The 120,931-nt window shown below is 39.3% G+C and overlaps 8 protein-coding genes and 1 long non-coding RNA gene across 19 annotated transcripts; 1 reads left to right on the top strand and 8 right to left on the bottom strand.

The window, feature by feature from the left end:
* Positions 1-4,583: 4,583 nt before the first annotated feature.
* Positions 4,584-8,121, bottom strand: urod (uroporphyrinogen decarboxylase). The gene is made up of 10 exons (XM_037276666.1): positions 7,951-8,121; positions 7,248-7,360; positions 7,072-7,151; positions 6,870-6,932; positions 6,609-6,806; positions 6,371-6,532; positions 6,030-6,164; positions 5,752-5,852; positions 4,975-5,041; positions 4,584-4,850 (listed from the first exon to the last, which is right to left on the bottom strand). The coding sequence occupies exons 1-10, from the start codon at positions 7,971-7,973 to the stop codon at positions 4,686-4,688; spliced, it is 1,107 nt and encodes a 368-aa protein (XP_037132561.1). The 5' UTR covers positions 7,974-8,121; the 3' UTR covers positions 4,584-4,685.
* A 1,131-nt stretch (positions 8,122-9,252) lies between these two features.
* On the bottom strand, positions 9,253-12,579 carry pkia (cAMP-dependent protein kinase inhibitor alpha). Its single transcript, XM_037276727.1, has 3 exons — positions 12,312-12,579; positions 11,316-11,506; positions 9,253-11,137 (listed from the first exon to the last, which is right to left on the bottom strand). Exons 2-3 carry the CDS (start codon positions 11,476-11,478, stop codon positions 11,064-11,066), a joined length of 237 nt encoding a protein of 78 aa, XP_037132622.1. The 5' UTR covers positions 11,479-11,506; positions 12,312-12,579; the 3' UTR covers positions 9,253-11,063.
* Positions 12,580-16,250: 3,671 nt separating this feature from the next.
* On the top strand, positions 16,251-93,052 carry ctnnd2b (catenin (cadherin-associated protein), delta 2b). 9 transcript variants are annotated; one of them, XM_037275689.1, is made up of 25 exons: positions 16,251-16,549; positions 31,089-31,225; positions 39,861-39,973; positions 52,236-52,270; positions 53,665-53,781; positions 58,607-58,758; positions 58,828-59,001; positions 61,347-61,492; positions 61,903-62,147; positions 62,328-62,459; positions 63,674-63,968; positions 65,224-65,280; positions 70,820-70,952; positions 72,809-73,022; positions 78,053-78,239; positions 80,507-80,624; positions 81,254-81,436; positions 84,460-84,633; positions 85,089-85,239; positions 86,141-86,405; positions 86,901-86,994; positions 87,106-87,232; positions 89,182-89,310; positions 90,136-90,212; positions 91,515-93,052. In XM_037275689.1, the coding sequence occupies exons 2-25, from the start codon at positions 31,094-31,096 to the stop codon at positions 91,776-91,778; spliced, it is 3,714 nt and encodes a 1,237-aa protein (XP_037131584.1). In that variant the 5' UTR covers positions 16,251-16,549; positions 31,089-31,093; the 3' UTR covers positions 91,779-93,052. The 9 variants fall into 9 exon arrangements, with proteins under 9 accessions (XP_037131584.1, XP_037131585.1, XP_037131587.1 ...); XM_037275690.1 differs by having other exon boundaries at positions 86,910-86,994; positions 91,515-91,778; XM_037275698.1 differs by having other exon boundaries at positions 16,252-16,549; positions 63,731-63,968; positions 86,910-86,994.
* Positions 92,988-93,242, bottom strand: LOC119136879. The gene is made up of 2 exons (XR_005100821.1): positions 93,154-93,242; positions 92,988-93,062 (listed from the first exon to the last, which is right to left on the bottom strand). It is a non-coding gene; the product is annotated as an uncharacterized LOC119136879 (long non-coding RNA).
* Positions 93,243-95,993: 2,751 nt separating this feature from the next.
* Positions 95,994-97,124, bottom strand: LOC119136971 (myosin-11-like). The gene has a single exon (XM_037275884.1). It carries the CDS (start codon positions 96,991-96,993, stop codon positions 96,064-96,066), a length of 930 nt encoding a protein of 309 aa, XP_037131779.1. The 5' UTR covers positions 96,994-97,124; the 3' UTR covers positions 95,994-96,063.
* Positions 97,125-97,202: 78 nt separating this feature from the next.
* On the bottom strand, positions 97,203-102,702 carry ankrd33bb (ankyrin repeat domain 33Bb). Its single transcript, XM_037275883.1, has 5 exons — positions 101,805-102,702; positions 100,723-100,852; positions 99,687-99,827; positions 99,421-99,584; positions 97,203-98,513 (listed from the first exon to the last, which is right to left on the bottom strand). The coding sequence occupies exons 1-5, from the start codon at positions 102,261-102,263 to the stop codon at positions 97,866-97,868; spliced, it is 1,542 nt and encodes a 513-aa protein (XP_037131778.1). The 5' UTR covers positions 102,264-102,702; the 3' UTR covers positions 97,203-97,865.
* An 832-nt stretch (positions 102,703-103,534) lies between these two features.
* On the bottom strand, positions 103,535-113,306 carry LOC119136968 (E3 ubiquitin-protein ligase MARCHF6-like). Of its 3 annotated transcripts, none has more exons than XM_037275881.1 (26): positions 113,080-113,306; positions 112,173-112,269; positions 111,793-111,866; positions 111,529-111,672; positions 111,365-111,437; positions 111,067-111,247; positions 110,700-110,907; positions 109,715-109,776; positions 109,556-109,588; positions 109,148-109,199; positions 108,623-108,681; positions 108,452-108,532; positions 108,259-108,327; positions 108,093-108,167; positions 107,650-107,784; positions 107,453-107,572; positions 107,267-107,367; positions 107,015-107,152; positions 106,547-106,739; positions 106,390-106,459; positions 106,124-106,305; positions 105,895-106,029; positions 105,555-105,644; positions 105,264-105,396; positions 104,992-105,127; positions 103,535-104,910 (listed from the first exon to the last, which is right to left on the bottom strand). In XM_037275881.1, the coding sequence occupies exons 1-26, from the start codon at positions 113,096-113,098 to the stop codon at positions 104,826-104,828; spliced, it is 2,745 nt and encodes a 914-aa protein (XP_037131776.1). In that variant the 5' UTR covers positions 113,099-113,306; the 3' UTR covers positions 103,535-104,825. The 3 variants fall into 3 exon arrangements, with proteins under 3 accessions (XP_037131776.1, XP_037131777.1, XP_037131775.1); XM_037275882.1 differs by having other exon boundaries at positions 109,715-109,773; positions 112,173-112,272; XM_037275880.1 differs by having other exon boundaries at positions 112,173-112,272.
* A 321-nt stretch (positions 113,307-113,627) lies between these two features.
* Positions 113,628-115,245, bottom strand: atpsckmt (fATP synthase c subunit lysine N-methyltransferase). The gene is made up of 4 exons (XM_037275885.1): positions 114,810-115,245; positions 114,416-114,553; positions 113,982-114,032; positions 113,628-113,905 (listed from the first exon to the last, which is right to left on the bottom strand). Exons 1-4 carry the CDS (start codon positions 115,074-115,076, stop codon positions 113,684-113,686), a joined length of 678 nt encoding a protein of 225 aa, XP_037131780.1. The 5' UTR covers positions 115,077-115,245; the 3' UTR covers positions 113,628-113,683.
* A 68-nt stretch (positions 115,246-115,313) lies between these two features.
* Positions 115,314-120,691, bottom strand: LOC119137476 (neuropilin and tolloid-like protein 1; the record flags this gene model as incomplete). Its single annotated transcript, XM_037276806.1, has 9 exons — positions 115,314-116,130; positions 116,423-116,567; positions 116,658-116,771; positions 116,871-117,099; positions 117,414-117,541; positions 117,736-117,777; positions 119,723-119,971; positions 120,034-120,168; positions 120,616-120,691. Coding segments are annotated over 9 exons (1,638 nt in total), but the record flags the coding sequence as incomplete, so codon positions are not given.
* Positions 120,692-120,931: the final 240 nt, after the last annotated feature.

Below are 120,931 nucleotides of genomic sequence, written 5' to 3' on the forward strand. Positions count from 1 at the left end.
GCATAAAGACTGTGTTCAACTGAAAGGTTCACTATGAGAAAACGACATGACTTCATTAGTTGTCCACATTGTTGGCTCTAAGAACACAGCATCCACGTGGGTTGCTGATTTTAAAAAAATGAGTGCGGAAACGAGGCACAAATTGCAAAATGTGTATCTTGTAAATATGTGGTTTGAGATCATTTTGCAAAATGTGTATCTTATGGCTGTGGTTTGAGTTCACAGTTTCCAGCTGTGTTTGAATGGAATCTTCATGCACAGTGAAGGCAATTAGTTTTAGATTGGAAGAACATGTTCTGCAACACTGACACTTTTGGCATTGCAATAAACACGAATGGTGTCAGTGTGTGTGGCCTGCCATTGGCCAACTTTTTGTTTTTTTGTTTTTTTTTGTTTTTTTAGTTCCTGTCACTCGTCTGAAAGTTAACTCTCTACACTGGTAGATCACGAGTGAATAAATGATTCCTTCACCTGTGGATTGGATTTGCTACATGTGGCTGAAACTTGGCATTGTCAGTGACTTTTGTGCTGTCTCAGAACTGTTGCGATTGTTTAGAACAAAAACTGTTATAGTCGTAAGGGAAATAAACGCTCACATCTGTTGTCCTTAGCAAACGTTTGCCAAGAGGCTTTTTAATTTTCATTTATGCAAATTTAATGCAGTCTGTTTCTGGTCCCACACATCAATCCGGACACACTCTTGATCTTGACATGTCTTATTGTCTACCCGGCTGCATTGTTGAAGATGTGACTCAGATGATATGACTGTTTTATCTCTACCATGTAACATTACTAGACAGTGTGCTCCCACACAAAACTGAAAAATAGATTTTTTTTTTTTTTCTCTGATTTCTTTTTCTTTTGTCACAAACCATGTGTTCCTTTTTAGCCCTGTTAACAACATTCTTAACATTCCCCAGTCCAATTATCCTGAAGCTCAAACCCAAATGAAACCCTTTTATGTCATTCCCTTATGTAAAAAGGAAAAAAAAGACAAATTTACAGGAATGAAAATCTTGGTGGGCTCCAATCTGGGTTTAAACCCCTTCACAGTACCAAAGATGCACTTTTATGATTGATTGATTGATTGATTTAAGCTAAACTAGCTAGCTCGGCTTAGAGCTCTTGATCGCAATCTGTACATATACTGTATACGTGATCCATCTTCGAGGTGGTCTGAGAGGTTCTCCATTTAGTTCCACACTATGCAGTCCTACCTTTACCCTAGAAAAGCTTCAGCTGTGTTAATTCCAAATATTTCACCCTTCATAGCAACCAGATTAGAACTAAATGAAGCATGTTGAGGCTGATGCACTTTCATCAATCTTTCACTCATTTATCTCTAATCAGAATGTTTTTCTTCTATCCCTCCTTCAATGCCCCTTTTTCATTCATTACAGATTTTTGCAGAGCCATAAAACTAGACAATCAGGCCATCAAGATGCGTTAAGTGCACACTGTGGGTGTGCGGAGTAAATTCATCACAATGTGCATGTGCAGAACTAGATTGATTGGGGCACGGAATATGGGGAAAATTTATATCAATTATCTACAAAAAATGTAGATGTGATTGCTTACATGCACACGCACACACAATCTCTCTGGCCTCCAAATTATGAAAGAACAACAAAAAAAGTTTTGAAAAGCTTTAGCTTTGTTCTACCTTAACCTCCTGGGCTTAGAGACATGCATTCATTAATATCATTATTACTGAGATGCAAAGTAGACATGCTGTCTAGCATTGTGCAATTTTAAACACTTCCCAATTGTCTTCATTAAAATTCTCTGACACTTCTCCATCAAAATACACAAAGGATAAAGAATTACAGGAAAATTGATGCCCACTGTCATGTCACACATCAATTATAACAGCCCACACCAAAATGAGCAACAAATCGAATGACTTTTTGCCATCACTGGCTAATGTTGCTACACAGTACAGCTGCAGCAAACTTCATTGAGCAATCGCCATACAGATTACCGTATTTTCCGGACGATAAAGCATACCGGACTATAAGGCGCACCTTCAATGAATGGCCCATTTTCAAACTTTGTCCTTATATAAGGCGCACCGGACTATAAGGCGCACCATTAATGCATCATGTCAGATTTTTAATCCAAATCAAATCATTCTCCATTTTATCTTTTTTATTTCAACTTCAGATGCAACAAATTACTTTATAATCACAAAATAATGATCCATAGTCGTTTTGATTCATGATTCGTAGTTTTCAGCGGGCCACTTATGATTGATTTCATGACACAATGCTTCGGGCCAGTTTAAATTTAGGAATTTAGTCCTTATATAAGGCGCACCGGACTATAAGTCAGCTTTTGAGAAAATTTTAGGTTTATAGGTGCGCCTTATAGTCCAGAAAATACGGTACTGTCGATCACATTTTCACTTATGGAGGCAGCACTTCCAACACAAAGCTGTCAAATTACACATGTACTGTACTCTATACATACAAAGTGGGTTGTGTGTGCACTTGGGTGGATGCGTGTGTGTTTGGGGGTGGTTGCTGATAAAACACTGATAGTGTCCATCTATGGAACATGATGTACAGCCTGCTGTCTCTTCAGGCAGATTGGATTCTCGGGGCGATGGGGCCTGGCCCTCCCTCAAATGTGTACATTAGCTGCACAGACACATCATTCGATCCAGATGTCATTGTATTGTAGTATTTGTGGTAATTATGAACAGAAAAGTCCAAACGGGCAAGCACCAATACACATAACATACTGGAGATAGTATGAACACACTGTATACAAATTATTATCCGGGCAAAGCCTTTAAGGGCGACCTGCATGTAGAAATTGATTTTCATTTCTAAAGAGCAGCAATTCATTTTTAAATGTGTCTCTTTTCCATACACACTTTGTTCCCTGCTGACCCACTGACACACACACCCCAAGCTGTTTCTCTCTCTTACCTGACAATCAGCCACAGTTTTTGTCCGAGTGTCTCTGCTATAACACAAAAGCGGCCACAACAAAAGCCAGTGTGTGTGATGTGCTTATGGTACTCAAGCGACACAAAAGCAAGCGATGAAAGGCCACCTTCATTTAAGCAAGAATCACTTCTCCATCCACATGGTGATGAATTCAGATGCTTTAATCTGTGTGTGTGTGTGTGTGCGTGTGTGTGTGTGTCTGTCTGTTTTTCATCTATCTGTATTGTATACAGTTGTTCATGATGGTTAAACCCACAAATAAGCATTTTGTCCACCCATAATTCCATGCCCCCCCCCCCCCCCCCCCAAAAAAGCACAAAAATGTCATCTATTTTTCATCTATATGGCGGGAAGTGAACTGCAAACAGTGCAGGAAGGAATTGGCGCATTGGCATTCATACAAAAAATGTCGAAAAGAATTCCTTCAGTCTTAAAATACAATTCCCATGAGTATTTGGAGTTTGCATTCCAACACAACAACAACTGGAAACAACAACCGGATTTAATGGAATCTGCTTATGTGGTGGTGTTATCAGCTGCTGCCTCACTGAGAAAAAAAAAACACTATTTGGGATTATGTGATCTTGTTTTGTAATTCCTCCTATAAAACACCTCGCTCTATCCTGATTACATTGATATTTCATTCACATTTTTTTCCAAGCATCTTTTGTTTGGCCCATCCATCCCTCCATTCATTTTCAACGCCGCTTAACCACATTACAGTAAATAATTGTTTACGTCAAATATGGCTACATTGTGTCTTGCTGCTTTGATCCTACCAAGTTGAAATTCAAAATTCCATTCTAAAAATCACAACAGTACAGTCAAACATATACACATAAGGCTTAGCTATATATGCATATGAGTAGCTCGGAGAGTCAACAAATACATTCAGAACATAATCATACATTCCTGTACAGTAAGAAAATAATCTGTTTGCTCCCCTCTTCACACACACACACCCCATAAAACTGATTCTACAGAGACAATTCCCCTCCTGGAACTATTTGGCCAACCCTGCATTTTACACCAAAGCTGCTTTTAAGATGATGCGCTTTGATTGAATCTGTTACAGCTTAAAGCTTTATCTCTACTTGTATTTCTGCAGCTCTTCAGGGTACTTGGAAGTGTACCATTGCACCATTAATAGTAATGTCGTCTTTCAATATGAATGTGTTTGTCATGTACACATACTTGCGGGAATGGGGTCATTCCCATTCAAAATCCCAAAACATAATCCACTCCCACCGGATTGATACATTTGAGATTAATAGAGAATCTTGTCTTAGAAAGCCATTTGTTGATACTTAAAAGCTACGTTGAGTGGAGAGAGTGATTTTATGTACATATTCTGTTTTTGAGAAGTGCATAATGTTCAAGTGGTTGGACAAAGTGGTTTTATGTTTTCTCCTTCACCCCCAATATATAGTCTTAAGAGTCATGAACGATTATATAGTGTACACTGTCCAAACTACTGAGGCAATAAAAATAATCTCTTTAAATCCAAAATAGTACATATATTTGAAAAACCTTGTATATGACGCTACAGGTTTACAATTGATTGTTTAATTTCAAATCCATTGTGTATGAAGGGAAATTCAATGAAACTGTGTCAAGTCACATGACCAATTCAAATTCAATCACCATTTCCCTGTTTATTTATTTAGGATTCTTACAAAAGAACATTAATCCAACATTTTACATTCTTGATGATCTTTTTCCAATCCCTGTCTACATTTGTTTGACCATTTGTTTTGAGTGTTGGTGCACAGCCTCCACGAAAGCACCCACATTCTCTGGATCCATATCGGGATAAAGACCGTGGCCCAGATTGGCGATATAGCCTCTGGTGCCGAAACCTTCCAGCATGTGCTTCACAATTTCTGAAATGCGTTCCTGTAAAAAAGCAAGGGGGGTGTGGTCTCAAATAAATGTTTCTCTTTGTTATTTAATATTCCTCACACAAATGCACCCACAAAAGACCATGCAAACCTGTTCCAAAGGCGGGTTTATTTCTTACCTTGGGAGCATAAAGCGCACATGGGTCCATGTTTCCCTGAAGGCTAACCTTTCCTCCTGTCCGCTCACTGAATTGGAAAAAGGACACACGCTTAGTGTACCTCATTCAAATGCAAATATACCAGACGTTTCAAAGAATTCAACCAAATCTTCTCTTACTTACAAATGCATCTTTTTAAAGGGGACATATTTGGGATTTTTTTTCTTTTGTGCCACCCCTGGTCATCATGGTAACAAGATAAATCCTGTCCCCTCAGTCCCTATAGCACTCCTCTGCATGTTTTGAGAAACTCCCCTTCTTTGTATGACCCATGCAATGTTCCAAGTAACTTGTGTCATACATTTTGAAAACAACTGTGCCTACTTTTCTACCTGACCTTACAAAGTGAGCAACTTGTGCTTTCAAAGTTGTGAAACTCTTGGCTGACGTTTACAAGGAAGGAACTGAAGAGGTGCTTAAGGTTTGAAGCCTTCAAATGCTCTCTAATGATGTCTGGCTTGCCATTATGTTGAACAAAAACCGTGTGAAACTGTCTTCAGTTTATTGTTTTTTTTCACTGCATGTTTGTCCCTTCCCATTTAGAGAGTGGACCAACACTATTGGAATTTTTGTCCAAGTCGTTTGCGTCAAAATACACGTGTGCGTACCTGGTACCTCGCTTGCAGAATGTAATCCATCCCATTGCAGCACTCGAGCGACCTCTTATCACTTGCACATGCTCAGTGTAAAATATCTACGTATGCCCGTATCCCGTGTGCATGCGTGTGCGTGTATTACCGTGCTGAGCGTGGGTCAATGGTCCAGTCAAGCCCGACCACTTCGTAATGAGACTGAGACAGAGATTCGAGAGCGTAATGTGCGTCCTTCGCAAAAACGATCTGTTCAAACACACATGCACACACAGAGTTAATACTGATAAATTTTGAGAAACATTAAGGCAAATTATTGGTGCAGTGCTGCCATCTACTGGCTAAGAAAAGTAATGACATGGGTAAATGAAGTCTCGGGAAATAAAGTAGTGTGCGTGCGCAGGTGTGTGTTTTTCTCTCTCTTACCATGGGAACTTCCTGTCGCGCCTCCTTGAGTTTCTCTTTGACGCGGCGAGCAATGTCATGAAGATAAGGTAGAGAGAACGTTTGAAACTCCACCGGTCCCAAGATGCCGGCGTGGGACTCGAACACCTGCAGAGCCTGGACAATGAGAGGTGAGACTTTTTCATACAATCCAAATATTATGATGCAGTACAGTTGTATCGCACACTAAACAATAAAACAGTATATTATGTCGTCGAAGCCCAATAAATTGTTTGTTTAGTGACCACACTACAAATTATATTTTGGGACGATTTGATATTTTCCACTGACAATCATCATATTGTATCTGTAGGAAGTCTGACCTGGGCTCCAGCTGCAACCTGACCCAGCAGGTATTCGACTATGACATCCGTGAGCATCTTCAGCAGCATGTGGCTGGCCTCAGGATGTCGGTACAGCCAACGCTTTGCCTTTGAGTGAGTGTTGGAACCGCCGCCTTCTATCATATAAGACATGAGCGTCCACTGTTAAGGGAACGCAAATGGTTAAGGAGCGAAATGGACAAAATTCAACACTTCCTGATTGCTCTCGGAACCTCACCGGCGCTCCGGTGAATCCTATAAGCGGCACTTTGCCCTCAATCTTGTGTCTGGTCAGCGAGATGGCTTGGAAAACGTAACCCAGTTCTTTGGCTACGTCCACTTTCACACGCAGACGCTGCAGGTCTTCTGGCTCCTTCAGGGGCTCTGGGAATGTAGGACCTTTACCTGGCACCATCTGGACATCCATACCCAGTGCCTGAAGGGAGCAAGGGAAGAATCGTGATCAACAATCAAATCTACAGTATTGGTTAAAGCTCACCTGTGGTACAACGAGGATGTCCGAAAAGATGATTGCAGCATCGAATGGAAAACGCCTCAGAGGCTAAAACAGAGAAAAGTGAAAACAATCACATCTAAATGATAACAATAATAATATCAAAAGTATCATTTGTTCATGAATAAGATATTTTGAAGTGAAACTTGAAAGCTGTCATGTCATAAAGCAAACGTCAATGCCATACCTGCAACGTAAGCTCGCAGCAGGCCTCTGGCGAGCGGCATGTTTCAAAAAAGTCCTTCCCTGCCCTGAACTCACGAAACTCTGCACATGTGACAAGATGTTATTAATCCCAATGGATGCTGGACAGTTAACCAGTTGTCTGGTTAGTTTAATAGACCAGCAAAGAGCTCCCAGTACCTGGTAAGTATCTTCCAGCCTGTCTCATACACCAGACGGGGACATGCTCGGTTTGTTCACCTCGAGCTGCTCGTAGGAATGTGTCATTCTGGAGTTGAGGAAAGTCTTTAGGGCTAGAGGGAACATAAGAATGTCTCAGGTACAAAACATATAAATAGCATAAAATGACTTTTTGACAATATGAGGATTTTTAGCCAGTCTCTGTTAATGTCTGCCAGTGAAGTTCTGTTATCTAAACGATGCTGTCCCACTCCCCAGTGGTGGCGAGGTCAGATAAGACTAGCGTGCATCTTATCAAAGCCCAGCACCATTGAGACAGTTGAATAAAAGGCAGTGTAATATAAAGAGTCCCCAAATCCCACATTTAAATTAAATATGGGGAACCATGCTATTAAATTGCATTGCTGTCACCTGTTTTTGGCCAAATAAATATGTTTGAGACAATACACATTAAGAATATACAGTTCTCTAATTACACTGATAACTACAATTATTACAAGGTTAAAGACATATTTGAAAAATATAATCATTGGTAATGAATGGCACCTACAACTCTAAATGTCATTACTTTTGACAATCTTTTCAAATATAGACCTGCCAAGTCATGCTTTCATAACAATGTGAGAGGGCTTGTTTTCATAACAGCTAATGTAACAGGCTAGCGTCACCGTAGTAACAGTACAATACCAAGAGGACTACTCACAGTATTAGTTCACCCTTGCTCATGTCGGCCAAGCTGTGGAACAGACAAGCTTTTTGATTTGGAAGACGTCTGCTGGGACATGCACCACCTCTACTAACACTTTTACTCGGGCAGACTCCCGTAGCAACTGTCACTCGCAGGGCGCGGCCATCTTGGACTCACGTGACGACAGCAGAAACGTCAAACATTTCAAAATAAAAGAAGACATTCTAAAATGGTCGAAATGTATTTGAATTTCCTGGTTTTCTCCCACATTCCAAAAACATGAATGTATGTATAATTTCAAGAGTCTAAAATTGTTTATAGAGAGAGTGTGGATGTATATGCCCTGTGAACTGCAATACACCAACCTGCATTTTTTTTTATATTTGTAATTGGAGGTCTAGTAATGACTAATTAAGTATGGGTCATTGGTCGCGCCTCATTTTACAGGAGGCTGACATAATTCTGCTACCCAAGACAAAAAGCAGACAAATCACCGGATCACAAATTTGATGGATCAATGAATACAGCACAATGCCCAAATTCTGGCCCGCGGGCCAAATCCGGACAGTGTCGAAATTTAGACCGCCCCAAAGTCAAATCAATAATATATCAAAAATCAATAATATGCGGCCCACTGGCACTGTCGCAGGGACCTGCGCGCCACCGAAATGAAGCGCGTACGAACGGGAACGCGCACATGAGCGAGCGCTCATGATCGGGCGCGAGCGCGTTCTCACCTGCCCCTTCCCAGTTCACGCGCACACAGGTGTCCTTTTGCGAGATAATCCGTGATCCAAACATTTCCTCAATCAAATGTCTGCACACCAAGGATTAAGAGGACGCTAAACTCAGAGACGCTGCACAGGGAAAAGCAAAATAACCCACGGACGACTGGTGAGAGCGCTGTTTACTTACTACTAACTACACTAATGCACGTCCGCGCCGCACACTCATATTGATCCCAGTTAAAAAGATAAAACGGAGATTTATTTAATCTGGATTAAAAATCTAGTAATACAATTGACAATAAATTCTAATTTGCAATTACCTATATGCAGACAGCAAAGGATATAGTTGCATATTTACAAGTTAATTTACAATGGTAATGGTTCGAGGAATGGTCTGAATGGTTGGCCCCATTTTCATCTCACCAAATCTGGCCCTCTTTGCAAAACGTTTGGACACCACTGACCTAAATAATGCAGGTGAAAGATTTTACTATGTTATTAATGAATATAAAATGGAATTATTTGCAATTAGCTTTGTCATGATTTTAATACTGTCAAATGTATTGATGGGAAGCAACACAGTCAAATGTCAAAGCCATCAGTCATTTATTTTACTTTGGCACGAAGAGTAGAAAAAAGGTCACAGACAGTACACAGTTAAGACATTTATCAAACTCATGCACCTCACATTCCTACAAGCTGATTAATAAATAGTTGGATTTACAGTGTCGTCACTATGGTCACATGGTAGTTCACAAATAACCTGATTGGAGGAGTGTCATATAAACGCATACATGTTCACACAAAGAGGAAAGTATAGTTTGTAAACCTGGACAGTAAACACTCTTAAATCTAACACTTTCAAAACTGCTGTACATGCACAATGCTTTTTTTTTTTTTTTTAAGTCGATTATGGGATGTATCCATTACCACGCATAGTAATCAGGAATAAAGTGTGCCTCTGTGTAAGAATTGACACTTTCACCAAACTTGGCATACTTACTGGAAGCTCCACACAATATTGCATAATTATCTACATGAAAAAAAAATAGGTCCGTGTTTTGAGAAATGCACTTATTTCAGTGTTTGCCAAAAGTTAGAAGAGACAATTGATACTGTTGTCTGTGGTAAAAAGGCAAGAAGCCAACAATTAATTTTGTAATAATATACAGTATTTATATTTCATGGTCCACATCTACTATTTGGGTGTAAAATGAAAATAAATAGTATAAAACACACACAAAACCTTTGGAGAGATAGGTGTAAATTACAAGTTACAAGCAAACAGCTAAAGCGCAAACATTTTAAGAGGAGTGAAAAATAACTTAAATTAGGTTTACCTAGCTACTGGCTGGACCGTATTTACCTCACAGGTTCGATGGTATCAACATTTCCACAAGTGGTGGCAAGTGAGATGGTTCGTTAAGGTTGTGTGTAATAAGTGAGAAATGTGAGCACAGTTTGGTGGCATCTGGTCCAACATAGTACACCATCAAAATTTGTGATTAAATACATAGCAGTGATTCTCAATGCTGTACTAGTACCACTGGTGGTGCGTGGGCTCCCTCTAGTGGTATGCAAAAGAATCACTGCCTAAATATAGTACAGTTGCATTTCGTTATTTAGTGCAATACATTTGCATGACATTTTCAAGACACATTTGACACATTTAACAGTTTTCTAGATGATCTTATCTTGGCTCTTCTTTGGGATGGGATGTTTCACTTGAGATGATTTATATTTTAAATGGTTTGAGTGTTATTTGATATGACATAAATGAGACTATATGACAGCTCAATTTAGTCTCATAAAAATGGGCAAGTATTCAAAGCCCAATGTTTCTTTGCGGTGTTTCCAGTCCTGCTTACAGCCAGTCTAATTTTCTCTACAGTAGTGTCCATTTCAAGGAAGCACGAGCCATTAACTGGCAATATAATCCCCATCTGCATCGCTACCTCTATACACATGCTAGCTCCACTGCGACCCATTACATTAGCACGTCTCAGTGGGCTCACAAATTGCTTGCACAACAACAAAAGTAACAGAGATTCTCTTTTCCATTCACCCCCATCAGTGTTTTTAGCACTGCACTTAATTCATTAAATGATGGGGGGAAAAAAAGCATTTGCACACCAACTTCATCTCATTTCACTTGAACTCTAAAGCACACACCTCAAGGTCTGTAGTTAACGTGCACAGAAGACATGAGAGCAAAGTGCAAATTCCAGTTCATTGCCTCCATACTGGACTTTAGAGTTTAGATTGACTTGCTACTAACTAGTCTCAGTAGGTAATGCAAAGGCATCAATATTCAGTTAACCTCCAGCTACCTGTCAGGCGTGAAGAAAACATTTGGAACCAACAGGGCCAGGAATCAATCCAGCAATCTTCTGCGTCCAGTTAGCTGTTCTTCTGCGCCGCCTCTCTTTGAGCCGAGGAGGATGAGCTTTGAGTGTCATCGGAGTCATTTGCATCTGAGAGTAGAGGAAGTTTTATTATTATCTCGGTCTAAATCAAAATGTATCTTCAAAAGGCAGCAGTTTCATGTGAATTTGATCTGTAGTCCTAATTCTCAGTATTAGGATTAAATTGGCAGTTCAAAAACTTTGAATACCATAAATGCTACTAGTACAATAGCTGATGGTAGTTTACCTCCCCCTCCTGCATTAATGTGAAGCTGGGATAGGGACAGAGTAAGAGAGAGCTCTCGGCCTTCAGGGTCAGTGGGACTGTGCAGGATGTCATGCAGGGCGTTCCTACGCCCAGTCCTGCCAGATGCAATGAAGTCGGCGTACGTGACTTCAACATCAGACATCGCGTAATCATCATTCAGACAGCAACACCTACAAGGAGAGCGGTTGTGCGGTGATTCCATACAGGCAATTTTGATATTCAATAGATGTTCACCTCAAATGGTTACCAGCATTGTGACTTTCCGAAAAAAAATTTTTTATATATAAAACATCAGATACTGTACCTTAAAGTCTAAAGCGCAGGTGTCAAACTCAAGGCCCGGGGGCCAGATACAGCCCGCCACATTTTATGTGGCCCGCAAGGACAAATAGTGCATCAAATTCGTGTGTCATTACTAGAATTGCAAATTGTCTTCACTTTTAATATCTTTTTTTTAAATATTTGACCCGTTTTTACTCATCTGATTTGAAAATGAGTTATTTGTCAATTTGTTTTGTAGCTTTTACTGTATATAATGTGAGGTGCTCGTACATTTATTTGGGTTGACAGTCATAATGGCCCTCCGAAAGAAGCTATGATTGCAATGCGGCCCGTGAAAAAAATGAGTTTGACACCCCTGGTCTAAAGCATGAACCTCTCAAAGACAAAAAAAATTCCTCAGCATATCTACATATCTAACCATAGCAAAAGAACAATTCTTTGCTCCAAGTTGAGTTAATTAGTCTATGGTAGAATGCTAAAACTAGTGCACTATAGGTATGAATGTTTGTCAAATAATTTCGTCAAATGTGCCGAAAACTGAACTGATCCTGCGTGGTTGTGATTTACAGCAGCTCTTATTTTATTCATGCGCTGTCCAAAGTGTGACTTCATCCGAGTGCATTTTAATAACACTCCCAATGCACCATGACGTCATCTTATTGTGTCCCATGCAATCTCTCATTACTCACTTACCTTGAGACTCGCAACACCTCAGTAGCACAGTAAGAGGGCGAATTCAGTGGTTGAGCAGCACCACAGGCCCGACATCATGTGCAAACGTCTAGAAATACAAAAAGGAAAAAACACTGTATTCAACCAACATCCAAAGGAATATAATATCTACTACTAACTGTAACTATACAAACGCCTGGAAAAAAAGGAAATCACAACAAAATATTAAACCTATTAGCTCCAGAAGATGATGCCTGCAAAGTAGCCAGTCCACGGTCTTTGCGTTTTCCTCCTTCTCAGCCAATGAGCTGCCCGTACGCCGAATCTGAGCGCTGATTGGATGACATGCACAAAGATGAGAGGAGGCTCGGAGAAAAGACTGACGCTGCATTCACTGTACCCTCGTATAAAAAAAAAAAAAAAAAATCGATTTAAAAACAAAGTCGGATAGAAACCAGAGGAAGATTACAACGATTTACGCGTATGATTAATGTAATAATTTAGACAATCAAATAATCTACGGCGCTGTATGTCGCGATTGTGAAATACATTACAAAACCACAAGACGGAGCTGTTGCGATTACGAATGACTAAATTACCACACTAGCTGCAAATCAGGGGGAAAAATAGGATTCAAAATCAAAAGCTGAAACATCTATTACACTAAAATAGTGCATCAGTGACACAAAAATGTGCTCTTAAATAAACAGAGGTAGACTTTTCATTCAAAAGTCGAGAGGATTATCATCATGTACTGTAAAAGCAGTGGCTTCATATACAATTTGCAATTAGCGTTGATATTAATGTATAAATAACCAAATAGAAATAAGTTTCTTTCAGTAAAATAGCATCACGTCTGTCCTAAACGATTGGTTTAGTACGTGTACTATTTTTTAGAGTTAGTATTGTAATACAAAAATCTGTACAAAATGTGTTTACATAGATGTTTGTATAAGCAATATATCAACAAAATGTTTAAACCTTTTTTTTTTTTTTTTTTTTTTTAAATCTTCAAACAGCCATGATTCCATCTCCCACAATGAACAAAAAGTGCATCTTCGAATGTGTTGCTGTGGAAACGTCTGCCATTGTGCCTGTGGCTTATGTCAGCAGGATACATCTGGGAGATTTTGAAAGGAAATAGAAAGCCTGTTTTCTTTTCTGTTCAAGTCCTTACGACAACCCCCCTCCCTTAGTTGGGCAGCCCTCAGTGGTCGGACAGATGCTACACCCCCTGAGGGATGCTTATGCTGCTTGGGACTTAAACACCCCTGAGTTCACTGGCACGCCACAGGCAATCACTGGCAATCACAAACAAACACACAAAACACACACACATGCTCGCGCAAACATATGCACGCGCCTCAAACGAATATTACTGTGAAAAGAATCGCTCATCTTGTCACTACCTGGAACTCTCCGTGGTGCTGAAACACACGCAGCACGCAGCAGATATTTTTCATTTAGTATACCCATACAATCACAATCGTTAAGTACCAACAAAAAACAATATCTAGTTATCTAGCTATCTTTAAATATTTTCAGGTAGAGCCAAAATATTTTAGTAGCAGCAAAAATTAATTTGCGGTGGCCGGCCACCGGTCAACATGTAGGAGGGAAACAAACCAGCTGTAAAGTTTTACTTCGTGATGTCGTTCATGATGTCATTGAGGATTGATGTCGAAATACAAACATTACAAACTGTAAAAAATGTGCACCACATGCAAAATATGGGCCGCTCCGATCTAACCGGGCAGAGCTGTAAAGTCTAATAAGCAATCTAGTGCTGTTTTTTGGCCTAACATTGGATCATATTCCAACACCTTAACAGCGAGAATAATATCACAAATAAATAATGAATATTTTGAAAGTAATCTCCAATACATCACATTATTTGCAACATAATGAAAGGGCTGACAAGAAAAAATGATCTCTCACATTTTCCCCCCAAAAAGAGGTAGTGTATGTTAGAGACTCTAAATTGCCCAAAAGGGTTGATGTAAGTGTGACTGACAGACAATCAGGCCAGAGTGTACCCAGCCTCTGGAGCTCTCTAGTTCCTCGAGCGTTGCGCCAGCAAGGCCATCCATCAGTAACTGTGCCAAACAATTCATGCAAACGACTCGCTGATGGGAGGAGCTGGAAGTCAACATATGAGAAGAAATAATTTGACTTTGCCATTTTTGTACACCATGAGTGACATTTTATTAATGGTGTCTAGACTTTTACACCATGCTATACGTAGGATCTATAAAACCTTCACGTTGCTTCAAAGTAGGACCACATGTCTTACATAGGGAATCTGAGCTGCTCCACTGGTGCAGGCATGCGTCTTGCTGAAGGGAGCTTCAATTTTTAGATTAGCTCAGATGAAAGTTTAATGTTCCCTGCTGAGATGTCAGGTCATTAGACAGCAAAGGATAGTTTGGAGTACAGAATAGCTCAAATTGGGGATTTGGCAAGGGCAAGCTTCAATAAATGTATCAATATTGTAAGGCGGTGAGCCCAAATATGTTTTTCAGGGAAGTCTAGGATATAATATATTTTCTTTGGTCATATGAGCTTGGTGAGGCAGTTAGGACCAGGCAACACTCCAGCTATTAAATTATGAATTCAGTTTGGGCCAAATTTTCAAATCATGAAATGTAGCTGGCCGTAGACATTAGGCGTCCAGTAAACAGTTTTTTTCTCTCCCCCCCCCAGTATCTTGCCACTACCCCTGTTTTTAGCACCGCTAACCACGCTTCAAAATAACACCGTCAGCAATGTGAGTAGGCTACGCGAGTGTTGCATTTATGCTATCAAACACTGTAGGAATTTTTCATGTCCTGTGAACCAAGCTACCCTCTGCATCTCTTTAATGTGATTCAATTCAGGCAGGCTGGGCCACTCAGGCGTTGTTTCTGGGCCGCATGTGGCCCGCAGGCCGCTAATTGAATATCATTGATGTACATAATCAGAATACCCCAAAAAGATTTTCTTGTGCACTGGAGCAGACAGCCCTCGTGAGAACAATGTGCACAAGATTTAGTTTTCCACTGATGCCAATGAGTTTGGCATTTGGAAACGGATTACACATGACTGAACAAAGAAACGTTAGACACAGATGAAAACACAGAAAAAAAAAGACTAATATAGATTGAGCCAGGGATAGAACAGAATCTACATACAGGGCTGGACAGGGTTATTGACTTTTTCAATTGTCTTTTGTCTTCGTCTTTGTCAAAGTATTTGTCCTCACTTGGCCTCGGCCGGCTGTTCGATGGTGTTTCAATTTTCTCCCTCTGCGTGCTTGAGTATTCCCAAAACATATGCACAATATTTAAACATATTGGAAAATCCTAAAATGTGGTGCAAGCTTGTGTCCTGAATGTTAAATGGTATGGTCTAAAACCCTATTTGAGTGCAGAAACTAGAAGTCTTAAAATTAATCAATTAGCTGACAGTTAATCAGTTATCAAATTCATCAACAACTGTTTTAAGCAATTACTCCTTTAGAGCCACCATTAAATTCAAAACAGTCAACACTTTCTGTTTTAAGACTCTTAACAGTAAATATTCTCAAGCCCTTTGAGACTTGCCTGTGATTTAGGGCTATATAAATAAACTTGACTTTGATTACTGTAGTCTTTCATGAATGCAGACTAGTTATCATTTGTAAAACTCAGCTTTTACTTCAGAAAACAATAACCAAACCTGGAACTGAATCAGTTTCAAAAAAGTAAGGTGTAAATAGGTGTAGGGTACCAAGAGCTGCGCGGTGGGACTTGTTCACTATCCAGACAATGTGTTCCTTTTATAACCAGTGGGTGTCGCTGTTATCACTATTATCCAAACTGTCTGTCAGTCTGTCTCGCAGGGATGAAGGGACGCTGTTTTGTGAAACACGTACACACAAACACACACGGGGAGAGGGTGCGCGCGCGCGCGAGAGAGAGAGCGAGGGCGATAGAGAGAAAAAGAAAGAGAGACAAGTGTGTGCCTCTGCTGCCTTCGCGCCTGTGCGCAGTGCTCCGGCTGGGCCGCTCCTTCCTTCCTCCCTCCTCTCCCTCACTTCCTCCTCACAGCTGGCTCGCTCCTTTTCGGATGCTGGGAGCCTTCATCTTTCACACTCCGCACTGGATTCCAAAAATTCTGAGGCTGGAACCACCAACAGCCCGTTTTGCATGGTTTTGAATTTTGGATTCCCACCCACCGCGAGGAGGAAAGTCGAGAGGCGAAAAAGAGGCTCTCCATCCCCCGAGGGAATTTATTTTACAGTAAGCAAGCGCAATGTCATTCCAGTTTTCTTGCTCCCAATTTCATCAATTCCACACGTGTAAGCAACGGGAGAAAAAGAGCCTAAAGACATGTAGAATGTGACTGCAGGCTTGAGGAAGGTGTGAGTTTTTGACGAGAAGTGTGCTTTTGTCCGCCAGATGTTATTTGACCACGGTCACGTGGATTTAGGTCTTATTGCGCGTTTTACTCGCTGTAGCGCTTGCGTTGATCGTGGGCAGAAAATGGAAACCCCCTTTCCAGAGAGTCTCGCAATCCATCCGTCCGTCCATCCCTGGCGTCATCCACTCCATCCATCCATGCATCCGGGTCGGAGGAGGGTGTTTCTAATGCGAAATCTAAATTACTTTGAGATTGACCTAAATTTGAGCGATAGTGTAAGATTATAATGCGTGACAGAGGTTTAGCGTGCCCATCCCCGTTGGCTTTACAACGCAACGATGCTGTGTGCTTCAGACATGAGCCTTGCGAGGGGGATGCAAAGGCAACTTAGAGCCAGCTTGCAGCTCCAGCTTGGGCCTGCCTCCCTCACTGTCCATGTGTAAAAATAAATAAATAAATGTGTGTTTATCACCAGCTCGGGCCGTTTCTCTTCACCACTGTGGAGTAATTAATCCATTCATTCCCCCAGATTACCGTGTTTCAGAGGAAGCATTTTCGTGTTGCTCATCTTTATTGTAGTGAGCTTATGCTTTGTGACCTGGCAGCAATGTGGATTTATTTTTGTTCCCAAAAAAATTCGGTGTGTTGGATTGTTACGATTGGGCACAGGTGTCAAACTCCAGCATTGGGGGCCAGATTTGGCATCACACATCATTTTATGTGGCCCACAAAAACAAACAATTGTGTTTCTGGCTAAAGACAGTACCAAAATTGAAAATTGCGCCGAGATCCCTTCTTTTTTTCTTCATTCTTAATATAAGCGGATTAATAGTTGATGGTATTTTTCTTGACTTGTGTTTTCAAAGTAGTTATCCATCAAATTGCTGTCTGTGGGAATATGATGAGGGGCTAATACAGTGAGATGGTTTCGCAATCATAACAAGCCTCTAAGGAAAACCCTAATGTGGCTCATGACAAACATAAGTTTGACAACAATGCATTAGGGGAAACTGATACAGCAGATGGCGTCCAACATTATTATAGTTTAAAGTGTAAAAATAACATACTCTCCATTATTTTTTATAGAAATGTATTGTACACAATTTTCTTCTTTTAAACTGCATTTCTCTGTTGTCTGTGTTTTTCTGCTGTATTGAGCAGGACAGCATTCAGGGCAAAGGACGCCCTGGAAATCTCTAATTGAACGTGGCATAGCAATGTCGTGTGTGTGTGTGCGTGTGTGTGTCAGTCAGAACCTCATAAGAGGGAACACATAACCCCAATCTGGCCTCCTTGCACTGTCTCCCAATACATCTTACATCAATGGATCTAGAAGATTCCTGCTTTTTTTTTTTCTTCTTCTTCATGATGGCTACAAGCAACATGTGCAGCATCCCAGAGCTCGAAACAACTGCTGTCCTTCTTCAACCGCATCCTAAATGATCAGACGTGTGAATAATCCCCCAAGTATTTCTGCTGCTTTTCTGTAACACTTTGAGCAGCATTAAAGTAAGCCTCACTTCTAGCAAAAACACAGAGGGCCCCACCCTCTCCTACCTCACCCGACTCTCACTTTCTAAGCCTAATTGTGGAAGATTCATGGTAGATGGTGGAAGTCAGCATACAGCTAAATCCCTGGTGAAATGTCGAGGAAGCGATGCATTGTACCACGGCTCAGAGCATTTTTAAGGGCATGTTATTGTCCTTTATCATCTTCATTGGTTGAGTTGCTGCAGCCTCAACAGGCCTCATTAAGTTTAAGATGGAGAAGATGATGATACATTTGGTAAAATTTCCCTCAAGTCTTAGTGACGCATATAATAAGTTGTGTGTAAAAGTCTCATCTATACTAATTGTCATGCCTTAGCTCTCTGTACTGTACTGCAAGTACTTAATATATTTTGCAATTCAAATGTACGGAAACACTGCTTTAGGTTTATAGTTGATGACATGTAGTTACTGTACCGCAAAAAATAAAATAAAAAAGATACTCAAAGTGCAGTTTGCTAGCCCAAAGCAACTTTGATTGCTTCCTCTGCAGCTAGTCAATCAGGTGAAAAGATCTTAGCACTTTGGTCTACTACTTTTGGTAAGACAGGACAAGCTAGGTAAATTATTACAGGTTACATTACAACATAATCATACGATGAAGATATTCTGCAAACCCTAACAAGCCCCCTCTTTGCTGCACAGTGCATACATCCAATATTCAAGTCTATAGAGCCCCACGTTGTTATGGCAACTGACTTGTGAGTGAAAGCGCTGAGGTCATGCACGTACTGTTGAAACACACTTTAAATGTTCCCGCATCACCCAGTGGTGGAAAATTGACAACATTTATGAAAAGTTCCTTAAACTGAATTTTTTACAGACTATATAGTAACATTCAATTGTATCCAGGTGATAGAGTGGCACCCATCACTTCCTCTCCATGCGCTCACCACTCATGTGCCAGACTGGTTCCCTAATGGAGGATGGGAACGAACCGCTGCACTTCAACTCCTTGTTTGAAGCCCTGAGTGGTTTTCTGTCCTCTCCTTATCCCTTAAAGGGGACAGGAACGAAAAGTATCTATAAAGAGGTGACAAGATGGTTTGCTGCACATGTCGCTTTGTCATTTGTGATAGTGTTCACAGCAAGAAAATTGTCCTTTGCTTTGTACTTGTGTGTTTCTCGAACCCATTTGGTTGTGGCAAGCAATTGAATGCTATGTATTACTTGTTTACCAAAAAATATGGTGAAAAAAACTATATAGCTTTGAGGACAGAATGGATTGTGATGAAAGCAAAACATGGTGAAGCTGTTGTTGCATCTCTCATCCCTTTTTGCCAAGGCAAGGCTGGCATCATTGTTTCGGTGAGTCATCCTTCTGGTGAGAGGCTAAGACCCTTGGTGAATTACAATTTATTATTTTCAAGCGCCTCGATCCTCTGTTTACATGTTAGCTCCTGATTTCCCACCAGAGATTCCTCTTGGAAGTCGGGAAGATCACTCGAGGAGAGGAAAGGAGGGGAAAATGTTTGGAGTAATGAGATGGGGGGGGGGGGGTTTCCCTCCGGAGACGTCAATCCAATATGATGCGTGTCATAGATTAATTCTCTTTGCGGCTGTTTTATGACTATAGCTAAAGTTTGTCCTTGGTGGTATTTTATCAGTTAGAGCTGTCTGTTTCCACCTGAGATTATCTTCTACTCCTATAACTCCCCTTTTAGTAAATGGCTCAACCAATTAATCCCCTGTGGAATCGCCAAGTTGCCGTTGCCAAATTGTGGTTGACATGGCAACCGGTTGTTGTGATGTCAGCGAGGTGCCGTCTTTGGGCTCCAACAAGGCCAACCCTTGTTAAGGAAGGGCTTGTTAAGAACAAGACACTGCTGTCATGACAATGTTGCTTTTAGATACTGAAGCCATCAGAGGTGCTTGCAGTGTATAGACAAAAAGTGGCTGGAGCAAACGCATTATACCTGCATTGATTTATGATTCGCGGTTGTAATTTGACAAGGCCATAGTAATGAGAAAAATCTGCTTTCTAGTAAAGCAGCTAAGCAATAATGGCTGTTGAGTTACTGTCCAGTACAAGGGGTCCAGGGTTTATGATGCTGCTGACGTGACCTTTGGAGGTTACAGATGGCCAGCAATGCATTATTAAAGTCGTCTATTGTAAGATTTAAATTGATAAGACAAGAACAAGCCTGCTAAAGTAATTGCTTTATGTATCTGATATTATCAGCTTTACTTGTAATGAAACTTTATTTAGACTATAATGGACTATACCACTTAAATAAAAATCATCTTTTAACATTTTTTGTTTTGTTTAAAAATCTTGCAATATAAGTTAGGACAAAAATAAGACGATTCAACCAGTCGCTTCATGGAGCCACTCCGCTCCAATGACTTTGCGTGCCCTTGTCTTTTTGAAAATGTGTGCAAGTGTCGTTTTGGCTGGGTGGGCGTTGGAGGATTAGCTGCAGTCTGACAGCCTATTTTGTGGTCCTTACATAATTTCAAATGTTCTTGTCCATATTTCTGTTGGGAGTAAGTAAGACGGCGCTTTTAAACTCCTAATGAGTTGTGGCAGTTTCTCCCTGATGAGAATTTATCGTCGGTTTTGTACCGTGTTTTCCGGACTATAAGGCGCACCGGACTATAAGGGGCAACTTCAATATATGGCCCATTTTAAAACTTTGTCCTTATATAAGGCGCACCAGACTATAAGGCGCACCATTAATGCATCATGTCAGATTTTTAATCCAAATCAAATCATTCTCCATTTTATCTTTTTTATTTCCACTTCAGACGCAACAAATTAATTTATAATCACAAAATAATGATCCATAGTCTTTTTGATTCATGATTCATAGTCTTCAGCGGGCCACTTATGATTGATTTCATGACACAATGCTTCGGGCCAGTTTAAATTTAGGAATTTGGTCCATATATAAGGCGCACCGGACTATAAGGCGCACTGTCAGCTTTTAAGAAAATTTTAGGTTTTTAGGTGCGCCTTATAGTCCGGAAAATACGGTATTTATTCGGTGAGTTTAGGTACACTAAAGAGGTAATATTGAGCATTTATTTATTTATTTATTAATGACAAATTAAAATGGTTGCAGTTAACATGCCTATGATGTGTTCATGGGCCAAGAAAGAGATTCTCTAGATTTATTTATTTAGCCTTTTTGATTATTATTTGTGACAGACTGGTTTGTGTTGGCTCCTTTGCAGACTGCAAAGACTCAATGTTTTCTTTTGTTGGCTGTGTTTTGATAATTGTTGTTTTTAAGAAAAGTCTGCCTTTTGAAACATCATTATCATCAAAACCAAAGTGATGAAAATAGCCACTCAAAAAGGAACTTTTTTTTTTTTTTTATTAGATGTTGAATGTGAGCATTTCCCTCATTCATTTCAAAACCTTTGCCAGCATGTGTGCACCGTCGAGTTTGTGCAGTGGAGGAAGTGGCTTTTGGCCACTGTAGTACTGCATTGTCTGGCTTTAAAGCCTCTTCATTCACTATGCTACCATTGAACCAGCTGCCTGACAGCGACTAATCTGCTCATTGTTTTAAAGGTTTGCTCAGCATTTTGGCCTCCCATTCAGCCGCGCAACATGTTTCTTTTGGCAGGCTAGGTGCTTTGCTGTGTGCATTTGTCACTCTGCATTTGCAATGTTTGTTATAAACTCAACTGCTGATTTCATAAAATGTCCAAGTTTAACATAAAACCAATAATGACTTGACAGAATTGGAAAGTATATTATTTGATTTTAAAGATTTTCAGACACTGTGGTAGATATAACCCGACAACCCAGAACAGTTTATAACCTTGTCATTCATTACATTTTTCACTTAAAGGGATTTTTTTTTTTTTTTTAGCTAGAAATGACAGAAATAAAAAAGACCCCTCTCCAAACTTGGGCTAATTAGGATTTTTTTTTTAAATTGAGCAGTGCCTGGTACATGACTAAGCTGTCTGTCTGTCTGTCTGTCTGTCTGTCTGTCTGAGCGATGGAAACAAAATAATTATTGTCCTTACTCATCTTCAGCTTCAGGCTGGATTCATGAAGTGGATTGATTTGTGTTCTCACACTTCACGGTTGAAAGCTCATAAGAGGAAACTAAGCTGTCCCTTTACTCCACCATCTTGTCCTTGATTGTTGATCAGTGCCTTTCATCTAAAACATTTATACAGACGTCGCTATAAATGACAGAATAATTATTTTTTTCTTCACCTGCAAACATATTTCTGAACTAATAACAAAGATTGTTTGTCAAAGCCCATTCATTTTTTTTTCTTTGTTTGAATGGGAAGGTCCGTGCACCAACAATGGTCCTCCAATTAAAAAGTGGTTCTGGGTTGAGATATTACAAATAGAATTAGACCATTTTTAGAATGAATGTTTGCAAAATATTTTGTTTGAAAGCAGTATTTAATTATTTTATTTATTATATTACCCCCCCAAAATCTTCCTTGTGACTTCCATTGGTGTACAAAACTCTGTTATGTAAACAATGGACGATTTCAAAAACAGCATATCTACGTACATCCTTTTTCTTATTTATTTTCTCCATTTGTGGCTTCAGGTTTCATCATGGAGAGTCATTTGCTTTTTGGCCACCATAGACTGAGCAAGTGGCCCAAGGCAAATGTAGGCATCCCACAAACATGGATAAGCCAGACAGACCTTCAAGGCAAGGTTGACTCAATTCCACCAATTTATTCAGGCCATGTCAACGAACATGTTGGCCTAGTGGCCTTCTTCAAGGAATGAGTCTTGTGGTCAAGAGGGTTGCCCTTGCTCTGTCAGGCTGGCTCTAGAAATCTCGATTTGATACTTCCAAATCTCCATCCTTGTAAAAAAAAAAAAAAAAAAAAAAAAAAAGATTTTGTTTAGTTTTTGAGACTGTTTAAAATGAGCGTCAATGTGAAACCGTGCTATCTTTTTGAGTCTTTCCATTCAAAATATACCCTTTAGCTATGACTTTATAGACTGCATCATCAAGAGAAGATCAGCTGACAGAAAGCACAGAGCGAGCAAAGTATATGCAGTAAACACTCTCCAACAGTCACTGCCAAAGTCACTGACACATGAAATATGAGAGACAGCACCACTTTTCACTATTTATAGCAATTGAGACAGAGTAGCCACATCACAAACACTTCACATTGCCTCATGGCATGATTTTTTCATTGGCTTAAGAGCAATTGCAGCCAATTTTAAAAATGCACATACTATATGGAACAAAAGTGGCATCTACCGTCTGTGCCACTTCACAGTGAATGCAGCCTAAATAAAGCGTTTCCATTCTCGTAGCCATAAGGTCGTATTTTAACTTTGGTACAGGAACGTGGGCTGCTGCTCATTTTCAAACCTTCGTGAAGAACATTACTGAATCAACTGAAGATTAATATTATTAATATTGAAAAAGAGATTGCTTTCATCATTCTTCTTTGTTGCCCAAACACATGAGCACCACTGCTTTTGGCATTACCTTATAAGCACTTGGCTTGTTGTCATCTGAATTTTCAGCATGACCTAAGTTGTGCCATGTTCAAGTCTTTGCCAGTCATCTTAGGCTGCTTGATGCTGCTTTTCTCGTGCTCGGCTTGGACATTTGCCATGGTCTGAAACGAACGCAAAGGCTATTTGGCTGTCTTTGATGCCCGACTTTCACAAGCAATTTCTTCCATGATGTCATTACTTCTGAGAAAAGCCCTTCAAAGTTGGCCCAATGTATTATGCATGGCACGACTATGGCTAGCAATGGTGCCCTCAGGTAGTAATGGTGATGTTCCCGGTGCAGAGAATAAGAATGGGAATGTTTTGAACTGAATATTTATGGTGAAGTTGAAATTATTTTTCTTCCATTTTATTTATTTATTTTTTTGGGATGGATGGTGGATTTATATTGGCTCCTAATAAGTGTAATTTTCTGAACAGTTTATTGCAGCATTTAGCCTCGTGCTTTTTTCAATCCAACACTGCAAGATTTTTCCTCATATACGGAATTAAGGAAACTAAGGAAAGTGTTCATCTATTAAATCAAGCATACTCCATAATGTTTAATACCTGGGATTTCCAAAAACCTCCAGACCTTAGTCTCACCCTTTTGGGATTAGCATCCGAATCAGGATTTGTAATTGCAGGCGTTTATCCCACATCAATTTGCTGTAGAGCTGATGACGGGATAGGTTCTTTTTTTTTTTTAAGACAACAGTAACATTTTACACTTACTAATTGTACTAGGCTCTAGGCTTAGAGGTGACATTCCGTCTGTCTGCCCAAATTTTCATCCTCTCTTAATCCAGAATACATTAGCTGGCTACAAATGTATTACCATCTCCTGCTCAATGTGGAGTCATCAGTATAGAATTCCTGCAAAGTAGATTAGAGTAGAAGAGTGAGAATTACCCAAGTGTCAATAGCCTCTTTCACACTCCCCATCAAAGTCAGGCTTTTTTTTTTGTTCCCATACATACGTACCTGCAGATTTACCGCAGAAACTTAGACGTCTACCATTGTGCCTCTAATACGCCAATTTTCTCTAAAGGCAGTGCGAAAAGGGATAATAATAATAAAAAAACACCTGAGCTCATGTTTTGTTGGATTAAGTTTAAAATGCCTGAGCAGAGAGGCCGACGGATGGAGCCAAAATCTACACCTTATTTGCATTATCAGTAAAACTATTATTTGAAATGTTGTATTTAAAATCTGACATTTTTATGGCCATTTGTACTCAGCCACATGTTAATGTAGCATTTTGGCTCACTGACGCATTTGTTTGGTTTTTAGTTTACTGTGCTGTAATAATTGTGGCTACCAATTAGAGTCTGGGATATATTATGTGCATCATGCAAACACCTGATGCCAAACATATGATATAATGACTCAATAATCTAGATTGCTCTACGCTTCCCTCAGTGTTCTGGAATATTAGATTACACGCCCCCCTAGTGCATTTGCTAAACTAAAACTTGACGCGATTTTGGACGACCTAAAAAAACCTCCAAATTTCAGAATTGCAGAAATCAAAATCGTTGAACAAATCATTGTCATTATCATTATAGTTGAGTTTTAATTTCTTGCAGCACAGTGGGTCTTGTAACTTCAGTAATTACACTGTGTGGCAAAGCTGTTTGTAAACATAGCCCACCTAGAGGATTTAAGGAAAATATGTATACATAATTCATTATGTTGATCATATTTTTAGCTTCACAAGTTGGTTTGGAGGCTCGCATGTAAGTAAACAAGAGCTACTTTGTAGTGAAGATGAGTACGTGTTTGTTTTCTTACTGCTGTTGGAGGTTTGCCCTGAAAGTTTTTTAGGGGGTATTTTTTCCTTCTCTATCTAAAAAAATAGAACAAAACAACAATAGGATAAAAATTAATCCTCTATCATTTTTATTTTATTGTAATTTTTCTTCGGCACTTAATGGCACTAAAATCCATTCAGTGTTTTTTTAGTGGTGTTATTCCAGTGAGTACGATTACACTACATGAAAAATGTAATGTCTCAAGTGCAGAGTTTCCGTGTTCACTTGAGTGGCATAATTTAAATGGGAAACCTAGAGGTGTGCACTTTTCCTCAAAATTGGCTTGCTTCATGGTGTTTGAACCAGGAGAAATGTATCAGTATGAAAAGTGACTCAAGTCTGGGCTCGCTTTGTACGCAACTTGGTTATATACGTATAGTTTCTCTATTGCTTTACTAACTCCTTGCCAGTAGGGGGCTCCCATTCCATCACAGCATCCAAAGCCAATCATAAAGAGTCTTTGGTGACTACCAACCATGATTCCATGGCACCCCAGTGTGCCATGAGAGATCATTAGGAGTGCTGTGTGAAATTATCGAACGTTACTTAATTTGTCAGAAATATAAATACTCTGCTCCACCTGCTGCATTTTCAGGGTGAAAAATATTCAAACAAATTTTTGCATGGAAAAGGGAGGGAAGAATGACCAAACGTGGGTGTAATATGACTTAATATGCAGAGTTTTGAATTTCGTAATGAATCTTAAGCCTGCAGTGGTGAGGCCGGTCGTTTGTGTGTGTGCATGTGTGTGACAAAGACAGAGAGGAAGATTAAGGGAAATGTGGAGGAAGAGTGGAGCGGAAATTAACTTGAGGATTTATTTCTGCTTTAGTTCCATGTAGAAGCAAACAATTATTCGTGTGGCTTACAGAAAAATCCTTGTGGCTTACAATAACATCTCTGTCACAGGGAACAGACTGTAAGAGTCTACAAATACTTTGTATACCCTTGGATATGAATCAACAACAACTAAGAGCTGCAAGAATCAAGCTGCAAAATGGAGGTTATTCATACCAGGCATATAACTTAATACATGGTGCTTTATTTTCGTAGCCAGTGCACGTGTGCTTGGGTGTAAAAACTGGCTCGTCTTTATCTTTGTGCTGGCGTGTTTGGGATTTTGACAGACGGCACAGCACCATGAAAGTGGTCTAATTTGTGGCGCAGGTGCTGTAACACGATTTTGGTGGATTTGATAGCGGCGCAAGCAGACAGATTCGGAGCTCTATGGACCTGTGGTGGAGGTTATCATATTTCATTCATAAATAGGACAACAGCGTGCACTGAAACGGTGCAAGCAACACAAATGAATGTGAATTTTTCTCCTGCCAGCAATTAATGATACCAGCCACCTTGTATTGTAACAGAGCACCTTGAAAATAAGCTACAAAGTCAGGAAAGTTAGCGTGTTGTGAAGTGATGGAACATGCATACGGATTTGGCCCAAATGAGACACTATAAGTAACATTTCTTATAGTCTGCAAAAACACGTCCCCCATTGGCCTGCACTTACACTACGTAAACTTGCGTGATGATTAAAAATGATGCACTTCTGACCTTGTGGCTTACTTTGAGAAGTTGTAGGTATATCACTTATGTAAATTACTAATTAGCAAAAGGAATAACAACAGGAGCTTGTGCATGAGTAATCAGATGATGCTTACTTCGCCAGCCATGCTGCGTTTGTAAAAGTAAGGAATACTAACTGTTATTATAGCAAAAATGTCCGTTGTTCTTAATTTTGTCAATTTATGTCAGATGAGATTTTGGGTTCATTTGAAATGTAATTATTTTGGTATGACTGTACGTGTTGCACTCTACAAATATTCCACGTAAAAAAATAGAGTAAAATGAAGCATTTAAAAAAAAATAATAATAAAAAATAGAAACCAACAAGCTTGTTTTAAAAACAGATTTAAAAAAAAAAAAAAAAAAAGTAAAAAGAAAATAAAACCCAAGTATAATGAAAAATCCCCAACTATTGTAACCCTGACACGCACTAGTTAAACAAAACAGAATGTAGGTCCCAAACAAGCTCAACCACACGACCTGTGGACCTGTGGACAGCTTTCCAGAGGCTCTTTAAACATACTGCATATATTTCTGTGCAGGGCAGAATTGAATTGTGTGGCCCAGAATTTGTGTGTGTGTGCATGTTTGTGTATGTTTGTTGTAGATATAGTATGTGCACACGGGTGATTTTCCTGGCAACACTAATTAAAACAGCAGATAAGCTTTACAGAGGAGCGCATTTAATTGAATCCCACCGTTTGATGTTTATTTTAGTCTTTGCAAAGTTTATATTGAGACTCAATTAAACTAGGATTTTTTTTTATACATATTTGTTAAATCTGGTGGATCATTTGAAGTGTGTACATATTAATTGAATAATAGATACTTATTGTAACCAGTCAGCTCTTAATGGTTTTGTGAAAAGTCCGTGGGTATCTCGATGCCCATTAGCATCTGGAGCCGACCAGGCACAGATTTGGTTAATGGAGTACCAGAACACTCAGAGGCAATCTGCCATTGTTTGCGTTTCACAATAAGAAGTATTCTGTGCATACGGTCCACCCACACATATGAACGTTCATATTTCTAAAGAGTATCATATGGCCACTGAATTCACGTGGCAACATGCAATTGCCTGGGATAAGCTCATGTGGAGTCCATTCTCACAAATTCACACAGTTCCATGTCATTAAAATCATTGATGATGTAACTAAAGTTCTGAATTTTAAGTTGCCAGAATCGACAACATATTACAGCATTGCAGTATTTTGGTGACTGGTGAGTTGGATATAAATACTAACCAATCGACAGCATAGTTATGTTCTAAATATGAATGTTAAGTTGCTGTTAATTTGAAAGGCAAGACTTGGGTACAGGCAGTCAGCAAAGGGACGGATGACTGGTGAAGCCAAAACACTGCGGCAAGTTTTAATGAGGTGACAGGGGACACGGAGAGACACAAAAGAAACTCATCTCGGAAGGAATGCACACATTCACACACGGAATTGTGCTATAACATAGAGATATAGCCGTGCTTTAGAAACAACACACTGCAGTAAGATAATGTGCCCGCTTGGATTTTATTCTGATTTGCTGCTGCTCTGTGATGAATTCTGCCTTCGCCAAAACACCCCAGTCTCAGACCGTGCTGATGAGCTTAAACGGTCAAAAAGATTAAGCTCGGGAATTTCTCATGTCATGGTGTGATGCTTTTACAACTGTTGTAAAAAAAATGGGAGATTACCCCTTTCAAATGCAGCTCTAAATACTCCTATGTTAGAATGTTGAAATATAGACAAAAAAAAAAAGTATAAATATACAAGCTTATACTGGAGTAAAATAAAGCCGTTAGTCATAATCCATATTCAAAGTCTTGTCTCTGGCTGGCCTGTTGGCCTCCATAACCCAGTTGTGATGGCTGTTATCGGGGAAAGCTGCTTTGTACTGGTCAGTTGTAGGATATGGTTGGCTGAGTTGACCTATATTTGGCTGCCTTCCCTGTCTGGGTGCGTGGTTAATATCCTCTGTCTTGTTTTTTCGTTTTTTTTTTTCAAATGAGAACTGAATAGAACATTCAAACCCAAGCCTAATTTTCATGCATTTTCATTTTGATGAAATCATGCATATTTATTTATTTATTTATTTATATTAAAATAAAATGAAAAAAAAAACATGGTATAATGCCTACAGACAATCCTCATTGTTTTTCCATTTAGCAGTATTTTTGTTTCTGGTCTAATTTGAGTTGTGTCCACTTTACTTTATTTCCTACTGCACAGTGTTTGTTTTCTCTATTTTTTTCCCATCCTGAACGGTGCAGTCTTTAATTTAGCTAATTGTTAGCTGCCACCCCAATTGAGAGGGAAAGTGTTCCTGCTTGAAGTTGTTTATTTTTCACCATAAATGTTAATTCAAATCAACACAGCATCACTGCCATTATCATTTGTGTAACACGAATCAGCTAACTTAATGCAAATATTCAAAGGTCATAGATGGGCCAAGGGAAATTTTTGTTTTTTTATGGTGATTTAAACCATCAAACAAACTTTGTTCAAACTTGTGTTGCCACCGAGGAACGTATCGTTTCAGTACCATTACTTATAGTAGATTTAATTTCGCATTCTGCTCATACTGGCGGTTGCACAATGTTTTCCTGTTGGTCCTGCAAAACAAGACAAATAACTTAAATAACCCTGTGATGTATTTTACAGTGTAAGAAAAAAAAAAAAAATCTAGCGGAAGAGAAAAAAAATTAAAAACAGTCCGGAGCAAAGAATATAAAACATGCAAAGAATGGGCAACCAAGTATTTTTGAGCAACAGGGGAAAGTTCTCAAAGGGCTCAGGTGCACTGTAGCGTTGCAGATTTTAACGTAACCTGCGACCTTTGAGGCCATCCTCTTTCTTTCACCCTCCACTGGACGCTCTTAAATAAAGCAGAAATGCATTGAAAAGGCAAGGAGACATTAAAAATAGGTCAAGTGTAGAAAAGCAGGGGAACAGTGATGCAAGCAAAACAAGAGAATATATAGCCTTGGAAAGGCAGCATGACAGAGGAAGCAAACTTACAATCAGGTGACGACATGTCAAGCAGGGCAAGACAGCAAGGTGGATGATAATGAAATATGTAAATGCGAAGATAATTGATTGAAGACATGTCAGCCATATGAAAACATTCAGTGACGAGATTGTCTCTTGCGAGATGAGTTTTGCCCTCTTGTTCTTTGCCTCCACTTTTCACAATTCCACTCCCATCCCTCTTTACTTTTTCTTGTCTTCTTCTTTTTTTTTTTTATTGTAGTGTGACCCCTAGGCTGTTGCTGTCTCATGCCGACAGCCAGCCATGCGTTTGCATAAATGTGTGTGCGTACGTGTGTGTGCATGTGTCAAGTCCTCATGACAAGTCTTTCATCAGCACGTAAAGCCGGCTGATGCAGCCGTTACGCCAGCTCCGTGCTGCATCAGGATTACAAGGTGCATATGATGCCTGTGTCCTCCCACTCATGGTCTAATACAGTATGGCACATGGCATCCTTGTCTCTGTGTGTATTGTCACAAGACTCTCTGAGGCAATACATCTACCGTAATTTCCGCACTATAAGGCGCACCTAAAAACCTCCAATTTTCTCAAAAGCCGACAGTGCGCCTTATAATCAGGTGCACCTTATATATGGACAGTTTTAAAATGGGCCATTCATTGAAGGTGCGCCTTATAATCTGGTGAGCCTTATTGTGCGGAAAATACGGTAGTTTCTTATTGCCGCTATGGAAACCAAAATCCTTTGTTAATAGAGCAGGAGCAGGATCGCTAATCATGCTGGATTATCATTAGCCTAATATGTCCACGCATGCCTAATTTTCCAATCTTTTTCTCCTCACATGGTTTTCAAATGATGCCTAAAATAATCTCTGCTTTAATGTGTTCAATAAAATCAAACGGCTTTCCACTCTCATCAATCATCTGTACCTTAATTATCAATTTTCATCACTCTCATTTTGACAGATGTCCATGAGTATCAGATAGCGTGACTGCCTTCATCCCCAAACCATGTTAGCTGAGAAATAATAGTAAAAAATATGTTCCCTTGTTTTCTAGGAGTGATGCCAGTGCCTGAAGTGTTTTCTGACACTGCCAGTGCTGCCACCATGTTGAGCCCTGTCCTCAATGCCTCCAACGGGGATGGATCCGAGTCGGAAACCACCTCTGCCATCCTGGCCTCTGTCAAGGAGCAGGTATGAACTGTGAAACATTTAAAAAAAAAAAAAAAAAAAGCTCTAACCTTTCATAAAATTCAATGAAATTGACTTCAAAGCGTACGGAGTTCAGACAAAAGATCTTTGGCTTGGAGCTAGTCAGTTAAAAAAAAAAAATAGGATCATTACAATAGTTTAAGATCACTGTCCTTGCCAGGTGATGAAATGAGGACTTTGTTGAACGTTGATATAGAAGAACAGCTTTGTCCACATAGCATTTTAAATTGTTGATATCATGTTTCTACTAAATCTACTAAAGTCAACTGATGACGAATAATGTACCAATTTTATTCTAATCCACCCAACAGTCTGGGCCCAAATGTTGGACAGATGGGCTGCGCCACTAATCACCAACATTGCCACCCAAAAATCATATTCCGCTTGTATTTAAAAGTACTTAAAATCAGCTTACTCTCTTATAATACGGAATAACGGAAAGAAATCTGATGATGATGGATTAAATCTAATTTCACTGTTTCAAAAATATGGGGAAAAAAAAAAAAACATGACCATGGCTTCAGGACACCTTGCAAGAAAATGTTCATCTGAAAATTGCATTTTAGGTTTCATAAGACTTTTGTGTTAACATTAAACACTGCACCATCTTCTTTTCATTATCAGTTTGCACACTCGATAGAAACAACCAACACAAATAGCAAGGTCAATATTTGTATTTCCCTGAAAGTGAAAAGCTTCTCCTTTCAAAAGTCATGTGAATGAATTCACTCTATTAACAACTTGGCAATAGCCATCACTCTTTCCGGAGACAGACTTTTACACTCACTTCATTTCACCGCAACAGGCTGCTGAACATACACATTAGGGTTTGGGTTTTTTTTCCCAAAGAAATTTACTGGAGTGCACTCCATTCTGAACTTTCATGCCGCATTTTGGCAGCTTGTACTGTACTCCCTTCTCTTCTAAGCACTGCACTTTAACAACTTGTCTTTCACATTCTAGTAGCCAATCTGACCTACTAAAAACATTTCAAGGCACACTCATTTAAATACCGTATTTTCCGGATTATAAGGCGCACCGGACTAGAAGGTGCACCTTCAATGAATGGCCCATTTTAAAACTTTGTCCTTATATAAGGCGCACCGGACTATAAGGCGCACCATTAATGCATCATGTCGGATTTTTAATCCAAATCAAATCATTCTCCATTTTATCTTTTTTATTTCAACTTCAGATGCAACAAATTAGTTTATAATCACAAAATAATGATCCATAGTCTTTTTTTGATTCATGATTCATAGTCTTCAGTGGGCCACTTATGATTGATTTCATGACACAATGCTTCGGGCCAGTTTAAATTTAGGAATTTGGTCCATATATAAGGCGCACCGGACTATAAGGCGCACTGTCGGCTTTTGAGAAAATTTGAGGTTTTTAGGTGCGCCTTATTGTCCGGAAAATACGGTACGTGTTCGTAATCTCATGCCTACATACAGTCATTAAGATGCTGTTTCTTTCAACACGTGATTAGTAATTCAAAACAATATTTCTTGCTTTTGTCACTTCCTGTCAGGATATCATTCATCATTTTTACTACAATTCTATCTCTTGTGTGCCAGCCTTGAAACCATGTTGCTTTACAATAGGAGATGTGCCATTTTGATCGATTGTCTCTTTGATGGCAGATTAAGTGAAAATTCCACTGGGTATTGACAGATTAATGTTCACTTGCTCTTTGGACACCTTTATTTTAAGACAGTATGCTAATATAGTGTAAAATCGTGGTTTAAAATACTTAAAGCTGCGACAATGGTTGTGTCGGCAATATCCTTAGGACACACAGCACAGCTCTAGCGATCCCCGTCTGCCTGTTTTTATTACGACCAACTAAAGTTTGTTTAGCTGAGGGATTAACTCATTAAATTTCCCAGCATTGTCCTCTTTTAAAGTTGCTAATTAGATTTTCATAAGAAAATGCTTTGAACATAACTGAAGTGTTTGAGGTGGGGTGGGGGGAATGTAATGTAATGAGTGTCAGGAGTGTCTCCTTGCTCAGACTGTCTCTTTCTTAATGGACGTATAAAAGGTCTAATAATATTTAAGTGGAATGAAGAGCATCACAGAAAAAAATAGAAAGAGTATTGTTTTGGATAGCAAGGTTTGAGAAAGCTTTATTATTGGCAGTCTAGCAGTTTTGTTGTTACCAGTCTTCCATTTCTTTTGTGTATGTGGATAATACAGTCACGAAGCTTTAATTAAAATATTTTTATGTTATATCAATTTTGTTAACCTTCCATTAAAGAAGGAAACATCCACATTGATCGCTGAAATAAAAGGAAAATAAATATTTATTGTAATTATAATGAGTTACCTTTAGTTATTTTGAGTAAACAAACAAAATGAAATGTCTCCACGTGGTGGAAGTTTTGTGGAAAGAATGTGTAGATGATTTCCATTTTAATTTTTATTTTATTTCTGTTCTGAGAAACTATGTTTAACACATTGTACAAGCATTGCATTATCCTCACACTCAAAGTAGAATTGAAGCACTGCAGGCTTAAATTAAACAGTCAAGTGAGTTGCAGTATGCCGAGCAGACGGTTGACACTGCAAAGGAAACGATATCTTCCTTTATATTTGATGAGTCTTCGTCTAATGGAGGATGATGATTATTTCATTTCAGGCAATGAAGAAAGAGAATGAGTCAGTGATATAGCCCTGAACCAGGATATGAATTTTATAACATTGCCTCCTCAGAATCATAACTATTTCATAAAACTATGTCTTAAGATCATTGATGTTTAAATGATGGATGATTTGGGATTATGAACCTTATATTCCATCATATCACACTTTGTTGCACTTATGGCATACAGTACAGAAGTAAATGAGCAACCAGACAAGATAGCCTTTAAATTTAAAGATCAAAAACATAATCTCTACTGTAGATACTTTGGCAATCTAATTTGATGATGACAGTTGAGGATGAATATTTGCCCTCACGTCATAATGTCTTTACATCGTGCTTAAATCATGTCCAATAAGGGCGGGGCGGGTGGTGAAGGGAAGGAATTAAAACATTGCCCTACAAGCACAGTCCTTTTGAAAACAAGACAAATCTGTCTGGTTGGGATGAACATTTAAGTAGCTCTGGGATCAACACAACACTAAATCTCCCTGAACCTGTCCTCCCCCTTGCTGCTCGGAAGTTTTCCTCTCCTTTATTCAATGTCGCGCCAATATCGCTCCCTGCGCGCTATCACGGTCCACCTTCTCCCGTTGGCTTGTTTCCCTTCGCCTGAGGGACAAATTTGTCATTGAGTCGATGTACCAAATGAATTTTTTTGACCCAAACAGTGGCTCAGATAGCATAGATACTAGCGACATGCCCAGTGGGACACCTCCTCTTTGCTAAACAACTTAATGCCAGGCAGACACCACAGTGCACAATTAGGCATCTTTATGTAAGAAAAAAAGAGGGAGGGACATTTACATTACACACACATGAAAAGAATCTTTCGTCACAATGCCACCTGCCCCTGTGGAACCGCCCAATTCTTTTATTTTATTAATTGCTCAATTGCTATGATGGTCAGCACATCAACTGTTGAGTGGCACGCAAAGCATATTGTTAAATATCGATAATAGCAAACATTGTTGGAAATCATAACAATGCTGAAAATTTGACCTTCGAAAAGAAAAAAATTATAAAATGACTTTTCTCCAGTTACCTTCCTTCCACATTCTGAAAAGCAAAACATGTACATATGTTGGGGTAATAATAAAAGACTCACAACTGAGATCACCACTGAGATCACAAAAGTGACATAAGACATTTGTGTTTCTTTTTTTCTATTTTGTTTGAGGTATCATTCGGAGACCATCAGGATTTGTCGTCTTAGGCTTTTTTTTAAATTTTTTTTTTAGTAGGAAATGATTCCTTTGCCTGGGCTTGCCAAATGACATTGGAGCGGCTTTGCAAAATTGCTCCACACCAAGAATTTTCTTTTTTCCTTGGCTGCAATTCAGTGCCAATTTGAGACGCATAATGAAAAAAAAACATAATTAAATTTAGTTTGAAGTTTAATCTCATGTTTGAAGAGTCAGGAACAACTATTTGTATATAAATTGCTCTCTTTGCTATTTTATTTGCTAATTGCAATACCTTATATTTTATTTAATAAATGGCATAATTTTCATTATTAGACACATTGCTGTACAGTGTACTCAAGCATGTTAAAATTACAGTACAATAATTATAATAATAACCATTAAGTTGGACAGTCATTAGGCATATAAATGCACTTTTATTCCTCATATATTCAAACAGCCACATGAGATGGGCAGATACCAATTTGAATAAATATATGACGACGAGCTGGGCCGCGCTTTGCATGTGCTTTGTGGATTTGCTGGCCAGTCATGACCGGTTTATTTAGTATTGGTGAAGAGGTAAGGAGCACACGTCACATAAACAAATACAAAAAGAAGCCAGCATTTTAGCCCGACTCAGTAGGAGGTGCGGCAAGCTTCTCAGGAGCAACTGACGACCCCTGTTGGGAAGGCAATGGGTTCTAATTACCAGGCTTACTGCATCATGGTAAGGCTTGTTTTTGCATGGTTGAATTTTACTTGAATCTCAGATGTGTAATGTTTCACAATCTTCTTCACTACTTTGGTACACACCAAAATGCCTTTTTGCATTTTCTTTCTGGGCAAAGTAAACATTATGAACTGGTTGGTTATAGAATAGAAATTCTGAATTATTCAGACATTCTGTCTTATCGCCCACAGCACACTAACAGAAAAGAGTCAACACATCACTCATCTTGGTTTGTAGACTTTCCAAATTCTTGATGTGTCCGTTTGAGCTCAAAATCAAACATGGTGTGTTGGTTCAATGTTGGAAAATACGGAGTGAGTAAAGAATAAGTGGATTTGCAGTGATCTTTAAAAGTGTAAACGCGGACTGGCAGGGAAATGTCCAATTCCATGCTATCATGACACAAAAAGATGCAAACGACACGGTTACATTCAATTCTACCAGTACAAGATCACGCAAAATACCAAAAGAAAGAAAACTCCAACTAATAAACCTATCCTGTTACAATTTCCATCTAAATTTTGAAAGTGGTAAAAACAAATCTGTAAAAATGAAGGACGGTCATGTGAATAGTTCACTCTGTACTTTATATGCGTCACAATCAAAACACCAATTTTGCGTCTCACTGTTGTTGCCTTTCTCTTTCTGCACATAACAAACAAGTGCGCCCTGTTTATTTTCCATCCATCCATCCATCCATCCATCCATCCATCCATCCATCCATCCATCCATCCATCCATCCATCCATCCATCCATCATCTGTACAATGTAACCCCTAATTACATCTAAGAGTAACAAAAGCATGACCTTGACATGAACCTGTTGGCTCCACTTACAAGATGCATTTTCCTTTCAGAATAGGTTGTACCGACTTTTACCGTGGAGTAGTAGCTACAGAAATAAATAACCAGTGTGTGTTGGTCTCCGGGCATGTGAATGTTTGTACTTATGAGACCATCTTTCCTGCACATTTTACTCTTTACATAGAGACGGAGAGAGGGAGAAAGAGAGAGACAGAGAGGGAGAGAGAGAGAGAAAGAGAGAGAGAGCGGTGACTGGTGAGCAGTGGTCTTTTTTGCAGGGTGGACCAGTAGGAGGGCCCATTGTGATGCAACGTTGCATGAATAATGCCACTGGGCTTCTAAATGCTCCGTTGCCATGGGGACCTTTGTGCCTCAGTGAACACTGCGAGAGTGTGTGTGTGTGTCTGTGTGTGTGTGCGTGTGTCTGTGTGTGTGTGTGTGTGTCTGTGCATGTGTGCATGCATGTGCATATGCATGTGTGTGTCCATGGCCCCCATGGAGGGAATGATAAAGAGACATGGAGAAAGCCAAAAGAAGGCTCAAGTGACACTTGTAGTCTCTCTCTCTCTCTCTCTCTCTCTCTCTCTCTCTCTCTCTCTCTCCCCCTCTCTCTCTCTCCCCCTCTCTGTCCATATCTCTCTGGCTGTGTCTCGACCCAAGACAGATGAGTCTTTGGAAGTAGTAGAGCAAATGTATTTGGCCAAAGGGTAGCAAAGAGAAAAAGGAAACTGAAGTCTGCCTTGTGAAGTATGGTCCGTGTGAAGGTATGTGGACTTACTCACTCGTCTTCTGCCTCATGGCTTTACTTTTGAACTTTTTCTATTTTTGTTCCCTTGAGAATTTCATGGTGTTCCTCAGCCTGCAGTAACAGGTGTCTGTATGGCAGACCTTCACTTGGAGGCAGTAGAGATTGGAGAGGCAGGGGGGAGGAGGAAAGGAGGAAGCAGGGTCTTTTGTTTGGGCTTTTCAAAAAGCCTTCCAACAGAATTGTCGCCATCCACGCAGTTAGTCATTTCAGCTTAACCTTTCAGTAGCCCCGTGGTCTCGACAGTAGACGCACCAAACAAGCAGAACGCCTTTCATCTTTTTCTTCATCAGCCATGGCGTTGTTTTATTGAAGTAGGTGTTTTTTATAAAAATGTTTTTAGCATCAACTAATGAGCTTGGTCATATTAGTGTCAGATCACAGAGGAGGAAGCAAGCTGTTTTCTTTCATGCAGTAGTTTGTAAGAAGTAAATAGGGCACATGGTGTGGATTGTGAGTTGGAACTCCATGTGATGGAATGGCAACTTTCTCACACCTTTGGACTCTGTGGTAGGTTTAGTTCTGCATCCGTTTAACTGCTTCTTCTTTTTAGCAAAAAGATAATTAATGCAATATTTATCGTGGTAGCCCTTTCATGATATTTGAATTTTTCTTTGAATTTTCTTAGCACAACTTGGATGACTCTTGTTTCACTAGAGTAGTTAATTAGAAGCTTTGCAAGATGTTTTTTTTTTTCTTCAATGTTGTGTAAATACATTCATGTGTCACCATGTTAAAGCTATTAGGAGGGAGGAGGCTACATGTCGTCCTTTCCGGTAAACGGTATTTGCAATTGAGCAACTTCAGCAGCATGTGTATGCCCATCTGTGTGTGTGTGTGTGTGTGTGTGTGTGTGTGTGTGTGTGTGTGTGTGTGTGGTGCAGCATGTTAACATCAAGTCTGCTGTGCGTTAACATTTTCCTCTCCAACTGAATATAGCAGACATGGCGTTTCTAATCCCACGTCATCGTGTAGTCCTCCAGTGTCCCTCAAGGGTAACTTCATACAATATAAGCATTGTTATTCGACTATACATGGAAATTGTGTTTTTAAATGAATGCTAATACCTTTAAATGTGTATTTGCGTGTGGTTGCTACTAAAAATGGGAAAATGGATAATTACAGAGGAAGTCAGCCGTGAACGTGTTATGTTATTGACTCTAGCAATAATTTCTTCTAATCACATTGTATCAGTCTGGAAGAGAGACTAAAGGTGCCTCGGGTGCGTAAGCTCCAGTAGATTAATGAGATTCATCATCATCATTCCCCTCTGATGAAGGAGCAAAACCAAATGTGCTCATCATGTCTTAAATTGTTATTTTAGCCATGTGACATGTGCATATGTATCCCTACATTAGTACACATTCTTCTATATGTAAGGTTCTATGGGAATAAATATTTTACAGGGTGTCCCATATATACATGAGAAAAAAAAGTGCATGTCAGAAAATAATTTGTCATTGCTCCGATATATAGTATATGAATTTATGGGTCTCATTTTAATCATCTCTAAAATAAAAAAAATACATAGCCTGCCTGTTAAGGCAATATAAACTAAACTTTGAATTTATGATTATACCCACGGACAAGTGTCCTTTAAAGCATACAGATTGAATAAAAATTGTGACATGATTAATTATGTGGAATCCCACTACTAGACTGTCATTAACCAATTTGATAATCAAAATTCTAATCTTAAACCACACTGCAGGCATTGCATGCTCTTTGGGGAAATGTGACAACCAGGAAATGTTTTGCATAATTTGGGTATATTGGATATGTTAAATTAGCCATCATGATTTCTACATCTGACATTATAATCAGGTTTTGGCTGACTTTATGTTCCATGTACACATTATCCTCAACCGGCAGAATTGCCACCTCCACAGTTTTTTTCCGGAACCACCGAGTACAGCAATCTTTAAAACCGAAACACGCACATGCACGCACGGACACACACATTGATTTGTCACTTTAGTCCAACTGACATACTAATTTGGTAAATACTTCAATGAGACGTTGCATTAAAACAAATGAAACCAATTAACACGGGTTAGAGGTTCAAAGAGTGTATTCTGCAAGGCCTAATAAAACACATTTAATGTTAAATATTTATAAGTTAAAGAGCTTGTTTGTTTTTTTATTCGAAAGAAAATGCTCCATGTTTTGGATATACCGAGCTATAAAGACTTTTTTTTGCAATATATCCTTTTTGTTAGAAAAAAGAGGAAAATGTTTTTCCTGCATAATGTAACCTATATATTTGCCATTTACAGGTAAGAAGAATTTTCCAAACTCTCCTAAGATACAAGTGTCAAAACTACATAAGTTTTCCCACCAGACGACAGAATCTATTTCACAATTATACAAGTGTGATGCATCCAAAATAAAATATATCGTGAGTGTAAATAGAACAATTTTGACACTCTCTCCGTCTCTCTCCAGGAGTTGCAGTTTGAACGTCTCACCAGGGAACTCGAAGCCGAACGACAGATTGTTGCCAGTCAGCTGGAGAGATGCAAGCTTGGCTCTGAGGCTGGAAGCATGACGAGCATCAGGTATGTGCACAGTGTGTGTGTTTGTGTTATCTGTGTGCAAGCACATGCACTTGGATGCCTGTGTGTGTCAAATCCATCAGATCCTCTTCCATGAACACACATGGGCATCAGGTGTGCTCTTGCTGGTGACTGGATTACCAGCAGGTTATATATTAAAGCATTGCTGTTTGATTCATGTCCAGAATTAATCTTAAAAAAAAAAAAACTGTCTTATACTGATCAATTCCACATTGGACACGTAATCTAAATATAGGGTGATTCCGTAATATGATTTCTGTGTCTTTCCCTGCCTTAAAAAAATCAATATGCCCAACCCATATTATAAAGGCCACACTCCAGTGTTTGTTTTGAAACCAGAGCACATTATCAATGGTAATGAATTCACTGGATTTGAATTGGAGAGAACATCATGTCAGGTGGCAGCCTGTTCTCATGTAATTTACATATTTTTTTGGCTTTACTGACGTATGAATTTTGTAAAATATAACACATTCTGCGGCAAGCATATATCTTGCAACTCTGAATTAATGTCAGAATAAGCTTTTGTATATGACTGATTTGTCTGATTTCTTTCTAACGGGTTTGCCACTCAGTGACGGTGTGAATATGAGTGTGAAAGGTTGCCTGTTTCTATATTGGCACTGTAAAATAAGATAGAATAGGCCCCAGATCTCTGTTATCCTGAACAGGAAAAGCAGTGCTGAAAATGGATGGAAGTATCATAGCATTTGACCCAACATAAACTTAACTAAAGCGGTCCCAGCATTGACCCTTGAGGGACCCCAACGGATTCAAAACTTCCAATGGTCAAATATTAACTCCTTTCATTCAATTTTAGGACTGTTCCATTTAATCCGAACCAAGTTTCCAACTTGTTCAACAGTATTTTATGAACAATTGTATCAAACGCTGTAAGACTAGCACCGACATCTGCTCTGCATCAGTGTATGTAAGAGGAGTAAATAGATGAACAAAGATATGTTATTTATAGTAAATAAATCATATAAAAAAAAATTAAATGATAAATTATAAGTCATGGATCAATGATTTGAAGCAACTTCAAATTCTTAGCAGTCACACAAATGTAAAAAGAAGTTCATGCACAGTTTTCAAATCCTGGGTTTTTAAAACAAAAATGTTTTGATTAGGGTTATTTGGTATTCTCCAAAATGGTTAAACACAAAACGTCATACCTGCTCGGCCACTTGAATATAGATAAATAATGAGCATGATCATGTTTGCAAATATTTGGCTTTTGGATCACTTTGAGCAACTGTACAGTACCAAGAAGTTCATATTTGGACTGAAACTTTGAATGAAACAGTAGCCCACCTTAGAAACAAAATTGTCTTGAGTGCTTTCCAACATCAGATTTCATGGCATTTTTGTTTTTTATGAATGGCAATTTAATCTTAAATTAGGTTGACATTGTGTTAAATTCAGAGTCCCTGCCATGTCAGTCCAGCCCTAAACACTATCAACATCAATATGAGTTGTAATTAAAGAGGCCATAATCATCACGTAACCATTCCGGCAAGCATATAATCAGTGTGATTTCTTACAAAGAGCATGGGCAAAGTGATTCTATCGCTGTCAATGAAGCACAAGGAAACTGAATAAATCAACCATTACCCCCCCCCCCCCCCCCACTGACTCCCTTGCGCTACCTCAAAGGCAGAATCAAAAATGAAATTTAAAAAAAGTAAATGAGACTAAAACTCCCCCATCTAGCACCTATGTGTGAATTAATATCGCAGCATGAAAACTTGATTGAAGGCCAGCTCATAAAAGAACTTCTTCTTCTTTTTGTGTTTTTGAAGTGCTAGTCAGATGACAGTTTCCCATGTCTTCAATTCAGCGAGATCTTTTGAGCTCCAGGGGTTGGGTAGTAGAGGGCAGACAAGGCAGTGGTATGGTCCTCTTCTCCACATTCACAGAAGGTTGGGCCGGTTTTGTAGCCTCATCTGGACATAGCTGCTTTTGATCTGCCTGTTCCTGTTCTTAGGCGGTTGAGTGCCTTCCACCTGACCCATGGTGCTTTTGATTCGGGTGGGAGATCTTCGGAAGGGGGGGATTCCCATGTCAATAGAAGGGGGGTCATTCTCTAGTTTTGTTGTCCTTGTTTCTTCCTGAGATGTTGTGAGGGGCTGGACATGGCTGAGGAAGCTTCTCCTTGACTTCAGATGATGGGTCGGGGGTTCGCGTCCATGAAGCTTTTGTCCCCTCTCCTCGGCTGGTGACCTCCCTTCTCACATCTGGAGGAGCGATCCCAGCGAGGAGATGCAGTTATCAAGCGGTTGCTTCAAGCCTACCAAAAGCGCTGCGTCCATTTGGCTAAGTCAAAGAGAGAAAAGTGACAATGAATGAGTGTCAAGTGGTGCTGAGCGAGTGTGGGAGGTTCCGCAGTTCCGCTGTGTGCTGCACGATAAAGACTTTCAGAGGTGCTAATGAGTCCTTCAGCTCTGCCTTTGTTTCCAGCCTTAATCAGTCACCGCAGGTCACACATTGTCTACCGCAGCATCTGCTGCTGTTTTGTCACTTCAAAAAGCACAAACCCTCTGTTTATCACTTTATCACAAAACAGATACGGAAACATATGCTGACACTTTCACTTCAAGGAACATTCCACTGTATGCTACGATAATTGCAACTTTGCCTTGACTGTCTCATATTTTTATTTGCTCAGGATTTCCGACCACCTTTTTTTTTTTTTCAGTAGCTATATCAGTTTTAGTTTTGTTATTACAACCAGCCCTGGGGCAGTTAACTAGGGTGACCAGATTTGGGTTGCTGAAAAAGACGACACCTTTTCATATTTTTGAGTACGCCGGGGGGTATTTTTTTTTGTGGAGGAAATGACAACGTGTCTATATATCAATTGCAATTTGTCGCTTTCATGGTGCTTAACAAAAAAAGCATAGCTACCTTCTGCTACACTTTCGGACTTGGTCATAAAGAAATCCATGACTTTGGATGATGCTCTCTCCGCTGCTTTAGTGTGCTTGGCTGAATTGATGTGTGCCTGCAGGTTGTTGGCACCTTTATTTGCTACAGACACTTAAGTGGCTGCCTTACATGTTAAGCACTCAGCTTCATATGCATCACGACCATGGCGAAAGCACGCAAAAAAAATTTCATTCCTCCCTAAACGTGCATTTTTGTTTCGGCATTGTTTGCTGGAAAGCACTCGCCTACTTCCTCCTCATACACACGCACACACAATCAGCAAGGTGGCTAGATTTGAGGAAAAGGTCATGACTTAATTGCAAACGATTACAGAGAAACCTGGAATAGAGTAAAATGGAAATTCTATTGACAATGTACTGTACATGTGAGGCAGTCGAACAAAATCCCGGACAATTTTTGAAATTCCCCCGGACATATTTTAGGGGCTTAAAGGTACGACATGGACACATCTGTCAGGATGTCTGGTCACCCGCCTAAGTTAACCAAAAGACAAGAGCCCGCTGGGGGAAGCAAGTACGTAGAATATTGCGCAACAAATACTCAACACCTCCTTTGGAAGTCTGCTTCTTTTAGCCGTGTATATATGCAACATTTGTCTGGTAAATGGCGACACAGTCGGACCTCATGCTTGTCCGACTGCTGAGCAGTGTGTGCGCGCGTGCGTAAGTGTGCGCGTGCAAGCATTTGCTGTAACTGTAGCACTTGTCTGGTGAGAAAATGCGACCCATCAAGCAAGGCCATTACACAGACGCTTCCCAGAAAGCTCCACTGCCAGTTTGCACTTTGCAAAGTACTTTTCCTTCTGCTTTTATTTGATACACACGTAGAAAGCATTGTGTTGCATATGCTGCATGCTATCCAGGATTAGGCAGAATTGATTTGGTACTGTAGTGGACTACTAATATTGCCTCCTAAATACAGCTTTCCTTTTTGGGGGGGCTCATGGTCTCATTTTTTTGTCTTTTCCTCTTTTTGAAGCCGCTTTTCAAACAATTCATTATTATCTTTTTTTTCCTGTGTAATGTGCACAGAGACACAGGTGGATGCAAATGACTTTCAAAATCACATTGTCACATTCTGAAGATCAATAAGGTATTTTTTATTATCAGTCTTCTGAGCAATAAGATAATGTTTGATCAGTCTCCCTAAGTTGAGCAAAACGCTGATATTAGGCTGAATCAATATTATTGTGAATAACCTCCTTGATCTCCTTTGCTTACTGACATGATTTATATTTTTATTTTTATTTTTCCCTCCCAGCAGACGGGATGATCTGCAACGTCCTTTGCAGCATCTGCAAAATGATTATTTCTTTTCGTCTGGGAGGACAACTTGAAAGAAGTAGTACTGTAAATAATGACTTTTGGTTGTACATCACGACAGTTAAAAGACAAATTACATTTGCACATTTCTAGGTTGTTTTTCAGGAGACAAATGAAGGATGGTATTCCCAGCATGATTGGCATTTTATTTGCTGAGTCATGTACGTATATACAGGTAGTTTATAGTGCCCGATAGGTAGAGTTTTGCTCCAACCAAATATGATTTATCTCACAGATTAAATTGCAAAGCAGCATTTTATGGCATCATGTGAGTGATTTAGTAGATAAATCCAAGAAGCTGTGCTTTTTTTGTTATTGAGCATTACAAAATATAATAAAGCCACATCATGTTTAGACTACAAATATAAGGTACAATATGGGCACAATAAGGCTGAATGATTAATTCCACGTGCAATATAATCACAATTTGATTGCGATTTGATTTAACTGGTGGGTTTTAATGCCGGTCGGTATCTTTTTTTATGCAGTGTTCACATTTGAGCTCAAGTGAACCCAAAGAGCAACAGAGTTCCCCCCCCTTCTTCAAGTGGTTTCAGACTGCATCTTTAGAGCACGCCAGGGTTTGTATGAGAGTGTTCCCTCTTGACCAAATGGAAAAGTATGAGCAAAGCAATGGCACCAAAGATCATTCCAACTGAACCAAACGCATCCGAAACATATTCGATGTTTAGTGCAGCATGGTTTCTTGCTTTACTGTTAAAAAAGAAAAATAGACCTTTCGTTCTCCAATTTCGTTTTAACTTGGATGCAGGAAAGCGTTTCAAGCGCAAAATCTACCACTAAGAGCTGTCATTATGTCTACACTCTATAAATGTATACAAATACATCGTATATAAATCATCTTATATAAAGTTTCTACTATAGAAAATTTTGATCTGTGAAATATTACCAAAAGTGGCGGCCCCACTTGTTCAGAAGGCGTAAGGAATAATGTGTCAGAAGACCTCCAGTGTTTCAAAACAACAACAACATGAAGTTGCCTGTAGCTAACTCATGCTGTTATGAGCAAATACATCTGACATGTGAAAAACTGTCCAGCTCAGTCAACAAAAACACTCACACCAACCCACACATCTTTGGTTTATTTCTAAAATCTTGATTTGTTTTTCTTTTTTGTATTTGATGTGTAGATGGTTGTTATGCACTTGGAGCCTCTCGTCAATGAAAGGGCATTGTCATCTGGAGTCACATTGCACCTTCTCTTTTAAAGGCCATTGTTCTGAATGGATCTAACGTTACTTGTCTGGTCAACACTGACTGTTTTTATAAAAAGGTCACAACCTCCACTGGTGTACAGAAGACCATTGCTGTGTAAAACACCAGCAAATTTTTGGTTGATGAACTAATTGGTGTTTTAAAAATGCTCATTTTGTGTAGTGAAAACACCATAAATATTAGCCTTAGCTTCAAGACTTGCTCTGTTTGTAAATGGCCTTTTGTAAACGACTTTGCTAAGGTCTGGTAGTCGTCGTTGATAATATAATAAGGGCATGACTCCATATTTAGACTACGCTCAATAGCATATCATAATGATAATAATAATAATAATAATAATAATAATAATAATTAATAATAACGAATAACACCTCATTAATAATATTAGTGATAATTCAATCATATTTGATTAGGTTTTTTTTCTTTGTTGAATTCACTACTCTCATTACATGGTTCTTTTATATCAAACAAATTATTTTAGGTGCATTACCTGTGAAGTGATTAAAAAGGAAACACAAGATGAATTTAGTACAACTCATTACATCCATTCACTTTCAATACAGGTGATTCATGATAGGGTCACGGGTGAGCTTATTTACACGATTTACATTGTTCAATTCACCAATATATGTAGTTTTGGGACTGTGGGAGTCACCCGAAGACCTTGAGTAAACCATCGCACGGGCAGAATGTGTAAACTCCATATCGGTAGGCCTGAGCTATAAGATTCAAACCCGAAACATCTCCACTGCAAGGTAGATGAAAGAAAACAGCTATGTGCAACTGCAATGTAAGAAAAGCTATTTTTATTAAACTCTAGTAGTCAGCAATGCCGAGAAGAGCGGCATGAAGGAAGCATGAAGGTAACAAAAAAGAAAAAAGGGGATGGCTGACCAAGAGAAGCAAACTAACAAGATAAGCCAGGAGGAGAAAAGAAGTTACGCTCTTTTAAGCCATGGCACAGAAAAGACATAAACACCCACCAAGTCACTGTGAGACCAGACATTCTCAATAAGCCTAATATCTCAATCTCTCTCACTGTGTGTGTGGATTTTAGATTTATTGGCATGAAGCAGTGACTGTCCCTCGCTCCTTAAAAACAATCTGAGATTACTCTAGCAGTCGGTTCATGTGCAAACACACAAACGCATTGAGGAATATTTGCACAAAAACACATTTTAATCATGCGTATGCACACGCTGTATTTTTATGTTGACCTGAGGGAAGCCTCTTCAAAAGTATGCAAGATTAAATACAGCATCGGACGATATCTTCAGCATACAAAGTAATCGTACGATGCAACCCTCCACTTTTGACAGGATTATTGGGAGACCCAAAGTTTTTTCGTCAAAGAGAAAAAGTAAACATTATTGGAAATGGCAACCAAATAGATGAAATATAATCTTCTGACAGCTAATTTTACTCTTCATGTAATATAGAGGCCGCAGTTCTTAAATAATGTTGTCCTCTGAAACAGTTGTCTGGACATTAAACTGGTTTTTTTGGGGGGGGTTTTTACAAAGATTTTAAAGTCGGGCTCCACGGTGGGTCACAGTTCAGAGGTTACAGGTTCACACACACACTGATTCATTTCCTAATCTTCATGAAGTGAATTGTGGCCATTTTGCAACTTCAACGCCAGGATTTTGTCAAATCTTGGAAGAGCAGCGCCACAAATTTTTATATTCAGTAATACTCAATAACTGAGTATTCCTGCTCTAGATTATGCTAGAAGTTGGTTATCCTTTTGATTGCGCAGAATTGTCTGATATAATCATAGTAATGAATGATTGAAAAACGTGATTATCCATCCATCCATTATCTGGTATTTTTCATAATTTTCTTCTATACAACTTCTTCCAATCTGTTATCATTTTCTTGTAGGATTTCTAGCCAGAAGATACACATCCAACAAAGAATCCTCATTAATTAAAAATTTGGCCAGCATATGAATAATTTGGGGTTTAACTGTTGCCCGCATGCCAAGATTCGACTATTTTATTCATTTTGCCCATCTCCGACTATCTTGCTACTTTGCACCACTCAAGTTGATTGTAAACAGGAAAATAATAATGTATTTGATTATGTTAATACTGTTATGGTAAGTTCAAAGCTGGGCACACCTGTGTGTCAGCTGCAGCAAGTGTTGCCATTTTGGCTCTAAAATTATGTTTCTTTAATTTAGCTCTGGAAGTCTGCCATGTTTTTGGGCAGCTTGGTCGGGCCAAATCGATACGGATGAGGCGACCTGGCTCACAGCCCCGCGTGTGTTTCGCGGATCTGTGGTGCAAATGGGTGAGCAAAGATCATGGCAAATCAGTTTAAAAGCCAGCATCGTGAGAATTGACTGTCACGGTTTCAATTCAATGGCTCAAATACTTGAATTGCGGAGTTTGATGCAATGTCGCCATGCTTATGTCTTTTTATTATCCAGATAAAAACATGCTATAATAATCCCAAAGCATAAGGCTCTGTTAGCAATACAATTCCTGAGAAAGTCATTTCAGGACAGAAAGGATAATAACTGCTGAATAGATAACATGGGAATTTGATGCAAATGTAAAATGACTAAGATTCGCACACTTGATAATGAATACTTTAAATCAGTACAATACTCTAAATCAGTACAAGTCTCCAACTCCGATGTCTCCAGGTCATTAAATGTTTCTGGGCCATTCGCATTCCGTTGTTTTCATCCAAAGAACCAACATGTCCTCCTTGCGTCTCATTTAAATTCTGGCTTCATGTCAAAATGGCCGCCTCCCACTGGCCAATTTTTTGGGTCACTGGAGATTTCTGCTTCATTCGCTCACAGTCTGTGTCGCATGTGATCCTAGAACATTTGTTCTGACGATGTGGGCAGGTTAACTACTTCCAGGCCCAAAATATTAAACAATCAAATGAAAAACTGGGGGAAAGAAGAAAGCAGTTCCTTACCTTTACCCTTGTGGTTGGCTTCTTCAACTGGAAGGTGTTCAGTGATGCATATTAAAAAAGCAAATGTCATGTCGACACAAGTATTTCTTAATAATACATGGAACTCGTGTCCATGAGACGTAAAACTGAGCCTTACAGGGGATCTGCAAAGCTAGAGAAACAAGGCCAAGTGTTTGCAACCTAACTTCATTCAACAACAATATGATGTTCATTGGGCACGGGGAATGTCCAACAAAATTCTTTATCCTGTAATTGATAAAATGTCGTTTCAAACAAATACGTTCACATTTTACTTTTTGTAATGCCCTTCAAAATGTTATTCATAAGAAATTGAAACAAGACCGAATCGAGGTCATTGACCACCTATCGCCATCCTCAGGCTTGACCACAAACATTCAAGAAAGGTTCAGCTTCTGTTCCCCCTTCCGGCAAGTTCAGCACTCTTGCGAGGTTGTTGACATTTTCCACCGCTTTAATTATCTCCTCTTTTGAAGTATGGGTTACAGCAGGACTACACATTAAGTGGCAGCAGTCGTTTCAACATAATAGGCAATTAGCTGAACTTCAGGTGAAGCAAAATAAAGCATATAATTTCAGCGTACACTGGGATCTTTCATCCATCAGTTCAGATTGTAATTAAAAGCTCTATAGCAGGGGTCTCAAACTCGGGCTGCATTGTAGTCATAGTTTTCCCCTTTATGACTGTCAACGTCTTCTTTATACATACAGTATAGGCTACACAACAAACTGATGAATAACTAGTTTTGAAATCAGAGACTAGTAAAAACTGTTCAAATAATTTAAAAAGATGAATGGCAATCAAAATTGCTAGCAATAGCGCTATTTTTAAAAAGTGAAGACCATTTGTAATTTTAGTAATGATACAAAGTCAATGCAAAATTTGTCTTTGCGGGCCACATAAAATGAAGTGGCGGGCTGTATCTGGCCCCCGGGCCTTGAGTTTGACACCTATGCTTTATAGCAGGGGTGTCAAACAAATTTTTTTCGCGGGCCGCATTGTAGTCATAGCTTCTTTCGGAGGGCCATTATGACTGTCAACCCAAATAAATGTATGAGCACCTCATATTATATACAGTAAAATCTACAAAACAAACTGACAAATAACTCATTTTCAAATCAGACGAGTAAAAACTGGTCAAATATTTGAAAAAAAAAAAAAAGATATTATTAAAAGTGAAGACAATTTGCAATTCTAGTAATGGCACGAATTTGATGCACAATTTGTCTTCGCGGGCCACATAAAATGATGTGGCGGGCCGTATCTGGCCCCCGGGACTTGAGTTTGACACCTATGCTCTAGTAACAGTTCCAGGAAGTCACTGGCCTTTCACATTAGTGGGTTTATTGGACACAATGTTAATGTTCATTGTTGCTTGTGTTGGAAAACATTTGTTTCGCTCACCAGATTTCGACATTGTAATGAGTTCCCTCCCGCTGCTTACTTTCATCCCTATGTTAAAAAATAAGCTTCTCCTTATCACTTATTTTACTGTCTTGCAGCATTAAACCTTCGAGGCAATCAGGTCCATCCAATCCTGCTGGCAATAAATATTGCAATTCACTTGCTCGGTTCTCAATCTATCACTTAATAGAGTGTCACCCTAAAAGCTGCTTTACTCCAGTTCTAGGTTGAAATCACCCCCTTCAGACATTCACTACTATGTTTAACCTCACTCTAGAACCGTAAGTGACAAATGTTTGCAGCTGCTCTCCTTCTCAGAGGGTGATCAGAGATGTACTTAAGATGCTGAAGATGTGCACCACATGCTGTGGCATTATGGATACTGCCTGGTTTAATTATCCTACAAGCCAACGTTGTGGCTACTTGCTGACATCCCTATCATGGATGGATTTTTACCACTCAGACTCTCTGCACTTAGTTGACTTTTGTTCTTTATATCCCGTGACAGGCCGGCATTCCCCAGCTCGCCAGAGTGAACATGATGTACTTGAGGGCCATGAAGCGGAAATGGGATATGACAGAATTTTCACAGTTCACCCTGTCTTATAGCATCTAAAGTGAAAGCAGGAGAGTTGTCGAGTGAGAAGTATTACCACTGTCACCGCAATTGCATAGGCCGAGTACATGTGGTTATGGTCGGTGTGCAGCTTTTGTTGGCTGTACTCGGAGGATCAAGACAGAGTGTGGTGACTCAAGTATTACCGTATTTTCCGCACTATAAGGCGCACCGGATTATAAGGCGCACCTTCAATGAATGGCCCATTTTAAAACTTTGTCCATGTATAAGGCGCACCGGATTATAAGGCGCACCTTCAATGAATGGCCCATTTTAAAACTTTGTCCATATATAGGATATATACATTTGGCCCGCGGGCCGGACTTTGGACACGCCTGCTGTAGTGGCTCAATATTGGTCCATATATAAGGCGCACCTGATGATAAGGCGCACTGTCAGCTTTTGAGAAAATTGGAGGTTTTTAGGTGGGCCTTGTAGTGCGGAAAATACGGTAGTCCAATGTAGTGCCTCTGTATTGGTGTCACATGTCTCACTTCATGCCTATCTGGCTTCATTTTGCAACTATGACATACATTGTTTTTCTTACAAATCAGTTTGATTGCAAAATACTGTATTTTCCACTCAAATTATTTTTTACATCCAGCAATGCTAAAGCCTGAGTTTGGATTCTTTTGTGTCTAGAAAGGAATTCAAAGGAGCCACAATACGACAGGCTTTAAATCCGAATCCAAGCAGTGACATTGTCAATGGGAGCATTATTGCTGATAGTACCGAAGATCTGTCTGGATCTTTTCTTTCTTTTCTGTGCTTTTTTTTTTTTTTCCTCTGTTGGTGGCCTTATAATCTTGCCGCTCTGTTGACATGAAGACTGGCTATTGTGGTCAGCACTGATAAGAGATACGATGCCAGCACAGTAATAGATGGATTATACACTACAGACTGAGTTCAGCATGTGTATATTGGGTGTGTAAAATAACAGGATTCTCATCGCTATATCTGGCATTCGCTCTTTTAAGCCTCATAGGGTTTAGCGGGGTTCTCTTTGTTTTGCTGCAAAGTCTCATTTTCTGGCTGTTCATCGCTTTGTGTTTTATTCTCCGTCTGCCCAACTTATTGTCTCCAGCATCTCTTTTTCCCAATTTTGTTTTGTTTTTCCCTTTCAAACACAACCTCTGACAAGATGACAGTAATATTTAACGCACTCTGTTTTATACGGTAATAAGTCCAAGTAGCAATCAACACCCACATTTAATTTTTTTTTCTAAGGCAGAGGTTAGTGCACATTAGGATTTGTTTATTTATTCATTTTTTCCCAACTACACTATAATTTTACCAATGGCCGTGTTTACAAGTACAATATTACAATAAAGTGCTTTACCTTAACTTAAATAGGGCATAACAGGGGATATTACAGCTTTGGACACCCTTTCAAAGTTGATGTAAAGACAAACAGAAAACTGGTCAGGGAGGCTGACAAGAGATGAACAGCAGAATTGGAGGAGCTGAAAATAAACAGAAGCACTGTCAACATTTGAACAAACATGAACTGGGAAGACACGACAGCAGCATTCCTAACATTTTTTCAGAAATAACAGACCAACAAGAAGTGTGAGACACAGAGCAGACAGCTTTGTGTCATAAAATGAGAAGGGCCACAGCAATGTTGACCATGCTGCGTGTGCACGTGTGTGCGTGTTTGTTACAGACAATAAACTCAATAAATTGTGTGCAAAAGTGTATTTTCTTTTCTTATGCTGGTAGTTCTAACCTTGTTTACTTTCTGTCATTTTTCTCTTGCAGTTCAGCAGAGGAGAAATTTCGTTGGAACAACCAAGGTAGTAAATCCTTTCAGTAAAATCTCATCATAAATTTAATCTAGTGCACCATTGTTTGGATTCTGCCACAGCTCTGTGCTGACTGTGCGTATTGCTTCATGCGTTTTGTGTTGTTCACATTCAATTTTCTCCGAGAAACACGAAGGCTGCTTTAGAAAAGCTCATGTGGGCTCTGCATGTGCAAGCGTAGAAAAAACATAAAATCTCACTCAAATTTGCGCATTTTTAATTGAAGGTTGAGTGGAAAACATGCAAGCATATACTTTCTAATCATTATCATGTCACTAAGATTGCAATTTTGCTTGGCATTTTGATCTTTTTCTTGTTCAGTCCAATTGAGCTTTGATATGTAATTGATATTACGAGCAAAGATTCTGACCGCAAGGAATTTTATTTCAAAGCGTTTTAATCTTCAGTCTTTTAAAACTGACTTCTTCAGTCCTGGGCTGCACAAATGGTGTCAATGCAGCCCTCTGAAATGTTTGATTCAACAAAACAAAAAGGGAAGGCTTCCTCACTTCATTTGGGTCTTTTGATCTTGTCATTACTCCTCTATCATTAGGAACCCACTGCCTCTGAATAAACTACCGTATTTTCCACACTATAAGGCGCACCTTCAATGAATGGCCCATTTTAAAACTTTGTCCATGTATAAGGCGCACCGGATTATAAGGCGCACCTTCAATGAATAGCCCATTTTAAAACTTTGTCCATATATAAGAAATATACATTTGGCCCGCGGGCCGGACTTTGGACACGCCTGCTGTAGTGGCTCAATATTGGTCCATATATAAGGCGCACCTGATTATAAGGCTTTTGAGAAAATTTGAGGTTTTTAGGTGCGCCTAATAGTGCGGAAAATACAGTACTAGGTTAAAAAAAAAAACCTGAAATGAACTTTGGGTGGGGTGATGGCAATAGTAAAGCCGGCATGCAACAGTGCAGACAACACCGGAATTGGCTTTAACCCAATGTCATCTCGGTGCAATAGCATCAACCCAAGTCAATAAAACTGTCCTCCGTAATCCACTCACCAAAACCTTTTCTATTACCATTCGTCTCCTTTGCTCTCTCAATAACAGACTAATGTTGCTCCTAGGACTCATTCAGATGGATTTGTCCTCTTGACTGCCAAGGCAAGGCTAACCTGTAGACATCAATGCCATGAGATTTGCTGCAGGGTCATTAATTTTATATCCCCACTTGACTCAAGCTCCACTCTTAGGCCTGATGGACTAGATCCCAAATAGCGGGTGCTAACTTGTCCTTGTCCCACGATCTCTCCACCCAATGATGATGCTTTTTTTTTTTTTTTTTTTTTAGCTTTGCCTTATGCAGTGTGGCACAGTCATGCTTAAAAATGTTTTTTTTTTTTTTTTTTTTGCCACATGCAGATGGACAGAAAGACATAGAGGAGGAGTTGACAACAGGCCTGGAGTTGGTGGACTCCTGTATCAGATCGCTCCAGGAATCCGGCATCTTGGACTCGCAGGACACCTCTACGGGAGATCGTAAGACCATTGCTGAGATTATTCAAATATGATTTAATTACAGTTTTTCTCCATTGCTTTGATGGAGCAATGAACATGTCAATACCATCAGAAGGGCAAGTCTTTGTGGAATTGTTGATCAGTGGAGGGACGTTCTGATGTAAACTCCCAGTTAAAAATATTTCCAAATTCTACTTTCCAAAAAATGACATTCATTAATAAATTCTGGATCACTTGTTTCAATAGTAGTTTAAATTCAAAATATTGAAAGTCAAACAGTGCTTCAAAGGTTTTTGCGTTGTTGCTGTAATCCCACAGTGCAATGTGGTTGTTAAGAGATCTCCGTGATATCCAGAGGAACTCCCTCTTGCCTCCGCGTTACACTCCCCCCTCCCTGACTCCCCCCCCTTCAGTCATGGATATCATACCCGTGTCTTTGCTCCAGTTCATCCCATGGGTGTGAGGTAGCTGTCGGGAGACGTGCAGAGCCGTTCCAAGAGTTTGATATGCTAATCCATCCTTGCCGAGGTGTCAGCTGGCCTGATGCTCACAGTACAAAGGGACACACACATGCGCGCACACACACGCATTTAAAGCGTACAGGTATACACACACATGGATGAACTGTTTATGCATAGACTTGCAAACATGCACTGGCACGTACGTGTAAAACTCAAGGGCACTTAAGACAGACATTTCATATTACTTTTAGCAAGAGAGGTTGAAAGTTGTCCAATGTAAAAGTGCTTCCATTAAACTCATCCTTGAACAGCAGAGATTTGCCAAAAGGATCACGGTTACCTTTACTAATGTACCATGGGTGTTATCAGTTGTCAATAGTATTTAGTGTTTTTTATTTTGTTGCCCTTATTAGATTTCTTGCTATTATCACACTTTTCGAGATAAGATGGACAAGCAGAAGGATTTAGTTTAAGAGCTATTTTATTCTCTTTTTTTTTTTTTATCCCAACATCCTGTTCACTGTTCAGTTCTATGACCCTCAAGAGCCATTACACTGTTGGTGGAACAAACATGGATCATAACATTAAATTCAGTAACTTTAGATGATGGGCAAACTGAAAAATAGATGAAAACATTTCTATAGAAGCTTTCTAATCTTTGCATGTTTCTTTAGTTATGTGTTACTTTTCCCACTTGAATGGCTTCAAGGATAGTCTTGCTGACGACAAATGCTCTTTCGCTACCACCATTTTTATTCATTTTCAATTATAACAACCATTTCTCAAATGCCTTAAATCAATAAATATTCACTGGTTCCAAATAATACATTTTCAGAAACCATAATCATTTCTAATTCATCATTAAAACTGCTGAGTTAGAAATTGGGTCAGTTTGACAACAACTTTGGGTTGTTTTGCAAAAAAGTAAAACAAATTGTTCTGTTTGCTTTGTGCAAAAAAATCTTTGCTCAATTTCTTTGCACAAAAATTGATCCAAAATCTTGTATGGCTGTATAAACGGTATAAACTACTGTATACGCAGTAATGTTTTTTTAATTAAAAAAAAAAAAAAACGTTATTCAAGCTGTGCCTTCAGTTGAGAACTTGCTTTTGCATGATGTTTCAGCACACAGTCAAACAAATGTATATATTTATACGTATATACACGCATCAGAAAAAAAAACCCTCACAGCAGAAATCCACTCCAACTCTCTGGCTGCTGAGCAGATCAGTGCACCAACGCAGTAGAGTAAAATTCATCTTCATGCTTAATGCTAGTTCTGCAGTCTGCATGTTAATCTGTGCGAGTTTGTCCGATGCAGTTATTCTGTGCGCACATCTGTGTGTTTTCGTACGTGTGCTCTTGACTGCACACCCCTCTATCTGAAAATAGACAACTTATGAAATATTTAAATGTGTCAATAGAGCGTGTTGGCTAAGATGTGGAAGGAAAGACACTCAGCTTTTGTGTGAGCATTTTTGCTTGTGTGCACTGTGAGCTCCATTTAAAAAGGAAATGAAGGAATCAGTGCTGTCCTCAACCATACGTGCAAATGGATGTACTGTGCGTGCGTATTTGTGATTATCAGCTTTGGATGGAGAAGGGCAAGTCTGTCCTTCCATCCAAATCTGAAATGACATTGAAATGCACAATAAGAGACAATTTTATTACACTCCATTACTCTCACTTAAATACCCCCCCCCCTCCTCCAACTCTCCTGGTCGTTACACTTTCTCCCACTTCCCCTCGTGGATTTAGTAGAGCCTTCCGTGTTTGCCATCTCAGTGATAATAGATTTATGAGGCACCCTCAAAAGGATCTGCTACCATAAGCAATACACCTAAAGTGGCATACAAGACAATATTCCCTGGCTCTGTACGCAACAACACGGGTTAAAGGTTTCAAATCTTCCGCGGCATGAATTGCATTAGTGGCTTTTGACCCAATATGAGTCTATATTGGACAGGAAGGTCTTGGCCTAGTAAACTCTCCCAGCTCCCTTTGCTTAATACTGCATATTAAATAATGCATGTGCACTTACTCCTACAGAAGCCTTTTACTGTATTTAATAGTGACTTTTCCACTTTGCTCAAGTTGCATGTTGCTTAAAATGCATTTTCAGAGTGACTCGATCCATTTCAGTTAGCTTGCAATGATTCTTTCATTCCTTTTTTTTTTTTCTTCTACATGCATATTGTACATGAGAAGAAACTCAGTGATTAGCCACAGTCCCTTCTAGGGTGCTAGTTGACTTGGGGTTTTTTGGGGATTTCAAATACATTTTCTTGGTGTGTTTTGAATGAAGATGCCAACAGTATAAAAAAAAAAGTGAAAACAAAAATAATATATTTTCTGAATTTTTTTTTTTTTTTGCAAAAACAGCAACAGTATAAAAAAAATGAAAACAAAAAAAATATTTCTGAATTCTGAAACTCTTGAAAACACCACCAGTATAAAAAAAAGGCTCTTTTCTGAAATTCTTCAAAAATTTGAATGATTCCCTTGCTAGGAAATATTGTATGGACACTAGATCTCGTGTAAATGCCACACAGCATTTCTCAAGAAGAATATCACAGTTACGGTCAAACATGGTGCTGAGTTGATCAGGGGCTGCTTTGCTTCTTTAGCACCTGGATGACTGTGATTGATGGAACCATTCATTCTCCCCTTTAGCAGAAATTCCAGAGGGAGCATGTTTAGTCATCAAGCTGTGATCGCAAGCTGATGCTCACGTGGGTTCTGCAGAAGAACGAATAATCCAAAAAACACACCGGCAGCAAGGTCAACTTCTGAATGGCTTAAAAACAAAATGAAGATTTTGTAGCGGCCAAGTCGAAGTCCAGGCTTCAATCCGATTAAAATGCTGTGACCTGACTTTACAAATGGGGTTAATGCTCAAAACCCTTCCAGGAATGGTGAATTAAAGAAATTCTACAAGGAAGAGTGGGCTAAAATATCTCCACAGGGATTTGATAGACTGTTCTGGAAAACACAGTCTGTATGCTAAAAAAGAGTAACATGTCTATTATTAAAAGCCCTTGATGGGACACATCATTACTATCGTCCCCAAAAGTGAATTAATCAAGGACACATGAAAAATTTAACAGCTCATAAGAATAATGGGAAAGCTTTGGATCTTGTAAAAGCTGCTCCTTTCCTCTTCTGACCATTTATTTAAGTTCATTTTAAACTTTAGGATTCATCTGGGTAAATACACGCATTATAATCAACAGAGGCATTGGGTAAATGTTTCATTTTACTTTTTACTACAGCATCGACTGCTGTTTTGTGGCGTTCAAAAACTGCATTCTGTTCCTAATGATGACACATTCACTACTGGCGTAATTCATTTTGATCTAGACTCAAACGGTCCCTTCTTCCAAAATGAACTGTGACGATTTCAAAGGTTTAATAAAAAATGGTCAATGGTGTTGATGCTAATGGGCACACTCAGAAAAAATCTAATGGCTGAAAATAGTTCATTTGACATTGCAGAGAGGCTAATTCGTCTGAAATGACGAACTGAATTCTCCTCGAGTGTCCTAAAACTGATGTGAATTACACAGACATATCTACTAATTCAAACTTCATTGCATTTTTTTGTTCTGTTGATGTCATGAAACGTGAAACAACATTTCAGACAATGTCATACTATATATTTTTTTTTTTTATACAATCATAAACATTAAATGTCCCCAATTGGGGATTTGGGGCAGAAAGCACAAAGTCGGGTGGGGCATAGTCAAGTAAGACAGATGCAGAGAGGCTGAAAAGTGAAGCTTGAAAAAGAATGTCTTAAAAGGAGGTAAGGAACCTTTTCGGGTCACTGAGCATTACATGCCAGAATAACATAGTGGATGAAAAGCAAATGGCTGTCTTGGGGAAACAAATCTACACCCAAATTGTTTTATTTCATTCAAGCTTTCAATCTTTTTTCCAAAGTCTTTCAACCTGATCCTGTTACATTTGCTGTTTTTTAATAAAATAAAAAATAAAAATACATTGCAGACCAAGTGGTGCATAAACTGGGTTACAAAACGCCTTGAAGGCCATAAGCAGAATAAATCTTTACACAGTCACTTTTAGAATAATAGTAATACATTTAAAAAAAAAAAAAATTCTGAGAACACTTATATAAAAGCATCATGGCAGGAGATCAGACTTTGTGGATTTTGAGAATGATCAAAAGTTTCTTTCAACTGATGACTCTTGAGCTATGAAATCACATAATATCTGTCTAATTCAACTGTCTCTTTCCCCAGCATGGAAAAGAAAAAACTAGAAACGACTTTAATATCTCGTCATGACATATTTATTCAAATTCAAATGACTCCGCCTTGATATTAGTCACTTTTCTCTTTATCTTTTGCCTTTCGCCCTTCAGGACAAGGACTTCTCTCTCATAGCGCTCTGCAGCTCAACAACCAGGATGCTTATGCAGCTGCAGGTTACCATAGTAACCAAGCAATGGCTCTCGGTGAAGTGGTCACGAGTCGCACTGGACATGTTGGCGGGGCTGTTTTAAGCTACAATCAGGTACGCAAAAACAACAATCCTTTCAATCCTACTTAGTTCTCCACACAAGTCATGTACTGTCCACTCCAGGTGACATCCAGCCGTGCGGCTGCCCAATTGATGGGGACGGACTCCGCCTCCCAGGCCCACAGAGATTCATTTGCCCAACAGGCTATTGGAAGCGCCTTCCACATGCCCACTGATGGTGGACCTGCACCTACTGGACCACCCATGTATTACTCCTGTGCCACCTTGCCTGCACAGGTACAGAAAACTCTCCTGTGTGCAATGAACTTCATCACATTATGTAGAAATTGAATTACTGCAGCATTGGTGGGGGGATATGATTAATAACTCTGATTGATCTTCCTGACGACACATCTAGGTTAGATGTCCAACTTTTTTTGCTGAGGGGGATGATATTTATTAAGGGGGGGGGCAAGCGCCGCTGCAAGTCAAATGAACTGAAATGTAGGTGTCAAGTATGCCCTCTACGAATTGAAAGTGTGATTATGCACTTTGAAGCAAGTTACACTTTTCATTTTGTCAGCCGCAGTTCTCTGACAACAAATCCTGTGAGATCCTTCGTCATCAGTCCTCGAGCATCACATATTTTTGCACGCAAGTCTAGGCAGAGAACTGAAGCTATGTTTGATCATAAACATCCTTGCATAAAAGAGTTAGTCAATATTTGATGAGCAAGCTTTTACAATATCAACTGCAGCAGTAACACAGTTGTATATTTCACTGGATATGTGCCAAATTAGCATCATCAACAATCAGCCATGAAGGTGATCAATCATGTCAACTCATGGCTGAAATAAACATGAAATTCTTTCTGCACACTTCTGCAGTCCATTTAATTAACATTAAAAGTGTCGGGTCACACAAAGTTCACTGATGCTGGCCAAAAAAGTAAAAATGTTTTTTGTTTTTTTAATCTAATGTTCAATATTTTGAGTTTTAGCCACTTAAATTAATCAAACAGCTTTAATCTCCCCCCCCCCCCCTCGCTGTGCACATTAGATCACACCCATTTTTATTTATTTATTTATTGTTCTTGTACCGTATTTTCCGGACTATAAGGCTCAGAGGACTATAAGGCGCACCTTCAATGAATGGCTCATTTTAAAACTGTGTCCTTATATAAGGCGCACCGGACTATAAGGCGCACCATTAATGCATCATGTCAGATTTTTAATCCAAATCAAATCATTCTCCATTTTATCTTTTTTATTTCAACTTCAGATGCAACAAATTACTTCATAATCACAAAATAATGATCCATAGTCTTCTTGATTCATGATTCATAGTCTTCAGCGGGCCACATAGGATTGATTTCATGACACAATGCTTCGGGCCAGTTTAAATTTAAGAATTTGGTCCATATATAAGGTGCACCGGACTATAAGGCGCACTGTTGGCTTTTGAGAAAATTCTAGGTTTTTAGGTGCGCCTTATAGTCCGGAAAATACGGCACTGTGTTTTTTGCCACAGAGCCTATGTAGGGTAACTTGGCTTACCACCCATCCAAAAAGGCTTAACGTCAGACTCTGTAACTACATGTCAAAGATGATTGCATATTGTAATCTACAAAACGTGTTTAGGTCACTTGCTGTATGCGTATTTAGTTTGTGGTTGCTATCCAACCTATTGATGCCAGAAGAAAATAACCAAACTCAAGAGCAGACACGTAAACTGTCGTTGGGTGTAAAAGGTTGTAGAAAATAATATGGTATGGGCCGAGTACCGGATTTAATTGCAGGCAGAGGTGAAGATCTGGTGTCAGGGTTGAGTATTTATAGCAATTGATGCAGCTGCTCTCACTCCAAAATATACGTACACCTGCAGCCCCTCTCTCGCTCGCTCTCTCACGTACACATGCACACACAAACACACACACACAAGAAGTGAGAGGAAGATTTATTCAGTATCATGTGGCTGAATAAATGCCAAACGATGCAGATGTCATAACAGAATTGTAGCATTGGTATTTATTAGTGTAGTAGATCATGCACAATTCTTGCATGTATTATCAGGCAACCTGTTAACCATATTAGCTATATATGAGGAACTCCTACATTGTATCAATCTTAACTGGCATGTTAATTTGAAATGGGGGTGGGCGAGTGGGGTGGGATATCAGAGAAACCTTAATAAACGCAAGCATAGAGAGAACATCCAAACTCCAAGATGAGATTAGAACCAGGAACTATTGTGAGGCAGATGTGCTAGCCAAATGAACTGCATTGATTTTTGTTTAAATTACAGTAGACTTGAGATTCTATGTATTTGTGGAATAGTTGATACTTGTGCTGTCCTTCATGCATTTTGGCAATCCAGTAGAATATCAAAAACACATAATCATCAATAGTCAGCCTAATCTAACCAAACTTGGTGTAATTAAAATAATTTAAGCTCTCTAGCACATTCATGAAGGTGCAATTCATTTGTTCTGGTCACACATCGTAGAGCCGCAGTAGCACATCAGAACATTCAATCTACTTGTCAGTCAGTTCATCTCTATGAATATAATGACTACACAGGTTTGATTAATATTTAAGCTTACTGCCTTTCATTTGAATGATGTCCTAACCTCTCTATTTCAGCGTGTGAGCTCCCCTCTGCAGATGATGGGATCTCCTACCAAGCTGCAGCGCCTAGGTACCGCGTCCTCCGACATGCCCAGCTATGCCACCCTACATCGGGTGTCATCCCCCAAACAGTCCCCAAGTCGTCTTGCCAAGTCCTACAGGTTAGTTCGCGTTGGTTCATTCTCCCATACTAATTTGAATAAACATAATTGCTTCGTACACATACTGAAACATTTTACCTGCCCCATTACACAAAAAAACATTACACAACACAACAACAATAGATGTGCCTCTTGCATTCTAATGAGCCAGTAATAACAATGTTTGTCATTGGACAGTTGTAAGAGGCAAAGTTGGAGAACCGCACCGCATGATAACAAAAACTAAATGGGGCAACAAAAACATTACACATACGTGTGATACTGTCAATCAAATCTGATGATTATTATTCTCGTAAAGGCAGTGTTTCAATCTGACTGGAGCATAGTAATGAATTTTTAATGCAATCATGCAGTGTCTCAAAACCTTGTCACAATTGCATTCGTACTGTCTTGACGTACTTCCCTTGCAGCACCTCATCACCGATCAACATGGTGCCACCGGGTGGCGGTGGCCCCTCCTCCCCGCTTTCCATGGCAGCCCCATCAGGAGGAAACCACACGTTATCGCCTATCCACCAGCTGAGCTCAGTAGTGGGAAGCTACGCCACTTTGTCGCCAACGAAGCGCATGCTGCATCACATCGGAGGAGAAACCTACAAAATTTCCCACGAGTTGTACGCCAATGCAACCCTGAAAAGGCCTGGAAGCCTGGCAGGTAGAAATCACGATTTCAGATTTCCATGTTTTGTCACGCATCTCTTATTTTTTTTAAGAACCTAAAATAACATTGAGGTCTGTTATTATGAATCTAAAATTTTTTTTTTTTAGTACAGACAATATCCTGTGAGTCATTCCACCTTTTGAATGTAACCTTCATCATGGCTGTGTGCCACAGGTTCCAGAGGTTCTTACAGCAGCCAGCACAGTCACCTCGGCTCTGAGTTGCGACCACTGCAGTCTCCGGAGCATCACATCGACCCCATATACGAAGACAGAGTCTACACCAAACCCAACCTAAGAGGACAAGGTGAGCTAAAATGGGCCATTGCTGGCTGTGGAAATTACAAAATAAAAGAGAAACTGTTAATTACTGATCGTAATGAGTCAACAACATTTGCAATACTGAATAAATTATAAAAAATTGTAAAATGGAGGAAAAAAATAAATACTAAATAGTCACATGATGATGGGTAATGCTGAATACAAGTGACAGTATTTGAAGAACCGCTACAAATGAATGAATGGTTTTGATTAAACATCCATTTGCAATGTTAATAAAACAGTTTGTTGCAACCATAAAACGCTTTATAAATTTGAGTCATAAGAAGCAAATAGACGAGGCATCAAACTCTCTAGGAACACACATAAAACAGATTTAAATAGCCCAGAACTATATATAGCTACATTGTGCTTTGAACCATCTAAATTTAGAAACTACTGTGAACAAGACATCACATAATAGTGTGAACAAAGTGCAGGATAAAAGAAGTAGAAGAGAGAGTGATGCAGCATTCACTCACTCAGGATGGTTTCCAAGGTGTGGAGCTTCATTGAATGCAATTAAAATGCTTTTGTGAAGAAATATCCACCTTGCATCTGATTGTGCTGTACTATTTACCAGATCGGGTAGGCAAATCTAATTGGGGTCTCAATGGCAAAGTTTCCCTCAGTCACAGTCTGGTAGATAATTCGTTTTAAGGCTGACAATTAATCGGAATTAATCCTCTGGGCATTGGCTTGGGCGCTTTGTAATAAAAGTAAATCACCCTTGTCCTAAAATGTTTGCCATGAAATGTTAGCGAGCACCTGCTAGAGAATTCAAACCCTTTTTTATTGCTGCATGAACAGCATTTATAAGATGTGCATGGTGGAGCGCTGGATTTTTGCTCACTCGCACATACACTCGGGCGACCCAACAAAACCTTTGGTTCACATTCTTGTCATTTTTCAAGCTAAAGCACAACTGTATTTACTTTTGTGGTTTTAGTTTTTGTGCAAATGGGGATAGTTAGCTTTCAATCTAGTTTTTAGAAGTCTTTTTTTATTTATTCATTCATATATTTATTCATTCATTTATTTATTGATTTATCAATCTATTAATGCTTTTTTCTCTTTCCACTTATTTTCTTCTTATCCATTCTACCATTTGTGCTGTTGATGTCACATGTGCGTAAAACCTGGTTTTGGAACGTTGGTACATTGTCCTCTTCCTCCACTCTGCTCCTCTTCAAACTACATTAGTGGTGAACCAACTGTACCAAGAAGTCCTCAACTATCTGCTCTGTCCCTACACTTTAGCCCCACCTTCCCCCGGTGTCGACCCAATCCCCTTGCAGCGAACGGGAAGCCAGAGCGCCGCCTCCACCTTCCAAAGAGGCAGCTTCGCGACAGGAGGCGGTCCTGACTTCAACCCGTATCGCACGTTGCAGTTCTGCCCGTCCACCGAGTCGCCTTACAGCAAGTCGGGACCGGCTCTCCCTCCCGAAGCAGCCTTGGGCCGATCTCCATCTGTGGACAGCATCCAGAAGGACCCAAGGTGAAGTATCTTTGCTTAAAATCAACTCTGGCTTATTGATCAGGCACTTTGTTCTATTCCCTTGCCACTCTCACTCACTGAACTTACTGAGGTCCAGATTCACAGAATCAAACCTATCAAGACCCAAGAAAATTTTAGGCCGCTTTCCCGTTGCACAATTTCGTCCTCTTCAACGCAACTCCAGTTTGTTTTCTCCATCAACTGATCTTGCTCCGAGCAACTGAACTGTTGGCGTGATGTTACACCAACTATGTCAAACTACATTGTTTTAATGTGCCTTAAGAGAACATCGAGTGGCTTTTTTTAAGCTCCTCAAAAGTTCATCGTCAGTATTTGGTGCAATTAAAACTGAATCTGGGCTTTAGTATGATGCACACATCACACCACATCTTTCACTGTCCTTTCTAATTTGCGTGACAGCTCACCTGCACACACCAGAGGTCCAATTGAAAAGTCTGTTGTTGTTTTTTTTCATTTATTTGTTTATTTATTTATTGCTGTAATGAGTCTCCGACAACTATATTGTGTACAAGAGGTAGACAGTGAATGAGGAAAGAGAAACAACTCATTGAGCGTGTGAAACAAAGCAAAGACCTAAGTCTAAAAAACTAAATTGAATTTCGCCTCAGCCCTCTAACTTTTTTTTTTTTTTTTTATATTCTCTCTAATGAGCGGCTAACTCTCGAAGGGTTTTCTCATGTTGTTGCCATTGCTCTTTCCTCCTGCCATCATTGTTTCTTTGGGCTCTCCTGCACATTTTCAGCGATGTGTCGCTTCCGGCAACCACTTGTATGCACTGATATGACACATCTAGTACAGAACTGTGGTGCATTCTTTATTTTCACAACATGTGCAGTCATACTCAGTCATATACGATTGCCCAAGATGTGGTGAAAGCATATTCAGATCTGATTGAAGTAACACGGGTACATAATATAATCTATAAATTAAAAAATAAATAAACTGAGGGTGGGTCCAATTTAAAAAAATATACCAAAAATGATTAAAGAATTTGCAAGGAACTAAATTCCCCGCATACTTTGTTAAAAAATAAACCATAACATGTCATCCTCCACCACCTGCTCTGTGTGCATGTACTACTCCACCTCCTCCACCACTGCCTGATAACCAAATGCTGAGAGAAAGTCAAGTCTAGTTGCTTTACTAATCATCACTACTCTGACGCTTACTGATTACACTTTTCTTGCCAGACAGCCAACATATACCTCTCTCTTGTTTCTCTCTACCTCGATAGGTACGACCCTGAATTCCTTGTGTGGAATCAAAATCAAGCCGAGCAAAGAATGACAAAGTAATCCTACTATTTATTTCTATATATTTATATATACATTCTGTTCATCTATCTTACCTTTGTCTCATTCACTAAATCTGTCCATCTTCGCTTTATGGCACAGGTACATTGGGACATTTCCATTTGTATTATCATGCATGTACATTATGCATACGATTATATCAAACAGGAATCGTCTTCAAATGAACACTTGAAGAACAGATGCTGCTTTTGTAAAGTTCTCGGCACTCAATTGTGGCGGTACATAACACTGAGATGACTAAAACTGCTCCTAATTATTTAATTTAGTTATACTTTTATTCAATAACAATCATGGGATTAGATAAGTAACTAACTAGGCTATTTTCACATTTGGAGACATTAAACTGACCAGAAAGGAGATAAATATTCTTCATTCTCTCCTTTGGCTTTCTCGCGAGCCCCCTTCATCCATGTGCCTTTCATCCCTTGATTCATCCAGGCATTTTATCATTGTCTGTGTTTTCTACGTTTAGTATGTGATTGAAACTCGCAGTCTTGTTCAATTGCAATTTTAGCTTCTGGATTCAGTTTTATTTTGAAACGTTTTGTTGCATATGATGCAATTTGGCCTCTATTATTTCGTTGATATTTACAAGATAAATAGACGTACCCGCCATTTATTTATTAGAATTTAGTTGACGTGTAGAATGATAGGTGATAGGGTTGGTTTGCTGATTGAGTGATTGATTTGTTGATTGGTGTTCTGGCAGATCAAGGCTCATTGGTACTGAGACAGCCTGCCTCAATATACTCAAATTTATGTATGCAATGTCGCTTAAAGCAATGAAAGATTTGTGCGAGACTCGATCTGGCCCATGCCAAATGTTTTATTATGTTCCATGCTCATTTGCGTCTTTGTTCCCTTTGTGTGTTTGTCGGTGTGTGCGTGCCAACGTGCTATTTATTTAGTTCCATCCTCAGTTTGCAGTGGTGTAACGCAGTTAATCAACTGTGCTGTCATATCTTAGCTCACAAAAACTTGTTTATTTTATCCTCGTTTGACATCAAAATGTGAAACTGCATGGTGTTTTATTACATTTGATTTTTCACAAAAACACAAACTGTGTGGGCAGCACACAAAACTGGCAAATAAATAATCAAAACAAATTCATCTTTAAATCAGTAAGCCTTCATTAAAAGAAAAATAGCAAAAGAGCAATTGTAACTAGATGAAGTCAGCCAAACTGTAATACTTGAAGGTACAGGCAAAATAAAACAGCTGTGGCCCCATGATGTTGCTGCAACAAAATAAAGAGATCATGGTCCTTTTTCACAAACAAGTTCAATTTATGTATTTTTTTCAAAATCAGAAAAATAATATTAGCTTGTGTTTTCAATCGTATCAATTTGTTTTGTAGAAATAGGCAAATAAATTTAAAACCACCCATCAGAAATTAGCAATTAGAAATAGCCATGCCCTCTTTCCCTCCACATATTGGTGGGAGTTAAGACCTGCTCTGGGTGTTCTGCATCCTAACATAATGAATTGTAGCATAAACACACACACACACACACACGTTCACAGACAAGTGGCCATGAAAGATAGCACCACCTGGTTGCTTAGAAACAAAGAGTGAATTGACAGTCCGTCACTACTTTTGTCCCAGTCCATTGAATTGTCAAATGAAACATTAAGCTCTCTTTGGGAGCAGAAGTGAACACAAACACACACACACACACACACACACACACACACATGCGTGCTGAGTAATTTGATGAGGAAAAACAATGCTTTCTCAGAGAGTGATTCAGTTTTTCCTTTTCCAAATATCCTTTCCTTCACCCTGGACTGTATTCTAATTATAAGTCCGACTTTTGTTAATATTCAAGAAATCCACAGGCCCAGCAGAAGCGAGCTAGGACTGTGGCTAAACAAAAACAAGCTATTTATAGTACACACAGAAGCTGATAGAAAAGAAACCATTACAGATCACTTGGCAATTTGCTTGATGTGCCTTGAAGTGAAAATATTAGAGATGAGGTCATTAATTTTGCCATCAAAACTTCAAGATGTAGTCAAGTGAGCATTATTATTCTGCTCAATTTCTCAAAATAAGTAACACTGTGTCAGATCAATGTGTTAAAGCACATACGCTTTTGTTTATGAGGGTCGCTGGGGTCATTCAGCCGTACCTCAAATATAAACAAAACCTAAATAGTGGTTAAAAAAACATTTGCACACATTAATCATACATGACAAATTCACGACGGCAATAAAATGGCATTAATGGTTAGAAAGGATTGCACAACAATGATTTTTTATTTTATGGTGAATTTTCTGTTGCTTGATGTTCACAGATGGTTCACTTGTATTTATTTATCCTGCTGTGATATTGACAGACAATGTTTTGGGCTGGGAGCACATCCCCTCATATTCCCCCTTTTTTTTTTTTTTTTGCTGGAACACACATTCACAGCAAGCGAGACAGACCTGCTGAGGAAAAAAAAGAAGTAATATAGCTTCAGGCTGACTTTGATAGTTGAATGAATGAACCATTATAGTGCAGTTCTTTTAGGCAGGAAAGAAAGAAGAAAAGAAAACGCTTTAGATTTAAACTGATTTGCTCTTGCGTTTGATAGATGTAATGGCCGCTGGTAATTTGGTCCCAGAATATCTACACTATTCCCCTCATTATCAAGAATTCCACAACATGTATGTTGTATGTGTGCTTGCCTGAAGAAGGAATTAGGCTTTGAGTTTGAGCCACTGTGACATGCCACTTTCTACTCAGGCATTTTCTTTTCCAGGCCATGTGTTCTTCATGCTTTGTTTACCTCACTCTCTTTGTCCTATAACTTATGCATGGTGTTTTCTCTCGTTCTAGTTCTATAATAAATATGTGAATTGATGGAAAGTGAGTGAGCAAATGCTGTTAGTGTCCTTTTATTTATTGCAAGTGTCACCTGTCCAGTCCCTTTTAGATTGTAGCTATGAAGCACTAATTGCTTTGTTTGGGTTGAGAAAGTCAACCATAACAAGTGGGACACATTGTTGTGGTTTGAAAAGTAATAAACCACTTTGCATGGTATTTATGTGGTTGTCCATATGTTGAGTGAGTTAGCCTGGTCGCTACATACTGTACAATATACAGGACTGTCTCAGAAAATTTGAATATTGTGATAAAGTTCTTTATTTTCTCTAATGCAATTAAAAAACAAAAATTAAATTAATAAAAGGCTTGCAATATTTCAGTTGATTTTTAATGAATCCAGAATGTATGACATTTTTGTTTTTATAATTGCATTACAGAAAATAAAAAGCTTTATCACAATGTTTTAATTTTCTGTATATGGAGCGTTCTATTCTTGGTATACTCCAAAAAATTCATCCAATTGGTTCATGTACTACTCTCTACTTTAAAGTTGGAAATTGTCATGTTTTTAATTTGTGTGGCGGCACCATGGCGATTGGGTGGCAACTGGTTCAAGGTGTATCCTGATGATGATGATGATCATGCAAACATTAGCATTAAAAAAGAGACACAATTGCAAACCAGCCAGATAGTTTCCTTTGAGTTTGTAAGTGCTTGATGTGAGCCAGCTCTTTCCCGTAGCTGCTGTTCAGATTTTCAAATGCGAGCATGTCTATGGGGATTACTATGATGGAGCATTCAAAGTAAGATGCAAGTGAAATGGTTTACAATCTACCTACCGTATTTTCCGCACTATAAGGTGCACCTAAAAACCTCAAATTTTCTCAAAAGCTGACAGTGCGCCTTATAATCAAGTGCGCCTTATATATGGACCAATATTGAGCCACTACAGCAGGCGTGTCCAAAGTCCGGCCCGCGGGCCAAATGTATATATCTTATATATGGACAAAGTTTTAAAATGGGCCATTCATTGAAGGTGCGCCTTATAATCCGGTGCGCCTTATATATGGACAAAGTTTTAAAATGGGCCATTCATGGAAGGTGCGCCTTATAGTGCGGAAAATACGGAACTCACGATATTGTACCTCCGACAAGCTGTATCACCAAAAGTTTAATTATTTCAAGTAATAGAGAGAAAATCATAGCAAAAGCACTTCCTTCCACCTGCGGGCTAAATCACATTGAGTGGAAAAAAAAGATGATCCACTTTCAGTTGGTCCTAAGAAACAGGATGCTTTTATCTCTTTTGATTATTGATAAGTCTCCCAAAAGTAAGAAGCTTGTCAATATCTGATAAGCCTGAGCAACCCCTTCTTCAACTCCACTTTCAGATTTTGCCTTAACTTTATTCTCTCTTGTCACATCATTCTCACATTAATTATTTGTTTTTCTTTCATCACAAACACCCTTTTCACATATTTATGGGGTTACTGAGCTTGCCTGAGGGTACATGTGTATGTTGGGGTGTGTGTGTGTGTGTGTGTGTGTGTGTGTGTGTGTGTGTGTGTGTGTGTGTGTGTGTGTGTGTGTGTGTGTGTGTGTGTGTGTGTGTGTGTGTGTGTGTGTGTGTGTGTGTGTGTGTGTGTGTGTGTGTGTGTGTGTGTGTGTGTGTGTGTGTGTGTGTGTGTGTGTGTGTGTGTGTGTGTGTGTGTGTGTGTGTGTGTGTGTGTGTGTGAAAATGTGTATGCACTGTAATTCTGCCTGAGAGCAAATACATTAAGCAAACCTTCAGCAGGCTAAAACCAAAGTAAATATGCCCTATGGAAGAAAAGTCTCATTTGCACCTGGGAAAACGTGTTTGTGTGGAATTTGCTATTTGGTTCACAGAATTGTTAAGCCACGTGAGCGTGATGCAGAAGTGGTTTAGAAATAGGGCCAACCTGAATGTAGAAAGGTTACAAAAAAAAAAAAACACTGTCAGTCAAAAACACGAATGATACCATTTTTTTTTAATAGGAACAGTTTCATTTTATGTTGCAGTAAGACTTTCCCAGAATCTGAAGTTAAATTATAAATCATTGGACTGCATTCATGGTTTGAGTTTGTTGAATTTCACTGTTAGCATTTATTGTTGATATATACACTAAGGTAATATTGCTATTTCTGTTATTACCGTATTTTCCGGACTATAAGGCGCATCTAAAAACCTAAACTTTTCTCAAAAGCATACAGTGCGCCTTATAGTCCGGTGCGCCTTATCTATGGACCAAATTCCTAAATTTAAACTGGCCCAAAGCATTGTGTCATGAAATCAATCATAAGTGGCCCGCTGAAGACTGAATCATGAATCAAAAAGACTATGGATCATTATTTTGTGATTAGAAAGTAATTTGTTGCGTCTGAAGTTGAAATAAAAAAGATAAAATGGACAATGATTTGATTTGGATTAAAAATCTGACATGATGCATTAATGGTGCGCCTTATAGTCCGGTGCGCCTGATATAAGGACAAAGTTTGAAAATGGGCCCTTCATTGAAGGTGCGCCTTATAGTCCGGAAAATACGGTAAATGTAGCAGTCACTACCTTTTGGAATCATAGTCTCTACTTAATAAACATTTCAAATCAGGTGCACACTCTCTCAAAATAAAAAAAATAAAAAATGGTCCCACTTGTAGTAATGTTGTCTTTGTGTCTATCCCTGCAGGGAGTTTGGTTGGAGGGATCCAGAGCTGCCGGAGGTGATCCAAATGTTACAACATCAGTTCCCATCGGTCCAGTCCAACGCCGCTGCCTACCTCCAACACCTTTGCTTTGGAGACAACAAGACCAAGTGTGAGGTAAGAGGACAAACTTTTGTCATTTGCTCCTACAGCTGTACAATCTGTTTGTTCCAACGTGATTGTATTCCTCCAAAGACCAAGCACTCAACGGGGTTCCTGCTTTTTTTTTTTTACTGTATTCAGAGATGTTTGAGCCCTGCCAGCATGCCAGCTGCAATTGGTTTATGACAGAGGCTTGTCGCAGTGCATGCAAGATTGAGGATTTGGGCTAGACTCCAGCTGACATGCTTTACTCATTATGAGACCTTTGTGCCTTTGGGTTGTAATGTATGTCAAAATGGTGTCCCCTTAATCTCAACATGTCAAACCAGAACCCAAAGACACATACACACGCGCACACACACACTGGAGCGTGCCCTTTACAAAAGCCGATTTGTCAGCAATTCCGCTTTTCCAACGAAGGAAAAAAAACAAAAAGATTTCCCTGATAACTTGAGTTTTTGCACTGTAATCCTCGAATGTAGACCTGTTTTTTTTTTTTTTTTTAGTTTTAACAAAGCATGTTAAGGAGAAAATAGTGAAAGCAAACATGTAATATCATGCCGCTTTAAACATTGCCAATAAGAAAAAATCTGAAAAACCAACATAAATAATGAAAGTTGATCTGCAAAAGTTCCAATAATCCTCGAAACCTGATAAATCTTTTTTATCAATTCATTCATATTTTTATTCACCTGTGGCTCGCAGCAGGAAATTACTGATTGAAATCTTTCATCAAGCAGAAAAAGATCACTTCATTCCAAAAGAGTGTAATTTCTTTTTAATTGAATAACTAGTCCTTTAACCCTGTAATCATATATTTCATTTTATATTGCATCTCTGGAGTCACAGTGAAATGAAAACAAATATACAAGTCAGTTCCATAGACTGAAATTCAAGGCACACCGCCGGGAGACTCTTTTTCAAACGTTGAGCTCCATATTAGATGGCATTAATATCTCATTACACCGTCTTAACACAACTTTGAATATGCCGCTCCTCTTACTGTTTAACCTTGTGACCTCTTGTCATTCAAGATCCCTTTTGAAAACATCTGTCTCTCTAATGCGACTCCATTCAACTTTACTCAACGGTATTAACCCTGCCCATGAATCTAAGGGATCTAATTGGGACAAGCAATATTCTTCAAAGCACATCCGTCAGCATGCATTAAAAATACAGTGAGAAAGCCGAGGAATAGAGATCCGCTTCTCTCTCTCTCTCTCTCCATATCCCCCGAACCACTAAGGGGAGGGAGGGGTTGCTACTGAGGACTGGCTCATTCTGGTAGGGGATCTCAATGCTCTTGGTAGGACATGAGTGGGAGGAAATCACACCCTTTCAAGTGTGAAAGTGGTTTAACATATTTAAAATGTAACACTCATTTAATATTCAGAAACACAGTAACCTGACAAGAGCCAGATTAATACATAAAAACCTCAACGGTGTTCTTCTTGACAGGAACCGCTCCAATCTGGAATCAGGAAAGGAGGGACAATTAAGTACATTAATTCAAACTGAAAAAATTGGATCGGAAGCCTAAAATTCTCGATCGGGACATCGCTAATCCCTCCCCCAAACACGTTGTTGCTTTGTGATTGGTTTGGTCATTCAGTGGTGAGGCTCAGAGAAAATCAGCAGGCTCAGGACAAGATGATTCTCCTGATTTTGTGAACTCACTCAAATACCGCAAGAATTTTACTGAGAAAATGTATTTGAATGTACACTAGACAGAGAGGACAGAAGGATTAGAAAATAAAGTTACACTAACCACTTCCATGCATTTTTTACTTCACACTAAGTGGAAGTTATTTGGGAAAGTGCAAAGTGATGAATACTAAGACCTACAATTCTTCTACCTTTCTTTTCCTAAGATTCGACGACAAGGTGGCATCCAGCTTCTCGTAGACTTGCTGGACCACCGTATGACCGACGTGCACCGCAGCGCCTGCGGAGCTCTTCGCAACTTGGTCTATGGGAAGGCCAATGACGACAACAAGATTGCACTAAAAAACTGCGGAGGAATACCGGCTCTGGTCCGACTTCTCCGGAAAACCACCGACGTAGAGATCCGAGAGCTCCTTACAGGTGAAACATACACATGCATATATATTTAGTATTTCGTTTCCATTGCTGTTTGGCCCACATTTTGCTTCAGCAATTGTGTTCCACATCAAATTGTCATTCTAAACCCACTCATGTCTCGACTGAAAGCAAACTACAAAATAATTAAATGATTACCAGCCGTGTTTCTAGTTCTTGCTATTCCCAAAGCCCATTATCATGAAAAGATGTTTAGCTCAAGGACCTTGATAGGCAGTCATCAACACTATAAATAATTTGTCACATTTGACTGATCCACATCCAGAATTCTTTGGGGTTCATTGTAGGAGTGAGTTATTTGCAGGCATTAGGTGTCTCAAAGTCAACTTGCATTATTTCGTACAATAATGGTGCTTGCTTCTTGCACGTTATGACTTATTTTGACATTTGACAAATCATTCAATGATCATTTGGCAAACTCAAGACGACTCGTCAGAACTATATTCCATTTTAAATTTTCAAACTGAATCCCTGTCTGAATCAGTTAATAGATGTGTCTTGCAGCTGAGGATTCCGAAAATACAAATTCCAAATAAACTGTGGATTTGCCAATGTGTCAACAAATAACACATCAACATGACAGCACCTTTTGTTTAGTTGTTTCCTCAAAGTTCTAGCAGGTGTGAAATTGATGTGAGGAAACCTCTGGTCTCACTATGACCTTTCTTGTTAGGAGGAAATGTAACACCACACATTGAGTGATCTATCTTTATCCTTTCACATGAGTGATGAAATAAGCAGAAAGATCACGCTTGTCTCCAGTGCTAATAGATTAGTGGATAGTTACAGTAGGTATTCTCTGTATGCATTTAGACATGACTGAATATAAAATATTTTACATGAAAGAAAATTGACCTTGCATTTTCCCCATTTTTGCAGAATAATAAGACAAAACACCGCTGCCATTTGCAAAATACAATTTAACTAAAAAAACAACTAAAGTGGAAACATTCCGGGTAAAAATAAGGGTATAACAAATAAAAACTGCATGGATTTTTCTGTTTAACTTCCGTAAGTAATCAAATACTTTCACATTTAATAACGTGCATTTAAACTCATATCCTGGGTGGAAGAAAAAAAACAGTCTGTGGCTGGATCAACAATTTAGGCAGACAGCAGAATTACCATCAATTTGTTTGGCTAATGCTCTTGTTTTTCGCAGACTTTAACAAAGAATGACCTGAAAATGATTAGTTTGAGTTGTGGTGCAGAATGCTTAGAATATTCAACTTTGACCATATCTTTACAAAACACAATATCTTTAGTATCTTTAGTCTCTCTCAAAGACACCACACACCTCACACCTCGTTTAGAGGTTTTTCTTTTACATTTTCCTGTACATTGCCATCCTTTGTCTCAACTGTGCCTATCTTTAGTTTCATCTTTTCCTCTTATGGGCATTTTGAATCAGGAACACAGCGTGTAGGAAAGCTGCCTGACTCTCACATATACTGTACACAAAAAAGAACGGGGTGGTGGGGCTAAGCATCTTGCAGGGAAAATGACCTCTGTTTTCCAATCTCTCTTGCACCTCTTTCATTCTGTTCCTTGTTAGAACAAAATGTAAATTTTTGGGAGGTAAACAGCTAAAAATCCCTCTTCCCGGTTGATTCGGTGCACAATGCTTGTGGGTGTCCTTGGGAAAGCCCGCACTACAATGTAGAAAAGAAGACAATTTCTTCCAGTCCCGCAGTGGGTAAATTGAACTCAAGACGTAGCATTAGGATCCCCTGGGGGCTCAGTAATTTCCTAGAGAATACTTAACAGGGTAATGGGATTAAAACACGATGCTACTGAAACCTTATTTGGACAACGCTCATGTATAGAATTCCATCTGTAACAAATAAGAATAATTTAAAACAGCCATCCAGCTTTTGTCCCTTGTAAAAAAAAAAGGCTTTTCTTCACAGTGCCACATTAAATAACAGTAGGCTATTCTGACTCTTAGACCTCCATCAATTCATCAAATTTTTATCAAGCCAGTCTCAGTGAGTAATTACTTTGGTATTCTAGCAACATGAAAGAAATGTCAAGCTAAAATGCAAGAATGTCAACAGCACCAAACAGATGAGTGTACATGCAACAAAAAAAAAGCTATACATTATTTGTTAGCCTTTAAAATATAGACCCCGAATTCTTTAACATACCCGAAACCTTTGGAGAGTTGTTTTATATGCTTCCAACTTAGTGTAATAGTTTAAGAAAGGCCTTTTTCATTTTATTATTTCAACATGACATTGCAGCAACACAGGCTATGCAATGTGTTGCATTCACAGTATCAAACACTGTAGGAATTTTTGAAACCTTGCGATACCCTCTGAATTTCATGCTCAGTGTAACAGCAGCAAGAGGCAGACAGTCTCAACATAAAATGGGGCATTTTAACCTCCTGTAGGTGCAGTGATCCCATGGTCAATTATCTATGGACATACCGTATTTTCCGCACTATAAGGCGCACCGGATTATAAGGCCACCTTCAATGCATGGCCCATTTTAGAACTTTGTCCATATATAAGGCGCACCGGATTATAAGGCGCACCTTCAATGAATGGCCCATTTAAAAACTTTGTCCATATATAAGATATATACATTTGGCCCGCGGGCAGGACTTTGGACACGCCTGCTGTAGTGGCTCAATATTGGTCCATATATAAGGCGCACCTGATTATAAGGCGCACTGTCGGCTTTTGAGAAAATTTGAGGTTTTTAGGTGCGCCTTATAGTGCGGAAAATATGGTAAGCTTATTTTGGTAAGCATGAGATAAGCGATATAGAAAATAGATGGATGAATTTATTTTTTATTTGAATAAAAATACCTATTTAGAAAGCACTGAGCACCTGAATTGTTTCCTGCTCCTGTTGCCATGGTGAGACTGAAGGAGGCTGAAAGATGACAAATAAACCGCCCAATCCCGCCCCCAAAATTTTTTTTTTTCCCACCCCGCTATTCAATAACCAGGTATTTGCTAGGCAATAGTGTTAGCATATATTTCTATGCAGACTCCCCCTGTCTCATCAAAATGATAAATGGCGGCACCAACTGTCCGAGATACAAAAAGTGTGCAAAAGAAAAATCAAATATCAATCGGCAGATAAAGAGATGCAGTGATGAGATAGTGAAGTGAATGACAGCCCAAATGAGAACTGCAGAATGGCTTCAGAGACAAAGAAAAGCAACCAACATGTTCATTTCCCCTCTCTCAATACAACAGCGCATTTCTAACCTCCTGCTGCCACTCATGATGTAAGGCTGAGGCAATTAACCTCCTTCATGCGTGTGTATCTGTGTGCATCTGTGTTGTGTGTGTGTGTGCGCGGGTTTGTGGGTGCAAATGTGTTCAATCAAAGATAAAGACCCACTCTGCCTTTCTCCTCAGGCGGATGATGTCATATTGCACAGTGGAAAAGAGGCTGGCAAGCAGATGATTTTACTCATATTTACATGGCCATGATCATCATCCGGATGCTTAGCATTTTAAATAAAGAATAGAGTGTAGACATTTTTGGTCAATTTATTTTTTTAGATTACCTCTGAAGACCAATAAAATAATTTTTGGATCTTCTGATTGATGACTGTAAATTTTATATAAATATGTAGCAACCTTTTTTTTTTAAAGACCTTGCCAATTGCAAACATTCTCCAGGAACCATGTCAACATGCATATTTTGCTTTTGACATCCTCTTTTAAGTGCACTTAGCTATTTGCTGTAGTATTTGTAGCTAGGTAGCTTGAACACACTTTATTGTATTGACATTATCAACAAAGGGCAATTTTTCTCCATGTTCCGTTTATTAGCGCACTTGTCCATACAGAAAACCTTGTTTATATTCTTGCATCTGTTGAGCGCATAATGTTAACAAACAAAATTGTTTTTGTCTATTCAGGAATGCATTTCAGTAACTTTAACTTGACATTTCAATCAACAAATGACGTCACAGTTATAGTCTGAGTTTTTTGTATCTTCCATTTGAACAGCCATAGACATAAATACTATTTTAGTATCCATCCACCCATCCATTTTCTGAACCGCTTAGTCCCCACGGGGGTCGCGGGAGTGCTGGAGCCTATCCCAGCCGTCATCGGGCAGTAGGCGGGGGACACCCTGAACCGGTTGCCAGCCAATCGCAGGGCACACAGAGACAAACAACCATTTGCACTCGCACTCACACCTAGGGACAATTTGGAGTCTTCAATCGGCCTACCAAGCATGTTTTTGGGATGTGGGAGGAAACCGGAGTGCCCGGAGAAAACCCACGCGGGCCCGGGGAGAACATGCAAACTCCACACAGGGAGGGCCGGAGGTGGAATCGAACCCGCACCCTCCTAATTGTGAGGCGGACGTGCTACCCAGTGCACCACCGAGCCACTATTTTAGTATGCAATAAAATTCATCCTAAAATAGCATCAATTTTACATTGGGTGGTCATCTATTACATTTCTAGGTTGTTGTTTTTTTTCAGAATATTTTTGTTTTTAATTAAAACATAAATTAAAGCCTTTAGTTAGAATGATATGAATAGCACACATAATTTAGCCTCCCCAGGAGTAGAGATCCTTGAAAGCAATCAAATGGCCGAGATACTGTACATGTTTAGCAGCATCCCCTCACGGCCATCCACTTGGCCTTCTTGAGATACGGTGATGCCACTGGCCCAGCTAATTAATGTTGCGGAGACATTTACAGCTTCCTTCTGGCCACACACACTGCTCTCTTAACATTGATCTTTGAGGGTTATAATTAAAGCTACAGAGAAGGATGGATTAATGCAGATGTGAGTAGCGATGGACACATTCATACATCCAATTACATGGGCGCATTAGATACAGACACTGATATTTTATCAAGTGAAGGTCAACAAGAATTACTTCAGTAAATTTCGGCCTAGTTATTAGAATCACCAGTGTAGCTGATATGACAATAATAATCGTTGACCCAAGGAGAAGCCCCTGAAGGACATGATGTTATTGAGGTCTTCTGGTTTTCTGTGCTGACTTTTCATCCATCTTGTGTAGGTGTCTTGTGGAACCTCTCGTCATGTGACGCCCTGAAGATGCCAATTATCCAGGATGCCCTGGCTGTTCTGACCAATGCTGTGATCATCCCCCACTCGGGCTGGGACACCTCCCCTCATACGCAAGAAGACCGCAAATTACATCTCCACTCCTCCCAGGTCCTTCGCAATGCCACCGGATGCCTCCGGTCAGTGACTCCACACAACCACCTCTCATTGTTGTGTTTTTGTAAAGGTCCCACATTTTATTAAGATGCTAAATTTTTGTGTGTGTGCCAATTCAATTCAGCTATGCTTATGCCACTTTCAAACTGTAATGGTGCAACAGCAACAAGTTTGTGGAACCGTCAAAAGATTTTGACCTGCTGTGGGTTCTGATAGTGGTTAGATACAGTAGTATAGTGGGTATAATGTCTAGACCCCGAATGTAAGACGACCCCCACTTTTTCAGTCTTATTTCAATGCAAAAAACACTGTCTTATATTCAAGCCAATACGGTATTTAGGTTGTGTTTTGTCTGGGGAAAGTGACAGACTTAGCTGCTCTCAAGATGACTCATTATTTGACTTTAGTGTGTTGGTGTTTATTTACTCATTCGTATGACGCCACTTGGAATTAGAGCGTCACAGGTTTCTAAATCCCTTATAAGAAGACCAATGAGTGTAATTCATGTGTTTTCACAATTTTATGTGGTAAAGGTAAAGTCATTGTATACGGTCTGGGAAAAGGAAGTGGATTATTCTTGTCTCCCGAAGCTTTATGGCTTTTAAGTTGTGACAGCACCTGCTCTACAAAATGGTATTCATTTTTTTTCTGTTAACTTAAGCTTATTTCCAACTTCAGTATGTGAATGCCCAAAAGTGTCAAGAGTTCTACATCCTGTCATAAAAGCTACAGGTAGCGATGTCTTTTGAAGGATTCAGTTGCAGCGTATTGGGTTTGAGCCCCGGTGGTGTTGTGGTGCAAAGCAAGTCTTAGCGTGGATCAGCTGCCTAAACTCGAACTCTCAATTCATCTTTCTCATGCCTCGTTAGGGAATGCCGGGTCTCTGATTAAAGATGGAATATTTCATGGCAGGTTTGGTATATCACTGACCACCTGCTCCCCCTCGTCTTCCCTCTTTTATGCGACCCACTCTCTCATTCTCTTTCCATCTATTCCTGTCTAGAGCCTCCATTCTGCCAGACTATTTCAATCAGCCCGTTAACAATTTTTTCTTGGCCTCCCTTTGGCTCACTGCTTCTTACTTTAGAAAAATGATGTCATATGCCATAAAAGCCTTTGTGGTTCCAAGCAGAATTCAAAATGTTCATGCATTTTTTCCAAACATGCATAGCCTGTTATCCTAGTAACCAAATCGAATGTTGATTAATTGGTATGACGGGGGTGCTTGACTAGTTAGCACGTCCGCCTCACAGAGCGGAGGTTGTGGGTTTGACTCCTTGCCTGGAGAATTTAAAGTTAGATGTTTTTTTCCCAACATCGTGATATGACACAATTGGATTCATTACCTCATCACTATTCATCCGTAACACAGGCGATGGAAACAGAAATTTAATACAGTCCAACTACAGGCAAGGAACAGCTCAGAATTTTATAATACTATGCGCTGGCACTCATGGGAAATCTGGTCAGGAACTCATTTGGTCCTTGGGTGTTACCATGTGCACCATATTGGTGGTTCTTACTGCCTAATTTGTTTAGTACTAGCATGGACTGTATGCCCCTTTAAATTACTATCCTTCAAAATATTATTTATTTTACTATGCATTGTGACATTGTTACTTCTATAACATGTTGATGTATATTTAGTAGATCAGTTCACAAAGCATAACACTCAACGGCAAACCCCCAAACATAAAAACTAAGGTTATTCTGTATTTAGGGTGTAGGAAGGTTAAGAATATTTCAATGCACGCGAGTACCCGACACATCACGTATTTCTTATGTGATTAATTTCTCTTTAATAGCGTGACATTCAAAAGTTACACTTACACCTTGGGAGTGTTATTAATGCGAGTGTGGGTTATATATTAATCCATGTGTGTGTGTGTGTGTGTGTGTGTGTGTGTGTGTGTGTGTGTGTGTGTGTGTGTGTGTGTGTGTGTGTGTGTGTGTGTGTGTGTGTGTGTGTGTGTGTGTGTGTGTGTGTGTGTGTGTGTGTGTGTGTGTGTGTGTGTGTGTGTGTGTGCGCGCGCGCGCGCGCGCGCGCGTGTGTGTGTGTGTGTGTGTGTGTGCGCGCGCGCGTGCGCGCGCGTGTGTGTGTGTGTGTGTGTGTGTGCGCGCGCGCGCGCGCGCGCGCGTGTGTGTGTGTGTGTGTGTGTGTGTGTGTGTGTGTGTGTGTGTGTGTGTGTGTGTGTGTGTGTGTGTGCGCGCGCGCGCGCGTGTGTGTGTGTGTGTGTGTGTGTGCGCGTGTGTGTGTGCGCGTGTGTGTGTGCGCGTGTGTGTGCATCAGCAATGTGAGTTCTGCAGGCGAGGAGGCCCGCAGGAGGATGAGGGAGTGCGAGGGTCTGACAGACGCTTTACTCTACGTCATCCAGACTGCACTGGGGAGTAGTGAGATTGACAGCAAGGTAACACATTCGCACACTACACAAAGACACCTACACACACAACAAACGATCATAGATAAATTACAAAAACAATTTGAAAAAAAATTCACAGACGACGCAAACAGTTAACACATTGTAACTAAGACTGATAGAAGTGCATGAAGCACATTTCAAAGGCAAACATGACTGCAATGAAAGGGAAGTCATTTGTTTTAAACTGATGCCATATAACCTTGGTTATAGCCCAGGTTAGATGTTTTTGTCTGTGTGTATTTCTATTGAATCCTTACATATACAGGACAGGGCCAAGGTCTCTATGATTGATTATATTTGCTCTCCAAGCAATTATATGATTCGATGTGGAACTAGAATGTCGTACAATGGACAGGCAGACCTCCCCCAAGGCAGAACTGGTAAAAATAATACTGCTTTATATGTAATGGAAATGTGGAGTCTGGACTGTATTACACTGTATACTTTATTTGCGCTTAATTGAAGGTATTTTTTATAATAACAGGTGCCTGATGATTTTTATTAGTTCATTATTGTTGGAAGTGTTTTTTTTTAAATGATCTTTATTTCATTTGAACAGGGGTATGTTCTGTCAATGACCTTTCTCATCTTTTCTGTTCTCTACTTGTCGATGTCAGACCGTTGAGAACGGTGTGTGCATCCTGAGGAACTTGTCATACCGTCTGGCAGCAGAGACATCTCATAACCAACAAGGGGGGTCTGAGGAGCTTGATGGTCTCTTATGTGACACCGGGGGGAAGGATGCAGAGAGTTCCGGATGCTGGGGCAAGAAGAAGAAGAAAAAGAAGGGACATGACCAGGTCAGGAATTCCATTCTTTATGATTGCATATCATGACTCTGGGGGATCATAAACATTAGAGTCACAACAACAGTGGTGCAGATTTTAGACTTGTCTGTCCATTGCTGTAATTGACCGATAGTAATTAGTTAACCACTCAACAAGGTTTGTCTATTAATTTAGCTAAATTCAAGAAGACTTCTGGAAACCATTTGGATAATTTGAATAATTGTAATAAATGGTGTATTACTTGGAGGTTTTTAAAAAATAAAAATAAAAAAAAAAGAGGTTTTTTTAGTATAGTGTGTGGAAATTTGAAACAGATCTCTATCGTTGGGCAGAATCTTTGAAAGGAGCAGACAATGAAACACATCACTGATGATGAAACCAGAAGGCAACAGCTTGGCTTTGCATTCACTAAATAAATCTATCAAGGGGAAGCTCCAAAAGTGAGACTTTGACACATCAAAACAACACTTTATCTTTTATTGCTCAGCTAATCTTCGTTAGTGGCTACCTGTGTTTATTCATCAAAATGTTCATTTTAGTTCATTTTTATCTATTATCAAATTTTTTGGTGCGCCATCATCACCATTTGGCTCTTTTATTTGATGCTCCATCTTCTTGTCATGCTTAGAATAAGTAATCAGTGACACATTCTGTCTAAGTAGCAGACATCATTTACACTTTGAGAAGAGAGGGAATGGAGAACCCAACATATCCGGTGTGTGAATCACCAATTAGTTTCAATTTCCTCCCCTTTTTATTTCAAGAAAAGGCTAAATAAGATTTGAAAATGGTAGTACTGAGCAAGCAACATTTGTCAAAGTCTCTATTTTTTTTTCCGTAACCAAAGGGTAAAGTAGTAATCCTGCGTTCACAATTAAAAAGATAAGTATAAACTCATTGCTTTTAGTCTTACACAACATCTTCTTTCTGAGTGTCACCACTCCAGTGCAGCTGTAGCCGATTATCACGGAATAGCAAGTGGAGTTCTATCTTCCTATCCTATTAACAGTGGGTAATTGCAAAAACGATAGAGGACAGCAGAGAAGTAGGTTAGATTAACTACATGGGAGGAAATTCAGGAGATTACCATCCATAAATTTTCTAGATCACTTGCCCTGTTCACAGTCACAGGATGTTGAAGAATAATGATGGACTGCAGAAATTTTGGGCAATATTTGGCAGATATCTTAATACTGTATTTTCTGCACTATAAGGCGCACCTAAAAACCTCCAATTTTCTCAAAAGCCGACAGTGCGCCTTATAATCAGGTGCGCCTTATATATGGACTAATACTGAGCCACTACAGCAGCCGTGTGTGTCCAAAGTCCGGCCCGCGGGCCAAATGTATATATCTGATATGGACAAAGTTTTAAAATGGGCCATTCATTGAAGGTGCGCCTTATAATCTGGTGCACCTTATATATGGACAAAGTTTTAAAATGGGCCATTCATTGAAGGTGCGCTTTATAATCCGGTGCGCCTTATATATGGACAAAGTTTTAAAATGGGCCATTCATTGAAGGTGCGCCTTATAGTGCGGAAAATACGGTACTTGAAATAGCTGGTTGGTTCTTTGACAACAATAAGCTCAACCCAACTTTTCCTGTTGTTGCAGAGCAGCAAGAATAGTCCGGTGGAATTTTTGTTTCTCAACAAAACTGTTTCAATTCATCAATATTCTTGAGATGTCTGACTTGAATCACTCTTTTGAGGTCAGGCCACTGCATTTCCATTTTTCGGACAGCAGTGGCTTCCTACGAGGTGTGCACCTCAATGACCTCCATTCCTGGTTAAAGTTTTATTTTAGAGACACTTTTGTGACCCTCTCCAGTTTTATTTAAGTTAACATTTTTTTTAAAAAACAAACATTAAAACTGGTGCAGGTTGTTTACAGTGCACGGCTGCTTTAACTAACACCTTCAATTAAATCACATTGACTGGACTCTGATACAGAGTGGCACATCATTAGTGCGCAGTTTCACATCTTTGGGAATGTTTACATGATTTGTGTGGTGTTAAGGTCGTTTAAACAGATTGTATTTGTCTCTTGTTGTGATTTAAACATCACATCATATTTATCCATAGATAGACAATTCAAAATGGTTTGCATGATCCTTGTAATTTTATAGATCATGCATTACTGTATTTACTTTGTATTATAACAGGCAGGCCAGCCTGGCTCAGTGCTTTGCCCAAGTATTATGAAAATGGAGGGTTGTAAGCAGTCAGGACGAACATCAATCTGTCAAACTTTGTGCCAAAACTTATATGGAAATTATCCTGAAACTAATGGAGGAAGGAAGAAATATTTTATACCACAGTGCCAAGGAAATGCAATGCTGTCAAAATCCTTTACCCGGAAATTCTAAAACTGCAATCACTGCCTGTATCAGGGAATCAGTCACTTTCATCTGGCGCAGTAGGAACACATATCGAATTGTTGACAGGTGATAATGTGTACTGTGGAACTCTTTCTTGAAGAACAAGCATTCTATAGTATGATGGCTACCATACAGTCCTCTCACAAATGTTCTTTTGCTAGAATTGCATTTGAAATGTTTACATCAGAAATGGTTCTATCTCTTAGAGCAGTGGTGCGCAACCCAAGGCTCCAGGGCCATTTTCATCCTCGGCTTTTTGTGACTTTGCAAAATACGGAATACTATATTTAAATTTTTATTACAGTAGTTTGTTGGTTTTCTGAGTGCAATTGCAAAAGATTATGTCGCTAAAACATTTTTAAATGTTTTTTTTCTCACGGAAATTGTCGCAAGCCCTTGTATGTAAAGCATGACACCAAGATATATTGAGCTACCGTACATTTCACTCTTGTAGGTAAACCAAAAGTTCAAGAAAAGAAAAGTTTCCATCATGGAGCTATGATTCAATCTGGTCTTTTCTCAAAACCAATAATTGGATTAAACAGACCAGATGCAGAATCGACCAATTGTGACCACAGAAGTACCATTAATTATTTGCAAACCAAAACACGAGGGCAATAGTTCAATGTCTTGCTCGCTGTGATTTTTCACAGTGGGACGGTGTAGGTCCATTTCCAGACTTGGCGGAGCCCCCAAAAGGCATTCAGATGTTATGGCATCCCAGTATTGTCAAGCCCTACCTTACCCTGCTGTCTGAATGCTCCAACCCCGACACCCTGGAGGGAGCAGCTGGTGCTCTGCAAAACCTTGCTGCTGGGAGCTGGAAGGTATAACCTCAAAATAATGTGGGTATTGAAATCCACAGAGAGTTAGAAAGATCACATCCGCTGGGGAGAATAGCACCTATAAATACTGCCGATACAGTAAATGGCAAAATTAGAGAAACTGATATTCTCATCATGTTAACAAATACAATTTGGTGGATGTGTTGTGAAATCAAGGAAAATGAATTCAACTATTTCTGAATTCATTTTAAAAGGGAGGATTTTATATCTCGCTCTTTTGAACCTCTGTCAAGAGTGTCTTCAAAAGTGCGGCAAGTAGACACATGAGGACGTCTAGGAGACCATCATCCTCACTATGAGTATTATAAATGCCAAATAAACAAGAATTGAAACCTTAGGGAGTTTTGATAGACTGTGGTATGTTATAAAATGAAATAAATAGAATATATCCCTGTGTGCACCTTTGACAATGTTCTTCTTTTTATGTCCGTGTCCAGTGGTCAGTTTATATCCGGGCTGCAGTGCGTAAAGAGAAGGGCCTTCCTATCCTTGTGGAGTTACTGAGGATAGACAATGACCGAGTTGTCTGTGCCATCGCCACTGCCTTGAGGAACATGGCTCTCGACATCAGAAACAAGGAGCTTATTGGTAAGTTAACTGGCAAAAATTATTTGAAAATTTGATTTGAAGGCATAGATGCATCAAATTGCTAATTACTGTTTTGGGGATGTTTGCCTTTTTATTATTAAATTGTTAAAAGCCAGGACATAATTAGAACAAATTATTGGTTTATAATTGGTTGTTTCCCCACACCTTATCGATGTCTGGATTTTTTTTTTCTTAAATGAAGTGCACAACATGATAAGCGGAAAACAAATTCGTTTTTTCCTTGTATTGTTCAGAAACTACAATTCAAAAAATGTTATCAATTGTATCTCTGACTTTTCTCCATTTTATTCCTTTATTTTAGATAATCAGTTCACAACAAATATTATAAAACATGTAGACATTTTTTTTTATTTACAAGTCCATCTGTTTTGAAAGATTCTGGGACAAAAAGATTCTCCCCATTTTTCTCTTTCTGGGAAAACAAAAGTTAAACAATTAAACTATCCCCAAGATTTTAGTTAACAAGGAGCCATGAAAAAACGGGCGCGAATGGAAACTCAGATATTGATTTCGCGCTAGTATCTCTCTGATATTGATACCAATTTAATACCAGTATTACCCATATTTGCATTGATCCATCCACCGCGTCTCCTTACGTTCAACAATAGTTGGTGGTGGAAGTAAGCTCTCAAGAAATGCTGTCAGAATCATTCATCCATGCATTTTTCATCTCTTAGGTACGCGTAGGCACCATGAAATCAAAAACACCCATCGACAATGTATATTAATCTCTATCTGTGTGTTTGTTATCTCTTTTCTCTATTTGTTGAAGAGCTCATTACAAGTGTTTCAACATCAGAAATAACTACTATTTCAGGAATGACAAACATTTACTCTCCATCACTTATTATGGTGTTTCCCCCCCCCACTGTGACAATAGGTAAATATGCCATGAGGGACTTGGTGCACCGATTACCTGGTGGCAGTACCACCAACAACAACACTAGTAGTAGTGGTGGAGGAAGTGGCAGCGGTGGTGCCAACAGTTGCGCTCTGGTGGGAAAGACCATGTCGGACGACACCGTCACCGCTATCTGCTGCGCTCTGCATGAGGTTATCACCAAAAATATGGAGAACACCAAGGCCCTGAGGGATGCCGGGGGCATAGAGAAGCTCATTGGTGTCGCCCGAAGCAAAGGAGACAAGTAAGTGGAATGTTATTTACAAGATACAGATGTTTTTTATTCCTATGATTATTTAAATGGCAGGGAGAAAAGAGACAACAGCAACTTAATTCATATCATACATTGCATTCATGAATATGTATTTTTGCATAATCTAAATAATGAACAAAAAAAGTAATGAAAAATAATTAGCTGGTAGACTTTAATATCTGGGTTTTGATTCATATCCAAAATTTCTGATTTGGCGATTGTTTTCAACATCCAATTCTCAACTCAATTTGAGTCACGACTGATTAGCGCGTAATAGCACTAGCATCATTAATTTTTAAAATGAGATAGTCTGTTTTGCAGTAGCCAATCAAATCATCCAAAATAATAGTATCTACAAAAACTACTTATTGGTAAAAATTTCCCAAGGCTAATTAAAATTGCTGTAGATATTAATTTCGATTCATGAGCCTTTCCTAGAAGGCAGATTGGCTTTATTCTTTATTTTTTTCCCCCTCCTCCCTGCTGAATTCCCAGACATAGTCCCAAAGTTGTGAAAGCAGCATCTCAAGTGCTAAACAGCATGTGGCAATACCGAGACCTGCGCAGCCTTTACAAAAAGGTACGTACAGCAATGCAATTTGCTGATTTCCCTCAAGTGGAATAAAAACGACTCAAAATGTAGTCACTGATTACTGGTTTTATATTTTCCTTTTCTCATGCTTCTCTCTAGGATGGCTATTCCCAATATCACTTTATCGGCTCATCGTCCACAATAGAAAGGGATAGGCAGCGGCCTTATTCTTCTTCTCGTACGCCATCCATCTCTCCTGTACGGACCTCACCAAACAATCGATCGGGTGAGTGTGCATCGTTTTTTTGATCTTCTTAACGACCTTGGTCCATATTCAGGGTGAGGGTGATTTAAAAAATATTTTTTTTTAAAAATGATCCACCTAAGCAACTTATTCTAGGATTAGATTTGAAAAATTTCAGTGACTGTTTTAATTTCAGCCTAATTTTTACCATTATATTTTTCACTTTTCATTAGCAAAGATGCATAATTGGAGAGCAAGTGTCCAAATTGAAAATATGCAATAATAACCAATTATTGTTGAAAAACAACTACCGTTTTTTTCCGTGTATAATGCGCCCCCATGTATAATACGCACCCTAAAAATGGCATGTTGATGCTGGAAAAAAGCCTGTACCCATGTATAATACGCACCCAATTTTTTTTTTTTTTTTTTTTTTTTTTTTTTTTTTTTTTTTTAAGTCCCAATGATCGTCACACACGCAGGGAGGCAATGGGTCCCATTTTTATAGTCTTTGGTATGGTCTTAACTAGGCTGGATGTATTTTTTTTTTGTTGGCGTTGATTTCTCCGACTGCCCGTAAAGGCACCACCGCGATCAGATGAAAAGAGAGGAAAGTGACGTGCGGACATGTGAAAAAGGCGGCTCTGTATGGGAGAGACGTTGAAGAGGAATAAAAACACCCTTGGAAACCAAAACTTGCCCCTCGTCGTGACTCGGAGCCGCAACAAATGTTTCGGATTTGTGTAGGGTACATTGTGACAGCAAACGAGCAGGTGATCGAGCAAGCGTCTGATACGAGAGCATTGCGTTCGTATGGAGCGTGTTTGAAGTGAACAGCAGAGACGAAAGGAACATGGCAAAGTGTTGTGAAATAAAATATTACCTGTAATACGCATTTTGTTATTTGCTGATTGTATTAAACTATCACATTCATTGTCAGTCAAGAAGAGAAGAGGACTATTATCCCTTCTTTGACGAAATGACCAGAGCACAGTACAAACACACTATTGTCGGTCAGTCCTGTTGTTGGTTTTGTTGTACCATGATTTTCTTAAAAAAAAAAAAAAAAAAAAAAAAAAAAAAAATTTAAAAAAAAAAAAATTAAAAAAATTTGTACCCATGTATAATGCGCACCCCAGATTTTAGGACAATAAATTAGTTAAATTTTGCGCATTATACACGGAAAAAAACGGTAATTTATGAGAAATGTATGATAAGACGATAATTGTCAATGCCCTATGTTAATACCATAAATTTACAAATTTTGCTAAAATGACAAAAACTTGGAGAATAGCAAAACATTTTTGAATAAATAAATTATAAAAAATAAAAAATCAATTTGATTTAACATCCATTTCCAAGTTTTCAGTGAAGGCCCTTGGAAACTGACTCAATTGAAACTTCCCAGAAGGGAATCGAAAGCATTAACTCGGGCGGTGTCTGCTTCATGGTGAGAACCTTGTCATCACCTCCTTCCTTCACTTAGCAAATTTGGCATGTTCTCCTGTCGTCTCTGTGGGTTCTCTCTCCTCATGCTCCGGCCTCCTCCCTCAAGCCACAGACACTCTGTTGTATGCGGGTGTGAATGTGAGTGTGAATGGTTGTGTGTCTCAATATGGGAGCCCTCTAATTGCTTATGACAAATGTCAGAATGAAAGTCTTCAAAAAGATGGATGGATTGTTGGAGTAGGAGAGAAATAAAGGCTCAGAAATTCTAGTAATATAGAAGGGAATATATATTCTAAAAGAAAAAATATACTAGGGTATAAAGGACTTAAGCTTTACCTAAAATCACACTGTGGAACAAACCAACAGAATATCAAAACATAAAAGGCTTATCGGCTTATCTTTGAGTGATTGGGTGAGGAAATAATACTGACGGCAAGTCTGATTCCTTTAAAGGTAACTTAGTGTTTCTGCTGTTACGAATCTTGATTACTATAAAAAAAATACAATCATTGGTGTAATGGTAGATATTTTTTGTGTCACAGCAAGTGCGCCAGCGTCTCCGAGGGATATGATGGCGTTGAAGGAGAGGAAGAACGACTATGAGCTGAGTGGCAACGCGACCTACCGCGGGAACAAGGGTGAACACATGTCCCGAAAGGATGCTACTATGGGTATGCAAAATTATATTCTTTTTTTTTTTTTCTTTCCGTGTCAATTGCAGTGTTGACTGGGTTCAAGTTTGCCATCTGGCATTCAGGTCCCTGGGGGGGAAAAAAATCCCGGTTTTGGCTCCTTCATGTAAATTCTCGCTTTGGGCTCCTCCATGTCGCTCATGTGTGCACGAGTGCTTGAATCAACACAGTAGGCAATGTTATTGTTGTCTTTAAAGTTGTCACAGCACATGTCCAATGATAAAATGTCAACCAGGACCTTTGGCTGTATATAGGTTAAAGTGTACCGTATTTTCCGGACTATAAGGCGCACCGGACTATAAGGCGCACCTTCAATGAATGGCCCATTTTAAAACTTTGTCCTTATATAAGGCGCACCGGACTATAAGGCGCACCATTAATGCATCATGTCAGATTTTTAATCCAAATCAAATCATTCTCCATTTTATCTTTTTTATTTCAACTTCAGACGCAACAAATTAGTTCATAATCACAAAATAATGATCCATAGTCTTTTTGATTCATGATTCATAGTCTTCAGCAGGCCACTTATGATTGATTTCATGACACAATGCTTTGGGCCAGTTTAAATTTAGGAATTTGGTCCATATATAAGGCGCACCAGACTATAAGGCGCACTGTCGGCTTTTGAGAAAATTTTAGGTTTTTAGGTGCGCCTTACAGTCTGGAAAATATGGTAATTATGGTGTTGTTTTGCAAAGAATAAAAGTAAGATAAAGAGACAAGTTCAGACAGCCTGCAAAAACAATGCAGTAATGTCATAGTGACTAATCACTTAGAAATAATGAATCTTTGCCTCCACAGGTCCACTCTCCACTGGTTCTTCAACTCTTCACAGAGGAGCATATGTGTCTCCGACTGATGACCTGAAGTATAATCAGGTGCAAATCCCTTTATTGGCCACGGCCACCGGTGCTATTACGTTTAACTCTGCTCTGCACCATTCTGGGCATTCCAGCGCAGCGAGGTTATATCCTTGAAGATACACTTTGCGGAATTTCATCAGTCTAAAGTCCTGCTGGGTTCACATGGCGCGGGCATATTTACCTTCGCCTCACAATTTAGGGGATTGGGGTTCGATTCCAGCTCCTGTTCAAGATGAATGAATGATTACGGCACAGTTGGAAAGATTATGAGCTTTGCAGACGTGTGTGTGGATGTCAGGTGCATTTTACTGAATTATTGTGGAAATACAATAATCATGTTATCATAATTAGTAATCTCAGTAGTAGTGTCATTAATATTGTGGGGGTGTGGATAGCTATATGAGCTCTGCGTCCATATTTTAGTTGCCAGTGATTATCATCAGCTAATTCTGTGTTTAATGAGAGTACGGGCTTAGGTTTTCTCTGACAGTACCCCGAATCACTGCATCGATTTTTATACCATACGAAATGAGAGCGTGCCACATTTAGAGGGAATGAGACCAGCCGCATTGATTGAGTTCTTCCTCGGCTGTGTACACATCCACAATGGCGCAAACAGCCCTTTTTCAAATGACTCGCTTGTGAAATTACCATAATTCCGGGACTACGAAATGCCCCCGATAGAAAACTGCAACCGCTAAATTTAGCCATAAATCAAATACGTGTATATGTTAGCTTTATCAGCCACAGCTCTCCACTTTATAAAATAAGATAGTTACAACAAATTTTAAAATCCAGTAATTACCTTTAAATACCAGTTAACGTTTTGTTTTTTTCCAAACGATGCCACACACGGCAAGTGTCACTGTATCCTTCCAGAAAAGTCATTGATGCTATCTTATCCCGGACTGTGCCATGCTTGGTAATTTCATTCAAATTCATCAGATGTGATAAGATTATCTGTAAATCTAATGCCAGCATGAAGCTCATCAGTAAAAATATATCCTGTCACTTTTAAAGCTGCAGTATTGAAAGTGATCCTGAAAGTCCGGCACCCTATTGTGTTATATAAAAATATTCAACTCTGTGGCTAAAAAGCAAAACTCCACCAAGAAATAATGGAGCAGGTATTCATAGTCTGGAGTATGATAGTCACTGCTACCAGTTTTTGTTCCTATTTTTTAAATCATGACGGTGATGTCGTGATTGCTTCCCTGAGCAGCAATTAGTGTTACTTCTCCTTCCTACTGTGCATGAGACTGCTGTGTCTTGTGCCGATGTTCCATTTAAGCAATTCCTAATTTAATTCATCTACAGGTCTCATCTCAAGGATTGCCTTCAGAGCCCTACCCGCCTTTCCAAAATCCTCCCCCAAATGACAGCAGCAATTATGAGGACCAGGCCTTCTATGAGAACCAGGTTCATGCAGGGGGGCGCCCCCCTCAAGGCGAGCTCAACATGCAGTTGCAGGGCCTGAAGTCCACCGGAAACTATGTCGATTTCTACTCAGCCTCTCGGCCCTACAGCGAGCTCAACTATGAGACGAGCCACTATCCGGCCTCTCCAGACTCCTGGGTCTGAGGCCGAGGGCGGTGAGGGAGGAGCACATGAGCAGGACCAATAGTCTATAATATAAAGTAGGAAAGACACCCACCTCTCTGTTCTTTAGTAGCATCATCAGTAGCAGGACATCTAAGTGCAAGATGGGGACCAAGATAGGATGCAAACTGAACGGACACTGAACTCCTTCTAGTGACTTTAAGAGGAGGAGGATCGAGAGGAGGCAAAGAAGGACCGGAGGGTGGCGGAAGAGGCCTTGCATGTGCATGCACACCACCACCAAAACTGACAGACATTTTCTTTCTGTGTTTAGTTTGTGACCAAACTGTTAGAAAGCCCGGCAGATGGAAAGATAATGACGTGCTGCGCTTGGAGGCCGCTTGGTAAAGAACGTAAGACTTGAATATTGAGTCACGAGTAAGATAAGTGACCAAAAAAAAAAAATATTAAGGCAAAGAGGAAAAATGGAAATGAAGGAAAGATTTCTGAAAGCGCGTGAAAGTTGTCACGAGTAGCTGAGAGAAACGTTTGTATATATGTGACATAGTAACTTGGCTTTTAGTAATGCGAAGCACAAGAAGCAGAGCTGTAGAACAAGTAGAACATCTGGTACACAAACTTTGTTTCTCTCTGTGGCTTCAGCGTGATGTATCCTCCTCCAGGCAAAGATTGCTTTTGGACGTTGTCATTTGTAACAGTATGTTTTTTTTTTTAAATTTTGTTTGTGATTCTACTTTATAAATTCTTGGTTGTATAATATTTGATGTACACTGTACATTTACTGGCGATGCATTGTGTATTTGTACATTGCAGTATTACCTGTGTCAGGGCTGCACCCAGCTCATTTCTTCACTATCCTGTCACTAGACCCTTTACACACACACACACACACACGCACACACACACACACACTATATGTACTACAACACACAGTAAAAATGCCTGTTAAAGCAGAAATAAGAATGGGTCACAGCACTCCATTGACTGCCTTATATATACAGTATAGTAGGATCTATTCTACGTGAATAAATTCATACTATGGTTTGTTCTTTAGGTAACATATAGTTAACCCTTCCATGAAAGCCCGGCCAGATTCGGAGTTCAAATAAAAAAAACTCCAAGATGTTAGTTAAGCGATATTGGTTTGTACGATTGTTCCATTTCTCTTGAGATAAGAGGATTATTTGTAACAGTGAAAAAGATTATTCAGGGTTTTATTTTTTATTTTTCATAGTTACTCAATTTTGTCAATTTTTGTGTCATTTTGTGAGCAAATTCAACATGCACGCAGTCTATTGTCTTTCACTCAAAATATGGCCAGGGTATGAACAATTATGGACCTACTAAGTGCAACATCCTATAAACTCGATGGCGCTATTCTGATTTTAGCTGCTACCACCTCATTTTGTCTTTTAAAGATGACACATCAAGGTATAGCTTTAATTTAGCCATAGAGTTAAAATGCAAGTAAAGCATTGATCTTATAAAAATTCAACACGAATGCCATCCATAGTCAATCATAGAGTGAAAAATACTTTATGATAAACCTGTCACCACCAATAGACAGATACGTAGCTCGAACTTTAGAAATATAATTTAAATATACGATTGCTTCCGTGAGAATGAATGTCAAACTATCAAAACAACCAAGATGGGCACGCATCAATCAAAATCAAAAACTCGCATAAACCTCCAGAAACCTACTGTTTGTATATTTATACATTCTTCTTTTTTTAGAACAAGTGAGCGCTTCATTTTAGTGCTCAGTGTGTACATAATAGTGCCAAACTCGGTTTCTGCAACCCCAGCCCCAACTCCGGCGGGCAGGGAACACATTTAATGGTTTAGTTGGGACATGCTTGTGGTTTTAACTTTGCCAGTTTGTAAATGCTTTGTTTTTCTGTCTTTTTTTTTCTTCTAAATTGTGGACTATTGACATGAAAGTTGAGTAACTGCAGTGGGACCAGAGAGAATTCCAAAAAACAAAACAAAAAATAAAAAAGGAGACAATTAAAACACTGAAAAGACAACTATACAACATTTCTTAATTTGTGTGTTATAAAATCAATGTTTGAAGTACAACAAAAGTTTTATGACGAATGGGTTGCAAATTCATGGTAGACTATTAATAGAGTACTGTTAATAGAGTATGAATATATATTATATAAATATCTACTTTTTAATGTGCAGATGTGGATGTCACAGCAGCAACATTATGGCAGAAGACTTCTTGTAGGATGTTCACTTTTTACTTTCCTGGTCAACACACTGAATTGTCTATTTGTGCGGTAATGTTGCTATGTGGAGTAGATTAGATCGAGGCTTGCGGATCCTTGTTGCCACTCAAAACATCGATGATTCCAAAGTTCTTGAAACTGTATTGTCAGATGTGAGCTGCCACAAAGCAAAGCAAATGGGGACAAATGTGAATTTGCTCCCGCCTCCAAACACAATCTATTTAATTGGTGGCATTAACCTTAACTGTCGCAAATTAAACTGAGACTAAATTGTGATTTTTTTTAATTATCTTTTTTCATTTTAATGAGGTTGTACAACTTGACAAAGCTCTGTTTCTCCCTGTTAACTGTTTTTTGGAAGGCTTAGATTCCTGGGAAAAAAACACCGTAATTGTTGCCAGATTATTGACAATGTTGTATATGTCATTGTGATCCCGTGGCAGTCAAACCAACAGTAAGGACTTTATAGAGATATGACATTTGTGGTTTCAAACCAAACATGTTTTAAAAAGAGAAATGTGAATCTTTATATGCCTCAAACTGATTGCAACTGCTCCAAAATATAAATGGTCCATTGAAGAGGAAACTGTGAGTTGTTCGTTTGTTGCCAGATCTGATTTCATTGTCTCATTTCAGTATGACAAATTCAGGACCCAAAAACTACTACAACGGGTAAAGATGCTGAAAAAGCACTGGCTGAAGACCCATTTTTATTTTCTGATTGGTCATCACAATTCAACCTAAGAATAGAGCAAATGGTGGTTGCCTACTGAAATCCAATTCTTGCATTATGGTGAAGACCTGAAAAGCTTCATAGCAACCTTGTGAGTTGCACAGATTGCATGTTTTGCTCTTCAGACTGCACATACAAGTGAGTATTCTACTCATTAAACCCTCTTGTCTTTATACAATAATATTAATAATGGCAAAGATATACAACTGATATTTCCCCATATTCATATATAACTCAGTCAGACCTGGAACTTCAGATAATTGATCCCGCTGGTACATTACAACAATGTTCCTTCCAGTGACATCACTGGTAAAGACATCTTGAATGACAATGAATCTGAGGATTCTATTTTCATGCCCAGTCCAGCACAAAACCTGGCATTTGAACAGGGGTGTGTAGACTTTTTATATGCATTGTATTTGCCTTGCTGTTGGCTGGCAACTGGTCCCGGGTATAACCAGCCTGCAGCTCATCAATGACCGTATGAGAATAAGATATGCATTTAGAAAACAGATGGATGTCACTTTATAATTGCCAGTCAAGGAACATTTCCATAATCAATGTAAACGAAGCAAATCATAAGTGACTGAAAGCTTTTTAATCTGTTGTGTGTGACATTGGCATTTTGTGTCAGTATTTCATCAGGACTCCTAAAAGGTTGCAAACAGTTGCAAATAGTAACGGAAAAAATGTTCAAGACTGTTAAAACAGCTGGCGAATGTCTGGCTAACGTCTTTTTGCGTGTTTGCAACCTTAAACAAACCCTGATGAAAAATCAACATTGAGGCTGGCCGTGTACAAAACCTTGATAACAACCTTCGATGTTCAGTGATACATATTTTAATTTGGGAACCGATGAAGGTGCAGGTTTGAATGAATGAATTTGTTTCAACATATAAACAATAAATCAAAGTGAAAGTCATGTAAATGATGACTTTGTTTGAGAATAGATATAAACAAAATACAATATAGGAGCAGAGGTGCAAGTTTACACGTGTGACAAGGAGTGGAAAGAAGTAGGACCTATCCTGTCCTACCAGAGCTACAAATATGTGATTCTCAAGTAAAAACAGAACAAAACTTCATTCACGGTATTATCACACAATAGGCACCACATATAATTTGATACAATTTTAGAAATCTTTCTAAAGTCATGTGTACTGATGATCTTCCATGCCAGCAAGTCTTCCTTGTTGTGTGAGAGGGTGGATGGGACTGGTGAAAGAATGTTGGACTTAACTTTAGGTTTCTGCTTTTGTTTTTGCTTCATCCATCCATTTTTTTATACCGCCTGTCCCCACGGGGGTCGCGGCCGTGCTGGAGTTTATCCCAGCGATCATCCGGATTTGGGCGGGGGACACCCTGAACCGGTTGCATTTGCTTCATACTCTTTCAAAATCTCAAAATGGTCTAACATAAAAGAGTGGATATTTTCCAACTGTTTCTCCGTCTCATTCAAAGCCACACCCTGCTTATCGCCTAACTTTCCACCGATCATCTCATAGAGGCTGAGTATGGACATTTTAATCTGTGCCAGCAGGTTCAGTTTCTTTGATGCAGTTTCCTCAATGCGTTTCCACTCTTTGAACCAAAATTCCACCTTGATTTTGGATTCGAACAATTCTGGCATTAGCTGGGTAAGCTCCATATCCAGCTCCTGTCTTTCCATCTCGTACTGTTTTTGCAAAGCCATTTGTGTTTTCCTCTGCTGGTTAGTCTGCTCATAAGCTTCACCTTCTCTCTGAGACAGCTGGTCTTCAATACTGTAAAGACTCTCAATGTGATCTGTTAAAGTATCCTCATCTTCAAATGATGTCATGTTGACCAGTTTTTCCATGAACTGTTGATATATCGTATGTTGCTGCATCACATTCAGGCGCTCCTGTTTGAATTCCCTCAGCTCCATACATTCTGTCATCAGAGTCTTAATCTGAGCCTCCTTTTGAAGCGCCACTTTTGCCTCATTATCCGCTTTGGTTGAGGCTTTATCAACAATTTCATCCGCAAGAAACGGCTCCCTGCTTAAAAACACCTCTTCAACTTCACTTATTTCGTGGAGTAACTCATATTCACGCTCTTTCAAACTTTCCCACTTCTCTTGGAGTTGCTCCGACTGCGCCTCGAGATCTTTCTCTTCTCGCCGTATCAGTATTTCAACGTAAATATCATCCCATTTAGTCCAGTCTTTATTCTTTTGCCTCGCTCGAACTTGTTGACTCCTTCCTTGAGAGGACTTTGCTTTCACCTTTGGGCTCTTTTTGGACATTACACCTAATTAAATGGAACATTGAGTATTTTACAATACATAGATATATGGGCATATTATTTTGTGTACACAGTAGCAATATAATATATCATTTTACTTTATAATATGATGTACAGTGAATCAGAGATATGAAACACATACCGATATTATGTCATCCCTTTTTTCTACGCTGATGTTTTGGTGTGTACACTCCTTTAAATATTTATACACACTTTGTTACACCATAATGATGACTCAAAGTTGTGACATCATCGTAGTTCGTTGGCATGAGCGTCATCACAGGCATTTATGGGGTTTTTGAACTAAGTAAACAAGACACTGAAGCATTAAAAAAATATTGCCAGCTGCCACTGTCAGTGAAAAAAATGAAATAATAATTATTGTTATTATTATTATTTTGTGCCCACACTTTACCCCGTTTTGTGACAACAGTAAATATCATTCAGCAATGAAGAAACTTCAAAATGTTTAATATTTATGGACTGATTCATCATGGAGTAAAAGAGGCAGAGAATGTTTTGTGAATACATTGAGTGAATAAATTTACTAATAACAAAGAAATGTCAGAAGAGAAATATTCACTTCTGCAAGAAGTTCTCCCCCACTGTGAAAGCTGAGTTTATAGAACTTGGAAGTCCATTCATCCATCCAATTTTTTATACTGATAAATCTGTTTGGAATGGTGCCTAATTTGGAGCTTATTCCAGAAGAACTTGTGCAAAGGCAGACACCATGCTCAATTGCTCCACAGGGCCCATACTGTCTTTCAGTGAAATTTCACCGTCTCTACTTGCACAAAAGTCAAGTGAGTGAAATGCTACCCCATTAGTCTGCTTGCAGAATGTAATCTCATAACTTGATTTGCTTCAGTCTCATCTTCGCCTTGTCGGTAATAAAAGTCTCTCCTCCTTCTTTCTCTCTATTCTCTTCATCTTGTAATCCCATTTTGGAATTTGAAGATGATTATAGTTGTTGTTCCGTCTGAGCTTTTCTGGTTTAAAACTGGGATCTGGGGCCTTGCAGAGCCTCACCTTTGGTATCACAATGCCCGGTCGCACGCTGCTCCTCCTTAGTAAATGAAGTGGTAGTAGACTCGCCCGCCTTATGGCCCCTTTGGATACAGCAGCCATGTCATCGAGCAGTTGAGGCTGGAGGCTGGCTCGCCGATCCCTCGCTTTGGGGATGAGGAGCACCCGTGAGTTCTGGAAAAATCTCTTGTAATTGTTCAACCTGTCCGGGCCAAGGCTCTTTAGCTCGGCCACCCTTTGCTTCCTGAGAATTTCCTGCACTGCGTAGCGCCGTTTTCCAACGCACGGTGGGCTTCCTGGACACACTGTCCGGCAGGATATAGCAATTAATGGACTCCTGAGACCAGTAGTGATCTGGACCATGTGCTCTAGAACACCATCATCCACAGGGTTCACCTTATTGTTAAGGTAAAATCTGTAAGGGCAGCAGGACAGAAGGTCAAGAGAACGTTTCCAGCAGGACTTTGGCTCTTCTGCCTTGGCAACCAGATCCTGAGGAAGACAAATAGTACCATCAAAAAGCTGTTGTTTGTTTTTGTCTTATAAGGAGATTAAAGAAATGTAGGTCATGCTAACATGACTTGGTTTTGTTGGATGAGAAGCTGCTGCCAATTCAACAAATTTTCACTTTGCAACCTAATTATTTGAAATTCCATTATGTGTTAGAATTTGGGACAGTGTGTTTTCAAAGTTTTTTTTTTTATATTTAAGAATGACGTAATTATTTTTGTACAAAAACAATCAAATTATAGCTACTGTGACAACGGTTGATGACTTGAAAATTGCATCGACGACCTAGGAAAATCAATCAGTTGCACAAAAACCTAGAACCCAGTGTAAAAGCGTCCATTTGCTACCCTTTCACTATATCAGCTCTTAAATCACAGGTGTCAAACTCGAGGCCCGGGGGCCAAATACGGCCCGGCACATCATTTTATGTGGCCCGCGAAGACAAATCCGTGTGATTCAATTGCAAATTGTCTTCACTTTTAAAAATATCTTTTTTTTTTTTAAATATTTGACTAGTTTTTACTCGTCTGATTTGAAAACGAGTTATTTGTCAATTTGTTTTGTCGCTTATACTGTATATAATATGAGGTGCTCATACATTTTTTTGGGTTGACAGTCATAATGGCCCTCCGAAAGAAACTATGACTACAATGCGGCCCACGAAAAAAATGAGTTTGACACCCCTGTCTTAAATGATGCTGTTCAGCAAAATAATTGGCCACACTGTTACCCCTCCCAGGCTTTTCATGGCTAATTTATAGAATTGTGCAGCTTGTCTTGACTGTCAGCTTTGTAAGCAAAATGTTTCCATGTATGAAAAGTGCTCCGCATTAATTTTAAATATCATATATACTGCATTTGGGAATATAACATGAAAAATAATACTCACCTCCAGCAAGGGCCACTCCAGGCTGAAGGAGTCACAGAACTGCTCAGCACAGGGCTTCATCATGACCAGATACATCAGGTAAGCCGTCTCATAGCGACCAGTGAAGAGAGCCCACTCCCGTGGTGTCATTTTCCGCCCATTGTCTCTGGCTTGCATGTCTCCTCCTGGAAATGTAAACATCCATTTGTATGCTACTATCCTTAATTCTGCATGCATCTTAAAAAGAAGCATGTTTTTTTTACATTGTAGAAGTACTTGGAGTTTACCAGCCAGCATGAGTGCTCTACAAGTGTCGGCCCGACCCTGCATCGCAGCCTTCATTAAAGCTGTGAAACCGTGACAGTTCCTCCTCTCAAGGTCCATCCCGGGGAAGTAGTTCAGCAAGTAATGAGAAATGACCACGTGACCTGTACCCAACAGATAAGTAGCATTTGGTTGATGCCTTGCTTGTGACAATGTCAGAGATTCTGTTTTGTATTACGGTACCGTACTGCTGCTTTAACCTCACCAGCAGGGAAAATCAGGGTTTAGTTCTAAACCTGTGTGGACACCTTTCAGCATCAGTGATGAGTTTTAAAGAAAGTTTTTGTTTTGTCATGAATAGGGATCAATAACGGTTTTAATGAAGCAGAAAATGAGTAAGTCCCACATCCCAGTGAGTCATTCATCATTGTTAGCAGATGAGAGACCAGGGCCGCACGTCTGTTACGCAGACTGCATCTTTATGGAATCTTTTGCTTTAGTAAATGTGATAATTGAAAATGCAAGTACCATACAGCAGATCATGTCTCATTCTTCAAGGCGGGCACGTTTGAAAAGCCTCAGACTCAATTCCCTGCAGTAAAGTCTTCCTCTTTAAATAATGCATGAGTTAAGGAAGGAAAATAGTCATCTCAGAGATGAATGCACTTCCTGGATTGAGAAATGCTGAACGCATGCATCCCCGAAGTCATTTTTCAATTCTGTGAATACTTGTAAAATTAGGATGAGTAACTGATAGTAACTCATTCAATCGATATGATTGATAATCTTCACATAAGACAAATAGCTGTTAGTGCATTGAGAATGACTTCTTTTTTTTTTAAAGTACGGAAATACAGAAACCTAATTAAGTTCCACCTTCTAGTCCAGGTAAAAAATACACATAAAGGTACATGTGTAAATGTTTTAAAACACTGGCTCATTTGCACCTATTATTGGGGGGTCTGATTGCTCGTATGAATTGCAACAAGGTAATAAGTGTTTTTTTTTTTTCAAATGTACTTGAGGGGGGCATTTCTGATTACAAAGTGTCCTGTTTACCTGCTTGTGCTGCTGTAATAAGGGCAGTGTTACCCTCATTATCCTGCCAGTTGACATCAATGTAAGGACACTGGGCTAGGGCGATGACCACGTCCACATAACCATAGTAACACGCTATAATCAGTGCAGACTGAAACACAAAAATGAGTTAAGTTTTCACAATTTGTACAAACGTAGCAGACGTTGAATCTGTAAGAAAGAGGTGACTCATTTCAAGACAAATTGTGGAATTCTTTGAATGATCACTTGCTGTTCTGGGCACAGAACATTTGAATGTTCCTGGTCCATTTGCTCTCAAATAAATGTTGAAAATAATGAAACCTTGTATATATAGAATCTGGTCTTTGAGGTGTCAATTAGTAATTAACAAACACTTGGGTAGGGGTAGCTAAAAAAAAAAATTTATACACACCGTATTTTCCGGACTATAAGGCGCACCTAAAAACCTCAAATTTTCTCAAAAGCCGACAGTGCGCCTTATAGTCCGGTGCGCCTTATATATGGACCAAATGGAGAATGATGGATGGATGGAACTTTAACTTTTAAAGTTTACTGATCTATCTGGCTGTTTTGTACTTATTAAAGTAAGCTTTACATGTTTATTTTGTGTATTGTGTGATATTAACATTATTGATATATTGTTATTGTTTTCACTATTTCAAGTTATTATATTGTGATTGCATTAATGGTGCGCCTTATAGTCCGGTGCGCCTTATATATGGACAAAGTTTTAAAATGGGCCATTCATTGAAGGTGCGCCTTATAGTCCGGAAAATACAGTAATATTGTGCATAGCCCAGCCGTTGTTTTCTTATTAGTCCTTAAAGTCTCTGACCAATATCAGTATATGTTATCCTTTACCTAGTATGTGTCGGGATTTAGCAAGCCTGTTAAAAGCTGAGGCCAATGCCAAGCTGCTTCTCAATGTGTCACTTCACAGTGGAACTTCCCATCTGTTACTCGGGGGATTAACCTAATATTCTGAATCCCGTGTCAATTGGAAGCCATCATATTTCCATTTTGCAATGTTATAGTACACAAACACAACATTGTCGATAATATTTTGTTCAGGCCGTTCTTACTCTTCTGTTCCGGTCTGTCTCGTGTACTTCCTCCTCAGTCAGTCCTTGTCTGATCATGATTTTGACGATGATGGTGTTGTTATTGCAGCAAGCCTTAAAGAAGGATATCGGCTCTGGGCTCCCGCGACACGACGCGCGTTGACCGTCAGATCCCACTGAAGTGTCAAGCGGGTAGAAAGAATCGTCAGACGCAATGCTCCTTGTGTCAAAGTTATCTGAGAGAGCCTCAAAATCCAGTTCCTCAAACTCCTGGTAGATATCATCCTCATCCTCCCAGTAATTTCGAGTGTAATCAGCTTCAGATTCTTCATGTTGTTCCGATTCCTCAATATCTTCGGTGTCCTTGTCGACCTCATTAAAGGACATGACAGGTGTGTCCATAGCAATTTTGCCCAGTCTGGCAACTCCATTCTCCTGAAGTTTTCCAGCTTCACCTTCTTTCTCTGTTATTAAAACCATTTAATCCTTCCCTCCCCCCACTCACTTGTTAGGATTACAGCAGGATACCAGGACATTTCTACGATGACCTACAGTTTATGTTCTTTGGTACTCACACAGTCGGGTCCAAAATATTCTCTGAAGTACATTTCAGTGCCCAGATGTCATGATGTGAGGACACTACACTTGCACTTTAAATATCCTTTAAATCAATGCTTGCAAAAAGTGGCTCCAGAGTTAAAAATTCCCCATCTTCCATTAATTCCTAAAGACTGCTGTCCATTGTTCTGTCACAGCATCAGCTAGCATCCACGTACATTCCCAGTCTTGTCGAGAAGAAAACATGATGCTGTCTGTTTGTACAGAGAAACACTTGCGGTGAAACACCGGACTTATTTTGAGAACAGTCAAGCAGTGGCTTTCCTCTCTAACTGACGCACAATAATCCCTTTAGTTGCTCTCTCACCCTGTTTAGCCCTTCACCGATTCAGTCAGTTGGGGCACTAGATGAAATGTCACATTCTGCCATCTAAGATGAGTGACGCTGTATTTGACAATAATTATTTCAACACTTCAATTTAAAGTAGCAGTATACAAGTACTGCCGCTTTCCTGAAATTCTGCTGCCCTTGGATTTGTCACCCACGTGACTTAATTTGAATGTTGGGAACAGTCGCAGGAAGGTGAATGCTCTTCTTCATGGGCGTTAACTTCTCCTGGTATATTTTTTCCCTATTTGCTGTATCATTGTTTCTTGGTTCCATTTCATCATGGTCACAAAAACGTATGGTATCCCAAAATTGATTTAAGACATGAATTTTACCATAAAAAATGGCAAGCAATATTCTCCGCAGAGATTCGGGTGCAAAGTTGGGGGAAATTATGGCTTATAAATATCTTGTTTAAAGGTTAATATTCTCATAATCTGTTTATGGCTTTGCGTACTGAAAGGGGCAAATGTAATTGGATTTGGCATAAATAGCACATCCTGTTTTCTGGAATAGGCTTTGGCGCAGACAAGACACCAGTCATTTTAAGTAATTGTCTTTATTTTTATTGACAGTACTTGCTTTTCTCATGAGGGTTGTATTTTATCCAGTGGAAGGAGCATACGATGATTTTTGGCAAGAAGCAGTGTACGCGCTTGATTAGTTGACAGCCAATTGTGGGGCACAAATTTTTCCATATCGACATCCTAGTCTTGTTCTGGAAAAACAGACTAATGTTGTTTTACTGCCTTTTTTTTCTTACACGAATCTATTTGTTCATGCCACTGAAAAACTGAAAAGAAACTGTAATCAACACAATACTGTTTATTTTGTATCCACTTAGAATTCTCCTTCCGTTGCCATGACACTGCGTTATTTTTCCATACAAAAATAAATGTGTATACCTACCAAAATAAAAATTTAAGACCTAGATCAAGGCCATACTAAAAGGGCACTTATTAACATCGGCAGTACAGTTATATATTTCAGAAAAAGGAAAGCTACACATAAAAAAGAAATGCCACAAGCATGACAAAACGTAATGTTAACAAGACACAACCATCGTAAAATCCTGACTTAAAAACACAAACGCGAACACACAATAGCAGCTGATAACCAAAACATTCAAACTGAAGTTGGGACTGACAATCTTAAATTAATGTTAAGCTCATCTATCATTGCAATACTACATTCATGTTTAATAAAATACAACTGTGTGGCTCAGCTTGACAAGAATATATGCGAGTCAGCACTTTTTTTCCAGTGTAAATGGTACACGAGAGTGGAGTCATTCTTGCCATTGTAAGAACACCCTGAAGCTGGTTTACATGCATGTGCAAAGACTGCATATAAAATACTAAAAATTACAAATGTTGAAAATTTGGGAACATTAAACAAAATGATTAAACAAAATGATTAGATAAACACAAAAAAGTTATTGAGTTAAGGGGTTATATGAGCACTTCCCCAGAGAATGGATCAATGGAAAGTGATAATATTTTTTGGACAAATATTCAGTCAGAACACATGTCATAGCAGCACATTTTCTAAAGAAAGTAATTAATAAAAAATAACCAGAAGAATAAAAAAATAACCAGTGCCAAGATAAAATGAATTAAAACATCCCTAATTTAAAATGTTGCCTGTCTGTGGGCTGTCTTTTAAACTGACCTTTTTTCTGCTAATGTTTCTGTTATTGAAATTGTCTGTCTCTCCTTCCCTCCCCCACATAGTTGAAATGTCAAACAGTCTGACCAGTTTCAGAAAAAAAGGAAGCACAACTTGAGCATTAAAAAAAGCATACAAAGCACAACTGTCTAATAGCTAAAGGGAGTTGGGATTTGTCTGATTGAGATTGAGAACTCCTTGCATGTAAACAAAGCAAAACGAAAAAACAAACTAGACAATGGGCAGTCAACAACTTTGGCACTCTTCTATGGTTATGAGTTTTTGTAGCCAAGCAACAATTTAGACCTCAATCTCACTTTTACTTTGGCAGAAGGATTTTTGAAAGCTGCACCAAGCAGAGAGAGTTTTACCACAGTTGCTAATGTTAGTGGCAGCAGTGAGGTACTGATCCAACACAAGTGTCAGGTCTATGAAGAGTTGCTGTAAGAGGCAGATGAATTTTTTGTTCCAGATTTGCCTTCATAGTTCACCAGTCGCTGTCCGACCAGGTACCTGAAAAAGGGGGCGGAACCATCAATCTTAACTCATTGACTGTTTGTCGTACCATTTGTTTGGATTGATTGGTTTACTAACTTGTCGTTCTTGATGTGCTCGTACAGATGTTTGAACTGCTGTATTTGGAAGGACAGAATCACCAACAATGACACCACCATGAGTAAAAATGGATAAATCCTCCTCTCTGCAAGTATCAGCATCTCCGGCTGCACAACTGTTTGTGGTGGAGGACAAAACAAGAAAGAGGCGAGAGGAGATCATGAGGAAAGGTGAGTATACCACAACTCAATTACCAGACTGTATATTTTCCATCTTTGAGCCAAACGCCACAAACCTGGAGCATTACTCACCCAGCAGAGGTGTTATGCCTTTCGAGATTATGTAGGGGACACATAGAGCCAGCATCAGAATGCAGACAACTGGGACAGCTAGTCTCCTCACAATGAAGTGAAGGTCAATGTTTCTGATACCGTTAGCATACACCTGCAACACAGTATGTGCATTTGGGTTTGATTTAGATTTAAAGAAAGCTGGATGATGTTTGGAATCAATTGTCCATGCACATTTAGTGAGATTTGAAAGGTTGACATTTGAAAGAGATGTTATCATTTGCTTTTTAGACTGAGTTATCTGTGGCTGACCTGCTCAATCACAGTCTTGAGCCACCACTGAGGGCCCATCAGTGTGACAGCAGCAATGATTTTAGAATGGAGGACACCCAGGGCCCAATCCTGTCAAATAAAAACACAACAGCAATTCAACAGTGAGGGATGTGTGCTGGTTAGCCAGCATTGTAAAAAACTTTTTTAAGTAGTATACCCAATACAGCTAAGCCTTGATTTTACGTGCTTTGATTCTCTGAGAATTTCTGTCTAACGCGGTTTGGTTGATGGACCCCAATTTTTTTTGTCGTAAATACATTTTACTGCTAACCTTAAAACATTTGATCTTGTGCACACAACTCTATGGACCTTACAGTACCTGCCAAGGGTAGAAGAGAGGTGTCTGGTCTAGTGGGACTCTAATTGGAGCCACAATGACCTGCTCAAACAGGAGACCCAAAAGCAGAGGAATCACTCCGGCTAAGAGCGCTGCGACAACCAACGTCTTCACAATCTGTTGTCATGAACACAATGACCCGAAGATATTAAAATATATCCAACAATTACATAGAAAAATCCAGAAGAGTTTTATATTAGCCAGAGCTTACCATGAGGGTCCACTCACGGGCTTTAAGCATGATGGCAGTCCATCCCTGCGGGATCCAGGATAGCAACAAGGTGGCACCTCGGATGGACAACCAGCAGACATAGAGGCCACCGGCTGCCGTGTACAGCTCGTGAACCATGGCACTCCCCATCCAAAACGACATGAGCCAGCGACCCACCAACACTTGAAAAGGAAGCAGATAAGAAATTCATCAACTAATATCTCCTCCCAAAAAAACAAATTTTGTATATCAAGCCTTAAACTTACCAGGTAGCGTGAGGCAGAAGAGACTAGCCAGCAGTAGTGTGACACACATGAAAACAACCAGCAGAATTATCTGACAAGCAGAAACCTCAGCGGTTAATACTGGAGACCCACTTCAACAGAATCATTTGAGATCACGAACTCCCTTATGGTGTGTCACCTTAATGAGGAAGTTGTGCGGCTGGTGGTACGGCTGGAAGCCGATTGGGCCGTCCAGCTGCAAGAAGGCCTGATGGGCAGCATGAAGCCCCTCATTGAGGTCAGGGATTTGGTCATTGTTATCGCGGCCAGGAGGGATGTTGGGTTGATTGTCATGGTCTTCCTGATCCCCCAGCAAATAGGAGTGGAGATCCCTGGAGAATGTGCATAATCAGGTATCAGCAAACCACAGCACTTCATTTGTGAGCGAGCCATTTTGATGTCTGTTATACCGACATTCAACATTTCAAGATTAAAAGAATATATCGCTTATTTTTTTTATTTGATTATTTTGTATTTATGACCTAGCCGACTTTTTTTCTATCAAGATTCATTGTAATTATGACTTTTGACAATATTAGCATTTGTCAGTGGTACATTCTGCTGTAGATTAAGATTGCTGATGAGAATGTATGTGCCTGCAACCTACAGTACGTAGCCAACGGTGAATGTCCAGGCATGGACAAGTCCTTTGAGCCACTGGCGAGTGTGACCCTGCTCCAGCAATGCGGGAAGGACAACTTGGAGCAACAGCAGCTCTAATGAGAGCTCACTCACAGGAGCATCACTGCAAAAGCAACAGTCAATTCACAGGTAAAAAATACTATTTTTAAAACAATGTATGTCAAGATACGTCTTATTTCTTAATGAATGCACAAAACCTTAAGTTAGTTCTGTGTACCTGTAAAGCATAACATTGTAGGGCAGGATGGTGGGGAAGAAGAACTGAATCATCTTAATAGGAAGCCAAAGCATCAGAAGAACTATGGAACCAAACACCACCTAGAAATCACACAGTACAAAAATGACTTGACACTTGTTACTAGATTTCAAGGAATCATTGATTTGAAAGAGAGAGTTGACAAACCACAGAGAGTAAGAATCTTCTAAGGTGTCTGTAAATGGGAAGGTGGATCATTTCTTGAACTGGGTTGAAGTCTGGATCATTCAGGTTCCTCAAGAACCAAAGCACACCAGGTCGTAGAACCTCCAAACAGGAACGGGATATGAATGTTGATAACTCTTAAAGAACATCAGCGTGAGTAGTACAAATTGTCCACATACTTCCCTGAGCAGCAAGATGAAAGAAGCAAAGTAGAAAACATAGACCATGCCGACTAGCCAGTGGAGAAACATGGTTGTGCCGGGGGCTGAGTCGAAACTCTGCTCCCTGTCTTTGAAGGTTGCATCAAACATCTCCTGCAATGAGCAAAGATCATTTAAAAAAAATGAAAAAATCATTGCTGGTGGATGCTGTATGTTAAGTCGTAACACTGAGCCTCCACTTGTCTAACTACTAGATTCTGCTTTAGGAGCAAGATAAAAAAGTGGCATTAAATATGGGAACATCTCCGACTGACAGCAAATAAATCTGCAGCTGCGGTATGAATTAATGAGCTGAGTAAACATTTAAATGCAGCAGCTCTCAAATGGAAATAATCTCAAATGAAAAATAATCAAGGACTTGTGCATGCCTCACTGTATTGTCGGTATACTGTAAGTCTTACCAGCGAACAAAGGTCTAGCCACCAGCCACAAATGAGTGGGAACAAGCCTATTTCCATGACAACCAGCAAAGATACCTAGAAAATGGAGATGAGCTGGGTAACAAAGTCAAGTAATATCATCAAAGTACTGTAGATTAGTCTGCATATTAAAGCTTCTGCAGTTTACCTTGACAACAACGTAGCAGAGTCCCAGAAGACGCTTGGAACGTTGAAGTTTCACTAATGAAGTCAGCGCCTGAAAGGGCCAAGTTAAGGACGGATAAAAAATAAAAAAATGACACAAACAGTCTAAACTAAACTCCTGTATGCAAAATGTTCACTGATAAAATATGATGGTAGATAACTGTAGTAAAGGATACATGGAAGATGACAAGCGCTCCAGCCAGGAGGATATAACCCACTACGGTGGTGAGGAGACCTTCAAAGTGTGAAGCTAGAATCTGCCACCAGAAAATTCATATAAATAAATCCATACAAAATACAATTAGTGGATGCCATTACTAACAAACAGATGGTGGTTGTGCACTTGCCTGTTTCTCGAAGCCAAGTCCTACCACTGAGAAATGGCCAATGTGATAAGGGAAAAATGCTACGAATATAGAAATCTTATGTTAGGACTAATTGTACATAATTGTCCTCACATAGAGGAAAAAAAAAAAAAAAAAGCAATCACAGTTCAAATGCGTTTCTATTTTTTGGTTCATTTGTAATAGGAAATTGTAATAGGTAGCAAAAAAAAAAAAAAACTCAAGCCTTTAATGTTACTGTGATTCACAGCATTGTTCCAAAAGCTGAGCTGACAGCATTACAAGCCAGTAAAGTTTTATACAAGTATCCTCAACTGAACCATAACACTTACCGTATTTAATTTCCCTCATAGTAATAAAAAGTAGCTATCTCCCTATTTACAGTTTCTCGACAAGGGGAAAAAAAGAGGGGCCATTAGGGGACATCTAAAGCTGTACTAGTCATGGCCAGCCTGCCAATATTTGGACATGATGACATCACTGAACAACAAAAACAATAAACTTGAGGCAACATTGCAGGTCACTTACCAAAGAGCAGTATGAAGAGAGCGTTGAGCGATACAACCCAGAAGACATGTTCCTTGAATAGACATCCAACAAAGGTCACTTCAAATAATTTTTTGCCAAAGATATGATTATAATAGAGATCATTAAGCCCTATTGCGACAAATTCTGTTGCAGCGATGTTGTAAACTGTGGTGTAAAAGTATTTAGTGACGCTTAATGGTAATGTCTTTATCAGCCTAAAACGATTGTGTAGGCGTTGGCACCCACAATATGCCTTCAATACAATGCGACAAGTCTCTTCCTATTTTTTAGCGTCATATAATCAATAACTATATAAGTGCTTTGTATCATATTTCCAAATTCTACACAAGCACATATTATAAACATGTTCACTTATCTGTCAATGTGACCCAAAGTGTGCAATCTTACCAAGAATACAAGGGAGCCATCCAGGCCAAGCATCTGAAGAGTAGCAAAAAAAAAGATTACTACTTCATAGCTTCTGAAATTTGTTAAAAATGGTCACTTAATTTCTTTGGTGCCACATGCCAAAAACACCACAGGACTTAGTAGAAAAAAGATTCGCACCCTTTCCCATGTCAGCTCCTCTGCTGCGCGGTCCCACACCAGTGGATTCCAGTTTAAGTCTTCTGCGGGAGGGAACAATAACATCTCAAACAGTGGAAAGAAAACACTCGCACGTTAACAGCCAAATAAATAAAAGCTTGACATACTATGTCTGAATAAAATTAAATGCAGGCGATAAATAAAAGGTGAAGTTTACAGTGATAGGATGTTACTGGCTTCTTCTTCAATCATACACTGCAGAGGTTTTCTGGCTAAGATCAATTTGTTGTAACTTAAAAATGTATAGAGACTTTTAGAGACATGTGAGGTACGTGCAATGTTCCCTCTAATTTTCCATGCATTTGAGAATTCACACAAATTTCTTGAGCATTCCTTAGACCATGGTGAACAACGTCAGATGTGCACAAACCAGTACCACACTTGTCCAAACCTTTTGTAACAGGTATGTTACAAAAAAAAAAAATCAAAGCACCTTTATAATCAAAATAGAACATAGCATTGAATAGACGACTAAATTCCGCCCGAGTGCGTTACTTTTATTATAAGCATAGTAATTAATCAAGTCCCAATACACTGCTTAAATATGATCCCTAATTGTCCCCTCATAAAGAATAGAAAACAGGTAATTTAGTGAAACATAAAGTTTTAGTTATTTGACCTCGAGAGAAAAAGCCTCGTAAAAGGCTCGTGAACAATGCCCATGTTTGGACTTCTGAAACAGAGCAAACGCTTGTCGCCCGCCGCTCGTCACTGGCTTAAAAAAAAAAATTAGACTACTACGTTTGCACCCTCGGACGCAATGCTGTAACTGTAAAAGAACTAGGAATGGTTTAGTATCCTGTTAATAATAATAATGTGAATAAGTATGTGTGTCATCTACAAAATTACCTAACATGCCTCCACGCAGATTTAAGCGGCCCGCTGCGCCGGTCGCAAAAATAGAGCCCTTTAAGTCATAACCTGTTTCTTTTTAATTAATCTTGACCTCCATTATTGGCATTGGCAGCATCCTCTTCTCTGTCTTCCTCATCTTCCTCTTCATCATCATCGTCATCTTCATCGTCGTCATCATCATCGTCCTCATCATTAAGTGCCGCCAGATCCTCGTGCGGGTTAGCAGGGAATGGACCATGTGGACCGTCAGGGTTCATAGCTCCCTCGATGTTGACAGCAGCAGCTATATCATCAGGATGCTGCAAATGAATTAGATTAGAATTAAATGAATTAGGATGAGCATTAACATACTACACAGCCTACACAATTCTATATCGCGGTTATTTTGGAATGTCCCTCAAGATAAATTGGGTGCCATGTTTAATTTAAAAGTTGATAATAGTCTGAGTTAAATTTACCTCATTAGCTGGTACTGGGCCATTTGGGTGGTTAGGAACCAAAGGTGGTGGATTCTGGTCCAACCACTGAGGGGCACCACCATGGACAATTTGTTCTCGGAGCCACACCAGGCTGATAAAGGCGCATAGAGTGCAAGTGACCACAAAACAACCCTGTAGGCAATCTGCAAGCAGGTTTTGCCTGTGAAAAGAAGGAACCTGCGTTACAGAAATTTAAAGTAAAGCTTGCTATGGATAGATGAATGAAAATCACATGCCATGTTCAAATCCAATTGCTGATGAAGGAATCTGAACTTACGTTGAGAGCATATCTAGTGGCAGGGTAAGAAGAGAGCTCACAGAGCCAGCAAACAAACACTTGTAAATACGACCTGTTGCGAAACAAAACATTTCAAGAACCCCAAATATGAAGCATTTTTAGTGTTTATTTTCAAACTAAAACTTTTTCCTGCAATGACTTACATGCTGTGAGAGGGACAACGCCAAGCCAGGCGAATGCCACAAGTGTGTAGTGAAACCAGTATCTGATGGCGGTTCCAATGCTGGTGAGCAACCCTGCAAATATGTCTTCGACAGGCAGGCGAGAAGGCATGTCTGGAGAGTAGACTGAAGAAAATAGGAAAAGTTTGAAGAAGGTAGACCATCTGAACATGATCTAATTACGTATAAGTTACTGGTGCATACAGTTATATTATTAAATGAGTGAAATTACTTTATATTACTTACTTGGAGTAAATGCAAACCTATGTTTGCATAATTCACAGTATTCCTTCCTGCTGTGTTTCAGCCACTGCAGCAAGCTAGAAGAAAGCCACAAATGTTAAATATATTGTAACCCGCCCCATTGATTGCGCATCGATATAAATCAGTTTTACTCTATCATTGTAAAGAAAATAAAAAAAGATTTATAAATAAACAATGACAGTTCACATTACTTTGTGATATGATGCTTTACACCAGGACTGCACAATTACATCCGTTTTATCAGTAACACTGCATTCGAACACACTGTAAATCTCCCAGAACTTCATTAATATGACTCATGAACCTTTCTTCAATCTCACACTTAAAGTTTTATGAGGAGATAGAAAACACTTGAGGCATACCATTCCTGATGGATAAACTTGATGCTGCCAGTGCAGACACAGGGATGATAGAGTGGTTTGTCATGAGTTCCCTCTGACCGACATACTCGACATATATCTGCTTTTTACAACACACACATGACAAAAGCACTGCATTCATTCAGTATGCATTTGACAGAAGAGCTGTTGATAGTGGACCAGAGCATTTTACTACGTGACATGTACACACAGGGTGACTAATAAATGCAATTTAAACCAACGGGAACATTAAAAAGATTTGCATAGCGTGATGGGATTTAAGATAAAGGTTATGTGCAAAACGCACTTACTGCTTACTGACAAAATATTCTGAGGATGTTTTTCACTTTTAACAGTAATAACAATGTATCAACTTTGTTGTTTCACTGAAAATGCTTGTCAACCTCCCAGTAACAGTTATTTAAGCAATGTTTTGTCGTCTTAAGTGACTATAACTCCAAATAATCATAGATATAATTTACAATAAATCTTAATGCAGCCTAAGCAACATCTCATGTTACCTTTTTTATGGTCGTAACGTTATATGAAGAAGGCATTGTCTTAAATAATCAATGTACATAGAAAGCTAGCGCTGTGTTTTAATGTCATTTTGCTGTCATTATTTTGTTCGTTACATATAGCAGATCCTGCAGAGTTGACTCAATATTCTAATTTAACTAGCGGGCAACCAGCAGTCGGGGCAAGCTAATGCTATTTAGCTGGCTAACGCTAACTGGTAATATTTACTTTTTGGGGGAAAAAAAAAAGTTGGGGGCAGGAGGTTGAATCAGCTAGTGACATTGTGTTAGTATAAACTTAAGGGGTTATCAGAATATCAACAATGTTATTGGTTTAGTTATTTAACTTATCGCAGCGCTTGGGGCTTTTTTTTTTTTTTTTTTACAGCTACCTTCCTCGGCGGTGTCCATCTTGACCACTTGTTCCACAGCTTCAGTCTGTCTCTCAGCGACTTACTATTTAACGGCTATCATTTGACACTAGTTGGTGCGCATTTTGTCTCGGGGTGACGCAAGCTTTAGATCTGACATCAGACAGCATTTTTACTTCATCAACCAGTGGCGAGGATGCACTTCATGCAACTTGACTATGCCGCTTTGTAGACACTAGATGGCACCACAGTGCTGTTTGCCAGGCGATAGTCAGCTTCAAGTCCTCAAGAACAAGACGAGTTAATACCAATCAGCCTTCCTTTGACTTATAAACTCTTTGTCTTCTCGAATAGGACAATTCAGGGCACTCTTTTTTTTTTCCTACACAATCATGTATGTTAAGGTAATTGAAGACACGACTAGATGGAAAAATGGATTTATCATGAATTTCTAGCACCCGTGCAGCAGCATGTTAAGTCTAAAGTTGAAAGTTGGACACTTTTTTCATTTCCAGATACATTACTTCAACTCCAGTGAAGAGTCTTATTAGAATAATGACTGATCTCAATAAAACAGCATACGGCAATAATTTAATGGTGGTTGGCCAGCTCACAGCATCTTTCTTTACGTATGTGATTCAGCAATGTCCCAGTTGTCTGATGCAGTCTTCTTTGTCACGCGATGGTGTGGGAGTGATTGAAATGATTTGGCGTTGTACACCCACACTGTGTCAACACCCTCTCCCGCGCTGTGTTCTGGAACCCAATTGGGAAAGGGGAATCGGCAGGCGACCACCTTAGCAGAGCTTGGTAACTCGCTTTGCAGCTTCAGCTCCAATTTGTCCATCTGCAAACATGAGTGAAACTAGTAAAACTTTGTCAAGCAAATGTCATGCTCATTTTGTACTGGTGTCAGAACATACCATTTGAGGGACACCAAAAATAACAACATTAGAGTACTGTGCAAAGCTGACCTAGAAAAGAACAAATAAGAAACCATTATGACCATACCGAACATAATCATTTGTGACAATTTCTTCTCATATCACAAATGAAATACCAATTCTGATTGAAGATTTCAGGCCAACTGTTTTCATGTGACAATCTATTTCAATCTGCTGGATACATATGGCACTATATTAATCAGAGCAGCCGTTTTACAGCGGTGTGACTTGCGCATATTGTTGAAAACGTCATGCAATTCATCAAGATGAAGATCAGTCATCTATTTAGCACAGTAGTCGCGATTGTTTTTGCAATTTTAAGCTCCAGTTTTACAAAAAGAAGTAACAAGTAGTTTAAATTTTAAACAAGCTCTTCCATGGCAGACAAGCTCTGATAGGAAGTCACCACTAACCTTCCATAAGTCTGAGATGTGGAAGGAAGTGGAACGGTGGACTCCATGTCTCCAGGCTTTGTAGCGGGAATACCACACCAGCCAGGGGTTCAACTCAAAACCTGATGCCAGAAATCCACGCTTTGCTGCGGCTATCACCTATGCAAAAGGCGTATACAATATACCAAGTACTGTACATGCAACTGCTGCAGCATTTTCTCATTGTTTGGGGATTCATTAAGTGTCTTTGTGCAACCATTATTAATTGATCAGGCCATTGATTTTGCAGGACCGAAAGGGACAGAATTAAATGAATAAATACACCATGAAATATTTCATTAAAAATGTACATTGGTGCAGTTCATACTTTTTCCCTTACCACCCAGAAATGGGATTTAAACAATACTGTACTTACTATTCTCCCATCTCCACTTCCAATGTCCACCAGGGTCCCAGACCTGGTTCGCAGTGCATTGAGGACATTCTCCACCTGTGTAGTGGTCGCGGGGACAAACGGGAGACAGATTTTTCTCAACGCAGGGGCCACAAACGGTGCAGCCCCAGCATAAAGGGCAACAAGCGAGCCTCCGACCAAACCCGTCACAATGAGACCCAGCCGACTTCGGCTTTTACTTTCGATTGATTGGCCTGCTGATTCCGTAAAAAGTTCCTCTTCAGACATGATGGGCTTTCGACCAAAACATAATAACAACTCGAAACGCAATGAATAAAATAGTCTGACACTCGGTTAAAATATACAAAAGTACAACCCTTATTATGGAAAGCAAACATTTTAAATTATCAGCTGCATATTGACCTTTGCAGCGCTATAATAGGTCCGACTTGGTTAGTCCTCCCTGCCGAAAGTTCCGTCCTAATTCGCATTGTCAAAAAATAAATAAATCCAGGAGCACATAAATATGTAGATATTAATTTATTTATTAAGTTGCAATACATAGATAATTAACCTTTTTTGTCGTTAAAAGAGAAAAAAATATTATCTTTTGGATAAAATTCACACGAATTGACATATATATACACTAAAATATGCACAAACTGTACAGTGCATATATATATATATATATATATTTTTTTTTTTATGGCATGGGACCTTTTGAGATGCAATATTACAAGATAGAGTTTTACTCTCACTAGTCCAAAAGCTGAGGTTGCATGAAATGTTTTTGCAGAGGTGAGTGAATGACATTTTTCGATATTAGAAATCATTAGATAATGTACGGTGGACAGTGTGGTCCAGCCCCGGCATGCCATGATGGATCTGATGGTGGTAAATATGGTGCCTGCTGGTTGTTGGTCCATCATAGACCATCAGATCATCATCCTCTCTGTACCCATCTCCCCCATCCTGAGAATAGCTGTGCTTCATAACTAAGATGTTCCTGTGACTGGCTGGGGTCATCTGGCAGGAGAGCCGTGGTGACTGCTGGCTCACCATTCCTGGTGGTAGCTGTGGCACAAGTGCCCCACCATCAGGATCAACCGTGGTCTCTCTCATGTTCAGATTGCTGTGGCTACCATGCATGCTTCCCTGCTGTGATCCACAGTGGTGGTCGCGAATGCATTTGGAGGAAGATCGACGAAGGTTGTGGGATTTCTCAAAATCCTCGCCCATTACTGGATCAGTCAAGTCACCTGAGGGGACGTGTCGTAAAGTGCAGAGCTCATAGTGAGGAGGCTCAACCCCTGGATGGAGGAAGGCAGGGTCAAAGTCATCCCTGTCGATAAAACAAACAAAAAGGACAACATGTCTATTATGGAAAGTCCGATGGGTAAGTTACTTTTTAAGAATTTTGCGGAATTAAAAAGTAGTGCTCAATATCCATATTGTGCTCGTCACCTGTTGTTGAGCAGCAGCGTTTGTTAGCACTCCTGCCTCACCTTGATTAATTTACCAATTGATAAATTAGCATTTCCAAAGTAGAGCTTGGGTATGTCTGCGCAGTTTTTGTGTTGTCCAAAATCATGTAACTCAGATTTCATTATAAGATCATAGAGGAATGAATTAACCTGCGGATGATGTACTTCTTGCGAGGTTGTTTAACCTGAATGACGACAGAGATGATGAGCAGGATGACAACCAGGCCACATGTCACAGTGATGATCGTGATGTTAGTATTATCCAGAGAGTCCAAAATGCTGGGTTTCCTTTTCTCTAATGTCACAGGCAATACAGAATAGAATTATTTTCAATTCAGCAACAGACATGGAATGACATAGAGTTGATGATAGCAGTTCAGTGTACCTTTACAGTGATTCTCATCCCATGGATACACACAATTCTGGATGCCATTGCAGACCAGGGTGTGGTTGATGCACATGTTGCTATGGCAGAAGAAAGTGTCTCCTTCACATGGTGCTGGAAAAAAAAGGTACACAGCGGTCACATTGTGTAGTTGTTGTGCACACCTGTAATTTAAAATTGTTTTCAATGTTGACAGAGATGATGTCCACTCACGCTCATGAAAAGTTGTGAAGAGAATCTTAAATTTGCTTTTCCTGCTCCCTTCATCCGCCCACAGCCTTACCACGCCCAAAGAGGATGTAAGCATAACGTCGTTCGCAACCGTGGAGCAGAATTTATTCTTCAGGTACTCCACCGAACTGTTCCCATCATAAATGGCGACAAAGTTACGCTTGCATTCATTAGAGTTGTGCATCTCGTACTCCAGAAAGCGCATGTAGATCTGTGGATGAGAGGATGAAAATGAAAAAGGTTCGTCTATAGATGACAAAGGTGGCAAAACGAGAACGGTTCAGATATTTGTATTACCATGACCATCTTTAAACAAAGATGTTTGTAGTTGCGTGTTTCAAAATGTTGGATGGGTTAATGAAAGGCTACATACATTTTATTTTCTTAGAATATTAGATTTTCTTTCAGCAAGAAGTCATAAAAAGGTAAAACAGCTAAACTGAGCTATAAACATGAATAAATAATTGGTGTAAATTTTACCCATAAAGAAAAAACAAAGAAACTAGGTTAGTATAGTATACAGACCCTAGCTCTTGGTGGGGCCCGGACAAACCACCTGCAGTCCAAAGCCTCGGTCGGCAGGGCCCGCTTCTCCCTGGTTATCTGAGAAGAATCCACAAAGCCTTCTGGACCACTCAACTCAAAGTCACAAACTGTGAAGAATAGAATTAGCAAATTATGTCGTATAAAACTCATTTATTTGAAAGTTATAACTCCAATTCTGATGACTTTTGTCATGTTTTACTAATGACACGTGATATGCATGTATTTTCATTGAAGCACACACATCTTGATGTTTCTAAAATATAATTTAAACAAGTCAATCTTAACATATTCAAATACCCACATGGCAATGCTGGCAATTCTCCCAAACCTTTGAAATCTGGGTCTAAAAGAACAAAAAGAAAGAGACATATTGTAACATTTAGAGGAAAGCTTCATTCTCAAATTATTGTATCTGAAGATTGACTTCCGGTTTTAAACCTCCCATCGTACTGTTGTGTAGCACTTCTTTGTGCAATGTTTTTGTCGATTCATCGATAAATTGTATTTAAAAAAAACATATTTTTTATCAAATCATGATCGATTTATTTAATAATCGCGTAATTGTCAATTAATCGATTCATTGTTGCTCTTCTACTACAAGCTATCATTTGCTTCTTTTTGCACTTTTTGTCAGCATCACAATCTTAATTTTTGCGTTACGTTTTCCGAATACAACCAGTAATCGAACACCTTGTCAACAGCTAGCACCACATGTCACCTACTTGAACCATTGCAAAAAGCAAAACCCAAATTCGAGGCATAGTCAATGAATTTCATACTCATTCACAAATACTGTAAATATGTTTTAAAATTTGGTGACATTATTCATTTATTGTTTCCTACTAGCAAGTCAAAGGATGCAATCTGTAGTTAGTTATGGGGACATTTAATATATGTGACAACAGATCTGATTACCATTCAGACATATTATATTCCTTTACATTTACATCAAGATTTATATAACCAGCTGCAAAACCACCATAACATCAGGTTGACCTCATTTAAAGTGCCCTGAAATCCTAACAACACATGCCTAGATATTGTGTCCTGAACCTTTGTGCTGATGAATCACTTGCTGGCTGGATTATAAATCCTGATTTACCATCTTAGGTTTTATTAATCCTCTCATGTTTCTTACCCGTTTTTGCTTTAGGCTCTGACAGATTATTCACATTCAGACCAATCTATCGAAGTAGTATGTGTGTGTGTGTGTGTGGGGGGGGGGGGGGGGGGTCAACAATACACCCGGAGGTGGTGCATTCAAGATAAAGATAATACATACAATCTATGTAGCCAAATCCTTCCCTGCTGTTTTCAACTGTTTTCAATCTGCACGTTTGAAATCTACAAGGATTTTCAAAATCACACAGTTGCATTTTGTTCATGAGAAAATATGATAAAAATATGGCAAAATATCAAAAGACGATAGTTACTCTGAGATAACATTGATTTGACTTTTCTCAAGAGTTATATAGACAGTTTAATGTTTTTATTTAGTTTATTCTAAGGTTCCATTTAAGTTAAACATTTATTTCCATTGAGGCATTCAGGAGAAATCATCTCGAATGGGTGAAATTAGACAAACAAGTGCTTGGCATGCAAGACGAGTTCAATTTGATAAAAACAGATGGGAAACCAAATCTCCTTATCTCCCAATAATATCTTCTTAAAGGGGTAGTTACTCATTCTGTGTAATTGATGCTTCGCCGGATGCAACGTAAAATAAGGAAGGGCATATTCTCACCGGGAAAAAAAAAAAAAAAAAAAGTTGGACAAACAGAAGGAGGCAGATTAATCTTTGATTGTCGTCATTGGTGGTGGCCTATAAAATCTGTTAATAAACATTCAGCCTTGGTCCAGCTTAAGCTGCTGCTACAGCTCAATGCTGACAAGCTGTATTCCCCTGAAGACAAGCTTTCATTAACTACTCTGTGTGTGTGTGTGTGTGTGCGTGTGTGTGTGCGTGCGTGCGTGCGTGCGTGCGTGTATACCCTTGTCGCCAACTGCAATTTTCTTCTGACTTTCTAACACAATATTTAAAGGAGGTCGTTTATGATTGCAGATTAAAATTCGAATAAACAATAACTCACAGTATTGAGAGTTGCTAAAATTCCACCATAATATCAGAGACCAAGACATTTACAGATGTAGCTGTTTAATTATTTCCATGTCTGCAGGCTGGTTTTGTGACGTTAAAACAAAGGTTGGCCTCTTTTTAATTTTGTGTCAAACTCACAGAGAGTTAACTGACTGATTGGATACCAAGAAAATAATTTAACATGACCCACCTTGTGTGAAGTTGTACCGGGCTGAGAACCCGATAGCCTCCAGCTCTCCATCAGCCACAAACTTGATGTACAGGTACCTCCCACTGGAGCGCACATACATGGGGCTCTCCTGTCCACAATAGCGTCCAATGATGGGCGAGAAACCAAAAGGTCCATCGCGGACCTCGATGTGATCAAATTTACAATCCCATGATGGCTCGATGGAATACTTTTCATCAAAAAACAAATCGATGCACTGGCGGGGAGAAGCTGGAGTAGAAAGCAATTTAGTTATGAATGAGAGAAGAATTTATGTTAAAAAATAGCCTCACCTTCAATAATGTAGATACATTCCCTCTCGGGTGGGTATTTCTCAGGGTAGTTGGGTGAGGTGAAATAGCCTCCCGCAGGTTCCTTCACCCAAGCCCCACACTGCCCGGATGGTGTCACACCTGAGTTGTTGGTCACTAGTTAACAATGGCACAATGGTTGAGTTAAAGCTACCAACAGCCTCAACAAGTTTAGATCCTGACATTCATTAACATTTTCCACGTGCACTTAAACTAGACACATTCGCATATCCACACATCACAAAACATGGAATTTCCAAGTGTGTCACTGACTAAAAAAAAAAGAAACATTTTCTCCAATGTGACATTGTTGTACATTATAAATGTGTTGATTTTTTTTTGTCCTTAACAATTTCATAATCAATTCAAGTTTTAGGAGTCGCTCTGAGGTACATAAAATGTAGTAAAATGTGAGGTCATCATTTGTTTTTTATAAATGTATTTATGTGTTTTACTCACTGTATTTGAATAAAGAAAAGAATTAACACCCACTGTAGAATTGCAAAACAATTGCAAATGGTCTTTGAAAAGCATTGTGTTAGTTTTAGTTATGAAAAGACATACCTTGAGTTTTTGCTTTGGTTGCTGTAGCACCTGACAACTCAGGTGTGATCAAATCTGTTGCAAAAACTGATGGAAGATAAAGTTAAAACCAGTTAAAAAAGAATTTAAAAAAAATAAAACACATTAAGTATAGAGCAGTATTTAAAAAATATTTGAGAAAAAAACCCACATTTAAGTTCGTGTGAAAAACATGTCATAACAATACTCACCAATGTAGAACAAAAGTTGGAAAACCATTTTGTTCCCCTATACTTCTAACACTGACGAGTATATCCATCAATTGTCACATTCTGTTAAAAAACTTCTGCACATGCTG

Source organism: Syngnathus acus, chromosome 17, assembly GCF_901709675.1.
Source record: "Syngnathus acus chromosome 17, fSynAcu1.2, whole genome shotgun sequence".
Taxonomy (NCBI): Eukaryota; Metazoa; Chordata; class Actinopteri; order Syngnathiformes; family Syngnathidae; genus Syngnathus; species Syngnathus acus.

What these genes read in the sequence shown, in the direction of transcription:
- urod (XM_037276666.1), bottom strand. Translation starts at nt 7,973, where the DNA reads ATGAGCAAGGGTGAACTAATACT. An exon ending in ACATCCTCGTTGTACCACAG is followed by an intron (nt 6,807 to 6,869) that starts GTGAGCTTTAAC and finishes TGCTCCCTTCAG; the next exon opens with GCACTGGGTATGGATGTCCA. An exon ending in AGGTTGCAGCTGGAGCCCAG is followed by an intron (nt 6,165 to 6,370) that starts GTCAGACTTCCT and finishes CTCATTGTCCAG; the next exon opens with GCTCTGCAGGTGTTCGAGTC.
- pkia (XM_037276727.1), bottom strand. Translation starts at nt 11,478, where the DNA reads ATGTCTGATGTTGAAGTCACGTACGCCGACTTCATTGCATCTGGCAGG. An exon ending in CATTAATGCAGGAGGGGGAG is followed by an intron (nt 11,138 to 11,315) that starts GTAAACTACCAT and finishes CTCTACTCTCAG; the next exon opens with ATGCAAATGACTCCGATGAC.
- ctnnd2b (XM_037275689.1), top strand. Translation starts at nt 31,094, where the DNA reads ATGCCAGTGCCTGAAGTGTTTTCTGACACTGCCAGTGCTGCCACCATG. An exon ending in GCCGAGCAAAGAATGACAAA is followed by an intron (nt 65,281 to 70,819) that starts GTAATCCTACTA and finishes CTATCCCTGCAG; the next exon opens with GGAGTTTGGTTGGAGGGATC. An exon ending in CAGAAACAAGGAGCTTATTG is followed by an intron (nt 85,240 to 86,140) that starts GTAAGTTAACTG and finishes CTGTGACAATAG; the next exon opens with GTAAATATGCCATGAGGGAC.
- LOC119136971 (XM_037275884.1), bottom strand. Translation starts at nt 96,993, where the DNA reads ATGTCCAAAAAGAGCCCAAAGGTGAAAGCAAAGTCCTCTCAAGGAAGG.
- ankrd33bb (XM_037275883.1), bottom strand. Translation starts at nt 102,263, where the DNA reads ATGGTTTTAATAACAGAGAAAGAAGGTGAAGCTGGAAAACTTCAGGAG. An exon ending in TATTACAGCAGCACAAGCAG is followed by an intron (nt 99,828 to 100,722) that starts GTAAACAGGACA and finishes TGTTGGGTACAG; the next exon opens with GTCACGTGGTCATTTCTCAT. An exon ending in TAGAGCACTCATGCTGGCTG is followed by an intron (nt 99,585 to 99,686) that starts GTAAACTCCAAG and finishes TTACATTTCCAG; the next exon opens with GAGGAGACATGCAAGCCAGA.
- LOC119136968 (XM_037275880.1), bottom strand. An exon ending in CCCGTGAGTGGACCCTCATG is followed by an intron (nt 106,030 to 106,123) that starts GTAAGCTCTGGC and finishes TCATGACAACAG; the next exon opens with ATTGTGAAGACGTTGGTTGT. An exon ending in CTCTCTTCTACCCTTGGCAG is followed by an intron (nt 105,645 to 105,894) that starts GTACTGTAAGGT and finishes TTTATTTGACAG; the next exon opens with GATTGGGCCCTGGGTGTCCT.
- atpsckmt (XM_037275885.1), bottom strand. Translation starts at nt 115,076, where the DNA reads ATGTCTGAAGAGGAACTTTTTACGGAATCAGCAGGCCAATCAATCGAA. An exon ending in GAAGTGGAGATGGGAGAATA is followed by an intron (nt 114,554 to 114,809) that starts GTAAGTACAGTA and finishes CCTTTTGCATAG; the next exon opens with GTGATAGCCGCAGCAAAGCG. An exon ending in ACATCTCAGACTTATGGAAG is followed by an intron (nt 114,033 to 114,415) that starts GTTAGTGGTGAC and finishes GTTCTTTTCTAG; the next exon opens with GTCAGCTTTGCACAGTACTC.